The sequence below is a fragment of the Canis aureus genome, chromosome 2 (genome assembly GCF_053574225.1).
Source record: "Canis aureus isolate CA01 chromosome 2, VMU_Caureus_v.1.0, whole genome shotgun sequence".
In the NCBI taxonomy this organism is placed as follows: domain Eukaryota; kingdom Metazoa; phylum Chordata; class Mammalia; order Carnivora; family Canidae; genus Canis; species Canis aureus.
In genome coordinates, this window is record NC_135612.1 from 82,982,920 (window position 1) to 83,127,098 (window position 144,179).

At 35.6% G+C, this 144,179-nt stretch overlaps 4 long non-coding RNA genes and 1 pseudogene across 14 annotated transcripts; 2 read left to right on the plus strand and 3 right to left on the minus strand.

Annotated features, from left to right (window-relative positions):
• Nucleotides 1-7,512: 7,512 nt before the first annotated feature.
• LOC144302731 (uncharacterized) lies at nucleotides 7,513-35,953 on the minus strand. Its single transcript, XR_013369758.1, has 2 exons — nucleotides 35,832-35,953; nucleotides 7,513-7,995 (listed from the first exon to the last, which is right to left on the minus strand). It is a non-coding gene; the product is annotated as an uncharacterized LOC144302731 (long non-coding RNA).
• On the minus strand, nucleotides 11,035-17,941 carry LOC144302740 (uncharacterized). Its single transcript, XR_013369770.1, has 2 exons — nucleotides 17,875-17,941; nucleotides 11,035-11,264 (listed from the first exon to the last, which is right to left on the minus strand). It is a non-coding gene; the product is annotated as an uncharacterized LOC144302740 (long non-coding RNA).
• Nucleotides 21,109-22,305, plus strand: LOC144291548 (protein LSM14 homolog A pseudogene; annotated as a pseudogene).
• Nucleotides 35,954-36,014: 61 nt separating the features above from the next.
• Nucleotides 36,015-115,287, plus strand: LOC144302696 (uncharacterized). 11 transcript variants are annotated; one of them, XR_013369748.1, is made up of 13 exons: nucleotides 36,015-36,113; nucleotides 39,070-39,231; nucleotides 41,070-41,147; nucleotides 41,866-41,918; nucleotides 44,888-44,971; nucleotides 45,523-45,771; nucleotides 46,010-46,141; nucleotides 53,849-54,043; nucleotides 62,563-62,737; nucleotides 83,744-83,803; nucleotides 97,161-97,302; nucleotides 102,663-102,746; nucleotides 115,152-115,287. It is a non-coding gene; the product is annotated as an uncharacterized LOC144302696 (long non-coding RNA). The 11 variants fall into 11 exon arrangements; XR_013369752.1 differs by lacking the exon at nucleotides 45,523-45,771; XR_013369700.1 differs by lacking the exon at nucleotides 41,866-41,918.
• On the minus strand, nucleotides 39,032-42,346 carry LOC144302734 (uncharacterized). The gene is made up of 2 exons (XR_013369769.1): nucleotides 42,218-42,346; nucleotides 39,032-39,357 (listed from the first exon to the last, which is right to left on the minus strand). It is a non-coding gene; the product is annotated as an uncharacterized LOC144302734 (long non-coding RNA).
• Nucleotides 115,288-144,179: the final 28,892 nt, after the last annotated feature.

Consider the following 144,179-nt stretch of genomic DNA (forward strand, 5'->3'; position numbering starts at 1 on the left):
CCTAAAGAATACTCCTTTGAGTTCCCATAGAAACTCGTTTTTACTCCCATCGTGTGCTATAGATCTATAACCTATCTCCCTGGAATAGAAGACATCTCTGTCTTGTTTTGTACCACATTCCAAAAACCTAACAGAGTAATAGCACACATTATTACTCAATAATTGCATATTGAATTATTAAAGTAAACAGTGTTTAAACCTCCAAATGTCTATTTATTTGCATTTTTATACTTTTCCATAAGTTATGTTCCTTTAAACATTGTCTTGCATCCAGATAGTATAGTGCTTGACACAGAGCTTGATAAAATAGTTAAATAAGCACCAGTGAGAATAATCGTGATATTAGAAAGTGGCATGTTCTTATGTAAAGTAGAAACTCCACCATTGCAAAGACCTCTTTGTCTTTACATCTCTACTTTCTCAAGGTCTATAAGAGTGCCTGGCACATGGTAGATGAATAATATCTTTTACTGAATATGTAAGTGAAACAATTATCATGAATACAATGTGAGATTAAAAAACCATAAAACTATTCTTAGTGTAAGCAGCTTTAAAAATGATTTAGATGCTCAGTATTACTGTAATGCACACCCATCGCAACCGTGCTGCAAAACAACAGCACACTGATGTGCAGTTTTCAAATTGAGGAGGCAGCAATTGAATTAAATTACCTTTATCACCTGACACCTGTGTCTCTCCTATCAGTGATAACTTCACACAGACCAGGAATCATCAAGTATTGTTTTACTATATAAAATAAATATTGATGGATGTCCTACAAAAGTATTTAGATCGCCAATCCATTTTTTGCTCCTTATAAAAATAATAACCTCAAATGTTTATCCTTTTACCTCTCTTATTTATATTCAAAAGAGGCAGCTTTGAACAATCTTAGCTGTATGGAAATGCTAATTTTTTAAAAAAATTTATTGTAGGGAACCCTCTTTCCAAATCCTACTCCCTCCTCACCTTTCATTTATTATCAAAGAGGCAAAATATTTCATTTTGCACATGTGCAACTGGCCATTTGAGGAGTAGGTGAATGTCATTTAATTTTCTATGAATGTCCACCTGGCAGGTTAGGCTTTGGTACACATCAATCTTGAGATCACATCCTTAAAGTAAGAACAATGATGGGAGAACAAAATTGGCCTTGAGAGCAGCAATCTTAAGATAGCCTTTCCCTTAATAATATTAGAGGGAAAAAAATAAGTGTGATTTCTCCAACTGAAATGGCAAGCACAAAGGAAAAGAAAAAAAAAAATGTTCAAAGTGGCAGGGTCTTTGCTTTTTCAAATTCTTAAAATACGGCTTAACACACAATCTCATAAAACACTAAATGAGGGTAAAAAGGGAAAAAAAAAGTCCTTTTTTGTATTCCCTCAAGAAAGCACAAAGAGACAGATGGTCCAAATGAGAGGGTCCCTGGTCAGATGAGACCTTAATAATCTTCGTTTGCTTTGACAAAGAAAAGTACGTAGTGAACCGTGTGACGACTTTGTTCTCCCAGGAGAAAGCACAACAGTGAGCAGAGAACGATGCCTAAAAATGGCCACATCTTTGACAACATGGGTTATAGTGCTTCGTTTGGTTAAGTAATAAAAGAACAATAAGAATCTTTCCTTTTATACCTGTGTCACATATAAAACCCAAAGACAAAAGTCCAAAATAGTATGATTTCTATTTTTTTTTCCTTCTGTTATATAATGAGAGAAGAACAAAGAAACTTGTTTAACTCTATCTCTGGGTAAAGAAAAATGGTAAAAACAAAGAGAGAAAGCAGTAACAGCCCGTACTAACAGGATGTTAAAGTCTCACAAACTGCTGTTTGCTGAGCGCAAGTTCATCCTTCAACAGCAACTAGAGATTGACTGGAACTTCCGTCTTGCTCTAGAGTTTGAGCTCCTTTGATCAATAATGCTTGGGGAGTAAGATTGTGAACTAATTAGCATCATCCTTTAAACCATAATCCTCTTCCTGATTGGAAGATAAACCAGTTTCCTCTTTCAAAGACTCAGCACTGATATCATTGAAGTATACTTCAGGAAAATCTTGGGTAGAAAACCAAATGTCTGAAAATTATGTGCCACCCAATGTCCAACTAATTTCTTCTGAATATTCTGGAAGAGAAGTACCAGAGGGATTTATCCATGGCAGGAAGCATGACACAGTGGAAAAACTAAGTATTTTGTTTTCAAATCCTGACTCTGACCTTTGGCTATGTGCCTCACTCAAAATATTCAACCTCACTGCACTGAAATTTCTCAAAATTTTTTTAAATCACTTCAGAAGCATGCTTTGAAGTCCCAATATCAGGTAAACACAGAACACTTGACACAGTTAAATGTTTTTACTTACTATATGTTATAATATCAAGTATTTGTGATGTGTAAAGAGATCGGAAATGAACCAGATTGATTATTTATTTAGAGACAGAGACAGAGAGAGAAAGCATAAGCAGGAGGAACACAAGGAGAGAGAAAGAGTCTCAAGCAGACTCCACACTGAGTGTGGAGCCTGATGCAGGGCTCAATTCCAGGATGCTGAGACCATAACCTGAGCCAAAACCAACAGTTGGGACACTTAACCAACTGTGCCACCCAGATACTCCAACTTTTAATAGATATTATATCGAACATATAAGAATATGACTCTAGTCCTAAATCATGGATGCATCCAGGCAGAAAAATGACAAAGGTTTCAGACAAATGTCCCAATCCAGTCTTAACAAAGTGTCTTTTCTTATCTTTCCTAAATCTTTGAATAAATAATAGCATTACTACCATCCCTACAGTCCTTGATTTTTTATTCTCTCTCTCTTTCCCTTCTTAACTCCTTTTTTCCCTCCCTAACTTCCTACTTCTCTTCTTAGCCATATCTAATTTTGTTGCTACATTATGTAGATTCTCATCCCCATTATATTTCCTACTTCATTCAATTTTCTTTTTTTTCCCTGCTATTATCACCTCCATAATCCAGACATCAGATACTTCCCTTTCTTAAATTGGTGGAAGAGGGAATCAGAATAACCTTGTACCTTCTAGATCAGAAGGAAGATGGGGTCATCAGACAGAAAGCATTCAGTAAATTGCACCATTGATTCTGATGTTGCTCAGAGAAAAGTATTCTCAAGTAATGGGTAACTCTAATAGAAGCGACCAGAAGAAGGATCCTATTACATTCATACCAGGATTATGAATTCACAAAGACTTAAACCCAAATCATAGTAATAAGTAGTTTTATATCTGTAATATGAGTATAGGCAGTGTGTGTTTGTGTGTGTGTTTTTAAGGATTTTATTTATTTAACAGCGAGAGAGCACAAGCAGGGGGAGCTGCAGGCAGAGGGAGAGGGATGTGGGGCTCCATCCCAGGACCCCAGGATCATGACCTGAGCCAAAGGCAGATGCCCAACCAGCTGAGCTACCCAGGTGACCTGGAAGTGTGTTTTTAAGCTGCATTTTCTTTGCACTCGCTATGTGCCAAATACCGCTCTGAGTAATTTATACATATTAATTTATTTAATTTCCCAAACTACTCATGAGTTCAGAACCATTATTATATGCATTTGACAGATGAGAAAAAAAATAGCTCAATCAAAGAACTTGTAAGTGGTAGGGTATAGATGCCTAGGCTTTTAACTGTAAACTACAATGCCAATTTAGAAACATGTATTTTTTGGAAGAAAATTATTGTATGCTACATAACCAACATATTTTTTATTCATTCATCATATAGTCATACATTTTTTTTCCCTCAAAACCTAGTGTGCGACAGGCAGCATACAACCTGGGGAGTCCATCGGTGTAAGACAGACCTGGCTTTGCCCTCATGGAGCTGGCTGATGGATCAGATGCAAGATGAAGGGGGTAAGGAAAAGAAGAAATGCTGGAGGATTCTTAGAAATTTTGTTTAAGCAAGTGGGTTGATGACGGCATTTTTTTTTTTTTTTTCCCATTGGCTGGAGGAGGGGATCAGAGTCTTGTCCAGCAATTTTCAATGCTCAATTGATTTGGCAAGACTGGAAACTGTTGTTGTTGCTTTTTGGTTGGTTGGTTTCTTTTCATCAGGAGGCACATAATGTCTGGGATTTCTCTTGTGGATAATTTGAGAGCAGTGTTGCTCACTTATTCACTCCTCAAGGTTTTTAAAGAGTTCTACTTTTTGTAACATCTCTGTTAAGCCCTAAAGATAAAACTATGAGTAGAAGAGTTACAGATCTGAAGAGATTCACAATCATTAATATATTTTCCTTGTTACAGTCACCAACTGCATAAATGCCTGCCAAAATGAATTGAACGGTAACCATCTTCTAAAAGACGTAGACAAAAACCACATGTGATTTTTAAAAAAATTAGGAGATCTATATGGATAGAAAAATCTCAGTATCATCAGGAAGGAAGTTCACTTCTTATAATGTCTTTTTTACCTTGGTGGTATTGAAGTAATTTTCAAATTCTTATTGTGTGTATGTATGTTTTTTTTAAGTTGTTATGTAGTTTGAGTACAGAGATTCATTCTCATCTAGATGCAGTGCTTTTTTTTTCCTTATTGATTCTTTTTATTTTTTTTCCCTTCCCTTCTAAGATGGAAGTTGCCTTAACAATCCTTCTGAGGCTTACAAAAGAAAAGTAGCACAAGCAGGGAGAGTTTAGATGTTCTCTTCCTAAGAAACAGAGATTTTGTAATGAGAGCACATAACACAGAGTATCCCTGAAGGCAGAAGAAAAAGAGCTTAGCTTTCCAACTCTGCATGTGAAATGATTCACTAATTAGTAGTCCTAAATGTTAGGGGATGAGAGATGGAGGGATAAAAGCTGTTTATATGGTGTTTTGTGTATGATGGAAGTGTTGAATGAAACTTTGCTTCTTCGTGGAAAATACCACTCGGTAAAAATCTGGTCCTATAAACTGTTACTTAAGCGGGATCCTGCAGCTGCAGACTGATTAAAACCCAGCAGGTAAAGCTATAATAAACAAATGCCACCTGCTGCTGGAACAGGTGTTTGTGTCCTCATTTAGCAACCAAAGTAAATGAGAGGATGCGGAGGGGTTAAGGAGACCATTGCCTGGATTACCAGGAGCCTGGCATTCTGCAATTCATTGCTGTTTGTCCTTGAACTTAATGCTGGGGGTTTTGATTTGCCAGGTTAGTTGATGATGCCTCTAGGATTAAACTTCGATATAATTAAGAAGACCTATATCTTCTCCTGGTTGGATTCCCCACATTCAGTGTCTGCGGTTTTTTTCCCCTTCTGTTTTATTGTTGACCTCTCTTCACCCTGCACTACTTAGAAATCAATTACAGGACACGAATTATTGAGGAGAATTTCTTTCACCTTCTAACAACAAGTGAAACGAAACCGTATAGGGGATACATTAAAAACGCAATATGGCGGATAGTGTCCCATGAAATTTAGTAAGTACTTTTAAAATGTCATGGGTTATATAAAATTAGGCTCTTTTCTACTCCCTCTTCCCATCACCTACCCCCCCTTACCACTTTCATTCCTCACAACTACCTTCCTTAGCACTTTCATTCCTCACAATTATTCTATTCAGCTGTTCTCACAACTCACCATTTGCTGAAAGGAGAGAAAAATATTACTTTCACTGTTGCAAAGACTTCGGGCCTCTTCTTTTCCTCTTAAATAATGTAAACTCAGGGAAGTCATTTTAGAATGATTCTGAGAAAGTCTATTTGGGAGACTCAAGAAATCTTGGGGGCAGATAGTTCCTCCAACATATTTTCAGTAGTTGCTTCTCTGTGGTGAGTCTAAGTTATGTTACAGATTCTGCTGTAAAATCCAATAATAAAATAAACGTGATAATGTTTTGACTGTTTCAAAGAGCTAAAAGAATGTAAAAAGGAAGCTGAAATGCGTGTGGTTTAAGCCCACAGAAATTAGATACCACATTTCCAAATAAGTTGTGAGACGTGCCAAGGACTTGAAAAAGAGGTTGGAGGTGTGTGGGGGGGTGAGGTTCAAGACTCTTAAAACCTCTAGCAGTGGGTAGAGAGTTAAGAAAAAAGAACTTTTAGGAGACCACTTGGAAAGCTGATTACTTATACCCTTGGGAGCAGAGATTGCAGTGACATTTTGTGAGATTCCAACCTGAAAAATTGGGAGAACAAAACACAGCCGGTAGCTGCACTGACAGCAGAGCAAAGAAGTGGCTGCTTTGGGCGACTGTATACTCAAACTCTGTCCAGGCTGACAATGTGGAACATTTACCTTTGACCAGATTTAGACCAGGATCAATAAACTGAAGGCATAATGATACTCGAACTTTATATCTGAGAACTTTATGGATGTTTCAGTTAAAGCTATGCTGGGTTGTTGCTGTAAAGACATAAACCCTACACTTGCAGAGGCTTAACAAAATAGAATTTCATATCCGTTCATATAAAATCCAAACAGGTAGGAAGGGAGCTGGCTTTCTTCTTTGCAGTCATTCAGGGATCTAAAATTCTTCTATTGCATGGCTACTCCTGGCGTTTAGATTTCTCCCCATTCAGCTGGCTGCTGGGAAAGGCACATCTTTTTATCCACTTTGATCTGGAAGTGATACATGCTGAGTCTTTATCAGTTCCCAGGGCCCCGCATAGTTGCAAAGGGGATGCCTCAAATGTAGCTTCTGGCTAAGGTGCTGCTTTGAAGGAACAACTCTACACTATAAAAAGGGTGCATGCCTCCCAGGTGGTGAGCTATTGGTCTCTTCCATAACAATGCCTAAATTAGTCAGAGGGATTTCTAGATGCTTCAGGGTCCATGCATATGTAAAGGATCATCCAGGAAAGAGAGTTCCTCAATCTTCTTAAGGGAATTGATGCGCAAAATGTCCTGCAATTGGGAACGTGAAGGAATTTCTAAGGAATTCAATACATCATTGAAGGAAAGTGTTCACATTAAAAGTTTTTTCCTACCCAAGGAAGCATTTAGGTCAGTGCTTGTGTAACTATTCTTTTCCTGTTCCCTAAACTCCTTTTCTGTTAAATTTCCCTCACCCTCCATCCCAGCCCCCACATGGTTGGAGTTAGAAGAAACTAGAAACAAAATGTAAAAGAGAAAGAAAAAAAGAAAAGAGAAAGAAAAGTGGAGAGAGAAAAGGAACCTACTCCATCCCTTTCTCACCACAGACCTAGAACCTTCTCAGGATAAATTGAGTAGCTTGCAATATACTTTAGGAACTTATTTTATTGCCAGTATATGCTGCACAAGGCAGTAGTTTCTTACCCACAGGGCTTTTGGTTATTTGATAGTAGAAAATTAATTAATTAATTAATTAATTAATTAACAAACAAGACTAACTTTAATTTCAATCAGTAGCATGGGAAAACCCTGCCCCAGAGAGTACATTTAAGGGATAGTGAAAAAAATACCAATTTATGATGATATCCCGTGAATTGGGCTTGTTCAATCAGAGGATGGGATAAATAACAGGTGTAATATTGACCGTATGAGACGAAACATTTTGCAGGTATATAAAATTAAGAGTTCTAGTTGACCAGTTGTTTTGTAAGGTAAGTATTGATTTTCTTACCCTTGATATTTATTAATGGTATGTAACTATTTTGAATACATTTTTCTTACTTTGTACAAAGTTAGCATTGTTTGATCATTGGTGGGCTATGATCTTGGAGAGTTTCCAGGATCACTCTAAAGTAATATTTCAGAGAAGAAATAGGACATATTAGAAAAAAACTAGCTGTGATCTGAAGCCTTTCATAACACCTTTCTTCTTCTTTGCCAGGTAGAATTGATCAATCTTTCTTCCCTTTAACTCTAACTTGTGCACATCTGTTTCTGCTCTTGGAATTGAGTGTTTTGAAGGCAGTGGTCTTCAAATTCCCTTTGTCTTCAATGATGCCTGATATGTTGAAGGTCTGAAAAATAGATCCAGTGGTTTGAAAAAAGAAGACAAAAAGTTTGGGTTTTATTATAAATCCTTGAAATTATCTCTTTTTCTTTCCTTTAATGAATTAATTTTTCTCCTAAAAGTAGAACACAGAAAAAAATCAGTTAATTGAGGCTTTCAGATTTCAAGATCCTTTTAATCAAAGTTTTAATGAATATAGATATAGAATATAGATGAAAACTTTGACAAGATAACTCTCTTGATATCATAATGAAGGTTGATATGTTAAAAAAAAATCCCTATGGTAGATACCAGATGGGAGATCTATCACAAAATTGTTCCCTATGTAATTCAGAATTCTGTGCTTCTTTCTCTCATACACGGCGATTCCAGAGGGATAAGAACATCACTACAGAGTTGAACAATCCTGAGGAAAGAATCTGTACAGTAAGGAGTGATATTTCCAATGGGGCACAGGGCTCGAAAAAGCTCACTTGAAGCTTGGTAGTGATTTTGCCTTGTGCTCACAAGAACTTTCTTGGTATACTTAGACTTCTCTCTCAACCCTTAAAGTCTGTGTTGTCATTGCCTTCAAAATCAAGTTCTGAAAGACATTTCCAACATGAGAAAGTAGGCTCTTTTAATGAATGATGTTGTTATTAACTCATTACCTGTGTCTTTTCGTTAGGTTTTGCATTAAATGAAAATTACTTAAGATTTCTGATACTTTAGAAAGAAGTCAGTATGAAAGACACTCCGCGCTTAACATCTGTTGCCTTTGCCAACCTAATTGATTATCTTAAGGAAGCAGTTTGTACAGGAGTGACAAAGTATGATTTGAAAGTAGAAGTGTATTATCAAGGTGTTAAATTAACTATGAAGCAATCTTAGCGCTTCTAAATGTTCAGAGTCCTTCTGTTACATGTGAAAAGAAAGTGAATGCAATATGCTCAATATTTTTTCTGCATTCTTCCTTTGTCTTTGGAGGTCACCATTTTTTTTTTCCCTGTTTGCCGATTTCCTCCCTATTAGGTAGCACATCAGAATGTAGAATTTCTGCCTTGTAGAATTTCTTTGATACTGGACATTTATGACATGCTGGACTTGTAGGGCTTGAGGCTGTTTCCAGCACATTCTCTAATTATGTTTAAATAGAAACTTACTGTTATAAAATAGCAAATCTGGATTTTTAGAGCAGAACAGTTAAAACAGCAGTGATGCAAATCGAAGAAGAGTGAGATTAAATTTCACCCAGTTCACCCAAGTATAGCTCTGTAACAGAAAAGCAATGAATTCTTCCATAATTTCCAGGGGGCATATTTCAGGGTTTCCTTATTTTTGGCCTCCCTTAAATACTTCTTTCCTTTAACATGTGTGCAATTCATCATTGGCCAGTACCCTTTCAAATAGACAACCTCAGCAGTTTAAATGCAAGACTTATTGAGCTTTGTTGTTCTTGTTCAGTGATGTAAGACGCAAAATTTGACATTTGCCATCCTTCTCTTTACAACCAATAGCAAAAACCGGGTTTGTCTGTGACTCCTTATTCTATTGTGTTTTTTTTTTTTTTTTTTTTTTTTCAGGATCTAAATATGTGGTAAAAATGACCGTAGGAAAATTCTTATCGGGAAACAACATGAGAGAGAGAGAGAGAGAGAGAGAGAGTAAGGAGAAAGGAACTTTAGTTTGAATTCTTTCTCTAACTTATGACATGCATTTAGACAAGGCCCTTAAACTTGTTTGAGCCTGAGTTTTACTATTCAGAAAATGAGAACTTTGATTGACTCGTTTGCCCTCCACCCAGATTGACCAATTGTTTCATTGGTGGCAGTAGTAGTAGTAGTAGTAGTAGTAGTAGTAGTAGTACAACCACCATTGGGCTTAATTTATTTTATTGAAGTATAACTTTATACAGTAAAAGTATCCAAATCTTCAGTGTACAGCTCCATGAATTTTTAATATGCATGGACCCCTGTAACTACCACTCAGATCAAAGTATAGATTGTGCCAATCCCAGTGGGTTCCCTGGTTTTCCCACTGAGTCCATATTCCTTACCATTCTCTTAACATCTGACACCACAGCTTAGTTCTACATGCTTTTGAACTTTATGTAAATGGAATCAGTCAGTATGTCCTTTAGTGTGTGTAGGGCTTCTTTTGTTCAACAATATATCTGTGAAAATCATCCAATCTCTGATGAGTGGCAATACTTTGTTCTTGTACACTGCGGTGTTATATCCCATTGTGTGCATACACCATCTGAGTTGTTTTCAGATTTTCACCATCATAAGATTGCTAGTAATATTTTTTAGTATATTTTGGTGAAATAAGAATTTTTTTTTTAAGATTTTATTTATTCATCCATGAGAGACACAGAGAGAGAGAGAGGCAGAGAGACAAAGGCAGAGGAAGAAGCAGGCTCCATGCAGGGAGCCCAACATGGGACTCCATCCCGGGTCTCCAGGATCATGCCCTGGGCTGAAGGCAGTGCTAAACGACTGAGCCACTGGGGCTGCCCAGAAATAATTTTTAATAGGATGGACATATATAACTAGAAACAGAAATACTGAATCATAGGATAATCGTATGTTCAACTTTAGCAAATATTTGTTTGTACTGGTACCATTACCAACCTTAGATTTTTATTTAAATTATTGTTTTAAAACCTTACTAAATTTGTGGTTGTATTTTAGTATACCAGTGTGTTTTTAAAAATTATTTAAGTGTTTTTATTTAAACATATATTTAATATCTATGAATAATAGGTTTGAGGTGGTAATTATATTGTCTTCTAATTTATATTAAGATAAATATAAAATTATTACAATGTAAAACATCTATCTGTATAGAAGTTTATTTTTTTAAATATTCTATTTATTTATTCATGAGAGACACAGACTGAGAGAGAGAGAGAGAGGCAGAGATATAGGCAAGAGGGAGAAGCAGGCTCCATGCAGGGAGCCTGATGTGGGACTTGATCCCGGGACTCCAGGATCACACCCTGGACCAAAGGCAGGTGCCAAACCACTGAACCACCCAGGGATCCCCTGTATAGAGGTTTAAATAGTCTCATGTCAACCACATTTGTTCTAGATCACCTGTTCCTAGGTCACTTCTTTGAGAACTTTTAATTTTACAAGAGATTTCTCCTATTTAGTCAACAGCTCCATTAAAATCAAAGACAAATTTATAATTTTTATAATTGCAATTTTACAGCTAAAGTTTTTTTTTTTTTTTTTTTTTTTTTTTTTTAAGAATATGTTTCTAGGGATGCCTGGGTAGCTCAGTTGTTAAGTGTCTTCCTTAGGTTCAGGTCACAATCCCAGGGTCCTAAGATCAAGCCCCATATCCAGTAGGGAGCCCTCTGCTGTTCTGCCCACTTGTTGTCTCTGGTTCTCTTTGTCTCTGTCAAATAAATAAATAACATCTTTGAGAAAAAAATAAACATTTTTAAAACACATATGCCTAATACTATCATGATATGAGACAGCTAGGTTTTGGATACCTATAATTATAATGTAACAGTTGTGGCAGGTTTTTAGTCTAGTAATAGCTAAAGGCTTTGTCAATCATGTATGACCTCATGGCTACAGTGCAGGACAGGTGGTTACAGAACTGAGGTTCTTAATGCTCATGGAAAAGGTGGACCCTTGAAGGGTAGCTACTTCACATCCAGAAGCCAGGAGGCCACAATTAACCAGCAAGACCAGAGGCACAGGTAAAAGGTCTTGACCCTCAGGAGGTTGAGGAGATGTCATCCCTAGGGACAAATATTTGGGCAATCAATAAAGATAGTGCTTAACACCTATAACAGGAAGGAAGGAAGGAAGGAAGGAAGGAAGGAAGGAAGGAAGGAAGGAAAGAGGAAGGGAGGGGAGGGAGGGGGAGAGAAGGAAGAAAGGAAGAGGAGAGGGAAGGGGGAAAGAGGGGGAATGGGGAGGGAGGGAAGGAAGGAAGGGAGGGAAGGAAGGAAGTGGGGGGAGAGGATGGGAGCAAAGGAAATGGGAAGGTATAAGATGTAGCGCTGTGTGATTCATGTCCTAGCACTGACAAGCCAGCATGGCACGTGTTAGGCCTTCATTGGTTCTGAAGAAATCACATTTCACTTCTCTGTCAACCTTGCCAAAACATTTTCAGAACCACACGGCTTTCAAAGATCTTCTTTTCTTCCTTTATCCCTCTTTCTTAAGAGGAAAAACAAAACAAAACAAAACAAAACAAAACTGGATCATAGTCTGAAGATTCTCCCATTTTCCACAGAAACTCTCCTCATTGGCCTTCACAGGCTGTTCCCTTAATAAATCTCTGGTGTATCTAACGTCCTTTTGGAATCAGCTTCTTGGAGGACACAGACTAATTAATGTGTGTTTTCAAGCACATCCTCAGCTATTACATATAATTTTGTGGAAAACTTTATATTCATCATTACATACGAGTTTATTAGCTTTAATTTTTTGGATGTTTTTGTTTTAGACATACAATATTTTAAAAGCCAAAGAGTAGATCCTAAACCAGCCAAGATACTATGGAGAGAAGAGGGCAGAGGGGATATAAAAAAGATGCATTAATTCTTTTTTAACTATTTTAGGCTATATTATTGGGAGAATATTACAATTTTAATAAGGTAATTTTTTTAAAGCTTTGTTTAGTAGTGCAGCATTCTTGAGGGCAAACAATTTGCTTCTTTTAAATGATAGATCAAAGTGGATGTAAAATGAATTATCTTGAAACATATCTACAGACTTTTATTTAGTTTTTTTTTTTTTTTTTCCTTAATTGTCATTCACTTACCTTTGTCTGGTTCCTGAGATGCTATGTAACTTTCCATTTTGTTCTCACTTTGACTCAGATTCAATATTTTCAAGGCAGCTAGTTTGGTTTTGAGGGTTAGCCTTTTGTCACAAAAAAAAAAAAAAAAAAACAAGACTGCTTATTTATAGTTTCAAGCTCCAAACCCTTTTCTCATTGATTCGGGTAATTTTGTCATCAGTGCAGTCTTTTGTGTCATAATTCAGAGTATATAATAGGTATTTGTGGGATCTGCTATTTAATGATAGGTAAATGATAGATTAGAGAGATACATAGATAGATAATACATGAATGTATAGAACCTCCTCTGAAAATACCCAAAATTCAGAGAACATCACAAAGAGGTTTGTAATAAGCTCAAAGTGTCAAATGCTTTTTCTTCAGTTCAGATTCAGTGTTATTTTGGTTACAGATGACCATACCATGCCTAGGTTCAGCTACTTTTTAGTCTTCACCTCATGATATTTCTACTCTTCCTATAATGCAGATAAAAAGACTTTAAATCCACTTCAAATAAAGGTGGATATCTACTCTCTCTTTTGTCCCAGGACTCTATAGAAAATTCTCTTGGTTTTTGGCCAGTGTAGAGACAGCTTACAACCTCTTCGTACTTCTTGCACCCCTTTCCAAGAAAGGAAGAGAGATTGAGAAAAATGAACATGTGTAGCCTAGCCCAGGGGGCATTTATCTTCAGAACAAAGGTTTCCCTTGCTGGTTCAGATGGTAAACATACCACAGTACAGTCTGTCCTTGAAAGGGAGGCCTTCCAAAGTCTAGCTGGGCTGGTCACGGCGCATGTTTGTGTATCTAATTGAACAAGTGCTTTCTAGAGAATCGTTCTGTCACAGTGTTGAGCTGTGTCACCAAGTGAGGAGTTTCAGAAACAAAGATGAAATTTTAAACTCTGATTTCTGCAACTATCTCTGCAGTGTTTCCAGAGTGGAGAAAGAGACAGACAGAAGAACTATGTATTGATAATTTTAAGCCCCCCTCTAAAAGCCTGATAGTTCAGCAGCTGAGCCATGATAATGAGGCAACAAGAATGGGAACAAATCAAAAACAGTAAGGCTGGTAAAGGTGAAAGACACAAGGAGCCTGGATGACAGATGAAACAGTGAGTGGCTGAAACAAGGACAATAATTTCCTCACTACAATTTTCCTATTTTATGACAATAGTAAATACTTTCTTTCCTATTAGTTAGGTTTTCTATTATTTTTTTTTTTTCATTTTTTATTACTTTAAGTGGAAAGCAATAGATGTGTGTTTGGACTTTCAAGACAAGTTTGCATTCATTCATTCACTCTTCCATTCATTCAACAATTTTACATATTTTACATTACTTTATTCTACTTTATATAATTTACTTTGGAATATACTTATTGATTTTGTGTCTCTTTTTACTTAAATGGAATGTTATTTTTCACTGTGTCTCAGTGCTTATAACATTGTCTAGTATAAAGTAGGTGCTTGATAAATCATTAGTGAGTGAATAGATAATATATTATGAAGTAAATTATCTGTGGGGCACCTGGGTAGCTCAGTTGGTTAAAGGTCTGCCTTCCATTCAGGTCACCCAGGGTCCTGGGATCGAGCCCCATGTTGGGCTCCCTGCTCAGTGGGGAGTCTGCTTCTCTCTTTGCCCCTTCCCCAGTCATGCTCTGTCTGTTTGTCTGTCTGCCTCTCTCTCTTAAATTAATAAATAACATTTAAAAATCCTAAAAAAAAAAGTAAATTATCTGCTATCAACGAGGTGTACAGGGAAATCATGAGGAAGATATAGGAAAACTCATAAATATAATCCAGAGTTATAGGTATGATGATTTTAGTTGTGGATGAAAAATATGAATCTGGTACAATAAAAGGAACAGAGTTTCCTCTCCATGATTCACTGATTAGAAAATACTCTTACGTCATCATCATGGGTATCAGACTTTTCTATTTTAATGACCTTCTAAAAGATAATTGAAATACAGCGGATAATTAATAATAATTGGTCAGTTGGGGAAGATGTATATGCTTGTGAAGCCATCACAACAATCAGGAAAGCAAACACCCCAAAAAAGTTCTTTTTTTATTTTTTTATTTTATTTTTTTATTTATTCATGAGAGACACAGAAAGAGGCAGAGACACAGGCAGAGAGAGAAACAGGCTCCCTATGTGATGCCCAATGTGGGACTCGATCCCAGGACCCTGGGATCACGCCTAGAGCCGAAGACACACATTCAACCACTAGGTCACCCAGGATTCCCCCCAGGAAAATTCTTAATGCTCTTCTTGAATCCCTTCCATTCCTCCATCTGTGTCTGCATATAATAACTAAATTGCTTTTGGTCATTCTAAATGAGTTTGCCTTTTCTCTAAATTTATATAATGGTTTATATAGCATGTTTTCTTTTTTCTTGACTTCTTTTCATCAGCAAAATAATTTTAAGACTCTTCTATGTTGATGTGTATCAACAGTTATTTGCTAAATAGTATCCCATTGTAAGAATATATTATAATTTGTGGACAATTGGATTATTTATACCTTTGATCTATGGCCAATGAAGTGGCTATAAATTTTTTTGTATAGCCTTTGTTTTGATACATGCTTTTGTTTCTCTTGGCTAAATATCTGTAAGTCAATTGCCCCAGTCATATGATAGGATGTATTCAAGTTTTGAGAAACTGCCAAAGGTTTTCCAGTGTGATTTTACACTTTCATCTTCCCTTTAGCAGGGAACACTTGCAATGTTCCAGATTTTTAACTTTTGAGGCATTTCAATAGATACATAGCAGTATCTCACTGTGGTTTGACTTTGCATGTCCTTGATGACCAATGCTTTCAAATCATCTTTTCATGTTCTTGTTGGCTATTTATATTTGTCTTTTATGAAGATTCTGATAAAATATTTTGTTTGTGGGTAGCGCTGGTGGCACAGCTGTTAAGTGCCACCTGCAGCTGGGGTGTGATCCTGGAGACCCAGGGTCAACTCCTCTGTCGGGCTCCCTGCAGGGAGCCTGCTTCTCCCTCTGCCTGTGTCTCTGCCTCTCTCTCTGTGTCTCTATGAATGAATAAATAAAATCTTTAAAAAATATATTTTGCTTGTTTTTACTACATGGTATGTCTTCTCATTGAATTATGAGAGCTATTTATATATTTTGTATGTAAGTTCGTGTATATACGTGTCATGAAAATTTCTGCCATATTCTGCTTATCATCTTTATTTTCTTAGTGACGTGTTTTGAAGGGCAAAAGATTTTAATTTTGGTGGCAATCAATTTGCCTTTTTTTCTTGTATGATTTTTATTTTTTCACTCAAAGAAATATTTGCCTACCTTAAGGTTACAAAGATTCTTTTGTTGTAGAATTTAATGCCTTAGATATTAGGTTTTATATTTAGGTCTGTGATACATTTTGAGTTAATTATTTTGCATAGTATGATGTAAGAATTGATGTTATGTTTTCTTTTTTTTCATATATATGCCATCCAATCTAGTTATAATAATAAAATAGATCTTCTTTTCCTCCTCTTAATTGTCTTTAAATCATCGTCAGAAATTTCTTTTCTGATCCGGTAATCTATACTATTTCTATGCTTTTGCCAATGCCTGTCTTAATTGTGGTCACTTTATAGTATGTCATGATATCAAGTACTATAAGTCCAACAACATTATTCTTTTTAAATTTACCTTGGCAAATCTAAGTGTTTTCTAAATTTTTGAATCATCTTATCAATTTCCACACACACACACAAAAACCCTTGATGTAATTTTGATTGGTATGAATAGAATTTGTAGTAGATCAGTTTGGAAGAATTGTTATCCTAACAGTAAGTCTTCTGCCCAATGAACTTGATATACATTGCCATTTATCTATTCTTTAATTTCTTTTAAAAATATTTATAATTTTCAGAAAAATGACCTTGGATTTGTTTTTTGTGGAATTTTTTCTTAGGTATTTTATATTTTTGATATTACCAAAATAAAATTTTTGAAAATATCATTTACCAATTGTTTCATGTGTGTATATTAAAAGGTAATTGATCATTTTTTATTAACCTTGTATATTTGGGTCTTGTTAAATTCAATATTGAGTTCAATATTAAATTCAACCATCTTGCCTTGTTTTCCATTTCAGAAAAACAATTCATATTCAATTTATATGAATTTAACAAATTCAGAAAAATCATTGATGTGTGCATTGGAAAGTACATACAAGAATTATTTATAGTGAACTGTTTTTAATGAGAAAAATATTTAAATGGCTCAAATATAATCAACCAGATAATAGATACATATAATGCATATTTATCAATTAAATTGAACTGAATTTAACCATATGAATCAAGTAGACGAATTCACAAAAGGAAGGATGAATGGGGAAAAAGGCAAGTCACAGAAGACTACCTTAGCATGATATCATTTACATAAAGATCAAAAGTATGTGAAACTGAACAAGCAGAATTTTAGGGGCTAGGTATAAAATGGCAAAACCTTTTTTTTTTTTTTTTTAATCAAAGAAATGATAAACATAGAATTAAGGGCAGTGGTACACCTGAGAGGTACAAAGCAATATTTGATGAGGAAAATATACAAGGATTTTTTTCAAAGATTTTTTTTAAAGTAATCTCTGCATCCAACAAGGGGCTCCAATGCACAACTCCAAGATCAAGAGTTGCATGCTCCACTGACTGAGCCAACCAGGTGCCCCTACATAGAAATTTTAATTATCAAAAGTGTTTTATTTAGTAAGTTTGAGAGTGGGTACATGTGTAGTTTTTTTTTTTTTTTTTAATGTTACTATTTGTGATTAACAGTTTATCTAAAAAAAAAAAAATAGTTGTTAACCATTTGGTGAGTAGTCAAAGGTAACTTCCATATCTGATACCCAAAGGGTGTCTTTGATAGTATTTATACATCATGAAAACCAATTAATTCATGATCAGGATGCCTGCGTGGCTCAGGGGTTGAGCGTTTGCTTTCAGCTTAGGGCGTGATCCCAGTTCAGGATCTAGTGCTCCCAACCCTTCCCCCCACCTCCCTCTTACATAGGGTTCACAGTGGACAGCCTGCTTCCCTCTCTTTCTGTATCTCTCATGAATAAATAAATAAAATCTTTTAAAAAATGTTCATGTTCAAATACCTTCTGAGAATATAGTACTATTAACTTAGTTATAATTGGGTGATAAAACAAATAATGACTGAAAGTATAAAAGAGGTACCTTTTTTCAAAGTGAATGGATGAGTTCTGGGCTTCATATTATGATTTACATGCTTGTGAATAAATCTTTGAAGTTGAACAATAGCAAAATACAAAGTCACATTAATCTGTACATGTTATGAAAATCGAATGTAGCAACTTTAATCCTCTAACATAGAGTCATTATAAGATGTATTTTAAATGCAAAGTTTCTCACATCTTACAGGTGTGGATCTCCTGTGTACTACTTTTGGCAGCTATGATACTGAAGTTTAATGGTGCAAACAAATTATTTGATTTTGAGTTTGAAAAAAAATCAGTTATTTTAGAGTCTATATTTTCAATGGAATAAAATTAACAACTGCCTTAAAATGGAAGAGATAGAAAACAAAGATTGAGTTAACTTAGTTGATTACTGGCAAGGTACTGAGTCTTTTGGGTACTATACCTGGTCAGATTGCCATCCCCACAGGCCCAGGCCTACTAGCAGTCCAACATGTCCTAGATATCCAATCCCTAGTTCTCTCCATTCCTGTGTGGTTCCTATACTTGTCTAGAAGATTCTCCACATTCACAAAACTTGACCTGTGTGTCTCTTATGAGGCCTCATGTCTAAGCCAATAGACGCTTTAACATGAGGAATGAAGACCTCCAAATGAAAAGCATAAATTTTCAAGAATATGTTCCTCAAGATGATTTGGTGAAATAGTGATTGCCAACTTCCAATAGGAAAGATAGAGTGTCCAGGTATATTGATTTGAGTACCAGATTATTTAAAATTGTTGTTATGTAACTGTTTTCTCCTCTAAGAGATTAATTTACAACTACTGAATTTGGATGAAAAGTTATATTTACTCAAAGCAAACAAAAATATAAATTCCATATGATATCAGAGGGAACGGAAATATATAATCAGCTAGTCCCACATCCATTCTCATCCCACATAGGAGAAAGCTGATTCTATGTGTTTAGTGATGTACCAAAGGTTCAAAACAAATTGAGAACCTAGCTATGGGCATTATGCCTCTTACATAAACCCTTTTAATTTACAATATAAAAAGAAAGAAATTATGGAAGAAAAAGATAGCTAGAAATACAGAAATACCTCTTACCACCTTTTGCCTTATGCTTTTCTTCCCTTTAAACATAGTTTCTAAAATTGTTACACCTTGCCATTTCTATTCATATAAAAATCAGTTATCCCATCCAATATAGTCTTTTATAATAACTTTGTGAAAAAAAAAATCCATACCCATACAATTATTTCTAATGTCCTAGGGAATTTTATTTTTAAAACTTATTTTAAATGATAAAAAAGGAAAAGCACTTATATTTCTGCCGTATATAGTAGATTAGAAAATAGGTTTGTACTTTGGAGAATTAAAAATATAAGTACACATACAGAGACAATAATTCAAAATTGGCTATTGTTTCAGTAAAGATTTGACAGCTCATTTTCTTAGTATTTTCGTTTGTAATGAACCTTACCGAAGGGACAATGGTGGGGGGAAAGCATCTCAGAAATGGTATTTGCCTTTCCACAATTATCTCTTTGAAAAGTAACATTGTGCCTTAAGCGAAGGATTTGACAAATTAAAATTTTTGACTCTACTTTCATAGAACAATGTAGAGCTTTGACAGGTTCTCAAATTGCAATTACTATAATAATTATTTGATTTAACAATAATCGTGTTTTTTTTATATAAAAAGGACAAAAATTTGCCTCAACAGTGTTTGGGATAAAGAAAAATGCATGAAATGTTTTAAGCATTTATTGCTTAAATCCTCCAATAGTCTCATCAATAAGGAGTTTATCACTTTGTCAGTATAGACTATTTAAAGTTTTCACTGTGTCCTGGGAATTCTATTTAAAAAGCTACATAGTGGGGATACCTGGGTGGCTCAGCGGTTTAGCGCCTGCCTTTGGCCCAGGGCGCGATCCTGGAGACCCGGGATGGAGTCCCACATCGGGCTCCCGGCATGAAGCCTGCTTCTCCCTCCTCCTGTGTCTCTGCCCCCCCCCTCTATGTGTATCATAAATAAATAAATAAATCTTAAAAAATAAAATAAAAAAGCTGCATATTGAAATCCATATTATATCTATTTGTTTTAGTACCATAGTAACATATAATATTATTTGTCATATTATCTGATATATTTTCTTATATAAATAATTTATGTGATTCCTTGTCATCTGTAGCTTTCCCAAATTTATTGAAGGAATTCTTCATTTCAATTTTATCCTCTTCCATACTCTTCTGAATCTGAACTTACAATACTTGACATTATTGTTCTACATATTTACTATACTTACTTATTTAATTCCTGCTTTCCCACCTAAAAAGCTTATTGCTTTACTGTCATTTTATGTCCTGGGTTAATATTTTCATTCTGATATCAGGTAGGGTTTTAAATATCCATTGAGTTACAAATTAACAGAAGTTAACTCTCAACTCTATTTTCTGATTTCTATAGGTCAAACATGATATTACTGTACTATTTTTTTTTCCTGTAAAATATATGTCTTAGACTGGGTTAGTTGATAATTTTTCTTATCACTAAATTGTATTTGACAATTATTGTAAGTTGCCTGCAGATAGGATCATGATACTGTGTTTTGAGCCATAGAAGGTTGTATCTCTCTCTCTCTCTTGCTTTCTTTCTTTTTGGAAATCCTGAAATCTTCCTGTTGAAATAACTTATTTTGTCAATTAATTACAATGCTGGATAATAGAGTGGCAACTAACCCACTGTCTATCAAAATCTGAGCTAGGGACGCCTGGGTGGTTCAGTGGTTGAGCATCTGCCTTTGGCTCAGGGTGTGATCCCAGGATCTGGGATTGAGTCCCACATTGGGCTCCCTGCAGAGAGCCTGCTTCCCCCTCTGCCTGTATCTCTGCCTCTCTCTGTGTGTCTCTCATGAATAAATAAAATCTTTTAAAAAAATCTGAGTGAAGGGTTTATTTGGTAGGTGTCCTAGAAACAGAATTTGGAGATGGGGAGTAGTAAAACAGGAATGAGGAAAGGCCAATACTGTGGTGTAATCTCCAGTTGGTTAAACAGAGACTACTGAGGCTCAATCTTACTGGACCTTTTTAGGATCTGTCTAGAACATGCCTTAGAATGCTTTACAGAGGAATGGAAGAGGAGAGGATTTGCATTCAAGGATTGCTATAAAGAATGTCTCAGACTTCTAAGACAAACATGACTTAATGCTGGACAGGTTAGGACAGAAGTCCAGGGAATGAGGGGAAAGATGTTTGGAGTACTGAGTCAAGGTACTGTCAGTTACAACTGTGAGGAGCTGCTTGCTGAACAAGAGATGATGTCAAGTGTGAGCTGAGATGATGTGACATGGGACACAAGGGATATCTGAGTCCAGAGGTATAAATAATTCATATTGCTATGTAATAAATATAACTAAATGTATAATCAAAACAATGCCACACTAAAACAGACATAAAAAGTCTATGAAGGAGGGAGAGGAGAAGACAGATGGCTCAATTTCCTAAAAGAGCAGCTGGAAATATTTGTCTGTTAGTATGGTTTCTAGGTTGCTCATTTCCTGGTCTTTAAACTTTGTGTACTTTAATTCGCCTATGCTCTTAAATCTCCATTGCTTTTTGGCCGGTAGGGGTTAAAGGCCCGATTTTCTGATGCAGAATTCCTTCCCGGCAGATGCTGGAGCAGGTGCATGAGAGAAAGATAAAGAAATCTTAAAATATCAGAAATATTAGTAGGGCAGAAAAAAAGAACATTATAGACAAAAGTAGGGGTACGTAGAATAGATTTTCTTTTTCTCAGGTTTTATAAATTACATTTCACATCGAAGCAAAAATTATGACACTGATGTGGTTCTAGGTGCTCTTTGGGCTCCAAGGAGAGGATATGGGGGTGAAATAGGTGGCAGGGGATGTGGTGTTTCGGAGGATCCAGTGAGATTTGAGAAACATTTTGATCTTGAAAGTGTGAATGCACATTTTAACAGGAGGAAATTGACACTTTCCTAATAAACTTAAATTGAGAGTAGATAAGCTTGAGAAGCAGGAGACACTTGTAAATGATGAGGATAAAGGAGATTCAGAAGTTGATACCCAAAACAGTGAAGGAAATACTGAAGATGAAGGGGATCCACTTGGACCTAACTGCTATTTTGACAAAACCAAATCCTTTCTTGATACTATTTCTTATGATGATAAGAGTAAACAGAGACCAATTGGTGCTGAAGAAAGAAGATTAAATGCCAAAACATTTAGAATCACGCTTCGTCCAAACCATGCTTGTGTGGGGCATAGAGGCAGAGGAGGTCTGGATTTCTGGGGTGTTACCTTCACCACCCCTCCAGGATTTCTAGTTGGGTTCAGAGGAGTTCCTGGGGGAGGGGAGAGAATTTGCAGATTTTGATACAGGAAAGACAACAACGTTGCTGCATAGTCTACTAACAAGTCCTTGAAAATAGGTGAATTTCTAGCTCTTCATGGTCCTGAGAATTGGTTTCAGTCTTGAGAAGAATAAAGAAGTGGATCCCCTGTATATGTGTCACCAGCACTGGGTTTTTGTTTATTGCTTTTTCTGCTTAATTACAAAGATATAATGCAGTTATTTTTTGGGGAGGGAGTAGTTAGGCTCATATTAAAAAATGGGCATATATATTCCAAATATATTTGGAATAGCAGGTTAAGTAATTTCTTACGTATAGTTAAACTACAGCAGTATTTCAGTGGGACTTAGAAATATCTTTTCTTCACTGAAACAATTTTTCTTATCACTAAATTGTATTTGACAATTATTGTAAGTTGCCTGCAGATAGGATCATGATACTGTGTTTTGAGCCATAGAAGGTTGTATCTCTCTCTCTCTCTTGCTTTCTTTCTTTTTGGAAATCCTGAAATCTTCCTGTTGAAATAACTTATTTTGTCAATTAATTACAATGCTGGATAATAGAGAATTTTGTCAGTCAACTATGTACACACAGTAAAGTACTGTTTCTTGGGCAAAGGCAATTTTTATATAGTTGGAAAATTCCATTATATTCATTGACAAAGAAACATTAAGAACTTTGGATAACTGTATAAAAAGTGACTAATTCTTTAAAGAATAAACATTTTAAAGTCAGCAAACATACTGTGTCCTTGCAGAACTTGATGTCTGAAGAGCAGAGCTATGGGTGGTGGGTCTTTATTCATGGTTTACCAGACTTAAGATTTTTAAAATTTTTATTTTCTTTTTTAATGTTTGCAATGCAAATGAAGATTTGATATGTACTTCCATTACCTGAAAAGGATAAATTACTCATACTTATTGTAAGAACTTCATTTTATAGCAAGTGGGATAGCACAGGATTGGTCCAAGTAATAAATATTTTCAGTATATGAAATAAGTAATCATAGATAAGAATGTACTTGGCTGTATTTTCACATAAGTGCTCTCCCCTTTTTTAAAGACAATAAAACTGGGCATAAATTAAACTGTTAAAAAAATCCACAGATAAATCAAAGTAGAATTCTAATAATAAATTTTCAAATAACTCACAAGAATGTAGGCAAAACAAAAAAGAGGAACAAACAAAAAAACAAATTGAAAAAAAAAATAAATTCTAGACTTTAGCTATGTATTATTTTTGTATTGTTGCTATTCCAAATTACCACAAGTAAGTGGCTTAAAACAAGACATTTTTTTTTTTTTATCCTATAAGTCTGCTGGTTAGAGATCCAAAGTCATTCTCACTGGGTTAAAGTCAAGGTGTCAGCTTGGCTGGCTCCTTCCAGAAGCTCCAAAAGAGAATCTATTCCCTTGTCTTTCCAGCTTTTAAATACTTCCTGCATTTCTTGGCTTCTGGCCCCATCCTTGCCATGGCATCATCACATCTCCTTCTTACCCTGACCATCCTAACTCCATGTGTTAAAGATCCTTTTGACTTTACCGAGTAATGCAGGGTAAGTTTGTCACCTCAATATCCTTAACTTAATCATACTGCATAATTCTCCTTGCTACTTAAGTTAGTATATCCATAGGTTCTAGTCATTGGAGTGTGGATATCTTTGGATGGGCATTTTTTTTCTACTATAAACCTTAACATATCAATAATCACATTAATAGAAATCTTCAGAATAATTCAGTTAATAGAGAATGCCAGAGTCAATTAAAAAATAAATAAATAAAAGCAAGCATGGCCTAACTGAATGTAACTCATTTCAAGTAGAACAACATAGGTAGTTTGGAAATGAAAGTTGAAAAAATAGGTTTTAAACAAAAATTAAAGGAAACAGGAGTGGTTACATATGATAGAGTAGATTTCGGAGTAAAGGCAATCACCAGAGACATTTTGCAATAGCAGAGGATGTAAAGCCAAAACTGATGGAACTGAAGGAGAAACAGGAAAACTCACAGCTAAATTTGGAAAACTTGACATCCCTCTATAATAATTGATAGAATAACTAGCCAAAATCAGCTATGATATAGGGGAATATAAGAGTACCAACAATTTCTGTGATATAATCAAGAACACTCTGCCTAACAACAACAGAATATAAATTATCTTCAACTGCCCCTAGGTAATGTAGCAAAATAAACCTAATATTGTGCCATAAAACAAACCTGAAAAAAAAAATAAAGGATTTGTATCAGACAGCGTGTTCAACCACAGTGATATCAAACTGGAAAGCAATAGTGGGAAAAGAAGGAAAAATATCCAAATACTTGGAAACAAAACCACACGCTACTAAATAATCTGCATGGTAAAGAAGAAATCTTAAAGGGAAATTAAAAAATGCACACTAATACTAAAGAAAATAAACATACATCATATCATAATACAGCTAAGTGAGTGCCAAGAGAGAAGTTTATAGCATTAAAGCATGCATTAAAAAAAAAGGCAAAATCTCAGGCCAATAGTCTAAACTCTTACTTCAGGAACTAGAAAAAGAGAAAAATAAACTCAAACCAAACAGAATAAAGAAAATAATAAAGAACAGAAATTACTAAAATTGAAAACATAACAAAACAAAACAAAAAAACAATTCAGAAAGCTATTAACTACATTCTCATGTATATTAAACAAATAAGTTGAGAAACTCTTAGACTGTTTAGAGAATAAGTTCATAATTTGAATACCTTCTCCAAAACAAACAAACAAACAAATCCATCCAGGCATAGTTAATTTCACTGGAGTTTTCTATAATAAAGTCCTACATACTCTTTCCCAATCTCTTCCAGAAAACTGAAGTGGATAGAACATTTAATTAATTTTTTAAAGATTTTATTTATTTATTCCTGAGAGATACAGAGAGAGAGAGAGAGAGGCAGAGGGAGAAGCAGGCTCCATGCAGGGAGCCCCGACATGGGATTCCATCCTCCGTCTCCAGGATCAGGCCCTGGGCTGAAGGTAGCGCTAAACCGCTGAGCCACCTGGGCTGCCCCATTTAATTAATTTTATGAGGCTAGTATTACCCTAATAATGAAATCAGATAAGGGTAATACAAACTCAAATAAAAAAAAAAAAAGGAAACTATAGGCTAATATCTCTCATATACATAGACACAAAACTTTAAAAATCTTAGCAAGTGGAATTCAACAACATACAAAAGGAATTATACATAATGATAAAGTGAAGTTCATTTCTAGTATGTTAGTGGGTGTTGAGATTTGTTCAATATTTGAAAATCAGTCATTGTAATTCATCAAATTAACAGGCAAAAAGGAAAAATTGTATGATTCTATCAATGTGGAAAAAGCATTTGAAACATTTAATATCCATTGATAATTAGAACTCTCAGAAAAATTGAGATAAAGAGGAAATTTCTCAAATTGATAAAGATTATGCACAAAAGAATCCACAACTAACATTATCCTCAACCATGAATGCTTTCTCCCTAAGATCAGAAATAGGGGAAGGATATCTGTCTGTCTTATCACTACTATTTTGCACAGCAATAAATGTTCTATTCAGATTAATAAGGCAAGGAAAAAAAGGAAAGACATACGTATCATTAAAGAAGAAATAAGACAGTCATTTGCAGATGGCATAATTATCTAGGTAGGCTTACCCTAAGAATCTGTAGAAACCCTGTAGAAGTAATAAGTTACACCCAGATGTAATTTCTTTGCAAACTGCCTCTGGCAATATTTTTTTCTGGAGGTTTGACACAAGATCAACATACAAAAGTCAGTTGTATTTCAAGATACTAGCAATATGCATCTAGACCTTAAAATTAAAACTACAATATCATATACAATTGCTGCACAAGATGGAACACTTAGTGGAAATCCAACAAAATATATTAGGACTTTTATGCTAAAAACTACAAAACAGGGCACCCCGGGTGGCTCAGCAGTTTAGCACCGCCTTCAGCCCAGGGCCTGATCCTGAAGACCTGGGATCAGCTCCCATGTAAGGCTCCCTGCATGGAGCCTGCTTCTCCCTTTCCCTGTATCTCTGCCTTTCTCTCTGTCTGTGTGTCTCATGAGTAAATAAATACAATCTTTAAAAAAATAAAAAAAATAAAAATAAAAACTACAAAACACTAACAAAAGAAATAAAAGACATAAGCAAATGGGTACATATGCCAAGCGTTAGAGATTTTGTCCATCAGTTCCCTATGGAAAATATCCCATAAGTTATTTAACTTCCATAATTAATTATTTTAGTTTATAATTCTGTTTATTTCTTATTGTTCACCAATTTCATTATATAAAATACATTTTAATTTTTAAAAATTAAGAATACAAAATATACATTCTCTCTTTTTTTTTTAGGTCATCAGTAAATGTACATTCTTGTTTCAAATAGTAGAAATGATAGAAAAGTATATGTAGCCAACTTGATTTTTCCCATTTCATTCTTTCTCACAATCCAGTATCCCTCCTGAAATGTAACAAGTCTTAAAATACAGTGTTTATCTTTCTGGTTTTTTTTGTTTGTTTTGTTTGTTTGTTTGTTTTATATTACATAAACCCTCAGGTTGTCGGTTTTGAAAACAAATGCTATCTTTCATTGCCAAGATGACATTCAGAATTGTTAACAATATACTATAGTATAGCATGGAGATCCAATAAAAGGGCAGATCATAAACAACACTTATGGGCTAAATGTAGGTTCCATTATATTATCATTTTGAACATTTTCAAATACTGTGGATATCAGATCTTCTTTGTGTATTGCATATTCCTCCATTTTTATGTTAGCCCTAAAAATTCCCTCTAACCTCTTGTGATTAAAACGCAATTTCCAGGGCGCCTCTGTTGCTCAGTAGGTAGAGCAGTTGCTCTCTGTTTAGGCTCAGGTGGTGGTTGAGCTCTGCAGGGAATCTGCTTGAGAATTTCTCTCCCTCTGCCTCTCTCCCTGCTCTCTCCCTCTCAAATAAATAAATAATTAAAATAAATTTAAAATAATAAAACATAACTCCCCCCAAATTTATATTCATCACAACTGGATTGACTAATTTGTATGTTTGTGGTGCCATGTGCACCATTGTCGTGCCATGTTTGGTTCAGCTAATCAACTTTTCATCACAGGCACCATCCACAACAAAGGGAGAGCTCTGATTTTATTTTATTTTTTTTCTTTCCCTATTGATATGGCTTTCTCAGCAGGTCCCATTTAATTCCAATACTATTTTCCCATTGCTTCTGAGATGCTTCAGTTCTTCAATAAATTAGATTCTCCTAAAATCTTCTGGAAAAAAAAGGACAAAGGAAAGGCTACTTAGGACCAGACTAGACTTCATAGTCCTAACCTCTCTTAAATGTCCTCTCAAGTTGACCAGAAGCCTAGCGTGACTTTCAGTAAAAGGGTTTATCCTGTGATTAAGTTGGCAGTGATCAAAATATCGGATCTATTTTGCAGAGGCAATCCTCAGACCCATTAAAATAGCCTTCGGGGCCTGGATTAAACTAGTCCTAAAACGCGTTCTATTTAAATAAATAGCTTGCTTAATCAAATAATAGCTCCCCTAAAGAGCTCACTCATTGAATGAACCTTTTCCTCTTAGGATTCTTTTCAATACACCCAGATGTAATTTCTTTGCAAACTGCCTCTGGCAATATTTTTTTTTGTCTTAATGTACAGATTTGATTTTTTTTTTTTTTATATATTCAGTCTTCATAGTCTTCAGTGATTCCTAACTGAAGGGGTTTTCATTGAGAAATATTTTACACTATGGGAATCAATTGTCCTCTCTCCCTGACCTAATCTATCTGAGCCATCATTGAACTAAAATAGAATCATGGCATACCCGGGTCCAGTCCACAGCCAACAGTTGATCACATATCTCCCTTTCCTTAAATTATTTTTGGTTGACTATTAACTATTTCAGGCTAGGGGATACTCTACTAAACATCCTAGCAGAGCAAACCTACCAAATGGTGCTATTAGCCACTACACTGCTACTTGCCTAAAAAGCCGGTTAAGTCAAACCTCCCTGGAGGTTTGATCCCAAGACCCCAGGATCATGACCTGAGCTGAAGGAAGATGCTTTATGGATTAAGCCACTCAGGAGCCCCTCTCATTCTCTTTTCAAGAACTTATTCATGAATTTAGCTTACATTTGCCACAATATTTGATAAATTATTAATGAGTGTTCTATTTGTTTACCATTATTGCTACTATCATTGAAAATAATAATTTAAGTGCATTTCTTATATTTTTTTGATAATATGTTCTAGGAATTATACTAGGAACATTGCGTATACTATTATATTTAATTCCTTAAGTCTCATTAAAATAGAAGCTATAACCTAAAGAGGTTAAATATTTTATCTAAAATTACATACTTAATGAGTAGCAAAGCAGAATTCCCCACCCAGTCCTGTCATCCTCCACTAATCCTTTTAATGACTCTATGACATTATATTTTAGTACCTACAGTAAAGGGTATTGTCATTTAACCCATTTGCCTCCTTCAACTACCAATTCTCTTTATCCTTTTTTTTCATATTAGATATACGAAGCAATGTATTTAACATATGAATCTTATCATGTCGTTTCTTTTTTTATCTCCTAAAGTCCATCCATAGTTCCTAAATTTTCCAGGATAAAGTTCAGTCTCCAAATTGATGCTGTGTCTCTTTGTGAAATGTTCTCTATTTACCATCTGCATGTGCCAAATTAAACTATTTGCAGTTTCTTCCCAAAAAATCATGATTCCTCAAGCTGGCTGACATTTGTATTTGTTCCCTCCGTCTGGGTTTCTTTTCTATCTCTTATTCCCTACTCATCTTTCAAGACTAAGCCTGTCTATCATCCACTCACAGAAGTTTTCTTAGATTCATCCAAGCTGAGTGAGATGTCCCATAATTGGTTGCTCTCAGAACACTTTGTGCAAATTTCATTCTATATTATATTTTGTATATTATAGATTATGGCATAAACTCTGTTGTATTCTAAGACTTGGTGTATTTGTGTTTTATATAACAGGATATGATCTGCTTCAAGGCAGAATTGTGTCTTATCCTTTTAGGACAATGTCTAAGAATTAGTGTTTACAAAACAATCAGTTGATTAGAATTGGATTAAATAAAATGTCTACTGGAAAAATACACCACCAAATCAGAATTGTCAATCACATACTGATGCCACACAAAAGAGTGCTGAGGGACTTGCTCTCTGTGATTTCTCTGTAAGACTGGAGCCACGCTGATGCTATGATGTGTGGAGGAAGGTTCTGCCTCCATTGATGGCTAGGAGTTTGATGTTCCTAACTCAGGATTGTCAAGGGGAAATGAAAAAAAAAAAAAAAAGTGATATTAAGCTGCAAAATTTTCAGACACAATGAGCCATGACACTGACACATCAAGAAGACCAGAGGCATAAAAAAAAACCCTTATAATATCTGATTTTGTCATATAGAACTCAGAAACTACTGAGTAAATTGAACAGTATCAGAAAAGATACAGACTTAAATACTTTGTGATGTATTCTCCAAATCTATTGTTTTTCAGTCTGAAACCATTCACTCTGTATACATCAGGAATGTAACCCTAAAACCAGTTACAATTGTCACATGTTTTGCATATAGTTAAATTAGCTTTCTTATCAAGCAAAATCATCTGGAGGTTGTAATCACTGAAGTTCCCACTTCAATTTCTATCCTTTCAGCTGAAGTAGAATGCACCTGTCAGTTGATATGGGTGTTGGACGTAATTGCGTACAAGTCTACTATAGCAGAAGAATGTCAGATTTTCCCCTAATAATTCTCGTTATTCTGTTCTGGAGCCTGTCCAAGTCTCTTAGGATAATTTTGAGGGGAGTCCAAAAGTGGACATCACATTTCTTTTTAATAGGAAGATGATTTCTCTGACTGAGGTTTACTCTCCCTTCTGTCACTAGGACTTTAATCTGTTTGCAAGGGATGGTGAAGGAGATATTTATAACCTCCCACTTTCTGAGTTTCTACATTCAGCGTTTCCATTATAGAGCAGATAGCAAGCATACTGTACTCTATGCAACTGCCGTGAAGCCCTGTTTAACTCACCATATTAGTTTGCATTAATTAATGCAGGAGTAAGAAGGATTGGAAAGTTGGCAGCCAGCATTTCTGAAGCTTGAAATTCCTTAGTCAGTAAATGCATATCTCAAGTTGGTATATTAGGTTATCAAAGAAGGTTTAAAAACCTAGGGACTGAGAGTTAGCAGAATCCATACCTTGCAAGATTTATACTTGCATGCTAATGTATTCATAGAGGGATTTTGTTCACAAGTTGCTATAGATAATGTTCTCTAGACAGGCTATTATTATTATTATTTTCTTGAAACCATGGTAGATGATTTGTTTAGTTTTGACGTAAGTTGGATTATTTGGATTCCACGATCCTACATTTCATATGCAGTACTGCATCTTCTTAAAACAAACTCAGTAAAGACAGATTTAATACGGATTTGCACCTAGCAGTCTGTCAGCATTCTTGAATATTTTATTATCGGAACTAACAATAATAATGTTCCAAGTCCCAAGTTTATGCCAGCAGCCGAGCTGAAATCACATTTAAGAATGATCCATTCCTTTTTAGGTCAACATTTAAATGAGAAGAAAGAGAAAAAAAAAAAAAAAAAAAAAAAAAAACCCAAAGCATGGTTCTTCAGACCATGAAATTTGCCAGCCAGTGATTATACAACCTTTCATCTCTTATGGCTTGACAGGCACATGCCTGTTCTAATAGGTTTTAGGAAAATGTTTATGAGACATTGAGGTTTTGAACATGAATAGTTTTAAAAAATTCACAATCAGTGCCTCTAGAAAGAGTGACTTCCTACTGAAATTAAATATTGCAGTCTACAGCAGTGGTTAGGAATAGAATGCACTACGGTGAATTCAGGAGAACAAATATAATTATTTTATTTTAATTTCATTGTACTGCATGCATACATAGTTTGATCATTGTAACCAAATTCAAACCAAAGACAGAGACTCTTGTCTTACAAACTCTTGAGAGACTCATTCTTCAGTTATAATTATCAGTCTCAATCTTCAATAAAACACTGTTGGCACTGGATGGGGATTACAGGAAGGCACAATATTTTGGCCTTTGAGAAAACTGAGAAGACACAAATAAGATAGCAATACCATGGAAATGATAGAATGTAGAAAAATAACATTTTCTAACTGCCACATCTCTTTTCCTGTCTCTTTGGCTGCACACTGATTAGTCATGTCTTCAAATAATTTTACGATATTGTTTTGTTTTTCATATTTAGAATGTAAAGACCATGTAGATTTTTCTTTTCAGAATTGATCAAAATTTGTTTTTGTTTGACATAAAAAGGAGTGGTGAAGTTCTTACTGGCTTTGTAACTCTACTCTTAAGAGAGAGGTACACTTTTAAAGATTATTTATTTGAGGGGTGGGGAGGGAGAATAAGCAAGAAGGAGAGGCAGAAGCAGAGAGAGAGAGAAGTAGACTTCCCTGCTGAGCAGGGAGACCGAAATGGGGCTCAATCCCAAGACCCAAAGATCATGACCTAAGCCAAAGGCAGCTGCTTAACCAACTGAGCCATCCACGCACCCCCAGACTTACACTTTAAAAAATGTTAGCCAATTGGGAAAACCTGTATCAAAAAGATAACTTTTGTACTGGGGATTTGTGTGGCTCAGTCAGTTAAGCAACTGACTCTTTTTTTTTTTTTTTTTTTTTTTTAAGCAACTGACTCTTAATCAGGTCTTGATCTCAGGGTTGTGAGAGAACTTCTGTACCAATTGGACACCTTTGGAACTGAATTTTTCACTTGTTATTTCACATGCATGATGATTAGAATAATTTTCTGGAGTTTCTGCCTCTGGACATTTCCGACCTGTCTCCTCTACCAGCCATGAGATTTTGGCTGCTATCACAATTACACTTCAGCTTTTGAATCCTGATATAGGGTGAATTGGACAGATCAAGATATAAATATTCTTAAGAGCCATACCTATACTGGAATGGCTGACTATTCATACATGGATCACATAAATGTATCCTATTAAATTTAAATTAAATGTATCTCTAATTCAATATCTCTTTACCTGAATCAAGGAAAAAAGTCCTAAGGCCACTCTGACAACAGATAATAAGGTCAACTTGAAGTAGAAGAAGACTGTATTCTTAACTTCTTAACTGACTTCAGTGAAAATACTATATTTTGAAGAGTTTGTAAGTAAACACAACCAACTCATTACTAGAGTCCTTTGACGGTATTGGAAGGGGTTCATTTAAGTGAGAGCCCTGAAATACATGTTTCATTAATTTCACAGCAAACCTATTTCTCATGCTATGTTTTATTCAGTAATTATACTGTAGGGTTAAAAGAAAAACAGAGAAATACATTTATTGTTTATAGAGACCTAACATTAAAACCAAAATGAAATAAGCCCTTTAGGCAAGCTAACGTATTATGGAATTCTTTGACAATTTCCATCCATCACTATGAATTTAAAACCAGAATGCTTTGAAAAGGGGCACCTAGATGGTTCAGTCGGTTAAGCATCTAACCCCTCCCCCACTCATGATCTCATTTCCTTTTGATCTTTCTTATAGTCTAATTCAGAGATTGACAAACTTTCTGTAAAGTCCAAATAATAAGTATTTCAGGTTTTGCAGGCCAGGTGGTCTCCGTTGTAACTACTTAAGTCAAAGATGAAATGGCTCTGATCCAATAAAACTTTATTAAAACAAACAGAGGACTGACAGGATTTGGCTCATGGGCTGTAGTTGCTGATCCCTGCTGTAGTCCATTGAATCTGAAATTTTAAACATGACTTTTAAGAACAGCGGATAATACCTATAGGTTATGTGTTATGTCTTATGTGTTATGCAATTTAAGTGTTTTTCATGGGAAATTTTTTACTATTATGTTATCAGGCCAGGCAGCAATTTGCGATTCTAATGTTAGCATACATTACAACTCCAAGTCTATGGATTATTTAGAATCCTTTGAAGATAGTTAAGTTCTCCAAAAATATTTTGTAGAATTGAAGTGACCCTAAGAAGATATGAAGTGGTATAAAAATCACCAAGATCCTAATGATTATATTCATAAAGCAAAGGTTTGAGAATAAGCCAAAAGTAGAACCACTTACCTAAGCAATCCTCCTTTCTCTAAAGATAGTGCAAATTGCATGTACTCAAATTTCTTTCTCACATAAGAAAATACCATGCAGAAAAAGTTTTGTTTGCGTCTTGTTTTTTGAACTAACAGGCCTCAGGATAAAGAGGCTTTGGTATTTAGTTAATGCTTAGCATAACTTCAATTGCCTAAAGCATGTATCCCCGTCTACAGCTTTGTTTCTCTGCTTTCTGTTTGTTTGTTTTATTTTGTTTGTTATTCAGTAATGGGATTAGAGTGAGGATATAGCTGTGCTATCTGATCAATTTAATAAACAGTGAAGTGAATAAACAAACTTTTTTTAAATAAAAAGTTTGTGATTTTTTTCCTATTGCTATAATAATTAAAGTATATGCAAGGTACACATTCCTCTACAGCCTGTAATTATTAAAGAGAAAAAAATGCTTAAAGTTTATAGAATCTTAAATCTTCTGGAAGACAAATAAAATGGAAATTTTAGAAAAAGAAATCTTACTTTACATAGCACAGGAAAAAATTCCCTATTGCTGATTTCTGTACCTAGAACCACCAGCATAGGATTAAAACAATGATAATAATAATTATGACACTATTCACTCTTCTTCTGTATGTATGCATGTAATCTCTACACCCAACATGGGGCTCAAGCTCACCACCCTGAGATGCGGTGTCACATTCTCTACCACTTGAATCAGCCAGGTGACTTGCTATTCACTCTGATATTACTATGATTTCAACATTGCAAATGCTTACTGGAAAACTGTCTCTCAAATGCTGAATAGCAGATAAAGACAAAACCCAACACCCCTTTAGCTGTATCAGTGATATTTTTACACTTAAAGAACTCTACTAGTAATTGGATACACATGAAAATGCTGCATAGCTTATAGTTTTAGCTTGTGATTTTAAAACAAAGTGCCACTTCTTCGAGCATATTTTTGAAGATTTTTTTAAGAAGTAATACTGGGGGGGATCCCTGGGTGGCGCAGCGGTTTGGCACCTGACTTTGGCCCAGGGCGCGATCCTGGAGACCCGGGATCGAATCCCACGTCGGGCTCCCAGTGCATGGAGCCTGTTTCTCCCTCTGCCTATGTCTCTGCTTCTCTCTCTCTCTCTCTCTCTCTCTCTCTCTGTGACTATCATAAATAAATAAAAATTAAAAAAAAAAAAAGAAGTAATACTGGGGTAAAAAAAATTACTGTTGAGACTATTAACCTTCATATATGTGTTAGTCAAGACTGCAGACACTTAAGTGTCATGAGCTCCTTTTACCTTTGAGACAAACAGCTTAAAATATCTATATGGAGCAATTTACCTGGCAAATGAGGAATGCATGCCTTTCACAAACATAACAGAGTGCTAGACTCAAGGGGCAAGGTTATCAAAGTGCTGTTTCTCTTGAATTAAAATTCTGGATTAATTCAACATGCTAGGTACAATGTCTATATTTATAGAGACACTTATGGGTAACTTATGGTGTAACATCTTGCTGGGCAAATATATATAACTGCTTTATATTGTGTTTCTCATAATAAAAGTATAAAGGTAGGTAATGGTATCTAAAGGTAATTGAAATTGCAAAACCCCTAGTGAAAGACATTGGTGGCTGGTGTCTCGCTTGTGGATTAAAATTATGAAGGGATCTCTGGAAATCCCCTTCTCACACTTCCCACTATATTCCTTCCAGGTAGGCTTTATTACTGGTTTTAGTGTTTTCTTGTTGTTATCATTGTACTGCTAAAAATGTCAGTTCCCAAAGTGTAGAATTAAGTGGAGAGTGGCTTCCAGAAATGACATTTCAAAAGGGCTGATATATTAGTATTGAGTTTGGATTTTTTTTTCTTTTTTAAAGAAAAATATCTAAGCTACAATATTCCACAAAATATACTCGAAATCAACTCGACAATAAAAAATTAATAGGAAAATTCCCTCCTCCCTGCTAAAAAGAAGTTCTCCTTTCCCCAGTATTCAGATGTGTGGACTCTAAAGCCAGGACCATTCCATGTTCAGAAGACGAAAAGGAAAAATAAATCAATGTGAAGAGAAAGACCCCTGGTGCTTACATGCTATCTAACCACTGAAACTCAGAACCCAAAACATCACTCCACATTGCTATGTGTTACTAGTTTTTATTCTGAAACATTAAAGATACAATCCGGGATCCCTGGGTGGCTTAGTGGTTGAGTGTCTGCCTTTGGCTCAGGTCGTAATCCTGGGGCCCTGATATTGAGTCCTGCATTGGGCTCCCCGGACGGAGCCTGCTTCTCCCCCTGCCTATGTGTCTGCGTCTCTCTGTGTGTCTCTCATGAATAGATAAAAATAAAATCTTTAAAAGAAGGATATAATTCACTTTAGAAAACACTTTCCATATAATTTCCATATAATGTTACAGAAATTGGTAAAATGTGTACAGTTCTTCAGGCTCACCTGAAATTGTTAACAAGCAGGCCCCCAAACTCCCATTGTTCAACACTTTGGAACAGAATAGCGTTAGGCCACCGAGAATTCAGAGCAGAGAACATATAATTCCTCCTCCCCCAACAGAACAAGTGATAGAATGCCAACAACAATAAAACCCCTGGAACCATGGCGCCATCACAAATGAGCCATCACAGGTAGATTCTAACTCATGTGGGCAGGCATAGACATACAGCCAGTAACAGTAGCTACTGTGAAACATCAAAATTTTCCTCCACCACTTTTAACCAGGTATAGAAATCAAGGCAGCATAATTTCAGTAAACTTTATATTTTAATTTTTCATTAACTTATTTAATTACAGGTTCTCTGCCAGAGCCACTAAATAAATAATAATAAATGCCTTTATACTAAATGTGGTCTGGAAGATCAAAAGGAATCAGGACCACTAGTAAGTCAACGAGGTAATACGTGGCAGCGCTAAAGGTGCTAATATAATGATAAACATTTAAGGTTAATATTTAAATTTAGCTTGTTGGTAAAACTGCTGAAAATCTTAAGCAGATGAAGCTTCTCTTATTTCGAGTAGTAAGAAAAATATGAGATAATAGGAGAAAGAGGCTAAAAGAAGTCTCTTGCAGCAACACTTTAACTTCAGAAGTTTATAGGCTTTGTAGTACATTTAAGATGAATAAATTTAAAGTGTGTAGGGAATAGGGGACAAGGATATATTGAAACAATACAAAGGAATACAAACAAAGATGCTATAAAGAATATTTATACAGGTTTTTGCACAGAATACATTGCAATGTAATGCCTCATAGATACATTTCCAAACGTAAAAGTCAAACTAACAACAGCAGAAACTACTAATGGAGAACATTAAGGAGCAGGTCACACTGAATTTCCATTAACTGCTGAAATTAATGTTTTCTTACCATTTATAAGACTGCAATGTTTTTGATCTGTCTTTATTGTATTAACCTCCAAAACACAAAGTAAAAAATAACAACAGCAAAAGGATGAGAACCTGAAGATGATTTTTTTTTTAAATAATGGCATTTGTGTGTGTGTTCCCAAATGTAGTGACTTCAGTTCAGATTGTACTTATTACCATTATAAAGAATTATTATTTCAGTGATCCTACCATGCATGGAATGGAGTTCTAAGAAAGCACTACACTACTAAAGCTTTTTCTTATTTTCTCTATTCTTATCACACTCTTATGTGTTTAAAAAAGCTATCAATTCCTTAATAAATGAAATATACAAGTAGTAAGGACTCATTTCTAGCTTTGATTTTATTATAAATCTGTAGGTAATAAGCAAGGTTGACTAAAGTTTTATTTTCTCGCCTTTCACCTACTAGAGAAAGTGCTTAAATGAGGAAAAAAAAATAGTGACAAGGCAACAAAATCAATAAAAGCAGAATGTTTGGAAATCATGAGTAGTCAAGATGACCATATTGGTCAATCCAGGATCATTTTTTTCTTTCTTTTTAAACACTCTCTTTAATGAAGCCAAAGCCATACTTTTGAATTTTTTTTTTTGAACAAAACTTCTGTTAAAATGTCTTAATTCATTCCCAAATTGAGAATTGCACAGCACAGCTACTAATATTTCATTTCTAATTAAAATCCCAGTATATTATTTGTATAACCATGACCTAAATTTCAATATAGTCTTTAAATTTTTAATGAAGAACATACTTTTAGTGTCTGCCTCAGAATCATTTCTGATTTCATTTAAAGCAACTCAGAATGTTTTTGGAAACAACAACCACCATTTACAGAGTTTACTATGTGTAAAACTAAAATTCAAACCCACATAGTGTAGATTCAGAGTGACGTTCGAATGGAATGACGAAGAGTAAGGAGTTGGTTGTCTCTAACTCAGGATTCTGATATATTTGCAATGTGTGAAAACAAATATTGTACTTCATTGGGTTTCAGAGGTAGCTATTTGTCTACGAGCACCAATGCATGTTCAATTATGTTTAGAAGGTGTATACTGAGCAGTAGCCAGGGAATATAATGAGTAATTATAAGGAATAAAGAGGAGATTGCTGATTGCATTTCAGGACTCCGTGGGTACCTTAGTCTGATCATGCTGCTATAAAGATACTATAAACTAGGGGAACTTATAAACAGCAAATATTTATTTCTCACAGTTTCAGAGACTGGAAACTCTAAGGGCAAGGAACTGGCAAATTTGCTTTCTGATGAGAGTCCATTCTGTTGTTCACAGACAGTGCCTTCCCCTTGTGTCCTCCTCACATGGTGGAAGGGCAAAGGGGTACTCTGGGGACTCTTTGATAAGGACATTAATCTTGTTTGTGAGGGCTCTGCCCTGACGAACTAATCACCTCTCAAAAGCCACACCTTCTAATACCACATTGGGCATAAGATTTCAATACCTGAATTTTAGAGGGACACAAATATTCAGTCCATAGCCATGGGCAGACTGAAATAGTTCAACTCGGAGATAGAGGATGAGGGTTGAGTCTGTAGAGAGATATACAAACTATATAGTTATGAGATCAGAGATACTACTTGAAGAAAGCTTTCTATGGCAGTGATTGAGTTAAATAGAAATGTGAGAAATTATGTATTGTTTTTTGTTTGTTTGTTTGTTTGTTTGTTGTTGCTGTTGTTGTTTTTTACCAATGTCTTGGCAGTATTAAGCATTAAAGCCTAGAGCCTAGAACATGAAACCCTCCAGTGTTACTTAAGAACAATTTGGCAGAAGGCCTGCATCTGGCTTTACAGGGCAATCTGGCTATGTTTAGAGAAAAAAAAAAAAAAAAGATACCTAGATCCAGTAAACATTGTAAACAATAGCTGAGGAAACTCAATAAGCATGATAAATAGTAGATTCATTACCCAATGTGTCTAAACTTGCATTCATTCTTTACAAAATAATGTAGAGAGCCTGTAAACAACACTCTTTCTCCATCTAATTATTTTTAAATGCTATGGATTTTGGAGTCAACATATGCTACATTTGGCTGCCCTGCTTTTCCTCATTATTGTATTGACTCTGAACGTTTCCAGTCTTGAGTGGAGTGCACAGCAAGAGAAGGTGTATAGGCTGAGCCACTTTCCAAAAATCATTAACTCTTCTAGTAAGAGCTTATAGGTTATTAGTTTCCATGAAGTTCCAAGTATCCATTACAGTTTATGCCATACAGAACCTACAATAAGCCTCAGAATTAGAGTGGACCTTGCCATGGTTTTATTCTCCTTTTAGGAAATAGCTCTTGATTAACAAGTGAGCCCTGATAGAAATAGAACATCTGACCATGGGAGCCAAGCTGCCATTGATGGTTGATATGTCTTTCGCTGACCCATCAATTGACCAACCAACAAGATTCCATCTTCAAGGAAGAATACGAAGACTGGGTCTGAGCAGGTACTGGATTCATATGCATATTTCATGATCAGAGAACTTATACTGTCATCTGGCCTACACTGCCACAGTGTTAATGTTCCTTCAATGTACCTTCATGACTTCATGGAGAGTGTCTTTTCATAATTTCTATAAAGGATAGGAAAACAGTACAAGTTGTGGTTAGTAAATGGCCTCACAGGACACCTGGGTGACTGAGGTAAGAGCCTGGCTTTGGCTTAGGTCATGATCCTAGAGTCCTGGCATTGAGTCCCACATTGGGATCCCTGCTCAGTGAGGAGTCTGCTTCTCCTTCTGCCTCTGCCCCTCCCCCTGCTTGTTCTCTCTCTCTCTCTCTCAAATATATAGATAAAATCTTTATAAATAAATAAATAAATAAATAAATAAATAAATAAATAAATAACATCACATTGCAGCACAGACACTAGTCCCCTGTGTGGCTAGTGCATTGCATTAGTGTTCAGAGATATACTAAAAAGAAATTAGAAATTCAAAACTTCTCATGGGTTGGACATCAAGAAGTTCATCTTGTTTTTTTGTTTGTTTGTTTTTGTTTTTTACTTTGCCAGGAAGAAAATTAGCATATTAGAATCTAAAGCAGTTCATAGACCATTTGCAAAAATGATCAAGGACTTGTAAGAGTAAGACTGCATAATTGGTAATAAGAAGTTTGGGAAAGGATTTTTAAAGATCTTTCAGAAAGGGCCCAGAGTGTGAAAACACATATAGTTTGTAAATATGAGCTCTAACCACCACAGAAACTTACATAGAAAAGCAGCCGGTTAAACTTCCCTGAGAATATGAGTCAGTAAACCTAATATTCTCTAATGAAATTAATAGCAAAAAAGACCATTATAGGAGGTGGGGGTATCTATAGCTTCAATGATAGTTCTCTCTGTAGCGAGGCTACCCTGACTCCTGTTTGCTAAAGTACAAAATTGATGCAAGTGTCCGCCTTCAGCAACACACTTCACTCCCCAGTATGATCCCAAGGCTGTATAAGAGAAATGAGAACAATCCTTACTGAATAGGGTATAGTGCCTGCCACACGTATAAATATTACCCTTTGTGATCCTCGCAACTAAAGGTGCATATGCATTATACCAGACCTCTTCTGAGATGGAAGAGAAGTAATTTATCCTTTGTGGAATAAATGCTTAATGTTCATTTTACTTGACATTTCTTTACAAATATCACCATCCATGGACCCAGAAAACAAAACAAAACAAAACTTGTATTATTTTTGTAATTTTTAAAATATTTTGTTTATTTATTTGAGAGAGAGAGAGCACAAGCTGAGGAAGGTGTAATGGGGGAACGAGAGGGACATCCATGTTGAGCATGGAGTCCAATGCAGGACTCAATCCCAGGACCCTGAGACCATGACCTGAGTCAAAAGCAGATATTTAACCGACTGAGCCATCCATGGCCCCCTAACCCTGCATTGTTAAGGTGACATATAGACTATGCTGTAAATCAGAGATGTGTGTATTAATGAACCTACTTGGTGCTTCTTGATACCTCCACACTGAGTGAGAGGAGCTGATGGATGACCTAAGCACACATTTAGGCAGGATCTCAAAAGTCACATATTCCTTGAGAATACAGATTTTGAAAATGAAGTCCATTAAAGAATCTCTCATCCAGTTGCAATGATGGCTGGAGGAAAAAGCAATGTGGAATGGATAGGAGAGTAGGAACATTACAATGCAGACCTTGGCTAATTGACTAGTTATAAAATGAAGGTAGCCTCCAACCAATTTCCTTTTTTTCTTCCTTTTTTCTCCAACATTAACTGTGAAAATTGTTGGTGGTATTAACCTTTAAGATTTTGATCATAGATTGCCATATAGAGGAAAAGTTTCAGACTTGGATGCAGTTGTTGATGGAAACATTTTGTGCTCCTCTTTGGGAAGAAGGTAAGTCCAGGACCCATTACCCCAGAGTTAGTTAGATAACAGCATATTTGGGGAATATAAGAGTAAGAATTATGTATATGAGTATTTATAGTTCAAAATAATGAAGTGCAGAATTTATTTGTATTTTGTTTTTTTGTGAGAGCCTCAACTACCTTTTTACTTGTAACAATTCCCAACTACAAAAATTTGGAGAAACAGAAAGCTCTGCCTTCTACTCTAAAAGCTAAATGGGGCCAGAACTCGGTCTCCTGAGCTACTGTAAACTGGTATGCTGGACTGTGACCATGTCTCAATTAACCAGAGGATGCTATGTTAACTTTGGATCTTGTATGAGTGACATAAAGTCTTCGGACATTTCAGAGATGAGGTCCAGCAAGGTGTCAGTGTCCCTGGAATAATGGACTACCTAAGTGACACACACCCATCACAGAATCCCCTTCAGACTGTTCCTGTGGTTGTAAAGATGGGTGCTTGGCCTTACTTGGTTTCTTTCCATATTCTGACCCTGGTTCCCCAGATTTCCTTTGCTGATTCTTTGAGTTACTTTCCATCACTACATTAAGTTTACTTGCTAATCCACCAAAGTCAGTCTTGTTTGTTACTAATCCTTCTAAATAAAGATATGGTATGTAATATAATCAATGAAGAGTCTGGCGTCTGGCAGCGTATCATTTATGCTATAAATGATAGCTCTTGTTTCATTTTTTTTATTTCATAGTGTCAGGGTGGATTGCCGGGAATACAGCCCCACTGATCCCATATTCAGCTAAGGTAACACTACCTATTCTAACAATAACAGAAAAAACATACAATATACAGATAATGGGTGATAGAGATATTTTATTTTTTTAACTCAGATATAACCCAAAATGGGTGCTTTTGATCTATTATTTTTCTTTCTAATTGGTGTTTGAGGGACACCAAATTCTTCTCTCTCATGGTTCTGCCAATTTCTACAGATAGATTAAAGGGTGCTGAGCTTGTCTACATAAGCTGATGGAATAAGAATAAAGGGTGCTGAGCTTGTCTACATAAGCTGATGGAATAAGAAAGAGCATAGAGAGTCTTACATGGGAATTTTCCATGGGACAGACCAGCAAGTAATACTTGTCACTTTAGTTCACATTCCATTTGCCATACCTCTGTGACATGATCACATCATCATGCAAAGAATCTGGAAAGTACCATCTATCTGTTTCCTAAAAGGAATAAAAATAAATTTGACATATATATAATCTAACTCATTAAATTGTCACAACAAAAAGTAGACTTTTTAAAACTTTTTCCATGGTATAATTTAGATCTCTATAATTTCATTTGTCTAAATTTAAAGCTTTGCATTGGGACTGGAGTATATCTACAGATGGTTCTGCCTGAAAATGGATGATTGTTACATCAGAATATATGGTATCTGTTCCAGTTTCATCAAAGCTATTACTTTGATAACATCAAGCATATTTAAAAACAAGACTATAGATGAATCAGCATTATTGCTGAACTAAATCTTTTTACCAGTAGTCACATGGCCAAAAGCTCAAATGATATATTTCTTCCTGAGCTTTACAGAAAACAATGATTTGGACCGGAAATACATAAACTGTCAGAATGCTTGCCTGGATGCACATCTTCTATGCTTGACATCTTTTTTTTCTTTTAACATTTTATTTCCTTATTTGACAGAGAGAAAGCAAGCAAGCATGGGACAGGGGGTGGAGGGGGAGGGGCAGAGGGAGAGGGAGAAAAAAATCTTAAGCAGACTGCATGCTGAGTGCAGAGCCCATCGCAAGGCTTGATCCCACTATTCTGAGGTCATGACCTGAGCCAATCCAAGAGTTGAATGCTCAAACAACTGTGCCATCCAGATGCCTCTTCTATGTTTGATATTTTCAATATTTGAGTTATTCTATAGTAGAAGTCACTCAATGCATACCCCTTAATAATTTTAAATTTAGTTTGAGCACTAAAGAATCATTATGGAATACTTCATGTTTCCTTTATATGGCAAATTGAGGATTTCCCTGATGTTTGAAGATATGATATTTCATGAAGTAAATGTATAGGTACAAAGATATATACACTTCTTTGTAATCTCCCACCAAGATTGCATAATCATGATGTCATTTGCTTAGGAAAGCCACTTCTCTTCTGAAATTATTTAACAGGGTGCTCAAGTCAATTCCTTTATTATATAAGAAATAAAATTATTTTTGACCTTTTCTGGATGGTTGTAACTTTGATTTTCTTGCTGTTTCTACAAGGAAAGATGAGTACACTTTTTTTTTTATCCACAAGTGAAAAATAGAGTAAAATGAATAAGAAGCCAAAAATATAATTATTTTTCATAAAATATATTGCTCATTTTGTGAAAGGAAAGAAAGTCTACAGAGGTGCAGCCCAGTGAGGACATCTTAAATGAATTTTTATTCAGAAACAAGGGCTGTTGAAAGAACACATTTTCTCAATGGCAATTGAAACTTACATGGAATAAGTGTAAACTGTCTTTCTCTGAAAGGAGTATCTGATAAAGGAATAAGTCTTATTATCCATGAAGCAGAAAGTATAACCCATTCCCAAAGTCTTCAATTTTAAATAATAGATTTTCACAGACTTCTTCAAACAATAGCTCACAAAGTAATGGACTCCTCTTAAATAAAGATATTATAAAAATCATTTTGTGAGAGGAGAACATTTTTTGAGGAGTAAAGTTTTCTACTCGATTTCTTTCTATTCCTAGTTTACTTTGCAAACTCTGAGATCTTATAAGTTAAAAGAAATTCATTTGCAAATATCACAGATCTTTGCAGCCAGACTTTAAAAAAAAATATGAATGATATGATTTTCTTTCTCATTCAGTCAGAATGGTTATGTACTTTCTTTTTCCATATAATTAATAGAGAAAATTATAGATATCATTTTATTTACTATATTCAAATGACTTTCACACTTGTACAACTATCTGTATGTGGGTGGATGTGTATGTGTGTGTGGCTATCTATAGTCTTCAGAGGAAAAACTAATCAGAAACAGAAAAGAGAAACTAGGGTGATAGTTTCCATCAATCCACATTTTTTTAAAGAATTATTTATTTATTTATTTATTTATTTATTTATTTATTTATGAGAGAGAGAGAGAGAGAGAGAGAGAGAGAGGCAGAGACACAGGAGGAGGGAGAAGCAGGCTCCATGCCGGGAGACGGATGCGGGACTCGATCCCGGGACTCCAGGATCACGCCCTGGGCCAAAGGCAGGTGCTAAACCGCTGAGCCACCCAAGGATCCCCCAATCCACATTTTTTTATTCCATTTTTCTTCTTATGAAAGAGCTGAATTATTTTTCTTTTGGAGCCAAAATTCCCACCTCAATGAATAGAGTTTCCTGGTTAATTTGAACACCTTTATGTGGTAAGACTCTCATCTTCTTCTTCTTTTTTCTTTTTTTTATTTGTTTTAGAGAAAGACAATACCCCAGAAATAGATTTGATGACCTTTTTCCTAACATGAGTCTACGTTCGACATACACACACACGCACACACATGAGCACACACACATGCACACATACCACACACATACCACATCCATAGATTATGATCTCAGATGTAGAAGGGGTTGACATTTCTATGACTGTGATCTACAGAAAGGGCTGGTCCCCTCATCTATAAAGCATCTTGTTACTCCCTTGCTTTGCTTCTGAGTTTGGATAAAAAAAAAATAAAGATTATATCTTTATATCTGCAACTGTAGAGTGGAACAAAGGAAGTTACCTCAGCATTTTAGTGATTACACTGTGGGTCCTGGTGCTCCATAATAGCTACAATTCTTTCTAAGGTAAGTACAGAACTTGCAAATATAACTACTCAAATAGATACTGTAAACCCCAGAAGTAGAGAATGAATTTTCACTGCTCTTTATTTGAGGGCTGAGCAAACTGCTTGAACAATGTCAGCTTTGGATGGTCAATATAAAAGCAAGAGGCATTGTTTAAGACTATCTTTAAAGAATGAACCTTGCAGTTACAAAAACAAACAAAAACAAAATCAAAAACAAAACAAAACTCATTCCATGAAGGGCCACTTTGCATCTGGCACACTTTCTGTGGCCTTCATCCAATTAGATATTGACAGAAATTTTGAATGAGAAATGATGTCTAGGACTTCATTAGTCAGTAACAAAGGAGCTTTTGCAAAATGCCAATATGTCATTAACACCTTAACAAAAATTAGTTTATTGGATTTATCACGTTACCCACTAATTTCCACTTTCAAAACTCCCAAGAGGTCAATAATTAGGTAGTTTGTGCTTCTTAGAAAATGTAATGCTCCAGGTTAACAGGCTCCTGATAGGGACACTTGATCATTTTTACTCTTATGTCTGCACAGGCAGCTCCAAAATATAGCCTTCAAGGATTATCCACGACATACAGCACTGTGGTCAATATCCACAGCCCCTGAGAAACGAGTCCCAGGAGACTAAGCAAAGACAAATGGCCAGTGTGGTTCCTGCGCTCTAGGGCATGCCAAACATAACTTCAAGAATTGTTCCATATAAAATCTTTAAGCTCTTTGTGCAAAACCATGCTTGTGATGCCTCAAGTGATGAACTTCCCCACTTCCAGCTTCTTCCAGCAGGTAGAGGACCTGACAGGGTGTTCGATCATATTTCCCCTTATTTTTTTGCCCATCCTCATTCCAGTCTCTTTTTCTTCAATATATCAGTGACAGAATGGAGGAAGTTAGTTAGCACCATTGTTATCAAGATAGCTGTGTGAATTCACACTGAGCAGAGCATGTTCTGTAGGCTTTTATGTATTAGCAGGAGGCCTTCTTTGGTTTTATGTATGCAATTAAAAATCCTTGTGATCTTCAGATCTGTTCCATCTAGTTCATCATTCAGGACCCATTTATGGAATGAAAAGAAAAAAAAAATCAACCAGAGGAGGCAATGGTGAAGGCATCACAAAGAAGTACTCCGCATGTTTGTGTACAAGCCTTTAGATATGTTTGTATTTTCTTGGTTTGATACCTAGGATTGAAATGACTGAGTCATTGAGTAGATGTATGATCAAATAAACTGTCCAACTTGGGAATTATGTTTGAACATTTTCATATTTCATTAAGCAATATTTTATTGCACACTATCATTGTTGTTTTGGGTATTATGCCTTGTGGTTGTGCCATTGTTTATTAAAATATTCCCCAAGGACTGGGTATAAAAATTATTGCCCTATTTTAACCTATTAAAATATATCAGTAAATATTTTTTATTCATAAGCCTTTGTCTCTGATTACTTTTTTTAAAAAAATTAAATTTAATTAAAAAAATTTTTAGGTAGCCTTTACACCTGATATGGGGCCCAAATTCACAACCCTGAGATCGAGAGTCCCATGCTGTACCCACTAAGCCAGCCAGGTGCCCCCACTATAATTACTTCTTAAAATATACTCTCATAAGTAGAAGTATTAAAATTATTATATCAATACTGTTATATCTTTATTTTTTAATATTTTATTTATTTATTCATGAGAGACACAGAGAGAGGCAGAGACACACAGAGAGAGAGAGAGAGAAGCAGGCTCTGTGCAGGGAGCCTGATGAGGGACTCAATCTTGGGACTCCAGGATCATGCCCTGGGCCGATGGCAGATGCTCAACTGTTGAGCCACCCAGGCGTCCCCACAGTTATATCTTTAGAGACTATTTAAAGAGCACTTCTAGGTATACAATAAAATAGAGAGGAAAGTACAGAGATTTCCCATATATACTCACTGTCCCACACATGTGAAACCTCCCTCATCATCAACATCAACCATCAGAATGGCATATGTTTTACAAAGTATGATCCTATATTGACACGTCATAATCACTCAAAGTCCATAGTTTAACATAGTATAACTTAGGAGTTATATTTTTAAGCCTCCTCTTATTTAGTATCAAATTTATTTTCTGAAAGGTTGCAAAATTATATACTTCCAAAGAATGACAGAAAGTATCTGAGTTAAACTTTTACTACAGCCCCAATTTTTTCCTACATTTTATAGGGTTTCAGAATGAAAAGGAACCATAGTTTTCTTCTAGCCCAATATTTTACCTGGTCCTTCAGTATTCTCTGTAACATCCCTAAATAGTGCTTTTCTGGGCCCTCCTTGGAGGAAAGAAAAGTGTATACATTTTGTCTATTGTTGGGCTGCATTACTGAAAAATATTTTCAACTGATAAGCACTGATCTGCTTCATTTTAACATCTGCCATGTTTTAATAAGTTTCAGATATGCAGAAACCAAGTTGAGCTACAGTTCTGGGCTAAATCTATGCACTTCATGCAGCGTAGAAATGAAGACATGGGAGTTGGCTCTTCCTCCAAAAATGTTCAGCTCTGACTGTCCTTCACTATTTCCCTGATTGCATATGTGTTTCTCTGAGTAGCAAGAATGGGTTCCTAATTCTTAGTGCATATAAAATAGCTAGCTCAACGTTTGGCACATTTCAAACACTGAATGAATATTGGATGCTACTTTTATTTTAATCCCTCAATGATTTGTATGTGTAGAATATGTATTTATAATTTCTGCTTCTAATTTTGAAAAAAAATAGATGAGATAAGCTTAGTTGCTAATTGTTCTGTCCCCGTTTTTCGGATCCTTTTAACTGGTAATTTTCTCTGAGGCAAGGGAGAAAAATCCCATTCCTGATGTGATGGCTAATTTTATATGTCAACTTGACAGAGCCAAGGGGTGCCCAGAAATTTGGTCAAAAGTTATTCTGGGTAATTTTGTGAGGGTGTTTTGGATGAGATGAACATTTAAATTGGTAGACTGAGTAAAGCAGATTGCCCTCCCTAATGTGGATAGGCCTTATCTAGTCAGTTGAAAACCTAAATAAAAATTTGAAAAGCTGACTCTTCCTTCAGTGAGATAATTCATCCTGCATGGCTGCCTTTGAATAGGGACATTGTTTTTTTCTTGGCTTTGGACTCACATGAACTAAAATATCATCAGCACCTCTTGGGTATCTAGACTTTCAGTCTTGGATTGGAATGATACCATCAGCTCTCCTGGGTCACCAAGGTGGTAACTCACCCTGCAGATCTCAGGAATTGCCAGACTCCATAATCATGTGAGTCAATTCCTTATAATGATTCTATTAATCTTGTCTCTGGAGATCTCTGATTAATATGCCTAGTTTATAAAATTCAGCAGAATGAATTAAGCACTGTATTTGGAAATGTGGAAAACAGCAACTTTGAACAATGAGCCAGCTTGCTTAGGATTAGTCAAGTCCAAAATCTAAAGATTAAGTTCTTTGTTTTTTAATCAACAACCAAATTTGGAGGAAGGCTATAACATATTCGCACAAGCATACACACACACACACACACACACACACACACACACACCCATACTCAAACTAAAAGCAATTTATCTGAGAAAATAATGTGGATACACCTGAGAAGAAAGCCCTAGGCTCTTTTCTCAACCCTAGAAGTCATTCTGTTCTCCTTCTGTCTATTTTGACTGAGAGCTTTAATGCTAGTTGTAAGTCAGGCTAAGTGTAACTAGCAAAAAAAGGTCTTTAGAACTGATATGAAATCCATGGTTTGAAGAGTAAGAAAAATTACTAGCTAGTGAGAAAAGAACTCATTTCTCTGCAATTACTCGCCTGAAGAAACCAACTGGAAATCTGAAGGATAAAATAGAGCTTCACTCAACCTTGGTGTCACCCCCTCTCCCACTCCCTCCAAGGGAAAGCTTATCTAACTTTACAGAAGGAAAATTGACAATCTCTCCAGGTTGACCTTTATCTTTAGACAAGTTTCTTTGTAGTGGTGGGGTATTCCTCCAAGGTCTCAAGAGGTTGTTTTCAAGGAGATATTAGTTTATTTTGGAGAGCACAGAGCTTTACTTTCTAACATTTGTGCTGGATTAAATGTATTCAAATGCATTATCTCCTTTGCAATATGTTTTGAAATGCTTTGCAGCCACCTTGCATTCATCTGTTCTGAAGTAGAAATTAAGTACACACTTCTCTGTGCATTCAGAATATCTGTATATTTCCTTCTTATAAGTTCTTTGTATTATTATATTTCAAAGAATATATCTGAGTGGCTTCGCTGAGATATGTTAAAAATGATTATTCAGTTATGTTATTTAAGTAGATGGTATTTTATTGAAACTTTATATTGGAGTTTTAAATGAATTTCATAGTACTTTAAAATACCTTCCCACATTTGAGATAATCCTTGTTCAAGACAGAAAGCAGGGAAGAAAAAATACCTTATTGTGATGTTCCATTTCTTGCAAATAAACAGGGCCTTTGCTGTGTGCAGTTCCCAGGAAGTTCTTGGAACTGTTTATTCATCAATAATTCAATAAACATCTATTAAATGGCTTCTATGTACAAAGCATCTATCACTATTTTACTATGCTTCTCCCTTAGAATACAGGGCCTATTTAGGTGACTTGGTATTATATATTTTATGTCAGTTGTGTTGGTCAGAAATCATTGAATTTTGGAGCTTTACTTATTCCAACAGCTTAAACCCCCTAATTTTCAGGAACTCTTTTTAAAATAAATGATTCCTTCATGTCATTTTACGACTGAGGAAAAAAATAAAAGTGGTTTTCTATTATATTCAAGTAAAGGCCATGTTCCTTACTATAACTAAAATTTACTTCAGAATCCTATCATTTCAGTCTCATGTCATTTTCCTTCCCAAATATATGTATAAACAAACTATATATGTGTATATATATATATATATATGAACTATATAGTACACACATTCACATACATATACATATACATACACATTATACATATACATGTATATATAGTAGCAAGTCAGACTGTATATATATATGCACACACTACACACATGCATATATATATACACACACACACAAGGTGTGTATATACATGTATGAATGTTAATGTGTGGATAAATAGATAGATAGATAATCCATCCCTGTTCTTTGGATTTATCTTGTTTGTATAACTACTCATCAGTTGGACATTACTTCTCTGGAAGGACCATATTTCCTTTCTTGGAAAATAGAATTAGTCACTTAATCCATTATTCTCCTGTATCAAATCCTTATTAGAGGGCACGTTGCATCATTTTGTACATTTGTATGTATTGTTTAATGGTGTATTATTTTGTGTTGCTCATCAAGTTCTTAGATACAGACATTCTGCCTGGGGCTATTTGTAGACAGATCAGAGCCTGGTATGCAGTTACCATTCCATACGTACCTGAATGATTGAAAAAAAATGATGAAATGAATAGACAAACTAAGACCTTGAAAAATTAAGTGATTTACTCAAAGTCGGTAGCAAAATCAGAACTGATATTCAAGTTTTTGTCTTTTTTTGTTTTGTTTGAAGAGAGAGAAAGAGTGAGGGAGGGAGTGGGATGAAGGAAGGAGAGGGGGAGAGAGCATCTCAAGCAGACTCCAGACCCAGCACAGAGCTGAATGTGTGGGCCTGATCTCGGGACCCTGAGATCATGACCTGAGCCAAAATCAAGAGTCAGATACTTAACCAACTGAGCCACTCAGGTGCTGCAGGATTTAAGTTTTTATATTCCTTGTACAGGGTTCATATTTTTATTTCCTCCTTTGTTGGTAACGATGGGTGATATTTTCTAGATTCATACAGAGTAGAAAACAATATAATAGCCATTACTTTAGGCCAGTAGCTTAAAAACAAAGATAAAGATAAGACAAATAATAAAAATGGCAACAATTTTTACTCCCAGCAGTAATTTGACTGAGAGCCACTTACCTGCTTTTGAGGCCATTCACATACACACTCTAGGTTCTCCCCTGTGGAGGAGAAGTTGGCTTTGCCTGGGAAGAGCTCCTGAGGGTGGCCCATTGCCTGTCTGAGAATGCAGTGCCACTTTATAGAAAATTGTGAATCGGGTTGGTGGTGGGGGGGATACTTTCCTGGGGTTATGGTAGTAGTATGGGAAGGTATGGCACCAGTTACTTTGAAATAAAATACCCCACTAGACCTCCTGTGACCTGTTTTCGCTGTATAAGTGATTGTACGCCCATAGTTCCCAAGGCTCTAGTGCTAAGCTGAAGTTTGAGCAGTAAATCAGACCTGAAAAAAAGAGCAGGAAGGAGGCAGGCAGGGAGGAAGGCAGGAAGGCAGGGACACAGGGAAGAAAAAGAAAAGACAGAATGAAGGAGGGAGAGAGAAGGGAGGGAGGGAGGGAGAGAAGGAGGGAGGAAAAGACTATTCCCTTTCTTTTTCTGAGAGCATAATCCTATACCGTCTGGACAGACAGGGAAGAATTGGACGACAAATAATCAGAGCAGGGTGTCTGTCAATATTTCATCAATTTGACAAACTTATCCTGAGTAATTACTGGTCTGTGCTTAGGATTTGGGAATATACACCTTTGTTGAATGAAATAATCCTCATTGGAGAGGGAAGGGGTCAGAAGTCAGAAGGCCGTGAACAAAGGTATGAAAGTGTGCTACAGACTAGATACAGTCTGGGGCTAACAGTATCACTCAGTACTTATTTAATTAAAAAGGAATGATCAAGGCAAGACTGCCAAGGTGGTGGGGCGGCCGTGAAGGGTGGAGAGGTGCCCTGTCAGGGGTCGGGGGCTCGGGTGGGCGTCTAGGACACTAGCGGTGCATCCACATTGTGCTCTGGTTCCAGGGGTGAAAAAAGGAAAGATCTAAATTTGAATTTTACTTTAAACTGCCGTAGCCTCAAAGTGAAGAAATAATGAGACAATTTTGTTCTGGTCTCTCTGGCATAATCTTTTCTCAGTCAACACAGTAGGTTTATTGAACAGATCAAATTATGTAATATTACCTAGTTTGGGGGTGCAGGGAGTCCAACATTAAATCCCTACATGCAAGAAATATATTAAACATTTTTTTGTCTTTGGGGTTTTCAAAACACATCTTCTGATATTATTATAATTGCAAATCTTGGGGATGATATTTGTTTGCAACTAGCAGAATTATTTTTTAATCAATAGATTTAAAAAAAAAAAAAAAAAAAAAGCTTCTTAACAGTATTGAATACTTAGAGGCCAGACTTTAGTCTGAGCAATTTGCACCCGTTACTTAAACTTTGAAACAAGCTTAAAATGGATACCATTATTTTCAATTTGCAGATTTGAAAACTGAGACATGAGGACATGTTCTCAGGGTCACAAAGTGTGCCCTCAGCGTTTTCTAGACAGGCAGATGCCAGAAGCTGGGCTCACTACACACCATTATACTACAACATCTTTTATCTAATACGGTCATTGAAGACATTTCAAATGAGCTGTGCATATCTTTTGAGATTATCATTGTTGAGACTTTACACCTATATAAATAGCTTTTGAAAAATTAAGAATTCTTGAATTATGCTTTGCTCCCAACAGAAAACTTTAAACAAAGAAATCCAGAAATCTGGAATTATTAGATATTATTCCATTCAACTCCATGCCAACTATTATCTACGCAGTCAGTGATATGACATATTAGGGAGACTGGTGTAAAAACACAGTGACTTTAAATATCATTTACTAACCACACAAGCTAAAGCAGAATGCTATACCTTTTTGAGCCTTCAATATTCTAATAATTTATCCAGTAGGGTTATTCTGAAGTCCAAGTGGGATAACTTTTTTTTTTTTTTTTCAAAACAGTGAAATGTGTTTGTATTAATTTTGAAGGTGGCAAAATTCTTTGAGTTTATTTAACAAAACTGTTTAGTGATAACAATATATTCCTTAAGTCGTGGCCACGGTAAATGCAAAGTGAGGCAAAGAAAACTAAATTTCTCTGCGTAATAAAAGATGCATTTATAACATTTGCTTGTCACAAACGAGAGGTGAGGGAAATGGCCTGGCAAGGAAAGGAGCTGGATGAGGATGAGCATCATTAAGAACAGGGAAGGAGGGAGGAATGAATAACTATGTAGGATGAGCTTTTGTGGAGGGAAGAGCATTCCAGTTGTGAAAGCGGCAGGTTTATTTTAGGTCAAGATTGTCTAATACTCAACTTTATTTCTTTTTGTAATAAGCTATACAGAAAAGGCCTCTGGCACTCCTCGAATCTAGGCAAAGGTTTCTATACACACAGTCCCATCTTCCTCATATTTTGGAAACCCCCCACCAGGGAAAACAGACACAGAGTGCAGGTAATATTCTCAGAAGGTGAGACCCAGAGTGAGATGGAACATTTCCTAGAAGCTGAATTCTGGTTCCGAATTTCCAAGCTGAAATGAATGTTCCTGTTCCCTTCCCCAGACAACTCGATGCTAAGTTTCCTCAGCCTACGTGGGACCCAGAGTAAAGGGACATGTGAAGTCTTTGGGATGTCCTGCCCTCAGCATCACATTTTATATGGGTTTTCTGTGGTCCCTACATAGAATGGATACCTAAGAGACACAGTCCATTTTTCTTCTTTTTCACCAGGATAAGGGAAGCAAACATTCAACTATGCATCTATCCTTTTCTCTTGTTTTTTTGTTTGTTTGTTTGTTTGTGTTTGTTGTTGTAGTTGACATTAAGTGCTAGCCAAAGCTGACAGAAAAAAAGATTTCTTGTTTTTTTTTTAAAGATTTCTTTTTCTTGGTGAACACTAGATGTTTAATCCCAGGGTCAGGAAAGTGCCTAAGCTGTCATTTTTCTGTGTCCTGGAATTTCCAAAGTTGACCATCATCTCCTCCTCTCCACTTTAAATCTTTAGGCAAAAAACACTGCTGAAGAATAAGTCAGCTGCAGATCCCACTGCACAGTTCTTCAAAAATTGATCTTCACTCACTGAAGCAGTGTGCCTGAGTCCTCAGCCAGAGTTCAGTCATGGCTTCTGGATGCATAAGAAAGAGCTGGAACAAGGTCCTTGGTTTCGCCAGGATCATAGACCTACTGGGGTGGGGGGCAGGTAAGAGTAGAAACAACATATTCAGGATGGGGGGTTTTCTCTTGTTTTATGTTATACTACATGATTTTATCTGCTATATAATTTATATACTAGTACTACAAGGACAGATTCCCCACTATTATGTCATTTATTCATTCAAGAAATATTTGTTGAGTGATCTTCATAGTCCAGGTAGTGTCATAGAAGTTGGCAGTGTGACACACACACATACACGTGCACACACACGCACACATCTGCAGAATTCCTGCCTTCATGGAGGTTACATTGTAGTTGAAGGATAATAAATATAAAAGTAAGTGATGGTGATAAGGTTAGGTAGGTAGGTAGGTAGGTAGGTAGGTAGGTAGACAGGAAGATGAGTAGATAGATAATCTCAGGTGGTTTTTAGTTCATAAAGCAATTTATGCAAAATATATAGAGAGTGACAGAAATTAGGTCAGGATGAGAAACTCAGGAAGCTCTCCTAAGAAGGTAATGCTTCAGCTGAAAACTAAGACTTGTGCTGTTGGCTTTGGTATCTGGCAAAAGAGGGAGCAGGCTCTGGGACCCTGGGTGGCTCAGTCTATTTAAGCATCTGAATTTGGCTCAGGTCATGATATCAGGGTCCTGGGATGGAGCCCCTTGAGGCAACCTGGCCAGTGAAGATGCCCCCAACCATTGGCACTCAGCGGCGAGTCTGTCTCTCCCTCTGCTCCTCCCCCTGCTCCTGCTCTCTTTGTCTCTCTTAAATAAGTAAATCAATCATCAATCAATCAATCAATCAATCAAATCTTAAAAAAAAAAAGGATCAGACTTTGCAGTGTCCATATTCCTCTTATTTCTTGATGTATGTGTAAACTTATGTGCATAATTTGTGCCTAAGCACATATGTATGTTTAGGATACATGTTTATGTATGTTATAGAAACACATATAGAAACACATGCATCTATATCTGTGTGTGTAAAATTTAAAATTGTAAACTCTCCATAAGCCTCTAACTGTTAATAGATTCGTAATCATTTCCAACGTGAAGACTAATGACTAATTCATGTTTGAGATGGATATAAAATGCAAGATGGCATATTGCCTTTAATCTTAACAAACAGCATATTTCATCAATTAAAACAGTTAAATTATTATAAGTTAATCAATGCAAATTAACTTAATATGCATCAAAACTTATATTAACAACGAATTTAAAACCAGATGAAGTTGCAATGGTTGAACGCAAAATTCCAAGTGACTATTACATTGATGTGTCTTTGTTTGGAAACTGGCATTTATTTCATTAAAATTTCTTCAAATTGGGCTTGTTTTTATTTTCTAAAAATCATGATATCTCTCCACTGATAAAATTAACATGTATGATCTTTGTAACAGAATTACAGAAATTAACCCATTAAACTAATTGCCTAAAATTACATTGAATACATTGTGCTTATAAGCTGTATGTATGTAACAACAGCAATAGGTCATCAAATGAAAAAGAATTCTCATATATAGCGTAGTTTGTATAGAAAAGAGTATAAAACAGATAAAGCATCTGAAAATGTGGACTCTGAGAGTCTCAAGAAAGAAAAACCTTTGAGATAACTAATGTCAGTCTGATATAAACCGTGGGAATATTCTGTGCATATAATTCATAGAAAGCATTACAGAATTTTTCATCTTCTGGGTGAAGATGATATTGAGGGAAGGATGGGTAAGTACTGATTTAGCTTTGGTCGAGATGTTTGTCTGCCTCGATAAATTACTACATGTGAGATTTACATCTTACTCTTTTAAAAAATGAGTGAGGAGAAACTTTTGAAACAAATCTACTCCAGAAATTTCATTAGCACATACAAAAAAATTGGTATCATCAATATAAAGATTGGATATTATCTAAAAGCTCATTTCCACCCAGAAATGGTTCTCCAGGGGAAACATTAACTTTTATATAAGAGGGACATTTATAAACTTCCAGAGACAATTGTTCAGGTAAAGTTAAATTAACTTCATTTCTTCAATCACAAAATCTATTAATTGTGGTTTCTCCAGTGAAATAGTAGCTATAATATCAAAATATATATTTATCATAATGAGCATAAAGGATTTTAGTCATTTAACTATATTGAAATATCTTTTATAAAATTTATTTGAAAGTCTATTACTTTCTTTATTTAAGAAAAAAGAAATGTTTAACCCAAAGACTGGTAAAGCTTGTAACAAAGTCCTAATCTTATTTATTTTTTTAAAGATTTTATTTATTTATTCAGGAGAGACACAGAGAGAGAGGCAGAGACATAAGCAGAGGGAGAAGCAGGCTTCCCGGGGGGAGCCTAATATGGGGGCTCGATCCCAGGGCCCCAGGATCACGACCTGAGCCAAAGGCAGACCCTTAACCGCTGAGCCACCCAGGTGTCCCAAAGTCCTAGTCTTATACACGAGTAAACAGATGTAAATAATTCTGTTAATTGAATATGTCCTTGGATAATTTTTTTAATATAAAGACACTTAAACACATACACACAATTTATTTCATTTTAAGTCATATAGTTTTATACAATCTAAAATGTTCCAAATGATTATTGAGGTTCTTTCTGTAGTTAAAATATTTAAATTTTCCCATCTACCCACCTTTTTTGACCTAAAATGCAAATATAAGGCTTTTGGTTCTGTAGTGTTAAAGTGTATTTTCAATAAGACATAATTTAATCCATAATATATAACTGTTCATTGGAGAGGAGTTAATACTTGGCTATTCCTTTGTAATTTCTTTCAATTTTTGATGTAGACCCATCCATTAGGCCTACGTAGCATCACAAAATACTACCTGCAAGATGCCAGGGAGTCAAGGCAAACTTTTGAATATAAGAACTTCTGGGGCTCCTGAGGGGTCAGTAGGTTTAGTATCTGCCTTCGGCTCAGGTCATGATGTTAAGGTCCTGGGATCAAGCCCCACCCACACTGGGCACCCTGGTCAGAGGGGAGTCTGCTTCTCCATCTGCCCCTCTCCCCACTTGTACTCTCTCACTCTCTGTCTCTCAAATAAATAAATAGAACCTAAAAAAATAAAAATAAAAAAAAACTTCTGAAAATGTGTTGGAAAGAATTAAAAGATTCAAAACATGATCAAACAAGCGGAGCTCAGACACTAGAAACACTTAGAGCAGGCCAAACTCTAAAACAATATAGGTAGGAATCTCACAGTGGTTTACTACTCATATTCTGAGAAGTACCACCCAAAATACATTCTCTAATGTCAAATAATTAACACATACATATTCACAAAGTTTCTTTCGAGTATGTTAAAATTCCAATAGTAGAATAGTATAATCTCTGATGAAACTGTGAAAACTCTTTAAATTTATTTTTTTAATGCATTTGCCTTTGAAGAGGCTAATTAAATCAGTTAGAAATTAAAAATTGGAGCATTAAGGCACAAGAAAAATAATTTTTCTTAAACTCTACTGAAAAATATGTGTCTCTCATAAGCTTTGGAGAAATAATAATTAGCATCTCCCTTAGGGCTCATACAAAAGCTTCTTGGCTAGAAAAAAAATGTAATTTGAAAATATGAGAATTTTTATTGGATTAAATTGATTTAGTATGAATGTCAATCTATACCTCTTACTTATTCTTACACTTAAAACATACATAACATTGAGGATAAAAATGTTAGTGAGTTTGTCTGTTTCCATCATTTGGGGAGAGGATTTTGTGTTGTATTTCATTAATCCAAATTTGTTTTAATTTGTTAAGCCTGTGATCTACAATATCTTCCTCCAGGTGTGTTTTACAGTGTGTGGTGTCTTCTAGGTTTCTGGAGCCCTATTCCATGAATGTTAGGGAGGCATAATGTTCAAAATTATGCTCTGATGATTCAAAAAAAATTAAGTTTCTAAAACTACCAATTTCATTCTACGAAAATTTAAAAGCTTATAAATTGATATTTCAGGTTTGTTTTTGTTTTTACACATAAATAGCTTTTCGTTCCAGCTTTGCAAGGAAAAATCCTATTGTACAGCTGGGGGCCCTGGGTGGGTGAGGCATTCTCCAAAGGACAAAGGACAGGGAGGATTAGGACAAGAGGAGCACCAATTCTCCTTGAAAGGAGCTTGGGACTCCTCTGGCTCCCTCCTCCTGACTCCCAAGGAGCTATAAACTACTGGACCATGGAGCCCTTGTCCCCCTTCCCTTTCTCACCATCCATAAGAATCTCTTAAGCAAGGGGGCCCAGGCTCCAAAATAATTTAAAATAATAAGGTAGAAAGGCATCCAGAGCCTTGAGCTCCTTCAGCAATTCCAGGGAAGAGGGATCATCCTTGGTGGGGAATGACCTTCCTCCCATTCAGGCTGAAGGCTCAGTAACTGTATCTTTCCCGCTTGTTTTGTTTTGCTTTGTTTTGGGTTTTGTTTTTGTAAAACAAGAAACTGATAAAATGACCATGCAGTGCAAATCTGTGGGTACCCTGGAGGGGAGTTCCCAGTAGAGGAGGGAGAGGAACAGGGCTGTTCCAGCTCATACAAAGCCTCATACATTGTGAAATTGATCCAACTCTCTTTGGGCCTCTTCCAAGATCGGCATGAGCATATTGGGCAGGTTGCACATAGGGTATTGATTGTGGCTTTTGGTAACAGGGGGTCCCTCTTCCTGCTGCCTCAGAGCCTATAGCTGGGCATGTTTCCCAGCCTGTTCCCAAGCCTTTATCCCTCACCTCCCCACCTTAGGCTGGAGAGGGAAACTACTGGATCTCTAGTACTCCAGAGGGGCTCTGAGATATTTCTGGCAACCACGGGTCTTTGGGATGGACATCTGTGTCCACCGCTGCTTCAGCTCTTCTTTATGCAAGCTGCTGGCCAGCTCGTCAAAGGTAGACTCAACTTCTTGTTGAAGGCCATTATATCTACATGGTCCTTGCCCAGAGCAGTCACTGTCAGGAATGAGATCTCATGGGAGATGCCCCTCTGTAGATGTGGGCCCAAGGGAAGCACCCCTAGAGTTTCCAGCAGGAGCCCTACAGTCTTGTGCACCTCATGGTGATCAACATGGCACAGTATCAACTCCAGCAACTTCAGACTAAGGGATGCAGGTACTGGGCCTGACCACACATCCTCCTGGGAGACCGGATTGTGGACCCTCTAGATCACATAGAGGGGTCTGGATATCCCACAGCAGCTGCATCTGCACAGACTCTGGATCAGGTGTCAGTCAAGGAGATGGGACCTGAGGGGGCAGGGGCCCTTTGCAGGGGTCCAGCACTAGGCATGTCAAAATACCAGGAAGGTGCAGGTGCAGGAAAAACCACAGAAGGTTCCAGAAGATGAGGGGTGGGTAGCAGGCAGCTCAGGTGACACCAGCAACTCACTGTTCTGGTTCTCTACCAGCAACTCCTGGTCCTTACATGGCACCAGGGACTCAAGCATATCCAGGCTCCCCTCCCCAACCTGCCAGGAGGTGCCCTGCATGTGCCCACTGCAGAGCTGGAAGTCACTATGGGTAAGACAGAGCATGGGGGTCTGGGCCCCCAGGATCAGGAGCATCTTTGCTGACCCTGTCACTAGCAGGGGCAGGTTTGGAGTTAGGGGCTTTGGGTTAGGAATCAAGAGTCTGGACACTGACCCCGGAGCACAGAGGCGCAGGCACAGAAAGGGAGACAGACATTTCTTAGATCTTTAAAGAAGTATCTATATGGATACATTTAGATTTGAATCAGATTTGATTGTGTTTTGGAGAAAGTAAAATATTTGTTTTATTTGGAACTGGGCAAATTATGTAAACTTAAATTCACTGAAAAGAATAATAAAATGAGATATTAATGGCGCTATTAAGATCACCCTGGGCTAAAGGAGCCAGGAAACTTCTAATTATCCTTCAATCCAACCACATTTCTTTTCCTGACATTTCAGGGAGATGTCTGTGCAAAGAGGCACAAGAAATAAAGGAAATTGTGCTCTCTTAATAGGGTCACAGCTCTGGTTAACTAGACTGGACCAAAGTGAAAGCGGCTCTGCCTAAACTAAAGATTCTAACTCTAAAGAGTAATTAAAAGCGACACACACAGTGCAGGGAAATTATTAACCAGAGAGCGAGGAGGAGGATGCATAGATGCATAATGCCATGCACCAACCTGGCCAGATAGTGCTTTCTCTTCCTCTCCATGTGGTCTTCTCAGGCTGGGGCCTTTGGGGCCTTCCAAAGAGGAAAGATGAGGAGGATGCATAGATGCATAATGCCATGCACCAACCTGGCCAGATAGTACTTTCTCTTCCTCTCCATGTGGTCTCCTCAGGCTGAGGCCTTTGGGGCCTTCCAAAGAGGAAGACAAAGATGGCTGATTTGACTTCAAGCATCAGGAACTTACTTCATCTTATTTCTCCAACTTTATGGCCAGGACAGAAGATGAGGTACAGAGCCTCACGCATTGTGAAGTTGTTAGGAATTGTCTAGATGACAACCACAACCAAAAAAAATAGTTATAGAAAGCCATCTATTTAAGCTAGTGGTGGACAAGCAAGAGTCACAAAAGATGTAATGAAACCTTGTCTTCTGTCAAATCCAATGCGGCGGGCTTCTCATGCTGTTCACCACATAAATTTAAGCTTGAAATTAAGAAAACCTGAATAAAAGGGAAGGTCATCAATGATATTGTAATCGCGCCATAGGATGACGGATGAGAGCAGTGCTTGTGGTGAGCACAGTACGAAGGAGAGAGTTGTTAAATCACTCTGTTGTGCAGCTCAAAGGAATGTAGCATTGGGCGTCAGCTGTGCTCAAATAAATAAAATTAGAAGGGAAAAGAAAAGAAATCTAAATAAACAGAATAGAATTTTTGTCTATCACTTGCTATGAGAGTGTTACACTGAATTAACTTTAAATCATCATGTGAATTGCATATATCCTACTTGAATTTTACTGATTCCCATATTTTGCTCTCGAGAATATCATCTTCAATAGTAGACAATCTTTGATGGCCCGATTATGTAGTTTATTCAGTTAAATTAACATTTACTGTGTGCAATGAAGAAAACAATGGTATTAATGCTGTTTTGGTGCAGTTTATAATGGGAGGAAATAATGACTCATGAACATATATAGATACCAATATATCTATATAACTGAAATTAAAGTAAAAATGAAAGAGTTGTCAAATTTGACATCTCTCTTTCTCTCTCTTTTTCTCTCTTTCTTTCTTTAATCTGACCTGCCTTCGCACAGTAGGACCTGGAATGCTAGAAGAGTAGTGGGAATGGGAGCGAGGCCCCGGGCAGGTGTTCTTGCCCACAGCAATGAAAAAAAGATTAGTCCTGTCTTCCTGATTAAGGATACCTGGGACCTAAGAGAAACTAAAATATAAAGGACACTTCCTACTTTTCTTATTGTTCTTTTCTTAGCAGGGTTTTTTTAGTAAATCCAGGAAACTTTCTGCCATATATTTCACCTGGTCTTTTGCTCTTACGTGCAATATGTTGCCAGTAAAAATCCCTGATATTTGGTATAAATATCCTGAATATGACCCTTTTTGGCTTAGATCTACCATACATGATTGCTCTTTCGTCAGGAATTGATCCCTGTTGGTAAAACACGAACCAAGGTTTTCTGGAACTTTTAACTACTAGCCTTACTGAGAATAAACCTGTACAACTTGACTCCAGAGCCTACCATCCTCAATAGAAGCCCTATTCTACAGGCTCCTTAATCTTCCTGGGAAAGTTACCCAGTGCTTAGATTTGGCTTTATGTCAATATGCAAGTGGTTTGCTCCCCACACAAGTGGACTCAATTCTAGTTTAAGTTCATCAGGACAGACCAAATCCTACCCAAATTTTCTGTCATCTGTTTTATTTATATCTAATCAATCAGAGTCAGGTTCTTAAGCCCTGAATATCTCATTTAAAAAAAAAAAAAAAAAACATGTTCCATATCCTGTTTCCATAAACAACTGAAAAGACAACTTTCTATTTAGTTCTTCAAATTGTTTTTTTCAAAGTTTGTAGACATTTCAGATAATTTTTTTTAATTTTTGTGTTTCTTCTAATTTTTTCCAATACTCTTTCCCTGAGCATATATGAATCATATTCATTACTTTATTTGGAATAAAGCACTAACAGATACTAAATGGTCATATTTTAACATTCCTATTCTAACCTCTTTTCCTAATGACTGCACTCTCATGTTCTGTATCTGAGATGGGTATTGTCCACCAATATTTAGTAACTTCTTCTATAGTACAGATTTATGACTCAAATATAGCTTTCCAGCCACACAGTGTATTTCTTAGCCCCTACTCCAACTTAGTTTAACCATGTGACTAGGTGCCAAATGAATGTACGTAAGTATCCCAGTTCTGGCTTAAGGCTTTGAAACATAAATTTACCCCCTCCATGCTTTCTTCTTATTTTTACCAGCTGTGTGCAAATATTAAAAAAAAAAAAAATAAGGGATGGTGGTACTCTTGTCCCAAAATGGAAGAATATTGGGTCACTGAATTATTATAGGGAAGAAAGACACACTACAACCAAGAGTAACAGACTAGAATTTTTCTTTTTCTTTAAGATTGTATTTATTTATTTGAAAGCAAAATCAAGAGAGCTCCTGTGCTGGAGCAGGGTGGAAGGGCAGAGAGAAGCAGACTCTCTGCTGAGCAGGGAGCAGGAGGCAGAGCTGATCCCTGGACCCTGAGATCAAGACCTGAACTGAAGGCAGACGCTTAACAGACTGAGCCACCCAGGTACCCCTAGAATTATTTTGTAAATGATAAATAAGATTATTTTTCAGATATTCTGTATTTTAGATAATTTTGTTATCACCACACACTTGCCTTGAAAAACAACCCAAACTCTTTTGACTCGAATCATTTTGATGGTTTTCCTTGGGAAATCTTTTGGAGACTTTCCTATAGAGGTTAGGTGTTCGCATTGTGTCCCCCTGTCCATGTAACATCATGTGTCACATTCTTCATTATTTGATTCTTCCTTGTTTTATTTTAACTTCTGCAAGGAGGCTGTATTTGTATTTGCTCACAGAATAGGAGTAGTTAGTTTCTGCTTTATTTTTGGGAACATCCCCAGCACCTAAGCCTTGCAACTTGGAACATATGGAGTACTAAATAAATATGTATTCAAATGACATGATTGAACACAATGATCAGAAGGCCACATTGATTTAAGACTCAAAATCTCCAGCGACACCTTAGGAAGGCAACAGATACACTAATCTGTAAAATGCTTTCTCCTTTTTTATTTAATTTCCTTTAAAATAAAGTCTTATAATTTCATAAAAATATATCCATTTGCAAGCCTGTGTAAGCTGGTTTTAATTCAATGTTAGATTTTTAGAATTGGAATATAGTCAATAATATCCACAACACTATGTGAGAGTTAAAAGGAAAAAAAAAAGTAATAAATGACTGTGCTAACTTTTCTTATTTGCTGCAAAATGGTAGTCAATATTTGTGTCATGCTCATCAATATGCCTCATACACTTACTTAACATTGATATATGTTAAATATAAATCAATATTAAAAGTGTTAGTAGCTGTGCGTATCTGCATTCAGTATGATTAATTTCCAAAAGAAAAAAAATTATCAGCAGCCAAAACACTTCAAAAATGTAGTTCAGAAATGCAAAGAAGCTTTAACTAGATTAACCAACCATGTGAAAATAGCATCTTTGAACTATAGATATTTTTGCTTAATATGACAGCTAACTAAGCTTTCTTTAAGTACAATTTTTTCTACAGAAACTGAAAAGCTTTTCCAATTCATTTATATATTGGACATTTTTATATATTCACAGGGAGATGATGCTTGCTTCCTTACCTCTTCAATTTTAGGTACTTGGACTCCTAAATAAAATGGATTTTATTCAGGTTAATCGCCTTTAGCCAGAATCTGAACTGTTTTTTTGTTGAATTCTTTTGCTCTAAGGCTTAAACTACTTCTTAGATGTCCCCTTTCATAATTAAGATAAAATCCTCAATTAAAATCCTCTCTGAAAGAGTTCTGGCATATTGTTACAGTGCCAAGACTATGGAATGTAACCTAATTCGCTACTAGATCTCTAGACTTTATAGTGTAACTGAAATGTCCAGTAATTCACGTTCATCTGAGTACATTTACCAATTACAAGTTGAACATTTCTTTGAGGCTTAATAAATGTGTCTTTTCTTTTAAGACTCTTCCTTCAGAGTTACTATTCACTTCCTAGTCTCCCTTGCCTATCAATTCTAAACACATCACCAATTAACTATTAATTCTCTCGAGGTCTTTATTTTTGAATTATTCTTAAAAAGAGACATTTGGCATATTTTGTGTCTGAGACTTATCTGAAATATCTAGTCAGTATTTGGAATGAATTATATCACTTATGATTGTTACTGTTTCATATAACCACTAAGTATGAATACAGAACTCTAAATATCACTCTTCTAATCAAATGCTTATTGATTTTTTCTCATGCTTCCACATATGTATCTGAATTTATCCTATTATCAATGAACACTTTCTTTTTATGGCAAGTTGTTTGTTGAGCTTTGAAAGCAGGGCATAGGGATCTATAGTTGTAATTCAGGGAGATCTAAACAAGTAAATCTTTGTAAATTGAATTATAGCATGGCCCTTACTATTATGTTTGTCGCTTAGTACTTCAGAACATCTAAAAGCTTTAGAAAAGTGCACAAAGTGTTGATACTATAAATACAATGATGAAAAAAATATAATGATGAAACCAGACAATACATAATTCTATGAGTAAGAGTAAATCAAAATGAAATAAAAGAAAATTTTCATTAGCAAAAAGTAATCTGAACTTGTAAAAGCTCAGGGAGTCCATTACCATACTTTTCTTTGCATATTTCCTTCATAATGGAAATAACAATGTTTAAATTTTATTCCTTTGGAACATCGTATTGTGTCTGCAATCACCATGCATGAAGTGATTAAAAGTGTTTTTGAACAAAAGGAAAAAGTATACAGGTCTGCATACGGTGTTAAAGTGTTATTCACTCTATATAATCATGTTTAGATTACATAGATCTAATCATGTTAATCATGTTTAGATGGTTTCTCACCATCTTATCTCTTCTTTCTTGCTTAACTCGTTTTGGTCTTTTCTAATATCTTGAGAATTAACATGGTGTTTTTCATTGTTTCACTTTTCCGGTACAGTGAATCTGTTTTTTTTTTTTTCTCTAAGGATCTTTTCAGTTCTGTGCATGAAGATAAAATAGATTCCATATAAATTGGTTTAATAAATAAACTGCATATCCAACAGTACTCTATGGAATATCGTATAATAAAATATGGTAAAGGAAGACCATTGTAACAGATCAGGTTTCCTGGGAAACAGACTTGGAAATGGAGTATGAAGGAGCTCTCTCTCTTCAGTGCCCCAAGCCACAGGGATCAATTGGCTTGTGATAGTCACAAAAGAGACTTTAACTGATCCACTGGGATACGTTAAAGAGGAAATGACCCTTCAGAGTTTTTCTAAATTGGCAAAAAAGACTTGTTTTTATACTCCAGAATCTATCTGCCTTTCCAGGAACCAGAGTCTGTCTTTCATAAGGCGATTGTCTTCGGTAGACGCAGTTTCCAAAGTGAGCAGTTAGCCAAGAACTGTCAGCCAACAGGGCTTCCCAGGAGCTGAGAAAATAAATCCTCTGGAACTGAAGGTGGTTTTGGGATAGCATGGCATCCACAATGGGCAGTATGCATAAAATGTTCACCTTTTTTTAAAGATTTTATTGATTTATTTTAGATTGAGACAGAGATAGTGAGAGAGAGCACAAGTGGGGAGGATGTGGAGAAGCAGTCTCCTTGTGGAGCAGGGAGCTGGATGACGGACTCGATCCCAGGACTCTTAGATCATGACCTGAGCCAACAGCAGATGCCTACCTGACTGAGCCACCCAGGTGCTCCTAAAATGGTCATCTTGACATGAAATTAAATGTATTTCAACTTCATATATTATTAAAATCATAAAGTCAAAGTTTATGGTTACTCATCTTTAAAAATTCGAAGCAAACAGTATTATCACCTAACAGGGTTTATGTTTCACCCATTCTCCCTTTTTTTTTTTCTGGACCCTACTGTCCTTTATTAGTAAACTGTCTTTCTCTTGCTCTCTCTCTCCCTCTTTCTGATAAATATCCACTTTCCTCATATTCTCTCTCTGAATTCATAATCTCTCCTCCTTCACACCCTCAAATATCTTTCCTTCAAGGTCTTCAATTAGCAGCCTTGATGTAAATAATTCTGTAGAAGTAAGGTAGGTATGTAATATAATGCATATAGCTTCCACAACATTAAATGGAAAATAACTCTGCAAAACAGTTTCTGTAAAATGAATGTGTTCTACCTCATTTATGTCACCTGAACCCTTCGGTCTATCTTATCCTTTACAACCTGTGATTGAAAAGGCACCCCAGTAGTGATTATTTTCCTAATCTCACATGTATCTCATAACCTCTGATTTTACAGATATAAGGGATGAAAGAGCTTACATCACTTTTTCAAGGCTGCAAAACTAGTTACTGATCTTCCCATTGTATCTTGATTTTTTGTTCATGGGTGCATGGCTCTCACGGTGCCTAGAGCATAAGCAGTATTTGAGAGATATTTGTTGTTGAAAAGAGAAAGAGAAAATAAACAGCAGCAAAAAATGACTTTGAATAAGGCCAACAAAGCCAGCAGAGAAGGGGGCTTAAGATGGTAGAACACATATGCTATTATAAAATCACAAAGTACAAAAATTTATATTAAAGTTTGTTCAAGGGTTAGAGGGTAGTCCCCACTTACCTGCAGTTTGGGTTACTGTGGTCAGTCCTGGTCAGAAGCAGATGATCCTCTTTCTGCCATATTGGCGGAAGGTCGATGGTAGCCTAGTGCAACACCAAGACATGTAGGTCATTCACCTCGCTTCATCTCATCCCCTAGGCATGTTATCCTCTCACATCATCACAAAAGGAAGGGTGAGTACAGTCCAATAAGACATTTTTAGAGAGAGAGAGACCATATTCTCATGACTTTTATTACAGTATGGTGTTATAATTGACTGCTATTATTTATTGTTAACGGTTACTCTGTCTTATTTATAAATTAAGCTTTTAAACCTATGAATTAAATATACATAGGGTTGTATGTGCAGGAAAGAAACATAGCATATACAGTGTTTGGTACCATTCTCATTTTTAGGCCGTCACTGGAGGTCTTAGAACATATCCCACGTGAGTACGATATATTCGGACCATAAGTACCCTTAGCAGCAAACGAGAATTTGCAAGGAGCTTAACTGGGCTCCTGGTCATCACAATATTAAATTCCCATCGATTTTAGGACAAATAAAGTAAGTAAATTAGATAGGAACCGTAGGAACCGGGAAACATTTACTGATTTTATCTTTCCCTTTAGAGGTATTATTCTAAGACAGCAAGAAATAGAGCGTGTCTCTGGTCATGGAAACAGCCTAGGTAATTTTAATAATGACCCTGGTAATCTCACGACATCGTTTTGCCTTAGGACTATATCAGTTAAGTCTTTTAATACCTCTGAGGTTCAGTTTCCCCCAGCAGAAAAATGAAGGGCTTTCTCTATGGCCTCAGAGGCTTCCCTAAGTGCTAAATCTCTAGATTTAGATTTCTCTAAATCTAAGTTTATTTCTCATCTCTATGTGTGTCACTTCTGCTATGTGTGTCTTACTTCGTTTATACATGCTTTTAAGCTCCCTGGTTTATCATATAGTTTTTTTTTTTTTTTCAAGCTTACAGATTTCTTTGGGCACATTTGCACATATGTGAAACACATTCATGAGTAAGATATCAGAATTATCTTTTCGAGAACATCTATATGTTTAGCTTCTGAAACATCACTGTACTTGATCATGAGATGCTAAGTCAAACCCTACAAATGATGTCATGTAACTCTCTCAATAATAATAATAATAACTCTCAATAATAATAACTCTCAATAATAACTCTCAATAATAATAACTCTCAATATTAATACTAATAATAATTATTAATTCTTAATAATAATAATAATAATAATAATAATAACAACAACCCTGAACTCTTCTAAATATCAAAACACTCTGGCTGTAAGGAATTCACATAAATATTATGCACCCAGATACATATTTTACAAAACAGATAAAGACTTTGCTGTTCTTGTGACATAGATATGGACTTTTAAGTAGAAAGGCTTTTACTGATTTTCAATTTGCCAGTATCAGACTTTCAAGGAGCAAGAAATGTTATTGCTCTATGGGCCAAATTATTACTTTTATAATCCCATCTCCCTGTTACTCTTTGTCTTTAATTCTTTGCTAGCTAATCAGAGATCCCCACTTATTATTCTTCCAATATTGTTAAAGCAAACATTTATCTTCCACTTGCCCAACATATTTTACATTTAATTCTTGATTTAAAAGTAAACGCTAGGATAAATACAGTTTGCAAAGCTTTTCTAATAGCTTAAGTCATGGGTTTCAGTCTTTGGATATTTTTCCCTTGTTGCTATGATCCTTCAGATTTTTTTCTACTGCTCGAGTCCATTGAGGTTCCTACTTTGAGCACCGATGTAAATTTCTGGAACCAGATCCTACAGAGTGCAAAAAGGCCATTTATTGTTACAGAGCAACAAAGCCTTTAAATAGTCCCTAGCCCTACATGCTTGCTACAAATTTTCGTCTTCCAGAGTTCACATTTTGGCATAGTTGTGCTCAAAATATGAAGTGCTTCTGCATAAATCTACAATATATTTTTCAAAAATAGTTCTCCCAAAGTAGCCCATGGGGAGAAATACAGCAAGCAAACAAGACACTCACTGAAAAGGATGGTCTGAAACATAATTGGAAATTGTTTCACTGCAGAGAATTTCATAATTAATTCTCCAGATTACTGCTATGATTATTCAAGCTTTAACATGTTCTAGCAAAAGTCCTCCCAGTATAAGTATGATATTTTAAAGTAAGTGTCTATTGTATTTTTAAACTCCAAAATTTTGTTACATTCTGAGGTATGAAACCAGGCAAATGATATTACCATTTATTGCATAGGTTCCTACTGCTTTCCAAACTTAAATACTTTCAAATCTCTCAACCTTTACAAGTCTGTCATCTCTTTCTCTCTTTTGTAGAAGGACTGAAGGTAAAGAAAAAGAATATAGAAACTTCTATAGACTTGAATATTGTCTTATTACAGATGGAGGCCTTTTCTCAGTTACAATGTTTGTCTTCCTCTTTTGGATTTGTAGATTAGAAAAGATATCCAAACTTTGAAGCCAGATTGACTTCGTTTTAAATCTCAAATCCTAGATGTGTAACTTCAGAAAAAGTGTCCTTTTCCTCATATATAGAACGGGGAATACTTGACCAATACACAAATCCATACTTGGGAGCACACTTGATTGTTGGCACATCTCAGGAAATATTGTTTTTCTCTTTCATTAAGTGGAAAAAGAAGCTCTAGCTGAGCTTTGTGATATAAGCTCTGAGATTTGTGAATTTTTTTTACCTCTGCCAAATAATTCAGACACAAGTTTTGAAATTCTTTAAGTAATAATAATAAGCAGCAGCATATATTGAAAACTTATGTTTTCCAAGCACTACAGAATCAGACAAGAATCGAAAGCCTTTTTTCTTAAGTATTCCAGACTATATTAAAGATGATTATATATGTATATTTAATATGTATTATAGGATATAATATATATCAGATACTTGTTATATGAGAGGTAAACTCTAATTAAAATAAACTTTATTGGGGCACCTGGGTAGTTCATTTGGTGAAGCAACTGACTCTTGATTTTGGCTCAGGTCATGATTTCAGGATCCTGAGATCAAGTCCTGCATCAGGCTCCGTGCTAAGCATGGAGCCAGCTTAAGATTGTCTCTCCCTTTCTCTCTGCTTCTCCCTGCCCCCACTTGTGTACATTCTCTATAAATTAAAATAATTTTTTTAAAATTAATTAAAATAAACTTTATTTTTCAGATTCATAGGCTTATATTAAGTTTATTAGTATTGAGAGGTATCTTATACCCCATGTATCATCTTCTTGATGATTAATGATTTTCCATCTTTGGTCACCTCAGAGTGTTCACAAAAGACCTGATGTGCAGACCATGTACCTATCACAGGTGGGGCAGAAGGTTATATAGACACTGATTTCCTCATTACTGCAATTTTATTTTTTTTAGTAAGTGGAGTAGTATTTTTTTTCAAAGGAAAATATGTAAATTTTTGAGATATTTTCTATTTAATATCTTCCAGCTCAACTTAATCTCATCCCTGGACAACACAATTCATTTCCTTTAGTTGCTACTTTTACTGTTACAACTTATTTTCAAATGACATCTATGCTTCTATATTTTGATTCATCTATTTTAGATATTCTTATGTATTTATTTCATCACCTGTTTCCTACTAAGTATGACTTAGCTATCTTATCACTCTCTTCTTTTGTCATTTCTTCAAATATTGACATATCACAATTTGAATTTAATATGCATTCATTCTTACCATGCTGTGATTATGTAATTTTGGTCACTGCAAGTTCAAGTAATCTTTGATGATTATTTTTCCACTATATAACATTTTCTATGTCTATAGTGATAAAATTCGCCTTTTTAAAATTATTTACTTGAATTCAAAAGAACTATCTCTTATTTATTTTGGTAAACCAATTCAGATATCAGTCATCTATCAATAATTAATTTTCAGTTCTCAACTTTATGAGATAATCTATCAATTTATTTATTCATTTATTCATGTTTGTTTTGTTTTCCTATGGATTCAATCCAAACTATTTGCGCTTTGGTCCTTACAGCAAGTTTTACACCCTGAACTTCTTTGCTTTCTAACATAGGAAATCTTGGTGCCTAGATACTATTTTTTTATTTTTCTTGGTTTCCTAAGAATCTGTGTGTATTAGATAATTTGTAAGCCCTTCTGTATTTGAAAATGCTTTTCCCTCTGAATTTGTGGTTAAGAGTTTGGCTAGGGCGGGTACCTGGGTGGCTCAGTGGTTGAGTGTCTGCCTTTGGCTCAGGTCGTGATCCTGGGATCATAGGATTGAGTCCCTCATCGGGATCCCCCCAGGGAGCCTGCTTCTCTCTCTGCCTATGTCTCTACCTCTACCTCTCTCTGTGCCTCTCATGAATAAATAAATAAAATCTTTTTTTTTTTTTTAAAGAATTTGGTTAGGTGTAGAATGCTAACAAGTCTTTCTCTTCTTCCATCACTTCCTAGATTCACTGTTGCTATTGAGTGATCTAATTTCTGCTTTCCCATTTTTGCTATAGAATCCATTTATGCTTAACCATTTATGCTTGGTCTTCTATGTATCACTTGTCTTCTGAAATCTTGCAATCCGATAAATGGGCTTGGGCTTTGATTTTTTGTCAATTTGTCTAGCTCCATGAAGGAAGAAGGCATGTTAGTTAATTAGTATTAGACTGCATCAATTAGATTATAAATAGCTTGCCTGTGTTAATAGCTACAGCAAATCTCAGGATCAGAGTCATGAGCATTATTAACTTCTGTCAAGTGATACTGGCTTTCTCTTTGTGATGGTAGCATCGTTTCCTTTCTAGATGCCTTTATATAAGTCAGAAAAGAGGTCTGTCAAAAATATTCAGGATGTAAAAAAGGTATTCAACACGTATAACCAAAATGACAAGGTGGTATGTAGATTTAGCAAAATGCACAAAACGCGTATCATAACAAGGCAAAGTGAGAAGGCGGCGTTCCACTCTGTTGCATCTGTCCCTTTGTGCATAGGCCTAATATTTCCAGTGCTTAAGAGCCATAAGTTTCCCAAAATAACTTTTACTTTGTGTAACAAGTGCATCATGTTTCAGTCTCCGTATTCTTGTTTGAGTCCTTAGCTTCATACGGAGGCTGCAATAGGGCTCAGCCTCATTTTACAGCAATGACACCATGACTTTGAGGATATCCTCTGGTTAGTTCTGTTTGTTTCCATTACCAAGCTAAACGGCCCTAAAGAGAAGGCTTTTATTTGATATTATCTGACCAAATATTTATAAAATAGTGACCTAAGTTGTACTTTTATTGCTCTTAATATCATGTTCTCAGCGTACAGATTTTGATTGCAGTGATTTACTCAAGGCTTTTCTCATGGAAGGGAGAGATCATGATGACATGAGCAAGTGGCTAATGATTCATCATCTGCTCTCCGGCAGGGCTCTCCATTATTTCTCTTTATAGGAACATGGACCTGAGATTGATTTTATTTGAGCGTTGATCGCTCATCAGAGATTTTCCATGCCTGTATGCTTTCAAAAGGAAAATTGCAGTCATCTGTTTCTCAAACTCCCTGTTTTCTTGGTTCAACAAGTTGAATTAGTGATATACCACCAAATCCCACTTTCAGGACCAACAATCTACTTTTTCTATTGTACTTATATCAAGGTTTTAGGCTGTGAATTACAAGTCTTAAGATCTTTAACAACCTCACAGTTGTACCATACAAGATTCCATAATTTGAAATTTAGCTCCTAAGCTGCCATTCTATACCTCATAGAGGCTCCTGTAGATGTATCATAAAGAATGAAGGAGTCTCAGCTTCAATGGGGGAAAAATTGGAATGTGCATGAAAACATAATTGTGTGTCCCTACACATGTAGGAGACAAATCCTATGGAAATAGTGAGCATTGAAAGATAAACTTCCTGTAATAAATCTCAGTAATCCATACAATTTTAAAGAAGAACATTTCCAGAATTGTAATGGATAGTAGAAACTTTGAATTTTAAAAAGTTACAAAAATTGGTTTATTTGTTTTGCAATAGTTTTATTTATTTTTTAAAATATTTTATTTATTGATCCATGAGACACACAGAGAGAGGCAGAGACACAGGCAGAGGGAGAAGCGGGCTACCCCCGGGGAACCTAATGCAGGACTCGATCCCAGAATCTTGGAATCAAGCCCTGAGCCAAAGGCAGATGCTCAACCACTGAGTCATCCAGGCCTCCCTTTGCAACAGTTTTAAATAATAGTTTGTAATTGGAATTTCTGGTTTAGATACACACTTTGATCATTACTAGAGAGTCACATTCTGGTCCCGAACAATTTAATATCCATCACTGTTTCCCCATAAGCCTGGGACCACATATGTTTCAAAAGGCTCAATGTAAACTTTGATCTTGGCTGTATTTTGTTTTAATAATCATTTTCACTTAGAAAAGAGTGAGAAAACACATATTCTTCCTAAATTGCCCTAAAATTAAATTATTTTAGGAAAATAATTTGTATCTGTTTCTCTTTATCAAATATATTTTGGCTTGCTTTTAAACACAGAACATTTAAGAGTGAGCTTATCATATTTATCATAATTGTTTTTATCTTTTTGAACTAATTTTGAATGTTCTTTGTTATACCTCTAAAAACAAAGTCTCCAATCAGTATCTTCCAGATATTGAATGCTTCCTCTGTTTCTCATTTTACTAATCTCTGAGTTTAAGAATAATAAGTTTTAACTGGAGATCAGAGGAAACAATTAACCTTGAGAAGAAGTATATAGCACTCTAGTTAATGGAAATATTTTTCACATTTTATTCACATGAATAAGATGACCTTAAAACACATCCTGGTTACCACTCTGCAATAATAAGAGTTCTGTTAAATGACTTTAGGCCACACACACAAAAAAATCAATTAAATGATCAAAACCTTGTTAGTGGAGAAGTTCCTAATACTAGATTATGCACATTGTCACACTGATGTATGTGGCTTGTGTAAGTTGAAAGACAATAATGATTTTTTTAATACAGTGTTTAATCCTCTGTGGGACACAGGATGGTGTTATTAGAGGAAATGAAATACATAGCATTAAACACTTAGTATTTTAAAGGCTGACAGTTTCTGAATAAAAATAATGTTGCTTTTTAAAAAAATTCCATGTTATTTTATTTCATCTATACATGCTCCTATTTTTTTTCTGTTTGCTTATTTTATTTTGTTTTGGCTTTTTTTTTTCACTGTAATAATAATAGTATCAAATTTCAAGAAGTTTAGCACACACACAAATTGCTTATTAAAATATTATTTATTCTTGACCTGGGGATAGCACAGTCATTCATCATTATAAGGAATATCACCCCTAAATCCTCACCAGTCAAACTAGTTGTTCTCAAACTTTAGCATAAGAATCACATGGAGGATGGGGCACCCTGGGCAGCTTAGTGCAGAAGGTCTACTTTTGGCTCAGGTCATGATCCCAGGATCCTGGGATGGAGACCTGCATTGGACTCCTTGCTCATCAAAAAAGTCTGCTCCTCCTTCTCCCTCTGGCCCTGCTCATGTTCTCTCCCTCTCGCTCACTTTTTTTTCAAATAAATAAATAAGAATCTTTAAAAATGAAATTAAAAAAAAAAGAATCATATAGAGGACTTGTTAAAACAAAAACTGCTGGGTCCACCCCCAGAGTTTGATTCAATAAATCTTGGCTATCTGTATTCATTTGAGTCCCCACATGATACTTACGTTACTAGTTGAGCCACACTTTGAAAAACAGTAACTTAACCATCTTCTTATTCTAACTACCTTTACCTCTGCCTAAAACCCCATCCATCTCCCCTTTATCTATCCTCCTAGCTAGTATCTACTCAATATCCAAAACTCAGCTGAGAAGTTACTTCTTATGGGAAAACTTCCCAAATGCCCCCAGCTTAGATTTGAGGCCTGTACCTGTCAGATACCAACTACACAGTAATCTGAAAATAAGAAGTTTAATATAAAGAATAGTACTTATAATAAGGGATTGGAGAGTAATGAGGGCTTGTCAGTAAGAGTTAAAGAGAACTCTAAACAACAGATACAAAGACCAGGCACTGCCCCAGGGTCTGTGATCTAGACCTCCCTACAGAGGAAATAAGCATGGTCACTGAATGATAGAGAAGTCCCTCTGGTGCTACACCTGTGGAACTTGCTGGAAATCTGCCTTCTTAGGTATCAGGAGAAGTAGTCCATGGGAAGAGTGTTCACCTCTGTGTGCCATAGAATCTGGGTGGTGCAGGAGGCACACATACTGGGAGAGCCCGGTGCTGAAGAATAACCCCCCCCCCGCCCCTGCAAGACTGCACCCTGGGTGTACTAAAAGAATCCGCTAAAAGGAGCACAGTGAAATAAATAGGGGAAACCCTTTTATCTTGAGGATGTCTCTAACACCAACTCTTGACAAAGACTGATGTTATGCCATCTGGGAAAGGTTAAAAAAAAAAAATGTTTTAAAGGTCCAAGTGAATTTTCCCAGAGAAGTCAGTGAAGAATGGATCTGAGAGATCCAGATCCAATAAATTGGTAATTGTGATCCTTCTGTTTGGAGGGATACACAGTGTACTACTCAAAAAATACACATTGAACTAAACTCCCATGGTGACTATGCCTACTTCATTGATACATTTGGTTTATTCAGTAGGCATTATTAAATATATAACAACACTGGCCATATTACATTATTATTTTAATCCCCATACTCACTAAGTACCTGGAACATTTTAAGGGTTCAACAAATATTTATAGAATGCATGACTACAACATAACAAAAGTAAGTTGCCAAATGAAATATGTTGAAATGACTTCAGATGTTTATATTCTTTTTCAGAGAGAGGTAATAAATAAAAGTATAAATAGGTTAAAAACTTGCGTAGGTAGATGTCTGTTGGGACTTTTGTGCTGTAAAATTCAGTTACTGAAATTACTCTAAAAACCATTCTATAAAAATAAATAAATAAAAAATAAAAACCATTCTATAAAAATACTAATTCGGGGGATCCCTGGGTGGCTCAGTGGTTTGGCTCCTGCCTTTGGCCCAGGGCGTGATCCTGAGTCCCTGGATCAAGTCCCACATCGAGCTCCCTGCATGTAGCTTGCTTCTCCCTCTCTTCTCTCTCTCTCTCTCTCTCTCTCATGAATAAATAAATAAAACCTTTAAAAAATACTAATTCATGAAAAAAAATCAATAAGTTGACATTTGAATCCTTCAACTGGAAAAAAAAAATCAGCTATTTATCCAAAACAAACAAACAAACAAACACCAAAACCCAACCCAGTGCTCTAAGATGAAATGAATATTGTACCATTTTGACAATTCTTAAATGTTACTGTTATGTCTTATACATGAAATACGACATGATTATGGTATTCCAAGGAATGAGAAGGACTTTGTAATTCAATATTCAGGGGGAAAAAAGTTGGCCTTAAAAAGAGGACAGCTGCTGTATTTTTTTATTGCAGACAAAATCAGAGAGTGAGAGAAAATCTTCTATATCATTAATAGAATAAAATAAGAAAAGATAGAGTAATAATATTTGTACTCTATAGGATTATGCATTTCATACATTTGCACATACATATCACTTTCTAGTTCCACATAGTGGCCCATATATTAACACTAAGAGGAATAGACAATCTTATTACCTAATCACTACCATTTTGCAGATGACACAACTGAGGAATTTAGAGATTAATCCCTTGCTCAGAGTCCCAGCACTAGTACGGCTTAGGGCTAGGCTTTAAACCTAGGCAGGCTGCTTTCATAGCCTTTTCTCTTAAAACACAACATCTCTATACCAGGCCATATGCTACATAGAAATGCTATGGCCCTGCTTAGGTAGGTAGTGTATCGTTTCCAAACAGGCTAAGTTTATTACTATTTTTTGGTGTTCTAGAGCATTTCAAATCCAGTGCAACCCTCCTTTCCTTCCTTCCTTCCCTGTACCCTTCTATAAACTCCATGCTTCTGCCGACCTTGGCATTTTCTCAGCACATTTTGTCCTTTCTTTTAAACAGATCATTACTGATACTCCATGTCCAATGCTTCCATCACAAATGTTTTTCCCCCCATTTTGGGGGCACCTGGGTAGTTCAGATGGTTAAGCGTCCAACTAATGATTGTTACTCAGGTCATGAGCTCAGGGATCGTGAGATTGAGCCTCATGTCTGGGTTCCTCTCAGCATGGGATGTGCTTGAAGGTTCTCTCCCTCTGCTCCTCCCTGCTCATACTTTCTCTCTCTCTCTCTCTCTCTCTCTCTCTCTCTCTCTCTGTCAAATAAATAAATCTTTAAAAATTTTTTTTCTAGCTACCAAAAGCTTTCCCAAACTTCACACTGGCTCATTCTCACATCCAATTGCCTAATAGATGTGGAATAGCTGTGTCAGGGCCAACCCATATAATGGACTAAATTTAAACTCATGGTCTCTCCCTCCCTTTAGCCCAATGGCCCACAACCCCTTCTCCTTCTATTATATTCTTTCCTTATGCTACTCAGGGTCCCTCATCCGCTTCGTCATTAAAAGTACTGTATAGAATGTGAGAGAAGGATTAATCAAGAATTGAAGTAATTAGTCTGGTTCTTATATGCTAATCCCACTGTGACGACTGTTTTAATTTAGTCTCTTTTCTTTTCCCACCATGGTTTCTGCCACAGTCTTAACACTCTTAACCTGCTTCAGTCTTACAGTCCTCAATCCAGAGAGAAATTCCAATGGCATTAAAATATACAAAGGTTCCTTAATATTTCAGTGGAATTTATAATTCTTAATAACTCACACAAAACCCTGGGCATAATTTTAGTTTCATCTTACACTAATCCTTCTCAATATTCTTTGCTCTGAATTATGAAACCATTTGCAAGTCTGCAAAAGATGCTCTGCCCTTTCTCCTTGTTGCCTGCGCATGAACTATTCAATTTACTTCAGTGTCCTCTTTCTCTCTTTTCTTCCTAACTCTTTCAAATTCACTCAGAGTCAGCTAATTTGGAAAGCTTGTCTTCAGTATTTGCAATAATGAGATATAGGCCTATCCTTTCTATTCTATATCTCTTTAGATTTACATTCATTAATGTGCATCCAGTTTTAAAATGCATTTAAAACTGATTCATTAAAAATGACATTTTTTTCAAATTAACTTTCATCTTCTTGACCTTACAAAGTAATCCATATTAAATTGTTGCATTTTGAAATTACAGAAACTGTAAGAAAAATATTTTATACCATCAATACAATGAAGCACAGCTGTTCTCATTCTGGTGACATAATTATTCAAAACTATTTTATTTGAAGTCTGTTAGAACGATCTCATGAGTGTATTATGCCCATATTGTTGAGTCTAGATTCTCTATTTTTTAAGATTAATTAATAACAATAAGAGAAATTTTTGTTGAGCATTTATCCACGTAACTGTAGGGAAAATACTATAGGAATAATCTTATTTAATTCCCACAATAATCCTATGAGGCTAGTACTATGTTTTCACACATTTTCTGAAGAAGAAGTTAATATCAGACAGACTAAATGACATAAGCAAGGTCACAGACCAGCAAGTGGGATGCCAGGAGTGAACTTTTTTTATTCCAGAGAAGAGGTGTCTTTTTAACATGAAGACCACAGAAGCTTTTGCTTCTTTCTCCCCAATAGGCTCTGCAAAATGCTGATTATCTGCTTTACTTGTTAGTCTTGGGAATATGTTTGGTTTGTGTGCTTAGCCCTGCAGCTTTTCCTGACCTGTATGCCCTGTCCTTTTCTTTTTTTCTCTCTTCTGTCTAGAATCTTCCCTTACACTGCAGTGATGAAAAACACGATATATTTAACTGCCTCTAGGGAAAAGAGATACTGTGGATTAGTCTTCAAAGGGAAAACACAAACAAATAAACAAAATAAAGTAAAAGCAATCACGCTTTGTGAAGTTATATGAAGTTATATGACAGTTCCTTGGCTGAAGAAATATCATTACTTCTAAATTATGAAATAACCAATTACTTCTAAACAGCACATTATTATACTCTATTTTTAAATTTTTTTTCTTACTCTACTAAGTTGTTGCCCTTTTGAGTCATTATTGTATTTTCAGAACTGACAAGATACTAAGTATATAGAATAGTCAAGAATTGCTTCCATTAATCAAGCAATAAATGAACAAATACGTGGGCCATATTTTGCAAGAAAGCACATCCCATAGCTCCTGGGGACCACTAGTCTTGCACTCTCAAACACAGACAGTACACAAGAGGAATCTCCTCTTGTGCAAAGTCTCCAAATTTCAATGCTCAGGATAAATGTTTCTTTTTCAACCATTACTATATAAAAGGAAATCCTTCCTGAAATGAAAGACTATAGTAACCAACTATTCCACATGTCAAGTTTTGTTCTTGAAAACAGTAGTCAAGAGCCTTGACCAAACATGTCTCCAATAATTGAGTCCACCTACTCACTAATTCAAAAGACATTACAGAGACTCAGGCTGCAAATCACACAATAATCTTTAACATGTAGACACACTTGGCTTATAGAAGTGTATGAGATATACTTCTCACCTGTTTTGGGTCTACCTAAATAGGTGACATTGATAGAAAAAAAAACTGTTAGTATTAGAGGTCCCTATTCATTTATCTAAAGCGAGGCTTCTCGATTTCAGCAATACTGATATCTTGGGCTGGGTAGTTTTTTGTTGGTAATTATTTGCTGTTGTTGTCCTGGGTGTTGTGGGATGGTTAGCAGCACGCCTGGCCTTTCTCTACTAAATGCCAGGAGCGACCCTTCTGTAGTTGTGACAAACAAAAATGTTTCTAGACATTGCCAATGTTCCTGGAGACATAAACCCTTAAACTTTAGGTCATCGAAATCACCCAAAGTACTTGCAAAAAAAACAGACTGCTAGGTCCCATTTTCAGAAGTTCCGAGTCAGCAGATTTGTGGTGGAGCCCAAATATTTGCATTTATAACAACTTCTCATTTGATCTTGATGATGTAACTGCTATTTAAAGGACCTCACTTTGAGGGCCACCACTCTAAAAAGCAATTCATTTTTGCAAGATAATTTTTTAACTCAAAGAAAGATTTGCTGATTTTCTGGCATGATTATTTATATGTGTTTGATTTGGTTTGGTCTTTACAAAATAGAAACGATTTTAAATCTCAATCATTGTAAGTCAGTCTTGAAAATTAAACCACTGAGAATCCCATGCTCCATTAGCTTATGATACCTTTTACATCTATAATAAGTGAAGTGAATGCATAGGGATGAAACTGAACTAACCCATACCCTTTTCTCAACTTAAGTCAAATAAAATTGTGATTCTGCTACAACCATTCAACAATTGTATCTTTAGCTCTTAATTTAAACTAAACATAACCAAAAATAAATAAATAAAAAATAAATAAACTAAACATAACCAAGTATGTGTCACGGTTACCAAGTGAGCATTGAGAAATAATGCAAAAGGGTATTCCTTAAACAAGCTATTCTGAGCATATATAAAGCCGTACTTATATTGTTTGAATAATTGAAATATAATGACTCTAGAGTATAAATTATTCTACAACACATGAAAAGTACAAGGGAAGCAAACATCTGAATAATTTAGGTTAATTGGAGGTATAGAGAATGTTTCTAACAGATTTCAGCTATCCATTTAAGTGCTCTGATTCACTTTTTCAATCTGTCTTTGTAATCTCAAATTAAAATTTAGAATAAAAAAAGTTAGAATAGAGTCACTATTACATTTGTAAGGGGAAAGAAATTTAAGGTAGTTTTATTTTATCTTTTGACTAGTTATATCTGGTGCTAAGTATTCATAAAGTTTGATATATCTTTACATTTGGTAGCCTAAAGGTGAGAAATGCATATATGTAACCAAATGTTTTATTTTTTTCTCATCCAAATAATATAATACCATATGTCAATATAGTATATATGCCAAAATTATATATAAATGTAATGATTTCATTTTTCCATTTTCCTTCTTTCTTAGAAATCTGATTCAATATGTTCCATGTATAAAAGTACAAACTAATGTTATATTATCTCAAACAGTAGTTTTACTATATTTTACTAATATATATATATAAAAAAAAGTTTCCATGATTCAAAGAGCTTCGCAAAGCCCTGTGTTAAATACAAGCAAATAGTTTTCCTGAAGGCATGGCCTATCTGAATTTTAATATATGACATTGTTTGTATATCTCTCATGATAATTTAGATTACAAAACATTTGACCAGAGTTCTCTTTTTTTAGGACTATCTTCTGGGACCAAAAGCCTTAGGATACTATTTGACAAAGAGAACTCTATAATTTTAAAACCGTGTCACATAATTACCTTCTAGTCTAAGTGAGAGCTACTGTCCCTTTTAGTAAATATAAGGACACTGAAGTTTGAAATTTCAACACATGCAAAGCCACTAAGTAGAAATTTCTGCTATCAGTGTTAGAATTCAAGCTGTTCCACACAGTTCTAGTCTTCCTATCATGCTCTTGATTGTTCAGCAAGCCTCCCATGCTGATGAGCACTCGGAGAGCATAACCCCTACACACCCATGGGGCAGTAATAAGTGCATGAAGATAGTCTGAGTAAGTAAGACAATTGTATACTTGGAAGATGCAAGTTCTAAACGGGTAGTAAGGAGGGCTAGTCGGGCCATATTACTTGATAGGAGTATATTTTTATTAAGAGCTAAAGGAAATGGACTCCATTTAACTTGATTAATAACAATTGAAAAATATATCTACTAACTACATGATAGGTAGGGCTGAGTCAGTTCCAGTACCTAAATCTAAAAAGATTTACTTTTGCCTTGAAGACAGTTTTTTTGTTTGTTTGTTTCTGTTTTTTCTTAAATACAGGGAACTAACCCATCTTCATTTCATACTGAGGAATATTAAATAGTATTATCTGCTTATTTGACATTGTCATTCTGAGGTGAAATATTTAATAATACAAAATCATTAGGAAGATGACATGGATGTCTTTCTAAATACACGTGAGCACTTTGTGGGAATGTGCTGTCTTTCTCTTATTTATTATTTGTTGAATGAGTATTACATAACAACCCAAATTTAGGAATTTAATTATGGAAGATATAAAATGTGCTTGGTGAACTGAATTAAAATTTTTCCAGTCCCTCTGGAACCATGGGAGGCATCATTAATAAAGTGTTTTCTTTATCTTCATCCATTAAACTCATAATTATTAACAGCACCCACGATGTGTGACAGCAAATAAAGGCAAAGTCTTTCTCATAGAACTTGCTTTTTTGTGCATGTGTTAGTAAAACAATTGAACTAACAAACATTTGGAAAGGGTTGGCATAGTCAACAAACTGAATGGTTAATGTGATTAGAGCCCCCCCCAGAGATCAAAGGGTAGAGTGAGGCACAAAACACTCAAGCTACGCAAGATTGTCTGCAAGGATGTTGCTCTTTAATCTGAAGACTCTGGGGTGGCCACGGAAATATTTTAGCAAAGTGAATGTCATGAGGAGATTTGAATTTCGAAGACAACTCTTACTGCAATACAAGGGAGGAGTTGGAGGATGCTGGAATGTTTTCTGAGAGATCAGTTGGAGGTTGCTCTTTTAGAGTTGGTTGAGTGGTGACTGGGAGGATGGAAAAAAAACACTATCTGAGGAATAAAATTAACAGGACACGCTATGTGATAGAGTATGGGCACTGAGGAAGAAGAAAGGTGTCAAGGATGCTTTAGCTTTTTAGCCTATTGAATGTTTTTCTTGCCTATGACATTATTTCAGAAAGGCGCAATCATTTGTGTGTTTAATTAAAACCATGTTACAGTTTTCTGGTTTTTTAATGGCAAAAATCTAGGATTTTTGCAATGTGAAGGATACTCCAATTAGTGGAACTACATGATACGTAGGGCTGAGTCAGTTGCAGTAGTAGAAGGTCCTGGGGTTAAAATGCACCATGTTAAGTAATGTTATGCCAAGGACAAACCTACACACTATATTCAGGCATTTTTTGGTCCTTTTCGGCTATCCTGGTTTCCCTTTGGCAGTCATACTCTGCCCTGTAAGTGAAGAGGTATTTTCCGAACAATGAAGATGAGTTTATGGTAACCGGGGTTAAACTAATGGAGAGCATTGAATTGATCAGCAGGAAACTCGAGAAAGGTTAAAATAGCCTCCATTTTTATGTTGCTGTACAGTAGTGAGTAATGTTAATTGAATTCCCCTTGTGAGATTCTAAGAGATTTTTCCACAGGATCCTGTGCTGTATAAAAAGGAAACAATGGCTTGTGGTAAAGTTAATTCAAGCTGAGATACATTAACTGCACCACATTATCGGTTGCTAAGAGTGCTATTAACACACATCACCCACTGTGTATATTTGTGAATTAGGAGGTTTCCTTGTTAATGGAAATGAGACACTTTCCTTGAAAATATCAAGCACTGTGAATGTTGAGATTGTTTTTAAGAAGCACAAAAAGGGAAGAATACATGCATTCTGTACATGATGTGGCCCCTCTCCCTTTCGACCCAGCACCATTTTCACTCCTGCTTTGTTTCTCTTTGGACTGCTTGCTGTTGTTGTTTGTATATTTATTTTTCTGTTCTATGTGTGTGTGTGTGTGTGCGTGTGTGTGTGTGTGTGTCAGTGGTGGGGAATCATTTTGAATAGACTCGCACCATGAAAACACTTGCATTCAAGTGTACCAACCCATTCCGAATTTTCTAAAATAACAACTGCTTGTTACTAAACTTAAACAGAAAACATACTAGCTAAGGAATCCAGAAATTCAAGTTCGATCCTGGCTCTGGCTCTGCCCATATATGTGCCTGTGATAGTGGAAAAGGGCAAAGAAGCAGTATTTATGGAAAGCCTGTAAAATGCCAGGCAGAGGGCTGAGCTTTACTTATGTCCTTTCCTTTAAATTAATTCTCTTTTAGCCTTGGGACCAATATACTATTTTTCCCTTCTCTTTAGGGCTGAAGAATCTGTGACTCAGAAAAAGATAGTTCCTGGGGCCTTGGGTGGCTCAGTTGGGTAAGCATCAATCAGCCTTGGGCTCAGGTCATGATCCCAGGGTCCTTGGGTGGAGCCAGGCATTGGGCTCCTGGCTCCATGGGGGGTGGGGAGTCTGCTTCTCCCTTTCCCTCTGCCTGCCACTCCCCCTGCTTACGTTCTCTCTCTCTCCCTCTGTCAAATAAATAAAATCTAAAAAAAAAAAAAAAAAAAAAAAAGTCAGTTCCCTAATTGATCTATAAAATCAGTGTTATAGGCTGGGTGAATTCCATGGCCTCTCTAACATAGAACACTCATATATTTACCCCTTCACTCGCTGCTCTCTACACACAAACACACAGACACCTGCACTCAAATAGCTGCTTTTTTTTTTTTTTTTAAACGAATCATTTCATATTTTTGGTCATTGTCTTATTGCAGTGACCTTACATGAAATAAATACTTCGGTATTTTTGTTTGTTTAATTAATCTCCTACTTATAAACTCAGGTTACGCATCAATGTTATCCTACCACATATTCCTTACACTTCACCAAACACCAAAAAGTAAAGCACTTAAAAGCAATAATTCAAAAGTATGTTACTGACATTTTCACACTACATTTGCTTTATTCCAAAAGTGGACCCAGGGTATGAATATAAATGCAATTCTTCACCAATTACATGGAAACAAATGACAGTACAATTACATGATTAAAAATGAATTTTATTTATGCTTTTCCATGCATGAAATCTACATACTTCCTGTCTGGTTTGTCAATAGGCTCAAAAATACTCTTACAGGGCAGCCCCAGTGGCTCAGCAGTTAAGCATCTGCCTTCAGCCCGGGGCCTGATCCTAGAGACCTGGGATCGAGTCCCACGTTGGGCTCCCTGCATGGAGCCTGCTTCTCCCTCTGCCTGTGTCTCTGCCTCTCTCTCTCTCTGTGTCTCTCATGAATAAATAAATAAAATCTTTTAAAAAACACTCTTACAAATGTATAATTACTTTCACCGGTGAATTTTTTATAAAATTTCAATTCTGTGTGGAAAAATTAGCTTCTAGTAGTCTAAGTTAGAAATGGAGAGGAAGCAACATGAAAGAAATTCAGAAGATGTGTTTTAAACTCTGTAAATGGTTGTCTCTACTACATAGATTATGAAGCCAGTGATACGATGGGAATATAATTTAGTTTATTCATTGACTAAAAAAAAAATGATAGAGTGAATCCTGGTTCACAGATATACCACTGAGAATACTTTCCATTACTATTTACTATTACTTAAACATGTAGAATATATTAAAATATAAAAACCTTTCTGTTGTGTGCATAAACATTTTCCCTAAAGGAAATGCTTTTTGGTAGATAAAGAGAAATAAGCAAAAACTTCTCTGGGAGATTTTGTCAGGGGGAAATAATTGTAATAATAGTTTTAAAATAAGAAGTGATCAAACCGAGGCTAAAGCCAGACTACATAGATTTCTGAGCATTCCATGGTATTTTATCCCAGTGGCCCACTTCCTGTGCCAAAGGAGAACCTGCTCACTAGAACCTGTTTTTTTTTTTTTTTTTCTTCTTGGGCAGAGATAGAACACATTTTTTTTCAGTTTCTCTCAGAGTTAGGTTTGAGCACATTATAGTTGATAGAATGTGAGCAGAGTAACATGTGCTCTCTGAAGCCTTCGGGACTGGTTCTTAATCACTTACAATTCCCCACTGTCTCTGCCCCACCTTCACCTTCTCTTCTGTGATGCGTCCTCCTGACTATTCTCCTTTTTCTTTTTTATTTTCTTTCTTTATTTTTAAAGATTGTGAGAGAGAGGCATAGACACAGGCAGAGGGAGAAGCAGGCTCCATTCAGGGGACCCTGATGCAGCACTTGATCCCAGGATCCTAGGATCACACCCTGAGCCAAAGGCAGATGCTCAACCAATGAGCCACCCAGATGCTCCTCCTTTTTCATTTTTACTGGCTGGACATCTGGACCTCCTAGCTTGGGTAGGATTAGAAGCCATGAATTCAAGAAGGCAGACCTGTATCACCTGGCTTTCTAAATAATACAGCTTAGAAGAGCCAGACATTAACTGATCTAGAGTTATCTCGGATTGCCTTTGTGAGAAATAACCTTCTATTTCACTTAAGTCGTTATGATTTGGGGGTTCTAATTTCAAGTAGTTAGCCAAGCCTAATAATTAGTATATTTCACTGTTTCTTAATCATAATCCAGAGGATACACATAAAAAGCATAGTCTAACATTAGAACATCAGAAGAAAACAATGGACAAACTAGACATATACACACACAATGCATAAATGGATATGATTTTTGCTAATATAATTAAAAATACATGCACAATTCATAAATGAATATAATTTTGGTTAATAGAATTAGAAAATAAATACAGTATCTATATGTGTTCCCCTAGGTTGCTACCAGATGACCAAATCTAAAAGAACTAGCAAAAAGATGTTAGACTGCTTAAAAAGGACAGTACATGGATGTTCGATGTTCATGAATCACCCAGTCAGAAAACTCATTAAATGAGCAATGTCACTCTCATCCACTTCGTCCTTTCATGGACATTTATGGAAGAGCAGGCTATCCCAAAGCAACCCATTCTGCAAGGGCGTTGCTTCAAAACTAGGTGTTTGGCCCACACTGTGTGATTCAAGAGAAAATAACACAGCAAGCAATGTGTTGTGGGTTTTTTTTTTCTTTCTTTCTTACTTTTGACTATGTTTTGTCTCTTTCAGTGCTTATTAGCACTTCCACCAAAATTGGTCAAGGAGGGGAATCTGAAAATCAGCACTTACTGATATTGATCCACGAAACTGTTATTAGTCCCATCACCTTTACTACCTTGCCTGAATGGCCACTCAATGTCAGTCATGTTTTGACTACACCACTCCAGGGCATGGATTCTAATTTGAAAAATGGAGTGAGCATTGGCAGCGGCAAACACGAGACCGCATTTACTGAGCACTGGCAACAGAGAAAAGCCAGAAGATGGTATTTTCAAGGCAACAGTCAATCCATTTGTTGCTATGAAGAAAATGTCTCCAGTATTAAGAACCTCGTATAGCAAAAAGCTGAAAAACATTCATTAACTAAAATCAATGCTTTCCTTTTCTTCCAAACAGCACTGTTTGCTTTTGGGAAGTGCTGAAATTTTCTGCTGCTCAAGAGAATGTGTCTCTACCCTTTGTCAACTATAAACAGTTTATGAAAGGGCTTGCTTTGGTTATTTTAATTGCTGCTTCCTAAGAGACTCACAAATCTTATACAAAAATTTATTTTTATGTTCCATTATAACTATTTACTTTTACTGGCTGCTATTAGACTCTGCTGTTTTAGTGGACCAGAATTTTATAGTATTGCTGTGTAGTCCTTTTTGTTATGATTGTATTGCTAGCATAATTGTTTGCATATAGCATTTGTTTAACATTTTTTGAGCACCTACTATGTGCAAGACACTGTAATGGGTGCTGGGGGTATAAAGATAATATGATACAAACCAGTTTCTTATATGAAAGTAAACATGAAGGACACAAACATGAACAAAAGGTCAGTGTCTAAGTGACAATGTCACTTAGGGCAGGGTCTTGTACATGACAGCTACTTTCAGGTTTAAAAAAGAGGGTCACTATGTGATAGATTGTGATGTGTTTATGTCCTAGAGGTCTGCTTGGACATTGAGTATCTCATCTGACTCTAGAAAAGGTATAACTAAAGAAATGGAAGATGATTAATATTAAGACAACATTTTCAATTGTTTTATGTAAAATTTTAGTCACTCATGAAATATTTTCATTTTAATTTGTTAGGTTGACTAACAAATTAGGATTTCATCATATGTCATTGATTTCTCTTATAATTACATACTTGTGTTTTGATCGTGGTTGATAATCCAAGGCCAAGATATTCTTTCATTGTCCCAAATAATCAAAAATGTATTTTTTGATGCAGGTTAAAGATGATGAATCTGCAAATTTATTCTTAGGGCTTCTAAACTTCCTTCAAAGATATTTGTGATATCATTTGTAAATTAGATATCTGCATTGTATATGGCCAAATCTTTATAAAAGTTGATATTCTTTTCATTATTTATATATAAAACACAAAATAATAAATAAAAAGCAAACAATATTGTATAAATGGAAAACTCTTAGATAATTAATCTCCTTGTTTAAAGGATAAGAAAATCTATGGGATTTAGTCTTAGATAATTAATCTCTTTGTTTAAGGGATAAGAAAATCTATGGGATTTACAACAACCCTGGATTCCACCACTCCTGGATTCTGATCCTATGTCTGTCACTATCACTTTAGACTTGTTGGGAAGGTTATCAAGGCATTTAAAAATGTCCACATTGGTAAATGAAGGAGTTAGTTTTATTCTTTGGTTATTTCCAATTACAAACTTCTGTGACTCAAAATACCTTCCTGAGGGGGTTCTTAGATTATTTAGTGCCAGTTTGAACTTGAGTCTGCTTCTCAGATTCAGCATCCAGCTTTCCCTTTGCAAATGCAATTCCAGGGGGTGGAATGAAAGGTATGACCATGATTCTATATCTTCAGAAACTGAAGGAAAGATTCCTGTTCCTTTTGTGTGTTAAAGCTTGTCTGTCTCTAACACACTATTTCCAGGACTTTTTTTTTTTTTTCTGACAGTTCCAGAAAGCAGGTGAGAACTATTTCTCTTCTCCAGATCCTAAAGAGTCAGAATTGATTGTGGAATCACATCCTTTTCTTTAGATGCCATGCAAAGTTTTCTTTTAACAGTAAACTGGAAACAGTCTCATGATAAATTTTGGACTTGGCAATGAAACTAGAGTTAAAGGGCCTGCTTGCTGAAGAAACATGATTATTGGAAAGAGCATGGGTTTGGAGTAAAACAGATGTAGGTTCAGATTTTAATTATTTATTTATTTATTTTTGCTACTTACTGAACGTCGGTTTAAATGATCTGAGGTCTGATCATTGGAAATGGGTTTGATAGGGATATTGTAAGAATTAATAAGGGAAAATATTTCAAAGTACCTGAGATAAATGCTAGTGCCTCCTTTATCCTGATTGTTTCTCTTTTGTCCTTCTCTGTGTTTTCACTCTACCCATTTCCAGGAGGGGAAAAAAAAAAAAATGTATATATATATATATATATATATATATATATATATATATATTGTGTGTGTGTGTGCATGCTATTTGTTATGTAAATGTTATTGGTTGCTAGAAAGTGGGGTTATGATAATTCAAGTTCTCATCAGTCTTCCTTTCTGAATGTTATGTCTAAGGAAGAATATATGCTAAGAAAAATGGCCACTTAATGAAAATAAATCCAAGTAACTAAATATGGGGAAGGTTTTCATACCTCACAATGAGAGGATTGGTTAGTAAATGTACTGAAGCACCCTGAGTAGTTGAAGGATCAGAAAGTTTTTGCTGTAGCTGTTCTATATGTTAAGGAAACATACCCAATGACTGTTTCATTTCCTGCTCCTTTACATTAATAACATGGGCTTTGGATAGGATTTCAGGAGGAAAATAATTGCATCTCTATTCTTTCCAAAGTAACAATTTAGAGAGGAAAAGTATTAGGGAAAATTATCCACTAACTCTCTGTATCCATTCCCTTTTTAAAGCGTCCAACACTGATAATTGTTCCCTGTATCCCAGGAGTCAAGAAAGTATAAGATACACTTCAGTTATAGCAAAGTTTATTGCAAAGAGATTCTGAGGGAGGATCCGATCATAGAAATTTGAATTTTGTAATTCGACAAGCTAAAATGAAACAGGGCCAAGATTTTAAATTTTGTAGTGCTTAATCAGTAGGGAAGAAGCAAACTGAACCCCTTTAGGAAAGAGAGATAATTCACTCTTCTAAACCCATATCACCTGCATTCATACATGGTTGGTCACATGTCACCTTGATGTGTTTTTCTATAATCATGAGAGTCATGACTCTTATTTATGAAATTAAGCAATTAATATCAGGTAACATTTTAGTGTATTTGCTATAGAATTTTATTTACTGAAACGAGTTAAAAAGCGAAAAACTTGGTTTCATATTTAATAACTTCAAGTTATTTTAATATGGATGAGAATTGGAGAGAGAGATAGAGCCCTAAGTCATCTACTATATAACACCTGCTATGATTGCATTAATAGAGTAAGGTTCTCAAGGAGTTTGCCTGTGGTACATGGAAATAACTTGGACATTCTGAACTCCTTCTTCAGTTTTATTTTATTTTATTTTATTTTATTTTATTTTATTTTATTTTATTTTATTTATTTTATTAACTAATTTGTTTTTTTGCAACAAGACAGACTGATTTAGTAATTAAGAGTCAGGCTCTTAAACCAGAATATCAGAGGTCCTCAAATTTTGCTGTATTCTGACTTTGTGATAATGGTCAAGTTACTTCACCCTGTATTACCTGATGATTTTCACCTTAAAATGTGATACGAAGAGTATAAATGTGATAATCTTGTGAGGATCAAATATGTATATTTGCATATGTATAGGACTAATACCTGGGAATATAATGCACTATGAAGTATGGTGATTCTATTATTAACGAAATCACGTTGAAATTCACTTTTAATGAATCCCATTGATATGTGTTTTTTTTTTTTTTCTCACCAGTAGATAATAAATGTTAAAAGGGCAAAATTCTTGTCTGTGATGCTATATCATCAGAATTTAGAAGTCCCTGACACATGTATTAAACAAATATATGTTAAATAAGATAAATGTGTGAGTGAATTAAATTTTTAAAAGCATGGGGGCATTATTGCTTATATAAAAATAATTTAATAATCATAACACAATTGCTTATTGATCAATTATTATGTTCCAGTCTTTGACTACATTGTTTAATAGAAATCCCACAGGAAACTTGGAGGTGGTTATTATTATTATTATTATTATTATTATTATTATTTTAGAAATGAGGAATCTGATGTTCAAAAAGATGGAGTATAAGCTCTTCAAGATTGTTTACTAATTATTAGAACCAGTATTTATATCCAAATCAAGTATGACAAATATAGACAAAATATGATTTTCCTCTCATTAACAGAGAATATTACCATTTTCAGATTTCTACAGAAATTTCTGTGCTATAAATTATAATAGCTAAACTGAATTTAGAAATTAGATGTCATTTTAAAGTATAATGTACTTTAAACATGTAAAATTTTTTAGTTTTCAGAAATGAATCTGTCAGTTATATCTCAGCATGCCTAACAAAGGGGAGTCAAAATGGCATCACAGGAACAAGCAACTCCTTAAACTTTAAAAAAGGAAGTTTCATTGATTTTTGTCCTGGCTGAAGGCCGTTTTGAAATAAGTTGGAATGTAGCTCATAACACATATAATAAAAAACAACCAAACAATCAGAAGGCCAAGTTGAAATTATTCAGCAGTCAAAATTTTCAAGAAGAAAAATACACTGTCTGCCATCAAATATAGGGTAGAATTTAATCATTTTGTGCCTGATTAAAAAAACTAGTCGAATAATATCCATCTATTTACAGATAAAATTGATGATTATATATTAAAACAAAGAAGGAAAAATGAAACGTTCAGCCCTAAATAAAATATGTGAGATTCTGGAGTTAAATTTATAATAATATATTCATTGAAAGTTTTTATTTCCTTAGTCCTACTTAGGGGGCACCTGGGTGGCTCAATTGATTAAGCGACGGATTCTTATTTCAGCTCGGGTCATGATCTCAGGGTCGTGAGACTGAGTCCCAGGTCAGCCTCTGTGCTGAGTGAGAAGTCTGCTTAAGATTCTCTCTCCCTCTCTCTCTCACTCTCTCTCTCTCTCTTCTGACCCTCCCCCAGCCCATCCCACCTCACCACACTTCCACACACATGCATCTACATACCTACTCTCTCTCTCCCTCTTCCCTTCCCTCTGCTCTCTCTTCTCTTGCTCTCTTTCAAATAAATACATCTAAAAGAAAAAAAAAATAGGAAAAGCCTTTGTAAGATGATAAAAATTAGACAAGAAGGACAGGAAGGGTTAAAACAATGAAAAGCAGCTATGGTCAGATGAGCCTATGTAAGCAGACTGCTCCCTAAACATCTTTTAGTGACCTTTAGATTGCCAAGCATTATCTGTAACAGAAACTTTAGAAATTATACAGTAGGAGGATGTTAAACATTTTTGAATCAATTACATGATGACATTAAAAATAACAGCAAATATTTCATGAAGTCTTAGAGATTTATGAAAAGATATAAGACAAATGGTGAGAGAATAAAAAATGCTGTTCACTCAGCATCCAACAGCATTTATTGACTACCATGTACCAGCCAGCATGCTAGGGTAGGATTTATAATGACTTCCCTCCTAGAGTTTATAATTCAGTCAAGATTAGATGACTTTGTCAATGATTCAAGATAAGGAGGAGAGGTCACAGAGCAACAATGATAGTTAAGTTTAATAGTGGGAACAAAATTCAGAAATTTTTTGTGATCTTTTGTTTATTTTCCTTGCATATTTATTTTCATTTGGATTACAGGTATCCGTTCAAGACTATAAGGCAAATCTGGGTGAAAAAAATTGGACTAATCCATAAACTATATTATATAAATTTTAAATGACAAGGAGTCAACAATTTAACCAAAACTACTTAAAGTGTAACACTATCCACAAATTAAAGTGAATTCAAGCAGAGCTCTGAGCAACAGTTTCAAAAATTATTTTAGGCACAAAACACTCCAAAATCCCATCTGTTGTAAATATTGGTAGAATGCAACTATTTCTATGAGTTCCCTTCAAAACAAAATGATGACTTATTATATTCTAGTAATTAAACTAGCGGTATCTAGAAATACAATGAGGAATAAAAGATAGTCTTGCCCAGCCCATCCTCATATTTCATTCAGAGCATTAAAATTACATAGATGACAGATATAGATAAATAGATGATAGATTGATAATAGAGACAGACAGATACAATACAATTAAGTATACAGGACTCAAGAGACAAACAAATTTTAACTTGAGCTTGGAAAGAATAGGGAAGATTTCTTTTAAAATTGCTTCTTTTTTTTTTTTCCTGAGTTTCAAAGGATAGGAGACTTTTCAGACAAGTGCAGTAAGAAAGGTGGACTTTCCAGCAAAAGGAACAGTATATAAAAATGTATATCAAGTTTAAGGATTATAAATGGGTTCAGAGAAGCAGGAACTCTGGAACATATGGGAAATTTATAGTAACTGAATTTAGAAAATTGGAAGTGTCAGGTCTTAGAGAGCTTTGTTCTCACATTTATGGTGTTTAGGTGAGAGGGAACTTGCCTGGTTGAGACTGGATTTTATAGAAAGGTCACTTTAGCATCAATGTATAGAGTCATGTGCAAGCAAGAAGAAACTAGAGCCAGAGAAGTCATAACAAGGCCATTAAAATGGTTCAAGAGAAAATTAATAGTGGGATGAAATAAGGCAGTGACAGGATAGGTGAAGGGGGGGGATTAAAACAATTCATTTAAGAAGTTGGACAGGGAAGTATCTTTTTGTCCAATTAGATGTGGGGGCTAATTAAAAACGAAGAATCTACACAGGTGACTCTGAAATCCTCTCCCTCCCCATTAAATGTCAGATAGTGTTCCTAGATGCCCTGAAACTCAAACCCAGGTTATCAGTCAGGGTTCAACCAGAAAAGCAAAACCAGTGGGAGATTATTTCTATCCGTATCAACTATGTCTAACTCTATATCCGTATCCCTATCTATATCCATCTGTATCAATCTATTGCAAGGAGTGAGCTCACGGAATTCCATATATCAGCTGCCAGGAAGGGCCAACTAAAACTCTCAGTTATTGCTGAAGCTGCAGATTATGACAATCTCTCTTACTTGATGTCATATGATTATTGATTTTAATCACATCTACGAAATAGCTTCGCGGCAACACTAGATTAATATTAGGTGAAGGAACTAGGGACTTCAGCCCATTTGAGTTGTCAAAAAAGACCATTACATGCAAATACAGACTTCAACTGAAAAAAAGAAAATTCTTCTCAAATGACTCTTACATTTCTTGGTTAGAAAATTAAAATGCTTGCTGTGTAATTAATAGAAAGAAAGAAAGAAAGAAAGAAAGAAAGAAAGAAAGAAAGAAAGAGAAAGAAAAGAAAGAAAGAAAGAAAGAAAGAGAGAGAGAGAGAGAGAGAAAGAAAGAAAGAAGAAAGAAAGAAAGAAAGAAAGAAAGAAAGAAAGAAAGAAAGAAAGAAAGAAAAGAAAGAAAGAAAGAAAGAAAAGAAAGTTAGTTGATCCTGGGGGAAGAGGAAGAGTTGTATTTTGGACTGCTGGTTTGAAGTCACCATGGAGGACCAAAGGACTAAAATAGGTCTAATATTTTAAATGAGTTTAAAAGTTTATGACATATTTTTACAACATACTAATAATATATGAGAAAGAACTTAGCATGCATTCCTTAAAGTAGTGTTGTATGGTAGAGAGTGCAGGCAGGTGATAATGGGAAACCAGAATTTTAGTCTTTGATATGAAACAATGTGTTTGGGAAAGATATGTAACCTCTCTGGACTTCCCTGTCTTTGGGAATTAAGAGATGAAACAGAATAGATTGTTATATCTTCTATTGTGTTTGATGATGAATGCTTTAACTCAAATTTCCTAAGTGTAATGATAATCAAAATAATTCTCTTCAGATTTGTTATTAACCAATTCTTTACAAAGAGCCCACAATCGGTAGTGGATAAAATATGGATAAAATAAAAGGATGCATGTGAGAAAGTCAGAGAGGACTGAATGGGAAGGGCTTTCTCTGACTACACCTAATTATTCACCAGCTTTTTTCTTTCTTGTTTTTAAATTTTGCATTCATTGAAGAAGACTGGATCTCAATAGACTCAAAATTTCAAAACCTTTTGCTTCTAGGAATACTCCCTAGTGGTCTCATTTTTTTTTTCCAAATTGTATTGAATTGAAAAAAAAAAAAAAAAAGGAAGGGAGGGTAAAAAAAGGAGATAGGAGGGAAGGAGAGAGAGAAGGAGAATGAGGACAAGGAAAACGTGAATGAAAGTAAAGAAGAGTAGCTGAGTTACTCCTAAAGGCATAATCAACACTGGTTAGGTGAGCTGTGCCTTTGACATGCAAGACCAAATAGAACGAAACATTTTAAGTTACTGTTGTAATAGAACATTATATCTCATTTAAATCTTCCTGTATAAATTTCTTAGATCAATGGATTATTGTTTGACTAAATGCATGTTGTGTCTGAGCTGCTGAGTTCCTGTTCCATTCTGTAATGCTACCCCTAAGGAGGTAGTTTGCTACAACTTCTGGTGATGTTGGTGCATAAAATATTTTGCCCCCATAAAATACTGGAAGTCTTTAAGTATTGATAATTTCCAAGTCATCATCTGCTGAGACCTGTCCTTGTCAGGCATGCCACAATAGGTCATCATCACATTTGAAGTAAAATAAGCTAAAGGGCTATTACTGAGCAAGTATATTTTCTCTGTGGCTCTCTCTGAAAAGTTTGTGTCATTTCTCACTGTGATTCCTCATCATATCCTAGCAATACTTATGGACATTTACAATGACGTTCAGTAGGTTCAAAGAAAATTTTCATATGGTACAAGGAACGAAAGTGAGCTAAAATTTCTAGGCTCAGTTTTTCTCAGGAATGGACAAACTCCTTAGACATTAACTTAGTTATCTTCAATGTACATTGTAGTGATAACTACTGAATTGTTTTCCAAGTGGCCCAAGCTCCTCATATTTTGTATGACAATAATCAGAATGCTTTTTGCAAACATAATTCACATAACTGATCCTTTATGCACCTGCTCTTTCTTCTCACAATCATAGTAAGTCACTCAATCACAGCGGGTATTAGGAGCAGGATCAAGTAGAAAATCACTTTTTGAATTCTATTAAGATATTTACTTGTTTATATTGGCTTTTTATCTAGGCTTACTTTTTTTTTAATTTAAAACTATGGCCTATGAATTGGCATTTTTTTTTAAAGGAGACATTTTCTTTTTTTTGAGGATTTCATTTCTTTATTTGAAAGAAGAGAGAGAAAGAAAGAGAACACAAGGCAGAGGGGTTTGCGAGGGACAGAGGGAGAGGAGAAGCAGACTCCCCACTGAGTGGACATCCCAGTGGGGGGTTGATCTCAGTACCTTAGGATCACACCCTGAGGTGAAGGCAGAGTCTTACACCACTGAGTCACCCAGGCGCCCCTGGCATGAATTTTTTACTACTACTTCAGTTTCTTTGCTTGATGAAGTAAATCAAAGATTGGAATGGTTCGAAATGATGCAAAATGATGTAAAATGATGTTAATTTCATTATGGAACGTATTTCTGTTTTCATATATTACCATCATTACCTAAATGGATGGGCACTCATTTACAACCTTTAAAATAATGAGGCCTCTTGGTACTCCATCTCCCATTCGCTCTAGGCTGTCATTCAGATTAATTGTAAACAGAATTAGTGATGATATTATCAAAGATTTTACTTGCTCTTAGGGACTGATAATTTCTCTGTGATCATCTTTTTTTGAGGCTATTTAAGGCTTAAGTGCTTTATCACATTGGCACCTTCATCATATATAAGGCACTTTAAGATTTAAAATGACTAAACTTATCTTAAAGATGAACTTGAAATCAGATTCGTTTCCTGAAATAATATTAAACTGGACCACATCATCTATGCGTTATCTACTTATTTTACCACTACCTATGCTCCCACCTTAAACATTAATTTTCACATAGTTAATATTCACCTTATTCTTTTGGGGGCAAAGCTTAAGTCAAGTTACAAAAATATGAAAACAAAATAATGAATTAGAAAACTTGTTGTTTACAATGATACCCACACAGTCACATAAATACTTGATACAGGCAGTTCTGAAATCACAGAGAGTGAGTGACCTATGATTCAAATACAGGATAGAAAAGGCAACTTTATATCACATGATTAGGAACTGTAGTGGAGACACCTACTGATTAAGAATCTATCAATAAATCGAGATACCTAAAATTTTTTCCTTGTTTTCTTTTAATTAAGACATGACACCATCCACTGTATACTGTATTGCTTATGGAAGATAAAAGCTATTTAATATGCCAGCCTCAATTAATTTACTTGATGAGTTACAAAGCAATTTAATAATTTTATATGATGATCATTGTTTATATGGTTGCATTTCCTTATTCTCCTGCACCTTATACCACACGTTCTGTTTCATAATAGATACAAACCAAGATAAATATCTGCAAATGTAGAAATAGAACTTCTGACATAAAGATGTCCTATTTTCTCCCCGTGAAAGGTGAAGTGGGCACTTTGACAATTTGAGCTCCATTTAATCTATTTTTTTTTTCTCTTTTTCTCTCTCATTCTCAGCATTCCACAGCCAATATTTGGACCTTGGGTCACATGGAGTCCATTTGGCCACAGATGATAACTAAATAAGTTACAAATGTGCAATATTATAAAATAAAGTAAAATCACTGGCTGAGAGTCTTCATCACAAGAGGTGAAAGAGGTGGGTTAGTATTTTGGAGATGGTAGTAGTGTAGAGGGCTGTATGTCCTCACATAATTGAATTCCTAAAAATTATCAAAATAAATCTATGGCATATGAATGTTTATTGAGTGTATGCCTATCTATATATGTCTGTCCTGATTTCTTTCTATATTTCTATATATCATCTATTATCTATCTCTCCATCCAACCTCTATCATCTATTCATCCATCCATCCATCCATCCATTTGCTTACCTAACTTCTATCTACCTAAAATTAGTTTAGACATACTTTGCCAGAGTACAGCATGCACAGTGTGACTCTCATGTTCACCCAATGTAGGTTGGCCATGTTTTTTACATTAATGCTTCAGCCAAAGGATACACATGTTGTAGTGTAAAGCCCTGACAGGTTTGTTTTTCCTTTGTTGTAAGGAAGTGCCTCACTCAAGCTTTCATTGCCAAGGCAACCATTTTAAAGATACATCCAACGTTAACAGCCACAGGAGTAGACAAAAGAGCCAGGCTATCCTTGCCCACAGAGGCCCTCTGTTTTAGAGATCTTACTTGATCTCAATAACTGACCATTTGAGCCACTTGCATTTTCTCTCCCCATGTTTTAAATTCTGGCTCTTATGTTTTAAATCAACCAATGAAGAGTGAGCACACAAAACGCTAGGCTTCCACACTTGACCCAAATAAAAGCAGAACCCTGGACCCATGCTCTCTCTCCCTACCTGGGACCTCACTGTATGGCCCAAGGTGTGCTATGTAATTCCCAAGTCTTATAAGGGGAAAAAACAAACAAACAAACAAACAAAAAAAAACCTTTATATTTCCAAAGTTTTTTGATGGTTGTTGCTGAGAAACATTTTTCAATCATAAGATGCACAAGGGCTGGTCCAAATACAACATTGCCCATTGACGGGCTGAGACCATCACAAAAAACATATTCAGAGCCCTGTAGACAAGGACCTTCCACAGATTCTCCAGGTCAGGGCTTCTCAAAGGTTTGTTTAGAGCTCCATACTTTGAAAATAATAAAGTTTACTTGGCGCAATGGGGTGGACTGGATTTAGGAACATTTAATTACAAGAGGCTTGCAGAAAAGATTCATTTCATTTTCTAATAAAACAAATCCAGTTGTAATAAATACATTAAATATTTAGTTTGTTGCAAGTTTTTAAATAAAATACTCCTAAATTTTTAATGAGAAAAATTGTGCTTACATCAGTGAATATGACCTTTTTATCCTTGAAGTAGTTATTCACAACACCTGCTTAAGATTCTTAATGACAATCTCTTGAAAATTTTCAATGATATTGTTAACAATAACAACCACAGCAAAAACAGAAAACAAAAAAAAATGGATTACAAAGTTGATGACAATTTTAAAACAGGTCTTCAAAATCATTTAGAAGTTTATACTACAGAATTTTTTCTTGAATAATCTAATAATTCCTTTGCTTTCATTGACAGATGTAATGTTAGCATTTCTATAGCTCTTGCAAAAGTAGATTGGAAACAGATTTGGCATTTCGATGGAAGGGAGAAGCTTGACATCCAGAATAGGACTAAGTTGTTAGAGTAGTCACTAGGCCATAGCATGGCTGTCACTAAAAGAGCCTTAGAGACAAGGAGACAGAAACAGCTAATAAATGTGAATTCAGTCATGTAGGTGAGCTAGCTCGAGTTCTGTCTGCCAGAGTCACATCATAGCCTCTCAGTCCCAGACTCTAGTTGGGTGTTCTTTATCCTGCAGAGCTTCCCCTCTAGTACCTAGAACAAGGGAATGTCCAGCAGTTCCTTAGAGACCTTGTCCACTGGTGGGCAGAGGCACAAAACAAGGCTAGCTCCTAAAGTAGACAGATCTCTAGCACATCACAGTGGACTCAATGTTGCTTATCATTCTCCCTACCTGTGGGGACAGCATGGAGTGCCCTTAGACCCCTGCCAGCTAGGGCCACCCTGAGGAGTACCAAGGAAGTCAAAACCTAGAATTATGCTTATAATGCTTTTAGAACAAACTTGAGTTGCAATATTGTACTCAGTTGGAAGCACTACCTTATCAATTAACTCTCATGGGAAGAAACATCCTGGAAAAAAATCAACTAGAGCCTTGTTAGCATAGGCTACATTGTAAAATGCCAGGCATGAGCCCCTCCCCCTCCCCACACACACACTAAAAGAACATTCTACCTTGGAGAAGTGGGGTACAAAGTTATCATGGAGGTGGGGAGTGGTCAGACAAATTTCAGATGATTTCAGAAATTGTTTAGTAGAAGGTAGTTCCTGGATAAAAAAATAAATGTTTTTGTGGATTAGCAGCTAGAGTTATGGCAATTTGGATTTTATTGAGTAGTGTGGGAAGAAGATGTAGGAGGTAAAGTCATGCGTGTAAGAAGGGATGGAGAAAAACTGGTGTGGGGGAATTGGACATGTGAGAGTCACCATGGGAAATTCATAGGCCTTCAAGTTTCTTAGAATACCACTGTGAGTATGTGAAAACCTATGTCCAAAGTCTTCACTTTTCTAGCTCTCTTAAATGTATAATATTAGTGAAAATAATTCAGTCTTTAGAGTCAACTGAATTTTAATGCTGAATTTTAATTCTGTCTCCATCACTGTTTAAAATATATTATTAGCCGAGTTAAGCTTCAGGGATCTCATTTTAAAAATTGTTCCTATAAACCATTGCAAAGGAAAACAACTGTTTTTCCTTTTCTGGGTAGGGAAAGAAAATATTGTTTTCCTACCATATTTTTTTCCCCTGTGTGTCTCCTTTACTTTTCACACAAAACATTTCATTTCTGGTCACCAAATGTGTGCAGGTTCTCTCCCACACCAAGAGGTTCTCCACAACATCAGCTGGGTGTCTTATAATTTAACACAGGTCTGATGCTATCTATGAGAGAGAGCATCAAATCCCATAGGTTAAGAGCTCAGTCCCATAAGACAGTTGCTCACTATACTTCAGATGCCAATTGCAGGTACTAAGTCTCAAGGTTACCCACAACTTCTACCTGCTATAGTCTATAAACCAGAGATTCTCACAATCCCCTCCTCAGGTTTGACTAATTTGCTAGAACAGCTCACAGAACTCACAGAAACACCAGGTCATTGAAGGATATGATAAATAATATGAACAAACAGATGAAGACACATATAGGCAAGATCTAGGAGGGTTTTGAGCATAGAAGCTTCTGTACTCATGGAGTTGCGGTGTGTCATCATCCCTTTATTGATGTGTCTGTCCACCTAGTTCTCTGAATCCTCTACTATTGGGATTTTATGGCGGCTTCCTCATATATGATTGATCAATCATTAACTCCATGTCCAGCCCCCATTCCCTCTCTGGAGGATGTGAGATGGGGGTAAAAATTCTAAACTTCTAGTCATGGCTTGGTGTTTCTGGGACCCACCCCCATCCAGGAGCCATCTTGGAGTGCTCAAAGTCACCTCAATAAAACAATGTTCCTAGGCTCTTATCACTTAGGAGTTACAAGGGTTTTAGGAGCCCTGTGTTAAGAAAGAGGTCAAAGTTAAGAATTAAGTCAAAGACAAATATTTGAACAAGAGATGTTCCTATGTTGTTGTCACTTAAGATTAAAGATTTCAGAAGCTCTGTGCCAAGAACTGGAAGCAGAGACCAATACATATTTTCAATCATTTCACAGCCACTCTGCAGATTGAAAGAGTAATATGCCTAAAACACACATGTTTGATGCTGCTTTAGAATAGGCATCCCAAAATATAAATTTACTTCTCTCTGGTTTCACTACTTTTCTCTTCCTTTTCTTTCACTAGACTAAGATCTTAACAGGTATTAAAAAATACTAATTTGGAGAATTCAAAAAAAGCACAAAACACTTGCCCTCAAAGCATAGCCATACCAGTACCTTTAAATTTTTCATATTTTCTTGCCTTTAACTCTAGTAAATTACACATATTTTTTTGTTTTTTGTATTTTTTTTACAAATTATAAATCTGAAGGGTACAGATTTGTTTTTAGTGTGTGAGATTTAATTGGGAAGGAGGGATCCATTCATCTATTCAATGGTTACATATTAACCACCTGCTACATTCTAGGCAGTGTCCTAGTAGTTGGAGCTAATACATGAACCTAAGCCTGTACTTTTGCAACTCGCATTTTAGAAGGAGAAGCCTACCATAAACACATACGTGTATCATATAATAACATATAGTGATAAGTGATATGGATGAAAATGGATTAGTGCAATGGGTAGAGAGTGATAGATTTGAAGAGAATGGGACTATGGTCTTAGAGGAAGTGGACCAGAAAGAGGTCTTTGGATGGTATTTGAGCCTCAACCTGATGATTTGAGGGGAGACAGGTACAATGAGGTCAGAGAGGTAGCAGTGAATAAAAAACACTATTTTTCTTTCTACTCATCTCAGGTTCATTAGTTAGGGCCTTTGAATCAAACTAAGAGACAGATTAACAAGAGAGAAAAAAAAGAATGGTGTTAATCACATAAAATTGCAATTCACAAATTAAAATATGGCTCAAGGAGGTGGTCAGATAATTAAAGCTAATATACCAACTTAGGATAAACAAAGGGAAAGAGATTTGAGGATTCTGGGCAGAGGAGGCAAGTTATTGGAATGTGATGGTGAAAAATATGGTAAACAAGAATTACTTAGTAAAGTTTGTTAAGTCATGTTACTTTATGTTATGTTACCTTATGTTAAGTTATATCATGTTAGGTTTTGCTATTTTATGTTATGTCGAAGTTTTAAGTCAGTGCCTTGGCATTAATAAGAATTATCCACAGCTTTCCTCTTAGAATGGGAGAAGGACATACCTTTATAAGTAGAAATTTCCTTTATAAATGTAAATTCTCTCTACAAAAGGAAAGTTTGTGTCATATTTTTAGGGATTTCCCTAGTCTTCTGGTTATCAATGGTGTTTGGCTTAAAATAATCTATATACCAAAGAGGTATATTTGGAGGTGACACACTCTGGTATACTTCATTGTAATACTAAAGCAAAGACTCCTATTCAAGATTTGTTCATATTTTGGGTAATACATGCTACCAGTAAAATTCAGTAATATAGCTGCTATTCAATATGCAAATAGATCAAATGTTATTATTTTCAGGTAAGATTTCTCCAAAATAATGAGCCAATCTTATAAATTGAATTTACTAATTTTTATTTAATATAAAATGAACCAAAATAAGAAAACAAAAACCTAAAATAATTGATGGAATAACAGAAATCTTCAGAATGATGGTGAGAAAAAATGGATTAGTCAGTAAAGAGCAAAAATGTCTTGCTACGAGATAATATGAAATATTTTAGGATAAAGCAGCTGACCATTTTTCTTACTTCTCACTTTATCTCTCCAATCATCTAGTACTCAAATGTCCTGAATATGTGAAAGCATCAATTCCTCCCAGATGTCTTTCCATTGTGCAGCTCAGCAGGTATCTTTTTAAAGGTAAAATGTTCATAGCTATCATTAACAATAGTAGAGATCTGTGACCAGGGTGAGTGCTTCCTTTGTTCCCTCTGGAACTTTCTCTGACAGATTTTCAATTCTCACTAGTAAAATTGAATCTATCTTTTCCAACTGTTCATCATTGTGTAATTGCATTCCTATTTGGGTAATTATCTCCTTAATGAGAAAATTACAATTCTTCTCAATTTCTGCTATATTTCTGAGAACCAATCTATTTAGTTCAGTAATAGTAAAGGTCAACTACCTAGAAATATTTACCCTTTTTAAATCTTAGAATAGTTTCAGACTAATTCACCTGATTTTTTAACTAATCTCCTCATTCTAGGAACACTTGGTGTGATATCACCAATCAAATGTTTATTGTCTTTACTTTTAAATTCTGGGGAAATATTCTTTGGAGGGTCATCAAACAAGTAATATATTACTTATATTTCTTAGTTTTAAAGAAGAGTTCCTGTTTTGACCCAGAAATTAAGCATTCTTTTTTAGTAATTTGGTAACCTTAAGGGCTAGAAATTAGACATAGAACTATTGTATTCCTGCATGGCTTTATTGACAAGAGCAGGTCCTAACCATTTTTCAAGTAGGTGAATTGCAAGGAGCATAGGATATAATTTTACAAGCTCGCAGAATTTCAAAAAGATTTATATAGTTCTGAACATATTAAATGTATTTATGTTAATACTAAAAATATTTACTGAAATAGGGAAGATGTTAGGGTTCAATGGCTAAGGAAGAATTCTTGAGATGTCTTTGGTGCAAAAAGGTGATTTTATTAAAGCATGGGGACAGGACCCATGGGCAGAAAGAGCTGCACTGGGATCATGAGGAGTGGCCCATTATATATTTTTTAATTGGGAGAGGGTTAAGGAGAGTGTAAGTCCCTAAGGAATTTTGGAAGCCAGGTTTCCAGGATTTTGAGGGGGGTAGCTATTGTTTGTAAAAGGTCATTTATTACCATCTAATAAAACCTTAGTCATGAAACCCTTCAGATGTATATCAGTGGGCCATATGCTTGGGGTATGATTGCCAACACATATCTTGGGGGGTTTAAGGATAAAATTTCTAAAGGAATTTTTATATGTTAAAGTAGACTTACAGGATCCTGGGGGTCAGGCTAAGATTGCCTTTTGCCCATGGGAAAGTATTAACATTGAGGCAGTTAAGTCCCTAGAGGAATGTCACTCTGCCTGTTTCAAGGACTTCGCAATGGGCTATAGGGAGTAAGGAAATTTAATAGCTTTTTCTTCTGCCTTTGTTTCCCATATGATTTACTACATACCACAGTAATAAATTTTGAGTGATGGTATGTGCCTCTTCATTAGAGTAATTAATTAAAACTAGTCAATTCCTTTGGAGACATGATTTAAAAGTTTTCAGATAAATACAAAATGTCTTTAAACATTTTTTAAAGATGACACAACACTAAAACACAACTTTTAATTTCAAATATTATCCAGGATAAATATTAATGTCTAGATGTAAAGTATATGTCATCTTAATTTCTTTGCAGCATAAAATCATAAAATTAACTTGATATGTTATTTAGAGTAATAAAGTTGTCAGTCTGAGTCCAATTCCTATCAATTTCTAGCTTCATAATTTTGTACAAATTATATAACTTCCCTAAGGTTTGAGTTTTACTTTTTTTAAAGATTATTTTATTTTAGAAAGGAGGGAGGGGTGGAGGGAGAGGAAAAGAGAGAATCTCAATGCAGACTCCCAAGTGAGCGCAGAGCCCTACACTGAGCATGGAGCCCTACACAGGGCTTGATCTCATCACCCTGAGATCATGACCCAAGTCCAAATCAAGAATTGAACGCTCAACTGACTGACCTACCCAGGTACCCCTGGATTTTACATTTGGAAAACAGAGGTTATAATATCTGCTTAATGGGATTATTATAACAAAATGTGATAAATACATGCATGTTGAACACACTGCCTGAGAAAAAATGAACATGCAATACATTATATTTTTGTTCATTCACCTATCCAACATATTGAGTATTTTCACCTTTCGCTAGGTTTAAGGAAGAAATAGTGAATATATGCATGATAGTAACAAGTTCATCTAAGAGATGAGGCTGAAGGAAATGGAAGGGCTATTATAGGGTTGGAAATTTAACTTTAAATATGGTGGACATGGAAGCCTCACTAAGAATATGAAATTTGGGCAAAGACCAAAAACAGATGAGGATAGAAGTCATGAGAATATATGGGGGCTGTGAAACCCAAGCCAAAGGAAAAGACAGTGTAAGGGCTTTAAGGTGAGAATATACTCATCATATTTAAGGAGCAAGAAGAGGTCCTGCATAGCAGAAACTGAGCAAAGAAGGAAAGCCATAGAAAGCAATATATTTATTGAATACTGGCAATGTGTCAGGAATGTTCTAGGAGCTTTGTATTTAACTTATTTACTTATATTAAAAAAAAAAACCACCATGCTAAAAAATAATGTAGATATTATTACCCCAAAAGAAGACAGTGAGGTATACAGAGATTAAATGATATCTGGTAAGTGATGGGGCCACCATTTGAACCTAAGAAGTGGGGCCCCTGAGACCATGCTCTGATCCCCTGCATGGTAAGAGATGGAACCAGAATGGTGGGGTAAAGGAAGGCCATTACATGGACTTCAGACTTTGGTTTGAGATGCAAAGCCATTTGAAGACTTTGTGTACAAGAGCATCATATTTGCCTTTAGTTGTAACAGGATCTCTATGCCCATCTTGTGAAGAACAATTGTGAAGGCAAAGGTAGAAGCAAGGAGAATAACTAAGAAGCATTTGTAGTAATGAAATGCATAATGGTGGTAGCTTAAGCCAGAGTGATGATGATGGTGAAAAACATAGTGAAAAATATTTAGAATCTGCATATCTTGTGAAATTAAAGTCAGTACTCTTTGCTGAAAGGATAAATGTGAGGAATGATGTATTCAAAAATTATTATTTTCCATCCCAACATGTAGGACAATGGAGTTTCCATGAGTTGAGATAGGGGAACAATACCTAGGGGTGCAGGTATAGAGGTTAGTTTTGAACACACTATATTTCAGGTTTTTTTAAATATTTTATTTATTTATTTATTCATGAGACACACACACACACACAGAGAGAGAGAGAGAGAGAGAAAGAGAGAGAGACAGGCAGAGGGAGAAGCAGGCTCCATGCAGGGACTCAATCCCGGGTCTCCAGGATCACGCCCTGGGCAGAAAGCAGGAGCCAAACCACTGAGCCACCCAGGGATCCCCTTCAGTTACTTATTAGACATCTAAAGGGGAATTTTTGAGTGTACTGTAGGATACACTGTCTGGATTCTTTAGCATATAGATAGTATTAAAAGCCATGAAATGAATGAAATTACTACAAGAGTGAATGTGGATCAAAAAACCCTAAGAGGTCCCAGGATAGTTCTGTAAGGGTTGAGAGCAGTCCACCCCACGACCACTTTGTCACGAAGATTATTTTGTGCTAAAAGCGATTAAGCTCCCACAGACTCAAGAAAGACTTTTGTCCCTTCATTAACTACATAGAAGGATCTAAATTGAGGATCTTTCCCAAAATAAGGGTTACTCTCAGAGATAAATTTTATCTGAGTGACCTCTTTGTGTCTCAGGGCAAATGTCTAATCACCCAAGATCTGCTCTTCCTCTCAGTGCTGTGAATTGCATCCCTTCCCTCTGCAGTCCCAAAGCCCATCCTCCTTTCCCTAGTTCAGGATGGCATATCTACATCATCCTGCCTGACTGCCTCTGGAATGTCCATGTCTGTGTGGATTCCCTGAATGTACACCAGATTTTTTGCCCTGTTAATGCATCTCATGTCAATTTGATTCTTAATCTGTCTAGAAAGACTTTGAAGGGGACAGGGTATTCTTGTTCCCTGACATTTGCAAACTTTAATAGGAAGGAGATAAAGAGGATATGGAAAAGGGAATGAAAAAGAAGAGCTAGCAAAATAGAGGAAAATGAGATTGTGATATTGTGCATACCCAATGTAGTGTTCTTAGCTAGAGTGATTGTGTTAGGAACAGGAATTAGGAACAGGAATAGTGCAGCTAGTGTCACTTGATTCCATTCCATAATATGGAATCAAGAGGAGTTTTCCATTTTAAAGATGACATGTACAAATATATTTTATATATTACATATTTTAATATATATTTGTACTAAATATATTTATGGTGATGTTGAGGGTCCAACAGAAAAGCAGGGAAGTGATAATGTAGGAGGAGAAAGGGAAAATTCTTAGAGAGATAGCCTTAGGTGGGCAAAATCAGATCCATGGTTCTCTGCCAAACTGGACCTCTTTGTGTCTCAGGGCAAATGCCTAATCACCCAAGATCTGCTCTTCCTCTTTAGTTGAGAAAGACAATAAACTTCTATCTTGTTTAAGTCTTTTATTTTAGGGGTCTCTGGGTTTTGTTTTTCCTTTACTTAACTAACAGTCAAGCAAAGATGCAAGTTAAAACAAGAGTTCCGTTTTAATCAGACTTGGGGTTTTGCTAAGACATTACAACAAAGCAAGAGCAGTGAGAGTTAAAGGTGTGTGCTTGGGAAGGATTATAATGATTAACTTTGAGATTTTAGTAGTGCGAAGAGGAAAATAAGGTAGCATTGGAGGGTATTGAATGGTAGTAAAGTCAGATGATCCTGGATCAGAGAGCATTGTGAGAGTTAGGTTTCAGAGACAGCCTGGAGGGAAGGAGATGGTGTGGAGAATGGAATATCTAAAATTGAAATTATGGAAAGGTTCAGTTATTTGTAATGACACAGTTTAGATCAGAACCGTAGTGCTACTTAAGTTGAGGTAGAGTGAATGATACAGAAAGAAATTGAGAGACAATAGTATTAAAATGACCATCAATCTAGATATTGAAAACAGACAGAATTATAACAGATATAGTGTCAGAGACAGGAACAGTAATCCAGGCGATAAATTTTCAGAGAGTAAAATAGGAGTAACCCAGCAATTGCTGAATAATTTCAACAAGGTGGGAATAATTATTACTGTATTACGTGTTTTAAGTTTCAGGGAGAAGTTGATTTGCCACTTCAAACTTCAGAAACCATGGTGTTCTTGATAACATGTCTTTGACTTCATTCCAGAAGTTGAGCAGTAAGGATATTCCACAGCAGAGGGATAGGCCACACTTGTTCATATTATTACAACTGTGGATAATGACAAATGTTGAATTTTGGAGATGTGGCAATTTGTTGAAATAACAAATATTTTTCTAGCTGGTGTTCTGAGTGGTTTTTTTAGCCCAAAGCAAATGCCACTGTCAGCAAGCAAAAGGGAATCATTTGTATCACAGCAGGAAACAGAGAAGATAACAAAAGAACAGTGTGAGCCAACTACAACCTCCTTTGCTGTGATCACTCTCCTTTCATAACTAAGCTCAGTAATTAAAGAGAACTTGGCTTATATTGGATGCCTTGAAAAAGCAATCCAAGAAAAAAATGTAGCTGAAGGGAAAAAATAGACTTTTTAACCTAAAATATTAGATACTGGAAACAACATTGTAATTGAATAATTTTAGAGAGGTACGCAGCATCATTTGTATGGCAGCTTTCTGGTAACTGTTTTTCAGAAAAATGCTAGTATCTTTTTCATTGTGAAACAACTAAAATAGCAATGTGTCTGATTGTCCTCTGGAGACCTGGGAACAATCTCATTAACAAATCAGAAGAGGGAAGATTTGAAATATGAATGTCGACCTGGTTTGAGGGAAAGTCTGGAAATTAATAAATCTTAGGTAAATCTAAATACACATGACTGGGGTTCAGACAGATGGTTCTCCCATTCCTTTTGTTTCTAACAAGTATTGTACTTGACAACAGTCTCTCAAATCATCTTTGTGGAACTCCTGGCCTTCCAGGTATCGCATCTTCTGTAGTCTAAAAAATGGGTGTTAGTTTAGGCTACCATATGTCTAAGAACACCATACATATTGAGGAGTGCCTGAGTGGCTCAGTCAGTTGAGCATTCAACTCTTGATTTTGTCTCAGGTTATGATCTCAGGGTCGTGAGATGGAGGCCCACATGGTGCTATATGCTCAGCAAGGAGTCTGCTTAAGATTCTCTCCCTCCCTCTCCCTCTGCTCCCCCACCCTGCATTCTTTTTCTCTCACTCAAATAAATAAACAAGTCTTTTAAAAAAATGAAAATTTGATATTGAACAAAGGAAACATATAATTTGAAGAGGGAAATAGGTAATTTATTTATTTTTTGAACAAATAAGTAGAAATACAGGAAGAAAGGAAGAAGCATGCAGTAAATATATGTCTATAAGAAAAGTAGACCTAAGTGATGCTATATACCCAAAGGCAGTCGATCGTACTTGACTAAAATTCCATGTAAAATTTTTATGTAAAATTAATTCTAAAATTATGGAAATAAAAGCAGATTCATTTGAGATTGAGTTTGAAAAAGCTCCCAGTAAGGGGTGGGGGGATAGGAAATAGTTGTATAATTGTAGGATAAACAAAAGGTTTATTTGTTGGAAAGTCCAATCAGCTATCAAATAAAAAATGTTGTAAGAGCAAACATTAGGATGATTTATAATGTGACAGGAAATGAAAGTCTTTTATAATCTAGCAACTTCACACCACCCTCCATGTCCAGAGCTAAACAGAGTTAGCAGTTTGGTGTGTGCTTTTCTAAAATTGTACTTGGAAAATAAATTTTTAATTTTAAATTAGTTATTACATGTAAAATGTGCAAGATAAATGAAGCATAGCAATAACATCAACAAAGGGACAATTGTGAAATTATATAAACTTGTAAAATTCCCTGTCTGTCCATTTTAATACTGATGTAAGCATATTTGAAAAATAATTCTCTTGCTTTTCTTTACATTTTTGCTGGATATGTATGTATCCACAAACAATATATTTTTAAATTTTGCTTGTTTTCCTGTAACTTGCTTTTTTTAAACTCATAATTTTTCTAATAGTTATATCTGTTGGTGTGTGTAGTTATTGTTTATTCATTTAAAATACTGAGTAATTTTCAATTTTTTGAATATACTAGAGTACATTTATCCATTATTTTACTGGATGTTAGTTTTTTATTTGTTTTGTTATTTCAAACATCCCACCGTAATTATTCTTGTGTTTGTCTTCTGGTACACATGGGAAAGAGTTTCTGTAAAGTATGTACCTCTTATAAAGTGGATTGATGGGTTATATGATCTGGAATGTAGAACTTTAAGAAGATTCCAATTAAGCTGACGAATTATTTTTAATTTCACTCCTACCGATATTGATATCATGGTTCCCATTATATCACATCTTTTAAAATATTTTATTTTATTCATATCATTTTATTTTTAAGTTTTTATTTGAGTTGCAGTTACCTCACATATGGTGTTATGTTAGTTTCGGGTGTACAATATAGTGTTTCAACGCTTCCATATGATACCCAGTGCTCATCACAACATGTGTACTCCTTAATCCCCAACACCTATCTAATTTTTGCCTCCACCCATTTCCTCTTTGGTAGCCACCAGTTGTTCTTGAGGATGTGGAGAAAAAAGAACATTTGTGCACTGTTTGTGGGAATGCAAACTGGTGCAGCCACTGTGGAAAACATATGGAGATTCTTCAAAAAGCTAAAAAATAGAGCTACCCTATGACCCAGCAATTGCACTATTAGACATTTACCCAAAGGATACAAGACTAATTAAAAAAGATACATGTACCATGATGTTTATAGCAGCATCATCCACAATAGTCAAACTATGGAGGGAGCCCAAATGCCCATTGACAGATGAATGGTTATAGAGGATGTAATATATATATATATATATATATATATACACAAGAGATAGATGATAGGTAGATAGGTAGGTAGATAGATAGATATCAAACTCAAAGAAAGATAAATACCATAGGACTTCAGTTACATGTGGGATTTATATCACATCTTTGAAAAGATCTAGTATCATCAGACATTTTAAATTTGTATCATTCTATTAGATTTAAGATTGTGTCTCATTTTAACTTTCATTTCCCTGATTCTTATTGAAATTATTTTAATATATTCTGTTATCAATGATGTTTCCTCTTCTCTGCAATGGCTACTGTTATTACCATTTTTTTTTTATTGGCTTGTCATTTTTTTTCTTAAGAATTTTAGGAGTTATTTCTCAAAAAAAAAAAGAATTATAGGAGTTATTTCTCAATTCCAATCCTTTTTGAAATGTACAGGAAATATTTTTTCTAAGGAGTGATTTGTTTTAATTTGGATTGAAAAACGTATAATATATGGGCACCTATGTTATAAAAATAAAAATGGCTACCAAAATTTTACTAGTGACCAGGGTAATATTTAAAAAATAATAAATACATAAGCTCAAATCCTAGCAAAAAAAAATATTTTTTAAACAAATTACTTAAATGTTAAACCAGAATGTAAAACCAAATAAAAAGAAAATTGGTAAACCAGTTTTTAAATCTAAAGAGAGTACATAGAATATAGTACAGAGATGGGGAATAATAAAGAAAACAAGAGACATGGGAGATTAGCTAAAAGTCGCAACCTTACAGTCATTATAGTTTTAGAAGAAAGGAAATAGCATGGTTAGGAGGTAATTTTCAAAGGAATGGTGCCTGAGCCTTTTCCAGAATTAAAGAAATGAATCCTTAAAATCTGGGTTAACCCTTTTGCTGAGAGATCTTACTAACATCGTGAAGTGCCAAAGAAACATGATTTTAGAACTGCATGGAAGCTTAGAGTTATTAGAGTTCTAAATCCTTACTCTATAGTGACTCTTAGAGGCGTGGAGGCATACGGCCAGGTCCATGCAAATACAGCTTTTAGAACGAGGACTGCTTCATCTCAGGAGTTCTATTTACGTGACTACAGCAGCACCTGTGTCCCTCAGAACTATTCAATGCATCGGCTGATTGACCGCACAAGAGGAATGTCCAAGGGCATATCCTCAGGATTTAAAAGCAGAGCCAGAGATATAACTCACATTGTTATCTCACTCCACTGAAACAAAAGTGTCCTTTTCTTAAAAGCTACATGTGTTCAATGAACACACTTGTTAAGGGTACATGAATGAAAATCTTACATTTGGTACAACAAGAAATAATTTTGAAAGACAAGAATCATGATTTATCTCCATCCTTCTTACTCTTACCTTCTGTCAATGGAAGCCTTATTTGAAACAGACTTTGCACCACAGATTTATTAAGGCTCTAGGTGCCAGGTGGGAAAAATCAAGCTTCTATGTGGAGAAACTATCAGTGCTATTGATTGGGTCATCTAGCCCCAGAGAATGGGGCTAAATGTGTTATTTCTACTAAATGTGTTATTTCTCAGCTTTGTCTCCAGGACCTGTCCCATGGAGGGGTCTCCTTTCCTTCAGAAAAGGAAGTTCTGCTGAGTTTTAGCAGACATGATATTTTGTTGTTTTTTTTCAATAACTGAGAAATCAAAGAGACAAATTACTAACAAAAAAAAAAAGGAGCAATTTAATTCTGAAACTGGTGGCAGAGGTTAGAAAGGCATGGGGAAATGAACATTTTTCTTCTGACTTTGTCTGATATATCTCCATGATTGCTTTGTATAAGGTTTTGGATCTCTACTTTGCTATAGATCTTGTTCACAAGATAAAAAGATAAAGCATTTTTTGTCTCCATTGTAGATCTCTGTAATGCTATGTCTCTCAAAAGTTTCTTAGACCTGGTTTTTCTTCTCTAGATGTACAATAGACAATTATATAAAAGGAGACATCAATTTTATGATTTAAGGCCTCAGCTTTAGCCACGAAATACGGGTGTTTTTGTTCATTTTTTGCTATTATTGATGGGAGAGGAGGAGGAGATCTTATTCCCATCCTTAAGCTAGTTATCTGCTACAAATTCCTTATGCAACTGGAATAACCCGAGTGTTTTGTGAAGTCCTCCAGACACACTTCTTTGCTACTCAACCATTGTATTGAAGTTCAAATTAAAACTAGTCAAATAAGAAGGGAGGGCAGAGTTTCTTTATCCTTTGTACTCTGTAACTTTGAACTTGAAACCAAATGCAGTTGCCTAGTGTATGCTTGCTGTGAGGGAACCTCAAAGGCAAAGTCGTTCAAATGACTGGTTTTCCAGGTTACTTCTTAATGGTACTGCCTAACCTCTTATACCCACGCTGTATGGCCTTTGTACAATTGGTTTAATGAGTATATCCTCTAATTGCCCCCCAAAGTGACTTTTCATCTGGAACATTAAGGATTTTAAGAGGTTAGTCAACCTTTTGAACTAAGATCTGTCCTTGAATTAAAAATGTGTGTATCCTACTCTGTGTATTATTTCTTCACTTCTAATGGGGCATTTCCTGATAGGAGCCTTTGAAAAATCATTTTCATTATTGAAGACTAAAACATGATATTTTTTCTAGGCTGTAAATGTGCTTTCTCCCTTCATTTCTTTATACTATTTTGCCTTTATGATTCTCACCTCTTGGCTCTACAGAACAAATAAGCAGGCAGGCAGATAGTTAGTGAAAAATATTCAGTTGCCACCTGAATCCTGGCACTATAACACAGGAAGGACTCAGATGATGATCCCATACATTAATAAGAATATTTAAAATCCAGAACAGCAACAAAGAAAACAAATAGAATCAAAACACAGTGATGAGAGTGAGGGAGCTCTACTTTAGGTAGGGAATTCATTGAAGGGTTTTCTGAGAAAATTGATGTTTCAAGAAAGTCCTAACTGATGAGAAAGAGACTGACATATGAAAAGCTGAGGATGAGAAGGAACAAGGTAGAGGAAGAATCAGAGAGGTTCAGATAATGTTGTACGTTGAAGACTTATGGTGAAGAATCCAGATTTCATTCTAGTTCATTGGGAAATAATAAAAGGTTTAACTAAAAGGTGACTCATGTTTTAGAAAGTTGTAAAGGAAGGTGGCAACTGTCAAAGAAAAAATTGGATACTAGTTAAAGTGGTAAAGACAGATTTTATTCAACAACTACTGCAACTAGACAAAGAGACTTCTGGAGTAAGAAAAGATAGCTGGGGGTTTATAGCCAACAAGCCCAGGGATAGGGTCAGTGGGTAGAAAGGTACTAAGAGGAGACATCAAAAATAGGGAGATTCTTGCTAAAGTGTCCTAATTGGGTTCTTGCCAAAGACAAACCATGGTCTCAGGTATCAAGGTGGAGAACAAAGAACCTATCAGGTATCAAGAGTGATCAGATATCAAGATGGGGAGTCTTGTCAAGCTGACTTAGTAGGATTCTTTGCTAAAATTGGCCTTAGCAGGGGACCAAGGATAAGACCCAGTCCAAAATGGAGCTTAGGGGAGACTATATAAAGTTTGGTCAAAGAGACAGTCTCTAATGCTATCCTTATATGAATGATGTACCCTAAAGGGACTAGATAGTTAAGGCAGGGAAACCTATCAGAAACCTATAATGTTAGTGTAGATAACAGATAACAGTAGCCTTAGCAAAGAAAATGGGAAGAAACAGTTGTTCAGGGATACAATGTTAGAGGTAAACTTGACTGACCTTACCATCAGAAATGAGTGAGTTCAAGGAGATCATGCAGCCTCCTTTGCTTTTAGGCTGCACAACTGGCTAGAAATAGTGTCAATTGCAGAGATGGATAGATTTCCTGAGGAATGGCAAATGTAGGGTATGCAGGTTAATCAATAGTCCTTATTGTCCAGGTTATGCCTGAGATACTGTCCAACAACTCAATTAGATGTTAAATGAGTAGTTACTTTTGGAGCGGAAAGGTTAGAGCAGGAAAGGGGACACAGAGAGAGGAGCCCTCAACAGAGATGGGGTTTAAAGTCATGGGACAAGTGGGATCAATTGAGTAACACACAGAAAGTGATGCCATTTCCTCTGCCTCTTACTCACAAAGGATGGAGAAAGTACTTGCAAGCCACTGTAGTAAATATTTTCACGTGATCACCATGTAAGAAATGTATATACTATGATTATCCAGTGGTAATTAGATATTCTATCATGACCTGCGATATATTTTTCTCAAAATTGTTTCATTTGCCTACATGAAGTAGTTATAATTTTAATTTTATAGAGTAGTAAACCAAGCCATAAAAAGAAATATGACAACTTTTTGTTTTTTGAAATATGATAACTCTCTGACAATAACACGGCCCGGATTTGAATCCACATTAGTCTGGTTAAGAAGCTTGTGCATAGCTCATTAAAGAAAAATCTCTCAGATCCTGTAGAGATGGGCATAATTTAATCCCATCTCCAGAACATAAAATTAAAATTCTTACAGTGATTTGTCCCCTGGATTATAAATAGCTAAAACTAACATTCGTAAAACAGGAACTGGCTGTAAGGTGAGCTTTTAATTTGAGTGAACCCCTTTAAAACACTCTCTCTTCCCAGGTTCCTCAATGTGGCCACTGAAATCAGGGGAATTGAATGGAAGGTGATATTGAAAAACAGGAAGTCTAACTGTAGACCTCACATTCATCCAGATCAATGATGACTCTTGTAATTAAAATAAAATATATTATTCCACTGTTCTGTGGCTTATTATTTTGTACATTCAAGAAATATATTTGGACATTTATCAGAGTTTATGAGACCCTTGGCTAGCCAACATGTTATTTTATATTTCAGCATCCTTTTCTCAGAGGTATGTAACAGGCCTGACATTTACTTTGGATTCATAATCAATTGATAGTTTATATAATTGACTTCTATTCCCCAGAACCATCTTTCCTATTGAAAGTGTCTGACCTTGCTGTGTCTTTGTCATTCTACTGGAAGAGTCAATAAACATTTCTTCAAATAACAGCTTGAGGAATATGTGCATGTGAAGGGATGGGAAGCTAACTAAATCATATATTTAAATTTTTGTCTTCAACCAATTCATTAGTTGCTTTGATATTTTTTTATCCCGTGATGAAATTTTCATTTTGAATTCTTAAACAGTCTGCTATTTGGGAGATGCAATGGGGTGGGTGGTGGTGGTGAGAACATTTAAGTTCTACTCTCTTAGGAAAATTTAAATATATAATACAGTGTTATTAACTATAGGCATCATGTTTTACATTAGATCCTCAGACCTTATTCATCTTAGACCTGAAAGTTTTTACCCTTTACCAACCTTTTCCTTACAGCCTCATCCCTTCCAACTACTTTTCTACTCCCTGTTTCTTTGAGTGTGATTTTTTTTTATTTCACATATAAGTGATACCATGCAGTGCTTATTATTCTCAGTGTTCTTAACCCATAGCACCAAACAGATAATAACTTACTCAAGAATAACATAATTTTAAAAAGATAATTCATTTCAAGTGTTTAGAAGAGTATTTGGTATGTGCTCAATAAACGTGAAGACAAAATGACTTTGAGGGTGCACATGTGAAAACTGGCTATAGGGCACAAGACAAGAAGCAGTAAGTACAAAAGCCCTAAGGCAAAAGTATACTTTGGTGTCTTAAAGCAGTGGCTAAAGCCATTGTATGGGTGGGGCAGATTTAGATATAGGAAAGTAATATTTAGTAATATTTAGAGTGGTATTCAGGGGCCAGGTGTTTAGTCCACATGGTAAATCCCTTGGATTTCCTTCTAAGTATAATAAGTTATTGGAGCGTTTTGATCAGGGGAGTGACATGATTGTCCTATGGCTTATTTAAATGATTACTACTTAACTACTAAACTATTAACACGTACATATACATACTGGATGTATACACACATTATCTATCATCCATCTATCTATCTATCTATCTATCTATCTATCTATCTATCTATCATCTATCTATCTATCCCTAATGGGAAACACATTGTGTGTTCAAGTCCAAAGACATATGCAAGAATACGAAATTGTCCTGAATTCTAAGACATCTATAATCTTTTTTAAAAAAGATTTTATTTATTTATCCATGAGAGACACACAGAGAGAGGCAGAGACACAGGCAGAGGAAGAAACAAGCTCCATGCGGGGAATGCAGTGAGGGACTAGATCCCAGGACCCCAGGATCACCACCTGAGCCAAAAGCAGATGCTCAGCTACTGAGCCACCCAGGTGTCACTTAAAGTATTGTGTGTGTGTTGTTTTTTTTTTTTTTAATTAAATGCATGCTAAATTTGTCATCACTTATAAATGTAGAATAATAATAGCAGATAGTGCTTCTGAAGTGCCACACATTATTCTAAGCATTTTATACATATTAAGTCAGGTTCATCCTCAAAACTGCTGTATGTGATAAGTATTATATCGCTTTCCACTTTACAGAAAGGAAAATCAAGACATATATTTTAGTTGACTTCACCAAGGTCATACAGCACATGACCTGTGGGCAGCAATGTAACAACAGAACAATATTAACAAAGTTTAGAGTCGAATTATACTGCATCCAAATGCCAACTCTACTAAGAACTCTCTAAACTTCTGCTTCCTTTTCTTCAATATGTGGATTTTAATAATGATCTTGTGATTACACAAGGGACTGTAGCAAAACATCCTAGTGCTTGAAAATTGGTAATTTCCTATCCTCAGTTAATAATTCATCAAATAATGTATATTGCTTAATATATATTATACATTCAATATTTTTCTAATTTTCATTCATTAAGCTTATCTTATGAGTACTCTGCTGGTATATTTGGAATGGAAATTTATAATAAATTATTCAAAAATATTATAGTTTCCAAAATAATACCTATAATCTTAATGAGGATGAGAAAAATACAACTCCTTCCTTCCCTGGGTCTGTTGGCATTGTCTCTGGGCCAATTATTCCCCTGAAATAATCTTATTTAACTAACCTATTAAACAATACTTCATCTTTTTCATTTAAAATACTATAAAATGACAGTAGCTCATCAAACATATGTTCCAAGAACATAGCCAACCTAAGTAGCATGATCTTAGATTCTGATCTTACTAATTCAGTTGATTTAAAGGAATTTATTATTTCCACAAAGCACTTTATTAAGTACGCAACTCATGCTTACATTTTATATCACCGTAAGTCAGTATAGCTAATGAATTTTATTTAAATAAAATAAATATAACGTGTGTGTTTTTGTTTCATTTTGTTTTTTAACCAAAATGGTGAAGAAAGCTGTGGGCTGGTAATGGAGGGAATGGCAGTCAGAGGATTAGCAAACATGTGAGGATTAGCAAATACCCTTTTCTAGTTACACCATCACTTCACCTCTATCATGAAGCTGTTGTGTATTAAGTGCTCTAGCATATGGGGTTTCTCCCTTACATGAATTGCTGATGTTTGTTTTCTTTGTTCATCTTTGTTTTGTTTTGTTTCCTTTTGTAGGCGATATGAGTTATCCCCAGGATTCAGGATTCTCTGGGAATTTGTCAGTAGATATATTCACTATGAGTCTCACTACATATATAATGAATTATTTTTCAGGGGAATTATGCATAGTTTTTGAACTACACACATTTTATTGGAAAATAATAGGCTAAAATGATTAGTGAAAATTTCTAGGACTGTCTAATAATTAATTTGATGACGGTACAAAGAGTCCTATTCAGATCACATTTAGGCACATCACCCTTTGATTGAGTCTTAAGATGACAGGGTAGAAAGCTTTTAATTGGAAACAATTATGTTTTGCGATAAGGCCCTTGGGATAATGAGAATTTTATGTGTTAAGAGTTAGTCATTTTGTTGTTAAATATTCCTGTAAGAATAGAAGGGATTTGTGTACAAGTCATGATGGATATAAACACTTGGATGCTCAGTATTTCTGATGGACAGTCAGAAAGCCAATATCAGCTGACTTGCAAAGGCAACTAATTAACTTGGTTGTCATCAATAGACACCAAGAGGGGCATCACCCCCATTGGTCACTAGCATCAAAGTGATAACTTTGTTTCTGACAGAGATCAAAGCTACTGAAAATAGAAGGGATAGGAAAAGTTTCCTATGCACATTGTACAAATAAGATTCTTTAGTAGGTTTCCCAAACTTCTGGACAAATTTCGTGATAAATTCCCATAGAAGGCAGAAATAGAGACAATGGATTTGTATTTGTGAATATTACTATTTATATTTGATCATACAAAAGTATAGTCTGGAAAATTCAAATGACTTCAGTGTGGCTAAGGCCATCGAACTCAGTACCAAGTATAATACATGAAGGACACTAGGAGTAGGGCATCTATCCCCTACACAGTTGAAAATCTGTATAACTCCCCAAAAACTTAACCACTAGTAGTCCACTGTTTTTAAGATTTTATTTATTTATTTATGAGAGATACAGAGAGAGGCAGAGACATAGGCAGGGTAAGAGAGACACAGAGAGAGGCAGAGACATAGGCAGAGTAAGAAGTGGAACTTGATCCCAGGACCCCAGGCTCATGTCTGAGCTACAGGCAGATCTTCAACCATAGAGCCACCCAGATGTCCCCCATTGTTTCTTTTGTTTTAAGATTTTATTTATTTATTTATTTATTTATTTATTTATTTATTTATCTATCTATCTATCTATCTACCTATCTATTTGAGAGACAACAGGAGGAGGAGAAGACATACATATATGCATATACATAAACACATACAAACATCACCTAGACATTACAGTTGGAAATTTCCTTGATCTTTGAGATTCTCAAAAGCACTTGCTCCAAACCAAATTTTGTACTCTGTAGGAAACAAAATCACCTCTCCAAATCCCTGGGAATTCTGTTGGAGCTTTAATTCCTGTTACCTCCTATGTCTCTGAATTTCTATTCCTACTAAACAACTTTATAGAACTCACCCTGCCATGCATAGCATACCTTTCTGGCAGTTCGGTAACCCAGAAATCAAAAACCAAAAATCCCCTTCCTTTCCAAATGAAGCAAAGCAAGCCTTATCATCAAGTTTATTCAATATCAGGAATACCTAAGGACAAAAGTGACTTGCAACAACTAAAAAATGTGAATATTATCCTTTCTAGTTCTTAAAAAAAAGTTCTCTATAATTTCCATAATTAGAAATCTAGGTCCATTTTTGGTTCATGGTCTCTATCTTTTCTTTACTCCATCCTCTCCTAAGACCCTACTCATCTTTTTCTCATGTCTTCAAATTTATTTCTATCCTCAACTCGATCTCACAACTGGATCTCTTTTTGTAAGTTTAAGAAACTGCAAAATTCATGTTTATAAAGCCCCATCTAATTAAATTCTTAAGCATGGACTTTTAATCTCTTAATTTCAATCATAAAAGAAAGGAGTTTTAATTTCTTCTATTTTTTATGTAGTATTTCAGGTAATCTTATTTTGTATAATGAGGTACAATGAGAAAAAAACCCACAAATTTTGATGACAAAGACACAAGGTGGACTCAAATTAGAATCTTGATTTTGTTATTTAATTGCTCCTTTATCTGGACAACTTATTTAATATTTCTCTTAATCCATTTCAATGAAATAAGCATAAAACAACTATTCAAATGGGTATTATGAGCAACAAAAAAGGTGACATGGAAGCTAGAAAATAAATGCTAATTCCCCATCTAATTCCCTTTCTTCCTCAAATGTGTAAACTCAATTTCAATGCAGTTCTGTAACTTGCTGGGGGCCATTAAAATTTTGCTTCCCATCTTTGAATTCTTTGCCTTAACAAAAAAGAAAGAAAAAAGAACATAAAGAAGGAAAAGAAAGAAAGAAAAGAAAAAAGAAAAGGAAAGGAAAGGAAAGAAAAGAAAAGAAAAGAAAAGAAAAGAAAAGAAAAGAAAAGAAAAGAAAACTAAAGAAAAGAAACAAAAGGAAAAAAATCTGGCAAACTTCTGGCTAAGCTGAGCTCCTATCTCATTACATCTCACCAGGATATTAGATTTGTGGTACGTGGTGTCAAAAAGCCATGAGAGGACAAGTCACTCTTGTGGGAAATTCCAGTCTTGATTAGCCTAGGGAAAATCAGCCCAAACTATATAGGATTACCTAGATAAATAAGGAAAATCAGCTAACTAAACATGTGAAAAAGTAAATAAGACAAATAAATACATAATTCTAGGGTAATTTCTAGATGGGTCTGTGGAGAATTTCACATGCTTTTACTCAACTTTTTCTTTACTACTAGGGTGACATGCAGAGTCTTTGAAGCAAAGGGTAAGAATAATCACAGAACGAAGATCGTATTCTTCTTGGAATGGCAGGATTTATTCCTCATCTGCTTCCTGAATAGGCAAGGAACATTCAAACAATGTTGAGCTCCTAAAAGTTAATAATAAATGTTGCTTTAGTCAATCTACTCTGCATGCTGAGAAAAATTATATATTTTACTATTTATTTCATGTAGGATATATCTACAATCCAAACACATAGACTTGGCAGCCATCAATTACCAAGCAGAGCTCCTGAGGATGGTTTCATCCTTGCTATTTGCATCCTCTCTTATTTGTTAATTTCCCAGAATTTATGGGTATTTAATGACCAGGAACATTCACTTTTAACCTATTATTAAAAGAGTTCAATTTATTCATTGGGAAAAAGAAGAAAAAAATGAAGAAAAGAACAAAAGGAAGGAAGGAGGAAAGGAGAGGGGGAAGAGGGAGAGACGAAGAAAGAGAAAAGAAGGAAATTGAAATTAAGGTGATTTTTTAAAGAATTCAGATATTTTGAATTTGCAAAGATAGGAAAATATTACAAGTGTCATGAATTATATCTGAAATGCCTCTATTTTCAATTTCTGTTTTAATCAATTCATGAATCACTAAAAACAAAAGCAAAAACAAAACAAAAAAAAACTAGTGTGAAAAAAAAAAACTAGTGTGTGTTCATTTGCATACTAATTTGCACTCCTTACCAGAACAATTTCTGCTTTTCCTCTGATAGTAAAAAAAAAAAAAAAAAAAAAAAAAAGGAGGGAAGAGAGGGTTATCTAGTATTTTATTTTCACTTCTTTTCGGGAAATAATACAGATGTAATTTACCTCTAAAAAAGTTCTCACAATTTTGTGATAGCCACAGTGAAAATTTGTTTTCTCCTCCAAAAAACAAGCAACATTCTTTTTCTTCTACTAAATCCTTTGAAATTTGAACATATTTTTTACTCCTGGGCAAGAATACCAGATATTGCCTCATCTTTTGGGCAAAGTGGTCAGATATTGCCTCACCTTTTGTGGTGAGGTGGAACCGTAGCAATTGTATGCAAGTGACTTAGAGTTAGTGTGAAATCTTATGGTTATCATATAATTAGATATGCAGTAAAATTATGGAGCTGGTAGGGATAAGTTCTTTTGGAAAAGTAGGAAAAGTTGATGTGGGTTCAAGAATGTTATGAAATCAAGGTCATAAAACTTTATTATTTTTTTAAAGATTTATTTATTTATTCATGAGAGACACAAACTGAGAGAGAGAGAGAGAGGCAGAGACACAGGCAGAGGGAGAAGCAGGCTCCATGCAGGGAGCCCGATGTGGCATGTGATTCTGGATCCCGGGATCAGGATATGAGCGGAAGGCAGCCATCCAACCACTGAGCCACCCAGGCATCCCAAGGTCGTAACACTTTAGAACTTTAAAACTTTACTATTTTATTTTACAAATACAATCATAGATTTTTTCAAACTGTGTCTGAGTGGATTTACAAAAGAGAATTCCAGTTTACCTTTGTCTATCAAAAATCATGTAAGTGATAAAACTCCACGTCTGTATACTCAGTGGGGAGTAGGGTCAGAGATGAACCATGGCAGATAAAACTGAAGCAATTTTACGTTCCACTTTAATTCTCCAACAAATGTGTAGAAACAGGGAATGCATGGCCCGAGGGCATCCCTATGGTCTAGGCCAGTGGTAAATCGCAACGTGGACTCAACCTTTCCCTTACAGGATGTTTATACACTGACAAAATCAGGTTAATGTGAACATCAAGGTGAACCACAAAAAGAAAAGACTTTCACGAAAGGGCAGCCCAAGGTTGATGGATATTTAATAGTAGTAAACAACAGTTGCTGGCCAATTCCACACATGTGCAACCCCGAGTTCCTTAACATCGTTTGGCAGAAGCCACATCTAACCCTCACCTCCAAAGCGTTATCCATTGTCTCTAACTCACTAAGAATAGCTTTGAAAATCAGCAGTGAAAAAATGACACTTTGGTAAAAATCTTTCTTACTCTTCAAAAAGAAAGATGAATTATAAACATAATATTGATACACCTTCAGTGTTGACATGACAGCAAACTCTATGTTGTGGTGTTAATTCTGATACGAGATTCTGGCAAGTATCTGAAGGAATATTTGCCCAAATCATCTCAGATTTATTTTCCCTTGGAGGATGAAATGTACAGGGAAAACAGTTTTTTTTCAAACAAGAAAATGGAATGCTGTGAAGATTTTTGTTACGTGTATGAAGCTTTAGCTTGCCTTATATCGTTGTCTATTATTATTTTAAAGGAATAATAGTAGAAGGAATGTCTTGAGATCAAAGAAACTGTTTTAAGTATTTGTAAAACTGTCATAGCCCATCTCCTTGTATGAAATGTAGAACAATTTAATATCATGGCCAGTTGTATTAATCAGTGTTGCTAGAAACCTTAGCTCTCTTGGCTAGTCAGAATGCAGCAAATGTCACATCTCCTTGCCTGTGCTTGCTCCTCACTCCCCAGGAAGGAAGAAGATAATTGTAAATCTCGCAGAATATTCAGCCCAAAGCATTGCAGCAAGCTGGTCTAAGAGATTATGTCTCTGAAGTTGTCGCTTCCAAGATTTTTCTATGGAATGACCTCCAGGAGCAAATGCCATTGTAATCACTTACTTTATACAAGAAGGTATGTGACGTGAAAGGTGGCTCGAGCCTACTGTTCTGCAGTTACACTGAGGCCAAAGTAAGAAAGAACCGGTTTACACTGCTCCAGGTGCGAAGGAGGTGGGAGAAAAGAAAGCATTTCCTGAAAGTGGGTAAAGTTTTACCAATGAAAGCTGTTCGGGGAAACCTTTAGATAGAATTCTCTACACACAGGAGCGATTCTTACAGTTAGCACCCTTACCGGGTAAGGATATGTCTAATTTCCAAACAGGTCAAGAATGGCAAACTAAGTGTAGAGGTGAATCTTCTTTCATCAGCTCTCACAAATACAGAAAAGTAAAGAAAAGGAAGAAAATGCAGTTCGGGGAAATCCACAAGGATTCTCACAGCTGGCCAGCAGCATCAACTACTCTGCAGTCCTCTGAACAGCTGAACAGAAAAATGTAAATGCATAATTTTCAAAAGGCGGTCCAAGGAGAAGTGTACAGGTGCATGAGTGGATATCTATATACACATGATTAGACGTATATATATATATATATATATATATATTTTATATTTGCACTAGATGTTAACATAAATCTTTAAGGAAACATCACCATTAAAAGTGAAAGACTAAGAGGCTGGCTTCAGCTGGTCACAATTTATGTAAATAGTTTACAAACCTTGTTGACTCACCTCGTTCCTGACCAGGAACTCCCTTGCTGTTCCAAATTGGGCTTCTTGTTAACTGAGCGAACAGGTATTTCTGCTGAATTGGACATACTGTGTGGTGGCTTTGTGATTTGAACCAATTTCCATTAGCTTCTAGGAAGAAATCACAAAATTGATTTTCATCTGTGAACTGAGACAGGACATGAAAAATTCCCCAGAGAGAGTAGGAAAGGAAGAAAGATTGTAGGTTGTGCACCTAATATATAAAATTATTTCAGGATTTTTAACATGGAACATGATTTAATCAGCCCTAATGAAAGCCATGAAGGCTCTAATGCATGCAATATGTTTCTTACAGATTTTTGTATTGTATTTAATACCTGCCCTTAAACAGTGATAAAAGAGGATGAGCAGCACCAAAGGTGTATTTAGGTTGAAGCTGGGGTGTCTAAAGTACATTTAAATGTTTCTTCAAGTGAGATTTCAATCCTCCCAAACCAATCTTCCAACACAAGTTTCGTGAGCATAAAAACACTTAATAAGTACCATTGAATGATGATTAACTTCCTAAATTACCAGCTAATTAATCTGCTGTGAATTTAATTGGTGAATTCAGCCCTCCAAGTCAGAAGCTAGTAGGGTGGGCAGTCTCAAATTAATTCCTCTTGAAAAACTAGAAAGCTAGAAAAATCCTATTAATTCACGCTAAATATAGCTGATTAGAGGAAAACATTTTTATAATGAACATGCTGTTTTGTCTTGTCCTTCCTCTTCCTTTAGTACTAAATAGTCAAGATGCCAGGTTGCTTCTACTTTTAATGAAATTTTACACACAAAGCTCATTTTTAAGTAAGTACTATGGGCTTAAAGATTCCACATGAAAGTTTTTCAGTTTGGCCGTGCAAAATTTTTTTTTTTTTTTTTAATAAAAATTTGTTCTGCTAGAAGAGCCTGTGATATGATCTGCCGGAAAAATCAGTGTGAAAAAGTAATTGTTCAAGATTGCACATATGAGGAAGGGCCAAATTATCCTTAATAATATGTATCAATTTGAATGAACAGTCTGTCTACTGTCAAGAAAAACTATAATTAATAAAAAATAAAAAAACAATGATTACTATTTCTTGAATCTATACCATGTATGAGACAATGCATATTATTTGTAACTTATAAAACTATTTATATATTATTGAAAACATTTTAGAAACAAAGAAATTAATAGCCCAGAATAGTAGTACTAGAATTTAAAGGCAGATGCATGTAACAGCAAAACCTAATATTTTTAAACTCTTTTACTCCCTTAAAAAAAATGGAACAGAACAAAACAAAGTAAAGCAAAAATAAATACATAAATAAAAATGCACAGTCCTCTGTAAACACTAGAGAAAGTTTATGTCTACTAGATTCTAGCTTCTGCTACTGTTAACATCAACAAAATGTAACTCTTTTTAAGTTATTCACAGTTTTTTGTCAGTGATGGTATTTCAAAATGTTAAAGGAGGTAAGTGAAGCAGAGTCAAGAGTCATAAGAAAATCACTGTTGAAAACATATTTCATTTTATGATTGGCTTTCTGGAGAACACATGGATTTGATTGAAAAAGAAAATTTTTTTCTGTTAATTATTGGAATCAATAAGACCCATAGAGAAGAAATTATTTTCTCTGCCCTAGATTTGTAAATTTCTAAAGAGTCACTTTCTGTGGTTTGGAAATTCCTATGGTATCCTATGGCCAAGCTATGAGCAGGCTTAGTTAGCTAGTGTTTGGGGAAGAAATAGACTTTTCCTTAATCACTCTAAAAAGAGACTAACACACTGTTTGGCACATGCTCTAATAATATGTATCTAATAATATGTATCTGACAAAACCTCATTTTCTTCCTGTCTTAGAACAACTTTGCTATGTCAAATTAAGCTTCTCTTGAACTGAGGTGAACTGAGGGAGGTTTTTCCATTTTGTCAAATAGTGTGCTAGAATCATTTCCTTATTTTTCTTTTGAAATTCATCGTCAGTATTTTATTGTATACTTCACTAAACATTTGCTTAATTCACTAAAGGTGAATTCTATTTTTAAAGGAAGTGGCAAAGCAACCTGAACGTAAGTGTATGTGTGTGTATATGTGTGTGTGAATGTGTGTTTAAGACATTTATTTTAGAGAGGGAGAGGAGGAGAGCAGTGGGGAGGAGCATAGGGAGAGGGAGAGAGAGAATCTTAAGCAGACTCTCTGTTGAGTGTGGGGCCTGACAGGGGGACCCTGAGATCATGACCTGAGCTGAAACCAAGAGTCGGTTGCTTAACCAACTGAGCCATCTAGGCACCCCCTGAGTTTTTATTATATAGTCAGGATGGATTGAAAAAGCTTTTCACTTATGCCATGTATGGTTATAGATATCAGTGATAACCAAGACAAATGTGAGAAAATGTTAATCCAAAACTGTTGGTAATTGTCTCCATCATTTACATGTCTGCCTTCCTGGAGTTCTTGTTTGTATGTCATACCTGCCAGTGTATAACTAGGAAAGCTAACCTCCCTCTGGTCCACCAGCAAAGCATGAGTACCCTAAGTTTAAGCCAATTGCCTTGGTTCCATTTGATTTACTGGTAATGAGTATTTGATCCAGTTGTGGCTAATGTAACTTGGAGGACTTCAGGAGGGAAACTTCTAGAATATTTTTAGCACTTCCCCATAAAGGCAGAAATGAAAGAAGAGAGGAAGGAGAAGAAAAAGAAAAGGAGGAATTAAGGAAAGGAAAAGCGATGTCACTAATTTTTTCCTGTCTTAATGTGACACATTTTTACACATCCTCTTCCAGAAATACTAAAGGAGGTGAATTGCTATACAGTTCATCTAAATTCTATACTGATTCACTACTTTTCATAACAAGTGATCAGAAAAAAATAGATGATAGATATAGAGTAGATGATAGCATAGATGATAGGATAGATAGATAGATAGATAGATAGATAGATAGATAGATAGATGATAGATAGCTGGATGAATTGGGAACAATAATGATGACAGCTACATTCAGTAGCTCTGCAGTTGTGTGTTGGTATCTATGATCTTTAAAATACGTAATGATGATTCTGATATTGAGCTTTACATATTATGTATTTACAAAAAAAATGGCAGTAGTTGAACAAGGAATTGAATATAGTAATTTTATTTATTCTAATGTTGAAGTTAAAATTTACAGCTAATCAATTGTGAAGGTATCAATCTATGAAGGTGATCTAGATCCCAAGCATCAATATAAAGTGCGATTTCATTGGCATTATGTAACATCACCAAAAAGGATAATGATTACACTACAATTTTCAGTCTTCTGAGGTAAATGTATTCAGGTGAATATTTGAATCACAGAATATTCCACGTGGGATTTAATTTAGATTCTTCAAATCCATGAAGATAAGGGGAGATAATAAACATATGCTTATCTCAAGTATTCAAAGTAAAGTTAAATCTCAACTCATTTATAAAAACATTTAGCACTTGGATTTGTATATGGTATTTTGGAGACAAATATAGTCAACTTAAAGAATCAAATTCAACGGTTTTCCCAAGTGATCATTATTTTAATTGATTCAGAGAGCTGTGGGGCACTTCATATACTAAAGCTACCCCATTTCATAATCACTTAAAGAGAAAAGGTTGTTTTGTCAATAAATAGCAAAACTGAACTTCAAGAAGATGGCAGACGGGGCACAAAGCAGTTTAGACAATGACAGCAAAGACCGCACATTTTTGCCAAAATCTAGTTTATCATAAATAAATGAATAAATGAGTAAATCAATATGTGGGTAAAACATTTTTCTTTCAAGATAAAACTGACTTCTATTTTGCCTTTTGAGGAAAGTGCTCTTACCGCTTAGATTACTAATTTGTCAAATAGAAACTTTCAAATGAGAAAATAGATAATGGCCTTTTGCCTGACCTACATATTGGGGCATAAATAAGGAACAGTAAGATGAGGGTTTTTTTTTTAGAATTTATTTATTTATTCATGAAAGACACAGAGAGAAGCAGAGACATAGACAGAGGGAGAAGCAGGCTCCCTACAGGGAGCCCGATGTGGGACTCCATCCCCAGATGTGAGGTCACACGCTGAGCCAAAGGCAGATGCTCAACCGCTGAGCCACCCAGGTGTCCCTAAAATGAGGTTTTTAAGTAAGTATTCCCTATGCAGTCATATAAGGGGCACATTACAAAATCAGGTGGAAAGTTAGTGGCTCATGGATTGTACATTCTCTGCCGCTAATCCAGTATATGCCTAATAAAAAGAAAGGTGTGGAATATGATCAGGTTTTCTGGAATTTGTCTAGACCCATTCACCACCATAGGAAAGGAGAAAAACCAAATAGATACATCAAATTCTAGACATTTCATTCAGGAGTTAACAGACAAAATGTTCATACACATACATCTTGCTCTGTGTTCAGCAGAATAATGGCCTTATAAAGATGTGTGTGTCCGAATCTTCGGAACCTATCAATATGTTAGGAGAATTAAGACTGCAGAAGGATCTAAGGTTGCAAATCATCAGAGATTATCTAGGATCATCGGGATAATGTTTTCATCAGGCCTGATGTAATAATAATTTCTCCAGTACAGTAAGTGGAGGACCAAACTGGCTGCAGCTGGCTTGGCAGATGGAAAAGAGGAGGATGCACCATGCAATCCTCAGGTCTTGGAGTTACACACAACTCTGAATAATGTGAAACAGCTTGAGATGCAGGATGGTGGTCATTCTTTTTGGAGAAACAATCAAGAACAGAGGTACAGAACGTCAAAGCATGAAGTATACATAAAACTAGTGAATGAATGATATAAACTCCGTAATGTCTTAGAAATTTATCATCCAGCCAAATAAAAATGTGTCAGCAAAAAGGAAATAATCATGTCAGACTTGAGAGATGATATAAAACACTGGAGAGAACATAATCTTTGAAGTCAGAAAGATCTAGGTACAAAACCCATGACTGCCACTGACTAGCTGTGTACATGGACAACGAATCGCATCAAGTACCAGATTGACCATCCATAAAATGGGTAGACATTTAGCTTCCTAAGTAATAGTGAGAAGATAAAGTAAAAATATTATGAAAAGACTAGTATCTTGTCCAAAACACAGTAAGATTTTAGCAACTACTCGCTACTGAAAGTGATGAAATATCCTAGCCATCATTGGAAAAAAAAAAGTTAAAGATTTCATGAGGAACTAACCTTTGAGGAAATTTAAGAAGAGAGAGAGAGAGAAGGAGAGAGAGAGAGAGAGAGAGAGAGAGAGAGAGAGAGAGAGAGAAGCATGAATTGGTCAGAAGATGTGTAAGTAATGTTCTATTCTTATTGATTCTGTAAATTGAAACAAATCATTATTATATCCCACTACAAATATCGTCTATGTACTTAATGAATAGTAATTTATTGTGATAAATTGGTTTCTATCTGATGCAGTTCATTTTCTAATCGATAATATATACTGCTAAAGGCTATAGTATTTAGAAAGATCACTAATAATGCAGCATTTTATGAAATAGATCATAATAGCCTAAAATGAGCGCAATATAAACGTCTTGATGATTTTGACCTGGTCTATGCAAATGTTTTCCAAAACATATTTTAAAAGTCTTCCTATTTCTTTGGTAGTTGTTAGAATAACGTATTTCACATGTGATATTCTAAGAGACTCTTCAAAACTAAAAAGAATATGTAAAGACCCTATAGTCATATAAATTTAGGAGACATTACATAATATACTCCCTCTCAAAAAGCCAAAATGTTCCACAGAAAAAATAATTTGTATTATACAGACTTAAAATTTAGGATAAGACAATGGGACAAATGGACTGCTAAAAAGGTTTATTTTTGGAAAGGGTGTCCAAGGAACATTTCTGCAACAAAGAAAATATTCTGTATCTATCGGTATCTGTTATCCAATACAGTAATCACTAGACAGATGTAGCTATCGAGCACCTGAAAGGCAGCTAATGAGACTGAGGAATGGGAGTTTTTCATTTCATTTCATTTAAATTTAATACCCACCTGTGGCTAATGACTATTTTATTAAGTAGCAGTTATGGGCTTTTAGTAATATGATTTTAGATAACTAAATCTGTGTCAATTTTCTCACAAATAATTTTAACATTTGTAGAGACACAGGCTTGTGATCCTAGGAGTAAATATTTCAAATAATTCCAATCAAAGTGACTGTATGATTGACATGACTTCATTCAAGGGAAGGGTTTAATAAGATGAAGAAACTCATCGAAAATAACATATGACAATTCAGAAATGAATGTCAGTGTTGCTTGTACATTTGTTAAAATAAACCTCACTGAAAATTCAAAAATCCCTATTTGAAAAGTTTTTTTGGTTTTGTTTTGTTTGGTTTTGTTTTTTGTTTTTCTTTTTGTTTTGACAAAGGCAGTATAATAACAAAAATCTTGTTGTAAAAGCCTGAAATATAATATCATATTTTGGGGCCATAGTGAAAATTTTGAACTGTAAAAATTTAATTTAAATTCATGATCATGGGCAGGTCCGGTGGCCCAGTGGTTTAGCGCCGCCTTCAGCCCAGGGTGTGATCCTGGAGACCAGGGATCGAGTCCCACGTCGGGCTCCCTGCAGGGAGCCTGCTTCTCCCTCTGCCTGTGTCTCTGCCTCTCTCTCTGTGTGTTTGCCATGAATAAATAAATAAAAGCTTTTAAAAAATGTCTAAAAATAAATAAATAAATAAATAAATAAATAAATAAATAAATTCATGATCGTATGTAGTAATTTTAACCATATAAAATTAACCATGCTTATTAGAAAAATCATTATTAAAAAAATATTTCAGGTAAATGTAGCTGACCATCGGGCCCAGGAACCATAAAAATCACTTCACTACAGTAAAACTAAGCACACAGTTCATAGATGAGTAGAGAAAGATAGAAGCCAATTTGAATGAAGTAGAATTCCACATAAAAAGCATATAAGAAGGGCACCTGGGTGAGTTGGTGGGTTAAGTGTGTCAGCCTTTGGCTTGGGTCATGATCTCAGGATCCTAGGATCCAGTCCCACGTTGGGCTCCCTGCTCAGTGGGGTGTCTGCTTCTCCCTCTCATTCTCCCTCTGTGCGCTCTTTCTCTCAAATAAATGTTTTTAAAAAAGCAAGAGTGATAAAAGAATGATTTGATAAATTTCTTATAAATCTAAAACCATAAGTTTAAAATCAATGGTTGTGCTATAGCCAGAGTACAGAATGGCATTTTTAAAGTATTTAAAAAATTTTCATTTTACCTTTGAAGTTCTATTTGCCCACATATAGTATTACACTCAGTGCTCATCCCATCAAGTGCCCTCCTCAGCGCCCATCACCCAGTCACATCTCCCTGCCCACCTCCCCTTCCGCAGCCCTTTATTCGTTTCCCAGAGTTAGGAGTCTCTTATGATTTGTCTCCCTCTCTTTTCACTTTTTAAAATATTATGTACTATCTGGTAACTTCTTTTTAATTAGTTCTTTAAATGGCTACACGTAGATTGTTGTCTATGTTCACAGGGTTCAACATTTGATCTACATTTACTGATTAAGTGTATGATCAATTTATTTTTATGGGTTTGAAGTGTCATGTGCATACATCGTTTTGATTTTTCCCTATATGTTAAATAATTTCTACATTTTATTTTTTTATTTTTTAAAGATTTTATTTATTTATGAGAGACAGAGGCAGAGACACAGGCAGAGGGAGAAGCAGGCTCCATGCAGGTAGCTGGATGTGGGACTCGATCCCAGGTCTCCAGGATCACACCCTGGGCTGAAGGTGGCACTAAACCACTGAGCCACCAGGGCTGCCCAATTGCTACATTTTAAATGTGATGCTTTCTTTACTCTTAATGATAGTGTCTCTTGACTAATATGTTTTATGGGAATTCAACTTTATATAAAGTGAGTCTCTTTTTCCTATTTATGTTTTGCCCTGAATACTATTTTATAACACATTACTATTGCCATCCACACAAACCCATCATGGGTTACATTTGTCTAGGAAATCTTTGTCTATTTTTATAACACGCTGCTCCAAAGAATCTTCTCTGGCAAGCTACCTATCAGTGGGGTTTGTTCTGCAACATAGCCTATAAATATTTAACTTTTATTTATAGATTTTAATCAGGATTCCCTCAAGGATGTGCATGAAATTCTGAGCAATTAAAAGTTTGCCAGGTAATTCTGATGCACGGCTAGTTTGGTGGACCTTTACAGTAGGCTGTAAAGAAACTGATACGTTTTTAAAAGATTTAAAATTATCCTGGCCACATGTCATGCCAAAATAGCATCTAATAAAAGTTTAAGTATGGACCTAAAAAAGCAAGCCTAATTAGTTTTTATACTTTCAGATTACCATATGCGTTTCAAGGTGCTACAGTGGCTCGGTCTCTTTTCTTAAATATTTGCATTATTTAGAGAACAACTTAAATTGTGGCAAACTTGGACCCCCAAAAAACAGAACTTAAAGATGATACAAAAGTTTCAGCACCAACTTTAGAGATTGGTAGTTCAGAGTAGATACAGTGCACTGCTCCATGAGAAAGTACCTGGAACCAGGTTAACTCTGGAATCCTCCATGTGCAGTTTCTTTCTGGGCCATCAGATATGGGCCAGTTCCTAGCCAGGGGGAATGGCGTAAAGGGAGAATGGAGCAGAAGTAAGTTCCTTATAAAAATGACATCTAGGGGGTGCCTGGGCAGCTCAGTCAATTAAGCATTTGCCTTGGGCTCAGGTTGATCCCAGGGTCCTGGGGTGGAGCCTGCTTCTCCCTCTTCCATTGTCCCTCTCCCCCACCGCCTGCTCATGCCCTTGTTCTCTCTCTCAAAGAAATAAAATCTTTAAAAAATAATGACATGAGGAAGTTGCATATTTCATTTCCTTTCCTATCTCACTGGCAGGCCCTTAGTCACATTGAAATACGCTTCCATCAGGGTGGCTAAGAGCCTAGCTCAATTGAAGGAATTGCTGACACAAAATACAGAAGAATGGGTATGAAGGGGTAATTACCGATGTCACACAGAGTTGTTTCCCTCTGGCTGAGGCTTAATTGTCTGCATTATCTAAAGATCTATCTCCAGTCCCCTACCCTTTGTGTTTATCCTCCCTTTATACTCTCCTGCCCTATTAAATCTTCAGCTTGCCAAAAGTCTTCAACTGCACTCTCAGATTCTTACCTAATCTCTAGACCTCATATCCAACTAGCCGGTCTCCTTGGAGGTCCAATCTTACCCTCAAACTCAGTATCTTCCGAACCACACTGACAACTTTTGCTCCCTCATCACAGGTACTTCCTCCTTTGTTCCAATTGTAAGTCATTTGCTTCCACATCTGCCTCTAGTTACTGCGTTAGACTGCGAGCCATTTGAAGGCACAAAGCAGCTGCTTAATCACCGCTAGTTGCAAGAATTAAATAAGTAGTGATATTAAGGAATTCTAGAATTGTATAAACTGGAGAAAATGATAGAATCTTTCCATTTGAAAGACCTCAAAAAGCCACAAAAACCAGACTTCTAACAAGCACGAGAATTCCAACCGTAATACAATATCATATTGGTATTAAACACAACCATTGTGTATTAGGGACTCATTATCTTAAGAGTTGAAGAAATTGCCGTCATTTCTGTAAAGCTATAATTCTTAGAATGTTCTATCTTACATTGTGGGGAAATGGGATCTTTTGTGTGTTACACACCTTGATCAGAGTTTCGGATAACAATAAAAAGCATTCTACATTTTCTATACCAAACGTTCAAACACAAACTGGCACAGAATACAGAAAGATTTATATAACTCAGATCTCTTCAACTTTAATATGAGACTTTGGAGTGAACTATTGTTATCTATAAAAAATGATGTAATTATCATAAGAGAAGCAATATTCACATATATATTTTCCTCCAATCTTTAAATTAAATGTTAAACTCAGCATCACCTGACCAAGACAGCATAATTTAGATGCAAAACATTTTGGCTCACTGTGAAACCAATATAATTTACTCACACCAATAAAAGTAATTGCTGAAAAGAAAGATTTATTATTCAGTCAATCCAATATATTATAAACACAAACCAATATACAGTGGCAATCAATTTATTATACTATATAAAGCATTTCATGTGGAAACCAATTTATAATAAACCAAAGACTTAGTGCCAACCACATTTTTAAAAAGCTTGATATAATATTCACATAAATTCCGTGCAAAAAAATTCAAGCTTGACTTTATAGATGTCCCAGACAGGAACATTGCTCTTCTTTTTTTTTTTTTTTTTTTTTTCCCAGGGTCGTCAACTTCCAAGAAAGTCAAAGATTTGTAAAACCTCGTTTTCTTTTCATTGTGAATATGAAACAAAGGAATCATTAACAAAACAGAAGTGGATTCTCTTTTAAAAGCTTAAGAATTCTTCAAATCTGATAAGTAGTGGAACTCACTGTGAAACAGCAGCTGTAGAATCACATTTTTGCTGACTTCGATTTTATTTAAAGAAACAATTTAGCAGCATGGATTTTGCAAACACTAACACATTTCTCCAATTCACATTTTAGATTTGCTGTAGCCAAAGGAGCACTTGCCAAAGTAATAAAGCCTTTGCAACTTGAAATGGGTAGGTGTTTCCAAAACATTTCAATTATTCTCCTGATGACTCCCAGAGATGCAGGGCGAAACTGATTTAGGTATGCAAAATGAGACATTTAGAGGCAGTCCCAACGTCCTCTCTCACACAATCCCATCTCTTCTGTCCTTTACACATGAATAATTATGTGCAGGGCTTTCTGGGGATTAACAAGTAAGAAAGAGAAAAATCAGGCAGGGAAACTTTAGGGGACAGCTTTCCAAATTCGTTTCAATGTGATTCGACTAACTCACATTCATTACAGTGTGTCCAATCTTACTGCTGATGAGACAACCAAAAATAATAGGCCTAGTAATCACGGTGGCAAGTCATTGACTCCCAAGTATCTTTTGGGATTTCCTCCACAAGTAATGACAAGAGCATATACTCTCAAGCCTGTGAGCATAGATTGTGCAGGACTAACTCTAATTTTAAGATGCTCAATTTATATCTAGTATGAGTTATATTTTAAAATTCAAATAAATCATACTAGGTAATCTGCATTTTACTTGGTGACATGGGCAGATGCCTGCAATTAAAGTGATCCTTTATTTTATAAAATTCATCTTCTCACTGTTTTAATCAAGGATTGCTAAATTAATTAAACCAAGAGGCCATTTAGATGAGTGGCGGGGGGGGGGGGGGGGGGGGGGGGAGGGGGGCTAATACCATGGTGACCAGCATAAACAAACCAAAAGGTAAGCCTTGTTAATGCCTCAAGACTACAAATCACAAATAGCCAACTGGGCTTGAAGCTACAGCCAAACAATAATTTACTTGTTTTACTTTCACCATTTCTCCTTAAAGGTGTCTCCCAGGAGCTCCTGTGTGCATGGAAAGCTCCTATTTACTGCTGGTTTGGCGCTGCCCAGTTGGAATGGGTTTTGCTCAGATAAACTCTTACAATTTTTGACACACCTCAGTTTATCTTTTAACAGACTTTACTTTTCCCTAGCAGTTTAAAATACCTCTGTATACCTCGTCTCAGACAAATCAAAATCCTGGTCACTTTCTTGTTCTCTCAGCTCTCAACCTCACTTCCCCCCATCCCCCTCTGCCGCTTACCATTCCTTACTATGAAACAATAGAATTTTAAGTTTGGAAGGATCACTGAAGAGCTCCAGTGCATTATTTGGTTGTAGGATGTGTAAACTGAGGGCTGGGGGTAATCAACACTCAGCCTACCATCCAATAGCTGTAAGGTCCTTTCTCTATGGCTATGTCTGTTCATAGTGATTTTAAAGTAACTGATGACTTTGAATTCTATCTGCTGGGCAGCTTGCTAAGACTTTCATGATCTATATATACACTGAATAATAATTTTAAAAAACCCTTATGAATTCAGTTACATAATTTTTCCTATCATTTCAAATAATGAAGCATATTCAGCTAGTAAGCTTATTAGTTGATTAAAAATCCACCATGTTTATAATGGAAACTTTGTTATATAAGATCTATGACTTTTCCATTCTTTCCATGCTGATCCAAGTGTATAAATACAAATGCAGAAAATTATAACTCTGCATAGCTCCCACTCCAGGCCCTGTGTTTCCTCATCGGTCTAACTTCTCTATATCCACCCTATTTTTAGGCCACTGCTTTGTTAAGGAAAAACATAAAACACATACACATGAACAGGTAAATAGGAACAATTTGAAGAAAACATACCCTTGGAGATTATATATTTATATATTAACTATATATAGTAAATATATGAGAGTTAATTAAAACACTGACTTACTTCCAGGAGGATTTACTGAGCAATCAATTCAGAGGACAACATTAAAATGGGGATAGAGATAGTGAGAATACTGGGCAAGCTTCTGGAAGAAAAGGTGGCAATTTCAGCAGAGTTACCACTAGGCCGCAAAGTAACTTTGTATTAGAAAAAAAAAAAAGTGCTTGGGGCACCTGGGTAGCTCACTTGGTAGAGCTCTGCCTTTGGCTCAGGTCAAAATCCCGGGGTCCTGGGATGGTGCCCCTCATCCCATCAGGCTCCCTGATCAGTGGGGAGCCTGCTTTTCCCTCTCCTGCTCCCCGTGCTTGTGCTAGCCTTCTGTCAAATTACTGAAATCCTTCAAAAAAAGAAAAAAAAAAGCTCAATCTAGATGGATACAATGCTAAAAGGAATCTTCTCTAGGCAGACCAATTAGCAAAAATGTGCTCCCTTTTGGATGATCAAGTATAAGGAAGAGTCCTTCTTCCAGGCTGGTGCAGCCCCATGCTGGAGCTTATAGTGTGGAAAGCAAATCTGAAGTTGGCTATCAGTTGCCGCTCCTACCCACTTACTGGGTGCCCTTGGAAAGGATAGAGTGGGGGGAGCCTGGGGGGAGCATTCAATTAACTCCAACTCTTGGTTTCCACCTAGGTTGCAATCTCAGGGTCGTGATCTCAGGGTTGTGAGACCAAGCCCCAAAATAGGCTCCATGCTCAGGGCAGAATCTGCTTGAGGTTCTCTCTCTTCCTCTCCCCCTGCCACACCCCCTTGTGCTCTTGCTTGTTCTCTCTAAAATAAATAAATAAATCCATTTTTTTTTTAAGGATACAATTTGTACAAATTTATGAAGTAGAATAGAGGCTCAGAAAGGTAGTGAAAACAATCACACCTCCCGTGCAAATAATGTAAAATAGCATCAGTCCAATCTCAGGTAGGCTTAGATATATACTCAGTTTGTACAATAACCTTGTTTCCTCTTTGTCCTTCTTTGATAGAAGTAGTACCTGAACTTGGCTAGGTAGTACAAGATGATCAAAGATGAAAAATAAGATGGTACAATCTTAAACGGAAGGAAATTTTTGAATTTTACTATTTTACTATTTATTATTATTATTTTTATTATTATTATTATTATTATTACTATTATAGTGTCAAGGAAATAATTCAATTATGTCTTAGGTTGATGTAGGTAGCTCATTTTTCCCATCATCATGTTGCCATTTCAGATATTGCAAACATTTTTTCCTCTTAATGAATTCCATGAGAGCAGTCTGTTGCCTGATTACTATATCTCCAGCATATCATAATACTTAAAAGAAATATTTGCTGAATGAATGGACAAATGAATGGATGTGATATGTAAATATAAATTTGTGTGGTTAGACAATACATTATAATATGTGGGTATCTTAATCTGTCCAGGCTACTATAGTAAAACATCACAGCCTGGGTAGCTTGAAAACAACAGAAATGAATTTCTCACAATTCCTGAGGCTGAAAGTTCAAAGTAAGAGTACCAATATGGTCAGGTTCTGATGAAGGTCTCTTTCTGGGTTGCAGATTGCCAATATCTTTCTGTGTCCTCACATTGCTGAAGGGGCTAGGGAGCTTTGTGGGGCTTCTTTTATAAGAACACTAATCCCATTCATGAGGGCTCTGCCAAAGACCATTACATGACTCTAATGTCATCATCTCTGGGGTTAAGATTTAGCACATGAATTTGGGGGGAACATATTTAACTGGAAGATAAGATTGGATGCTTGAAAACAAAATCTCCAATAATCCCAAATCCAACTTTCCCAGGACTTACTTCCATTTCTCTGTACTGAATTGTCATTGCAAATATTTCTAATGGGTTAAATAACGGGTATAAGAATAAAAATAAAGTAGACTTGAGCAGATTTATTTGCAGATAAACTACATGACCTCGTTAGTAAGAGATATATAGTGTAAAACAAGAAAAGTAGTCAAATTTAAAAGATAAAAGACTACTATATTGTCATATTAGGAGGTATTAATTATCTTTTGCAGTAGATTGATTTTTGAATTAATGAATTCCCCATCATAAGTCATGTTTCAGAAAACTGGATAAATACCTTTTCTGAAGTATTCATTCATCCTTTTCAATTATTCATTCAATTAATAAATAATTATAGAACATCAAATATTTGCCAGATTTGCCAGATACTAGGTCAAGAACTAATCATTCAACAATATAAAGATAGATGTCATTCTTATCCTCATAAATGAAGATTTCCTTAAAAACCATTAAATTTATAATCATATTAAAGACTGACCCAGGATCAGTGGTGAAGGTGGTTGACCACCAAGATCCTCTCCCAGGATAATATTCAGTTCTACTATTGGCTGGTAGAAAACCAGCAAGGTATAGTACCTAAGGGTAAAGACCTGAGACCCTTAGGTATGGACCTAAAGGTTTCAATCTTATATTACCAGTGAATTAGACAAGATATTTAATATATTTTTAAAGATTTTATTTATTTATTCATGAGAGACACACAGAGAGAGGCAGAGACATAGGCAGAGGGAGAAGCAGGTTCCCTGCTGAGCAGGGATCCTGATGTGGGACTCGATCCCAGGACACCGGGATCATGACCTGAGCCGAAGGCAGATGCTCAACCACTGAGCCACCCAGGTGTCCCAAAGATATTTAATATTTATGTACTTTGTTTTCCTCATTTGTTAAATGGAGATAATACTTAAAATAGTCTGATAAAATTTAAATGAAGAATGAATGTTATTTTAGTAACATACTTATCACTAACATACTTATTCACATATTAAGAACTTTATACAAACTTGCTAAATAAAGATCTTTATGGAATCTTTAAAACACCAGACTTCTACGCACATTTGAAAATATGTGCTTTTAGTATAGTGAACTCTCCTTACTGATCCTAACTTCAAAGAAGTTCACTGATAAACTTATTCCTCTATACAATATAATAGGTTGATTGGTGGACTTAATTGGGGCATAGTATGATGTTAATGTGTTATTTAGTATTGTTTCTGGAAATATACTAGAAGTCAAATGATTAACGTGGTGTAGAAGTAATGAAAAGGAAATACATGTGTTTATTGTTTTAGATAAGTAATAAAGATGAACAAAGTCCAACCCCAAAGAAAGAATCAAGCAGCATGGGCAGCCCGGGTGGCTCAGCAGTTTAGCACCTGCCTTCGACCCAGGGTGTGATCCTGGAGTCCTGGGATTGGATCCCATGTCAGGCTCCCTGTGTGGAGCCTGCTTCTCCCTCTGCCTGTGTCTCTGCCTTTCTCTGTGTGTGTGTCTCTCATGAATAAATAAAATCTCTAAAAAAAGAAAAAAAAAAGAATCAAGCTACATTTATTTTTTTGAGTGCCTATCAGAATTTACCTGTGCAGGATAGATTAGGTTATAAGCATAAGGCCAGTATCTTATGTAGTTGAAAAGTAAGGACAATACCTGTGTCACTATTATTAAAAAGTACAGAATAACAGGAAATTATCTTATTATGATTGAGCATTATAGACACCATCTGCCATAAGAGATAGAAGAAAAGGAAAAAAAAGTAACCTGAATGGGCCAAATCAGATGTGTTTGACCTCTTCTCACCCCAATTCTGCCTTCTCACCTTTTAAATCCATCCCTCACTTTCATTCTCAAATGGTATGTTCTTCATATCTTGTCTTGGGCTTTGTATACTATAGGAGCTGAACAAAAAATTAACTGAAAATCACTAACTGCTGTGCATTTTCCTTCCCAAAGTAGATGACCTTGATTCCTGAGAGTTTGAATTGGAAATCCAGTCTACGGCCATACCACCCTGAATGTGCCCGATCTCGTCTGAATTGGAAATCCATGACTTATGGATGTGAGCTTCCCCCAGTGGACCCTAGAATAGTCTTTTTTGGGAATTCCAAGCCATGACAAAGAGCAATTTACATTGAGAAAAATTCCCCTCTCTGAGGAATTTGACATTTAGGGGTGATTTATTATAGCTTAGCTAAGCTTGTAACATTCTTAAGAGTGTCTTATGTATACATATGCCTACATATGAAAACTTGGATTTATTTTAATCCCCTGGAATTAAATATTGTTATGCTTGTTGAATAGAAATCTAGAAACATATTATTTGTTTTATATTCCCCCAAACTATCCATGTAAATAAATGAAAATATTAATATGTTTAAATCTAGCATAGAAATAGCACATAAGAGCTTGTCTGATCGATTGCTGAAGGGTCTTTGTAATACAGTTGTTTCAGGGAGACAAACCATTACAAAATAGATTTCATGCACATTAACTTTCAAATGATATTTGCTATTAAGTGGAGAAGGGTCAAAGGGTGAGAAGGAATTAATAGTTATTCAGCACCTAAATTCCTTTAACCGCTATGTGTTTTAAAGATAGCCTATCCCTACTTTTGTATAATAAAGATTTCTGTATTAAAAATAACAGTTAACACTTACTGAGAAGTTATTATGTACCAGGCACTGTTCCAAATATTAACTCATTTAATATATACTAACATATTAATGCTTATTAGAATTAATTTTAATTAATTATTATTAATTCTAATAAGTAGATTTTTGAAAATGAGGCAGAAGAAGTCTAGGTAACTTGCCTAAAATTATACAGTTGCAGTGGTGGAGTAAAAATCTCATTCAGTAGGTACAATCATATTCTATGCTCTTAATTCTAAGTTTCAACTACTTCATATTGACTAGTATTTGTATGTATTAGAAAGCGAAACAATTTATATTTTTGCCTTGTTGAGCTTTGCTACCCCAAGGAAAACTTGCCATGATGTGGGAAATAAAAAATGTTGTTAGGATGTAAAATAATTTTTCTTCAGAGATGAGAACACAGGGAGGTCATTTTAGGTGCTTTCTTATCTACTTCAAAAAATTAAAAGATTATTTCAGCCAAGACATCAGAAGAGTTGCAGAACTGAATTGTTTTTAAGGTCAAGAAGGACCAAAGATATGGCTGGTTCTTGGGTAGCCATCTTATTACTAGAAAGATTATGCTTTAAGGTTCCCCTATTTCAGGTGATGCAACTAGAAATAGATTCTTACAAATAAATCTTTTGATTAAATGTGTATAATTTTATTTTTTTATTTTTTTAATATATTTTTCCTTTATTTATTTATGATAGTCACACAGAGAGAGAGAGAGAGAGAGGCAGAGACACAGGCAGAGTGAGAAGCAGGCTCCATGCACCGGGAGCCCGATATGGGATTCGATCCCGGGTCTCCAGGATCACGCCCTGGGCCAAAGGCAGGCGCCAAGCCACTGTGCCACCCAGGGATCCCCTATATGTGTATAATTTTAACAAAAAGAATAATGAGGAAAGTCTGTTGTTAAATAAAAACTATTTTGTTAGTAAGGAAAGATGTTAAAAAAGTTGTGTTTGTTAAGTGAAGTGGGCTCAATCTAGTAAAAACTTATCTTTTGGCTTTAAATATATAGAGAGAGTACACTAGTTTGCAAAGTATTTTCATAAATAGATTATAAAGGGCACCTGGGTGGCTCAGTCAGTTAAGCATGTGCCTTTGGCTCAGGTCATGATTCCAGGGTCCTGGGATGGAGCCCTGCATTGGGCTTTCTGTTCAGCGAGAGTCCGCTTCTCTCTCTCCCTCTCCCTGCCCATTCTCTCTCCCTCTCTCTTACTCACTCTCTTAAATAGATACATAAAATCTTTAAAAAAAGAAATAGATTACAAAAAGATTTTTAAAAAGGAAATTAAGAAAAAAAAACCAACAGTTTTAAGGGACTTTGCAGTTTAAAATTTCTGGATTTTCATTGTCGTTACCCAAGTCATTACAAGCTCCTATCTACTGTAAGCTAGTAAGAAAATTAGTTGACTACTTCTTGCAGCCCTTTTCTGAGAGTGCAATGACATCTTATAGGAGTGTATTTTGACACGCTCATTAACAAGATGGCAGTACATTTTCCCCTCATTATATCTAGTGGTGTTCTTGAGAACTTGTCTGCAGGATTCCTGCTCTTATTCAAATGGGTAGGAAAGAAATCATTGATTTATATTTGCTTGGGGTATATATAGATGCCAAATATAGGAAAGTGGGTTAATAGGTGTGTATACATGTGGAGAGAGTGTTTGGTCCTGTATTTGTTATTTTAGAAACGTTTTGACTTCTCTAATTATCTTCCATATCTATTTCTCTCTATAAATCATGTCGTCATAGTTTAAAAGTTACAAACTTAAGAGTCTTATTTCCCAAGATCTCCTAGTGTGAATTAATTTACTATCCTTAAGAAAAACTTTACAGTATATTTTTTCAAGATAGATTTATTTATTTATTCATTCGTTTGTTTATTTGAGAGAGAGAGAGAGAGTGCATGAGTGATGAGGGGTGCAGAAGGAGAGAGAACCTCCAGCAGACTCCTTGCTGAGCATGAAGCCCAAGTGGGGGCTCAATCCCAAGACACTGAGCTCATGTCATGAGCCAAAACCAAGAGTGGAACGCTTAACTGAGTGAGCCATCCAGGTGCCCCTACAATATATTTCTAAATAATTAGAGTCTTTGAAACTTTCATAAAATATTTACTGATACAGAAAAGTTGCTATTCTAAACTCAAAACCATTTTTCAAATTTCTCTATCACGACTACAACCACTATCATCATTTTTTATGTCAACTAGCGGCCATCGCCGACTTCATCTTCCATTATAGCATGTTTTCCAGCATTACATATTTCCTTCTCCAAACATTTACTCTTCATAAATACCTGTAGTTTTGTGCAAGTGATTAATGTTAGGTTTTTCTCAACAAAAAATGTGGCACCCTTTTCTTTACTTATTTTAAAAAATAGATTTTGATTATTTTCTTCATATTCATTTCTATTTTCATTGCCTCTTCTTTCCATCCTATCCATTTTTCTCCACTCTTCATTTCATGGCAATTGAGACTGGAAAAGTCCCTCTAAGAACGTACCTGGGCATTGACTTTTAGGTTCGAGTGAATAAGAGTTGACCAGTTCACCTTAACAGTTAAACTGGAGTCACAAAGTAGGTCATGATCTATAATCTGCAGTAACTAGTAGATAGTGTCATTTTTATCAATGACAGTGAACAAATGACAAGTAAGGCACTCTAAATCTTTGTCTTATTTTTGAACATCTCTGAAGGAAAATGAAATTGCTTGAAAAACTCAATGAACATGCTCTCCTATCACTAGGCAGTCTTCAGTTAATATTGTGCTATGATGCAAAAGAATTATAGAATGGCAAATGTGAACCTTTATACTGCATTAAATAACATTTTATGAACAGAAATAGAGCATATAATATGTGAGGCAAAGAGATAGAACATGAGAATGTGGAATAAAATGTAATTTATTTTCTTAAAAAGGCTCTTGTCTATTATATTTCAGTTCCATCTCACTTTATAATAGATATTCTTATCAGACATTTATCTGCCATCACTTTCTGACATAATACACATCTTGTGATTTTCAATTTTATCACACAATAAACTTCCTTTATGTTCTCAAAAATAACATGAGTTAGAATTGACTAAAAATAATCCACAGCATTACTAAAGGTATTTCAAACTGGAAAACTGATTCTTTGTACTGTAACTGACTATAAAGAATGGGTTTTGGAGGCCTTTGAAGGATTGTACCAAAACATCATCAAAGGGTTTAATAGCTTTGATTTAGAGTTA